The following is a 144179-nucleotide window of genomic DNA, read 5'->3' on the forward strand; positions in this document are numbered from 1 at the left end:
AAAACTGGGACTCGATCTGGATTTTGGCAAATCCCTCTTACTCCACAGTCAAGGCCCCTCACAACTTTCATCACTCCTTTTGGGAGATATCATTTCAACCGCCTCCCATTTGGAATATCATCGGCGCCAGAGCATTTTCAGAGGAGGATGTCTCAAATGCTCGAGAGCTTTGAGGGAGTCATCTGCCATGCCGATGATGAGCTTGTCTATGGCAGGGACAAACAAGAACATGACCAAAGACTTCACCGTGTGCTCCAAAAGTTTCAAAAAGAAGGACTCACTTTAAATGAAAAATGTGAGTTTGCCAAGACTGAAATCATGTTTGTGGGTCACAAGGTTTCCGCAAACGGTATTGAGCCCGACCCAAACAAAGTCAAGGCGATACACCAGCTGCCGCAACCCACATGTGTGGCAGATGTGCGACATCTCATGGGCATGGCCAACTACCTTGCAAAGTTTGTGCCACAGCTTGCCACAATAACAATGCCATTAAAGGATCTGCAAAAGGAGAGAAATGAATGTAGTTGGGCAGAGCCCCAAGAAACAGCTTTTCAAGGACTGAAAGGGATACTAAGCTCTCCAGAAGTACTTGTCAGTACTCTAATATGGCAGACACAAGAGTGGCAACAGACGCATCGTCATATGGAATTGGAGCTGTTCTTACACAAAAGCAGCAAGATGGTTCATGGCGACCCATTACATACATTTCAAGAGGACTAACAGACACCGAGAGGCGCTACGCCCAAATTGAAAAGGAAGCGCTAGATGTCACATGGGCATGTGAAAGACTGTCATCATACTTAATGGGTCTACATTTCACTTTAATGACAGACCATAAACCTCTGGTCCCTCTGCTCAGCACTAGGGGCTGGGACGATCTTCCTCTGAGGGTCTTGAGGTTTCGTTTAAGACTGCTACGCTTTACCTTTAACATCATTCATGTGCCAGGAAAGAACCTCGTCACAGCTGATGCCCTGTCTAGAGCACCGCTACCTGGTCCGCCCTCTGCAGGTGAGCTGCAGTTTGAAAAAGAGGTGGAAGTTTTTGTTGACAGTCTGGTGATCGGTCTCCCAGCCTCAGACAGGAAGCTGGAGACTGTAAAGAAGGCACAAAAAGAAGATTATGTGTGTAGAAAAGTGATTGAGCACTGTTCCACTGGATGGCCAGAGAAATGCCAGCTAGACCCAGACATTAAGCCCTTTTGGCAGCATAGAATGGACTTTCATCTTGCAAATGATCTTCTGATGAAAGGACAGAGATTGGTAATACAACATATCCTTAGAGCAAACATTCTAGAGCATCTGCATGAAGGCCATCAGGGGATTTCCAAGTGCAGAGCCAGAGCTCGAGAGTCTGTGTGGTGGCCAGGCATCTCCACAGAGATTGGTCGCATGGTGGATAGCTGTGAGATATGTCAAAAACACAGGGTACAGTCTCACGAACCACTGATACCAACTCAGGTCCCAGACTGCCCATGGCAAAAGGTCGGTATAGATCTTTCTGAATGGTCCAAGAGACAATACCTTCTCTTAATAGACTTTTTCTCAAGATATATTGAGGTAGTTGAGCTTAAGTGCACTTCGGCTGAAGTCACCGTTAAAGCTATCAAGGAGATCTTTGCAAAACATGGAACCGCAGAGACTGTTATTTCTGATAACGGGCCACAGTTTTCCTCAGAGCTATTCAAAATGTTTGCAGAGGAGTATCAGTTCACATGTCACCAGAAGCCCACGTTATCCCCAAGCCAACGGGGAGGCCGAACGTGCAGTGTGGACTATAAAGGACTTGTGGAAGAAGGATCCTGATCATAGCAGAGCACTACTGGCATACAGAGCCACTCCACTGGAATATGGGTTCTCGCCAGCCCAACTGCTAATGGGGAGAAACCTGCGTACGTCCCTACCCCAACCAACAGCTAAAATGGATCCTCAGTGGCCGGACCTGCTTGCTTTTCGAAAGAAGGATGAAGAGGGACGGTGTCAGCAGGTAAAATATTACAACAGAAGACACAGGTCCAGACCTCTGTCACAACTCACACCTGGACAGAAGGTTTGGATCACTACAGAAGGAACTAGTGGTGCAGTTGTCAGGTCTGCCAGTACTCCCAGATCATATGTGGTAGAAACAGATAGGGGTACTTTCAGGCAAAATAGAAGCCATCTTCGACCCACAGGAACTATTACTAGGTCTGGTCGAATGGTGAAAGCACCAGACAGAATGGATTTGTGAACTATCAGAGAAAATAACATCGCACAAGTGTTCTAAATCTAAGTGGTTGCATATGTTTTGCTGTGTGAAAGAAAGAAAAAAAAAGTGTTCGTTATGTGTTGTTGTAAAAGAAAGAAAAAAAAAGAAAAGACGACTAAAGCTAAAAGGAGGAGGTATAGTAATAGGGCTACTATTCCCATGATGCTTTGCGGTATGCCCAGGATGTTGGAGGGTAGAGAACTTCCTGCTTCTTCTTGAATAAACGTTTTTCTAAGGTTGCGACTCCGAGTCCCGCATCCTCATTATACAATTTCTTCTGTTGATAACCCTTTGGGATGAAATTCTTCAATAAGATTTGGACATAATAAGTCTTCTTTTATTGGGAACTTAAAGTGAGGAAAACATAAAAATTTATAAGAGCTGAGAGTGCAGGAACTGTGTCTGACAAAAGTATTCACACAAATGAGAGGTGAGAGGACCATGGGCGTGAGCCGTTAACCTGAAATGGTTGAGAGGAGGGTGGTATTAGGAAAAAATCTCTTGGCAATAGTCTTGTCTCAAGATTTTCTTTTATAATAGAAATATAGTGAGTTCCACCATGCTGCGGGTTCTCTAATATGCTGTATTATATTATCCTTTGGACACTGCCTAGACAAGGTTTAATTAAAAGTGTCATCAGGAGTGCATAAAAGTGATAATTAGTCAAGTCTAAGCACCTGCTTTTCCAGTCAAATGTCATGATGTGAATTTAATTTACTCTTGTCTGTTGCTACAGTTGGCACCTGAGGTAGTCAATTTGAGAAGCACTTTGCAATTAACAAGTACATCACAGGGATTTAGTTAATTACCACAGGTTTTGGGAAACAATTGTAAATTAATGTTCAACCATAAGAAGGCGTTTAAAATGTTCTTATGTGTACAGTGTTCTTACAATGTAGACATAGCACAATAATGTTTGGTTATGGTACAAAAGCAATGAGCACGAGGAATATCTAAGAATTCAGAAGAATAAAGTTGCTCTTCATCCACAAAAATACCACTATATCTGTCTGTGTATGTTTCAAATTATTGAGTGAAACACTATAAAGAGAATATGCATATGTACTCTACTGCCTCTGCCATACAAACAACAAAAGGGACAGTTTGTTGTGTAGTATTATGACATGCTACAAGAAAATTTCCAGGGAGAAACTAACATGGAAAAAGAAAATGAAATTTCATGGGGCTGTTTATTTTAAATCTCTTAACCACAATTAAAGATATGATTCTGCTGCACATGCATCAGCATGGACTGAACATCTACTTAACATGGGAGAAACAATGAATGGTGGAAAATACAAGCAAATCCTGCAAGAAAACCTGTTTCGGGCTGCTACAAAAGTTAATCTTTTAGGAGGATGGTGGTATCAACCACAAGATCAAACTAAATTGAATGGCTGAAGAATGCAAAAGGTGATTTTGTCTTTGATGTCAATTTCACAGAAAATCTGTGGCACTGTTTAACAGATGGCATATGGAAGTGTCATATGACTAACCAAAACAACCTGGAGCAAACCTACCTGGAGGAATGGACCAAAAAAAAACAAAACACCAGAGAGGGCTTTGTTGATATGTACTTGCACTGATGGAGTTGAAGCTGTCATTGCTGCAAAATGTTAAAGTCCTGGGATCAAATACTTATGCAAACAACATAGTTGTTATCAAAACAAGCTTAGTTTATGTTACATTTAGCACTTTAAATATATGTATCACAGGAAATAGACAAAATTACAGTTATGACACTTGCCACATAGTGCAGTCACTTTTCAGTTCATCTGAGCTGGTGTTATGTTTCATAAATATTTGGAGCATTTATTAACAAGGAACTTCAGGGCAAAGGGATAGCATTTCACAGTGGTCCTTTGGTGTGAAAGTTTATAGGATACTAAGGACACAGGTTTTGGCACCCACAGAAAATCCTCAAGGAGAGAAAAAACGCACAACGCAGCTAGCTTTAAACTGAACAACTTGTGGCATTAAGTCATATATACATATAGCCATCCAACAACTGGTGAATCTCCAGCTGGTGGATCTGTTATCAGGAAAGGTGGCCACCTCAACAGCACATCTGGAGGTCTACTGGAGCAGCTGGCAGTAAGGATTACTCCTTGATATTACCTCAGTAAGAATGAATTATTCATTGTGGATAGATGGAATTTCACCCTATTCACCTCCTTTGCCTGTTCTTTGCACATTTAGTTTTTCTTCATAAATACATTTAAAACTGGCCTCTGCTTGTCTGAGACTGTCTTAATTTGATATTTATATGTTAATGTGTGATTTGTCAAGCTGATTGGAATTTTGGTTTTGGTAAAATTTGTGGGGTGAGTGAGGAGAGTTGCTTAAAAGTGTAAACCTTGTTTTTATTATTGTTAAGAATGTTAATTATCTGTTTATATTGTAAAGTTTCCTTCATTGCTTTAATGACATTATTAACTTATGTGGATTTTCTTAGGAAATAGGGAGAGTTTGGGATGAAATAAAATGGACGTTTTGGCCTTACGTTCAAACTTTACCCCACCCTAGATAGGGTGGTAAGATGTACCAGTTCACTTTTTATACAAGTCTTTTATTACATGTTAGTCAGTACAATTAGAATTGGTTATTGGTTGAAATGCTTTTACTGTACAAGGCACTGTAGATTTAAAATGCTTGAACATAATTAAAAAAATTGAGTTTAGCAAAGGAAAAGAAATAAATATACAAAAGTGGTAACAGTGTAATGATTACATGGCCAGCCTTCCAAAAGAGATTGCAAGCTTAGCCAGCAAAAGCAGGGCATTTATAGCCAAAAAACTGTGCCCTATCATTAACAACATAAGCCAAATGCTTTGATTTTCTTATTTTATGGTGGTACAGAAAACTGAGCTTGGCCAAGAGGCAGACATTGTAGCCACATCTGAGACACAGAACTACAGGGAGAGGAGGAGTCCACAACCTTGTTCTCTCTCTCTCTCTCTCTCTCTCTCTCTCTCTTTCTCATTCTCTCTGTCTCTATTGGATAGTAGGATACATGTTGGTTGCGAAGGGGAGGGGCTGAGTCAAAACAAATAGCTACTCTAGCATCATGTCGGTCTCAGGCATGTGCCCATCTGAAAAAAGAAAGAGGGGCTCCTCGGGCATTTTCAAAACAAAGGCCTAAGAAATCATGAGGCCCAGCTTATCCAAATAAATGAAGCCAGATTATGTAATGCTTTGAGGTACAAAGCCTGCTCCTTTCAAGTAGTAGCAAAACACTACACAAAGTACTAGTAAAACTATTAATGAGAGGAGGGTAAACTGTCCTTCTGTGAAAGACACACAGGCCTCTGTGTTTACACTACCCCTCAGTCAATTGAAAACCAAAACAAAAACAATTGATGCAACCACTCTCATTAAGAATCCCTGATTAGGAATTACTAGAGACATGTAATTTGTCCATCTTCAAATGATCAGTTTTATTAAAAACCTTACATTTTAACATGCCATACTTTAATTCTCAAAAATAGATTAAATGTTGAGAATCCAGAACACCAGAGACTCAACTATAGATTATATTAGACTTAAAGGAAGGATTTCTGGAATCTAACAAAGTTTAAGGCAAGTTTAAGTCATCCCCAGCCACAGGAGATGCACAAACCAATGTGTTTCTTTGTGCCGGTCCCAAGTCCAGATAAACGGGGAGGGTTAGGTCAGGAATGGCATCTGGTATAAAATTTGCCAAATCAACATGCAGACAACAATACAAATTTCCATACCGGATCGGTTGAACCTAGGGTTAACAACTATCGGCACCAGTACTGTTAGCCAACAGGATGCTGGTGGAAATTGGGCTATTGTTGGCCGAAGAAGGAGAAGAAGAGGGGGAAGACGTGTCTGGAGGCAGGAGGAGAGGAAGAAAGTAAAGAGAGTGGAACTGAGGGTTGGAACTTTGAATGTTGGCAGTATGACTGGTAAAAGGAGAGAGTTAGCAGATATGATGGTGAGAAGGAAGGTTGATATATTGTATGTGCAAGAGAGTAAATGGAAGGGGAGTAAGACCAGGTGGATCGGAGGTGGATTCAAATTTTTCTATCATGGTGTGGATGGGAGGAGAAATGAGGTAGGAGTTATTCTGAAGGAACAGCATGTCAAGAGTGTTTTGGAAGTAAAAAGAGTGTCAGGCAGAGTAATGATTATGAAGCTGGAAAATGGAGAAGTCATAATGAATGTTGATATTGTATATGCCCAGCAAATTGGGTAGGTGATGGATGAGAAAGAAGATTTCTGGAGTGAGCTGGATGAAGTGATGAACTGTGTACTCAAGGGACAGAAAGTGGTGATTGGAGTGGATTTCAATGGACATGCTGGTGAAGGGAACAGAAGAGACGAGGAGGTGATGGGTCGGTATGGTGTCAAGGAGAGGAATGAAGAAGGTCAGATGATAGTGAATTTTGCAAAAAGGATTTACATGGCTGTGGTGAATATGTATTTTAAGAAGAGGAAGGAACATAAGGTGATGTACAAGAGTGGAGGAAGATGCACACAGGTAGATTATATCCTATGCAGAAGAGTCAATCTGGAGGAGATTGAAGACTGCAAAGTGATGGCAGGGGAAAGTGTAGTTAAGCAGCATAGGATGGTGGTCTTTAGGATGATGTTGGAGATCAAGAAGAAGAAGAGAGTGAGGGCAGAGCCAAGGATCAAATGGTGGAAGTTGAAAAAGGAGGACTGCAAGTTTGAGTTTAGGGAAGAGGTGAGACAGGCACTGGGTGGTAGTGAAGAGTTACCAAACAGTTGGGAAACTACAGCAGATGTAGTAAGGGTGACAGCAAGAAAGGTGCTTGGTGTGACATCTGAACAGAAGAAGGAGATAAAGAAAACCTGGTGGTGGAATGGGGAAGTACAGGAGAGTATACAGAGGAAGATGATTGTGAAGAAGAAGTAGGATACAGAAAGTAGACAAAAGTACAAGGAGATATGGTGCAAGGTGAAGAGAGAGGTGGCGAAGGCTAAAGAAAAGGTGTATGATGAGTTGTACGACAGGTTGGACACTAAGAAGGGAGAAAATGACCTGTACCGATTGGCTAGACAGAGGGACCGAGCTGGGAAAGATGTGCAACAGGTTAGGATGATAAAAGATAAAGATGGAAACATACTCACAAGTGAGGAGAGTGTGTTGAGCAGATGGAAAGAGTACTTTGGGAGGCGGATGAATGAAGAGAACGAGAGAGGGAGAAGGTTGGGTGATGTGGAGATAGTGAATCAGGAAATGCAACAGATTAGCAAGGAGGAAGTAAGTAAATGGAAAGTCCGTTGGTCCAGATGACATACCTGTGGGAGCATGGAGATGTTTAGGAGAGATGGTAGTGGAGTTTTTAACCAGATTGTTTAATGGAATCTTGGAAAGTGAGAGGATGCTTCAGGAGTGGAGAAGAAATGTACTGGTGCCGATAATTAAGAATAAGGAGGATGTGTAACTACAGGAAGATAAAATTGATTAGCCACAGCATGAACCCTTCTTGGATCGATGCCTTGCCGTGGCAGAAGGGCTTATGCAGTCTATTGATCCTCGGAGTTATGCTGTTGGGAGCTACATGCTCCTGGTATGGCTTCCCAAGGCAAACAGGTCTGAGGTGAAGATCCAGACTAACTCAATCCTGAAACACCACATGGAGTTAAACCAAGGATCAGAGTTTCCTTTTGCCCGGGAAAGGGTACCTGGGGCCCCACCCTGGAGCCAGGCCTGGGGGAGGGGCTCGCTGGCGACTACTTGGTGGCTGGACCTCTGACCACGGGGCCCAGCCGGGCTCAGCCCGAAGGAGCAACGTGGTTCCTCTCTCTTGTGGGCCCACCACCTGCAAGAGAGGCCATGGGGTCGGATGCAATGCGATATGGGTGGTAGCCGAAGGCGGGATCTCTGGCGTTCCGACACTCGGTTGCTGAAACTGTCTCTTGGGACATAGAATGTTACCTCTCTGGTGGGGAAAGAGCCTGAACTAGTGCAAGAGCTTGAGAGGAACCAGCTAGATATAGGGATCTGAAACCATTCCTCTTGATAGAGGCTGGACTTTGTTCCACTCTGGATTTGCTGTGGGAGAGAGGCGTCGGGCAAGGGTGGGCTTGCTTATGGCCCCCCGGCTCGAGACCTGCATGTTGGGGTTCTCCCTGTTGGTCGAGAGGGTTATTTCCCTGAGCCTTTGAGTTGGGGGAAGAACTCTGACTGTTGTTTGCGCTTATGCGCTGAGCAACAGTTCAGAGTACCTAGCTTTCTTGGTGTCCCTGGAAGAAGTGCTGCGAGGCACAGCTCCTGGAGACTCTATCGTCCTGCTGCGAGACATAAACACTCACATTGGGCAATGACAGTGAAACCTGGAGAGGTGTGATTGGCAGGAACGGCTTCCCTGATCTAATCTTGAGTGGTGTTTAGCTGTTGGACTTCTGTGCTGGCCATGGATTGTCCATAATGAAAACCATGCTTGAGCATAAGGGTGTCCATAAGTGTACTTGGTGCCAGGATGCCCAAGGTCGCAGCTCGATGATCGACTTTGCAATTGTGTCATCGAATCTACAACCTTATGTCTTGGACACTTGGGTGAAAAGATGGGCCGAGCTGTCAACTGATCACCACCTGGTGGTAAGTTGGATCAGATGGCGGGAGAGGCTGCTGGACAGACGAGGCAGACCCAAACATATAATGAGGGTGTTCTGGGAATGTGTAGTGGAAGAACCGGTTAGAAAGATCTTTAACTACCACCTCCAGCAGAACTTCAAACTCATTCCGAGGGAAGCGAAGGACATTGAGTCTGAATGGGCCATGTTCTGAGCCTCCATTGTCAAAGCAGCAGAACAGAGCTGTGGCCACAAGGTTGTCGGTGCCTTTCATGGCAGCAATCCTTGAAACTGGTGGAGGACACCTAAGGTTCGAGAAGCCATCAAGTTGAAGAAACAGTCCTATCGGGTCTGGTTGACCAGTGGGACTCCAGAGGCAGCTGAGCATTACCAGCAGGCCAAGCGTATAGAGGCATCGGCTGTTGCAGAGGCAAAAACTCGGGCATGGGAGGAGTTTGGGGAAGCCATGGAAAATGACTTTCGGGAGGCACCAAGAAGGTTCTGGCAAACCGTCAGGCGCCTCAGGAGAGGAAAGCGGTGCTCCACCAACACTTCAAAGATCTTTTCAATCCTACTAGCATGTCTTCCTTAGAGGAAGCAGAGCTGGAGGACTCTGGGGGGGGGTCTTCCATAACAGGGCCCAAGGTCGCCAAGGTAGTTAAAAAGCTCCAAGGTGGCAGGGCCCCTGGGGTGGATGAGGTTCACCCTGGGTTCCTCAAGGCTCTGGACGTTGTGCGGCTGTCCTGGTTGACACATCTCTGCAACATCGCATGGACATTGGGGGCAGTGCCTCTGGATTGGCAAACCTAGGTGGTGGTCCCCCTTTTTAAGAAGGGTGACTGGAGGATGTGCTCCAACTATAGGGGGATCACACACCTCAGCCTCCCCGGTATGGTCTATTCAGGGGTGCTGGAGAAGATAGTTTGTTGATTGTCGAATCTCGGATTCAAGAGGAACAATACGGATTCCATCCTGACCTTGGAACACTGGACTAGCTCTACACCTTGGCCAGGATCCTGGAGGGGGCATGGGAGTTTGCCCAACCAGTCCATGTGTGTTTTGTGGATTTGGAGAAGGCATTTGACCATGTTCCTCGAAGCAGCCTGTGGGGTGTGCTCCAAGAGTACGGGGTACAAGGCTCATTGTTACGAGCCATTCAGTCCCTGTACGGGAGAAGCAGGAGCTTGGTCCGCATTGTTGGTTATAAGTTGGACTCATTTCCTGTTGAGATTGGACTCCGCCAGGGCTGCCCTTTGTCACCGATTCTGTTCATGTTTTATGGACAGAATTTCTAGGCTCAGCCAAGGAGTGGAGGGGGTCTGGTTTGGTGGCCTCAGAATCTCATCTCTGCTATTTGCAGATGACGTGGATCTGTTGGCTTCATCAGACAGTGACCTCCAGCTCTCACAGGAGTGGTTTGCAGCTGAGTGTGAAGCTGCGGGGATGAGAGTCAGCACCTCTAAATCCGAGGCCATGGTTCTCAGCTGGAAAAGGGTGGAATGCTCTCTCCGGTTTGGGGACACATTACTGCCTCAAATAGAGGAGTTTCTCGGGGTCTTGTTCACAAATGAGGGAAGAATGAGCGGGAGGTTGACAGATGGATTGGTGCAGCATCCGCAGTAATGCGGGCTCTGCAACGGTCCGTCGTGGTGAAGAGAGAGCTGAGCCAAAAGGCGAGGCTGTCGATTTACCAGTCGATCTACATTCCTACCCTCATCTATGGCCACGAGCTTTGGGTAGTGACCGAAAGAGCAAGATCGTGGATACAAGCAGCCGAAATGAGTTTTGTCCGCAGGGTGGCTGGACTTTCCCTTAGAGATAGGGTAAGGAGTTCAATTATCTGGGAGAGACTCGAAGTAGAGTCGCTGCTCCTCCGCATTGAGAGGAGACAGTTGAGGTGGTTCTGGCATCAGGTTAGGATGACCCCTGGACGCCGGAAGGTCAGTAGGAACAAGACAGAATACATGTATGTAAATGAGAGGGAGGTCAGTGGAATGGTGAGGATGCAAGAAGTAGAGCTGGCAAAGGTGGATGAGTTTAAATACTTGAAATCAACAGTACAGATTAATGGGGATTGTGGAGGAGAGGTGAAAAAGACAGTGCAAGCAGGGTTGAATGAGTGGAGAAGTGTGTCAGGAGTAATTTGTGACAGAGGGGTATCAGTAAGAGTGAAAGGTAAGGTCTACAGGACTGTAGTGAGACCAGCTATGTTATAGGGTTAGAGACGGTGGCTGTTGGAAGTAGCAGAATTAAAGACGATAAAATTTGCATTGGGTGTGACAAAGATGGATAGGATTATAAACATTGTGACAGATTAGGGTTTTCTCGCACCCTTGTACCGTCAGACCACTCGTCAGACACCAGGTAAAAGTCCAAATAATTGATTTATTATTATAAATAAGTACACAAAGCATGCTCCTCTCCACAATTCTCCAATAACAATAAACCAAATCACAAATAAACCAATCCTCCACTCCCTGACGCTTAGCCACCCTGCCTCCCAACTCAGCTCGTCTGTCTGGGATCTCCCACAGTCCTTTATACTCCTCAACCCGAAAGCGTTTCACTCTCTCTGTCCATATGACCTGAAACACTTCCGGGTCAGATAAAAAAATCCCTTTTTCTTCACCCAGGAAGCACATCGTTCTCTTTGTCCATGTGACTATGACATACTTCCTGGGCGTAAGGCAAATAGTTTCTGGGCCTCCCTGCCGCGACTCCTGGCGGCCCCCATGGTATCCAGCAGGGTTGTGAATAAAGACTCCAATGTCCATAATGCCCTGCTGGTCTTCGGGGAGCCTCCATACTGCAGGGAGGGCTCCACCTGGCGGCGTGGGGGTATTGGCCGGGATGAACAGCCGGCCATATATCACAACAAATACATTAGAGGGTCAGATGGACAGTTGGGAGACAAAGACAGAGAGGCGAGATTGCATTGGTTTAGACATGTGCAGATGAGAGATGCTGAGTATAATGGGAGAAGGATGTTAAGGATAGAGCTGCCAGGTGAGAGGAAAAGAAGAAGGCCTAAGAGAAGGTTTATGGATGTGGTGAGAGAGGACATGCAGGTGATGGGTGTAACAGAACAAAATGCAGAGGACATAAAGATATGGAAAAAGATGATCCACTGTGGCAACCCCAAATGGGAGCAACCGAAAGAAGAAGAAGAATAACAACAACAAAGTTTAAGTCAATACAGATCAAATGTCAGTATTTGTTGTAGGGAGTTAACAACTAACAGAGTCACTTTAAGTATAGTCCCAGCAGACACACGAGGTCAGACATAGCTTTTAGCAACACATCCAGGTCTCCATGCCAGGCCAAAATTCTGGACATCAAGACAATCAACATTGACTAGGAACTGATAAACCATGGGGAGGCCAGTTACACAAATAGTCAGACTTCTTACAGTGATCTGCTTTCAAAATATAATCAAGATCCATTAATGAGAAAGATTTACCTATTGATCTCATTCATTAAGCAGGTTCCATCTCAATCCATCAATTATTCTTCTGAATAAATAAACCTGCAATATTTGCTGTCATTGCTCAGCCGGGGTTTCTCCTCTGGATTGTGTTTATATTCCATTTTCATGTCTATTTGATTCATGTTTGATTCTGTTGCTTATGATAATATTATTATAATGTTTGTTTGTATTATTATATGTTTTTATTAGCTTTGTGTATTATTTGGTTTTTAGGTGACCATGCTTCTTCCATGCTCCTTGTATTTTGGTAGGTAGGTAGGGACACCTGCCCATCTCCATCGAGGGGTTGCCTCGGGCCCTATAAAGGCTGATGTAACAAACAGTTCCTTGCATAACATTGAATGTGTTAGGTGTTGGTGCGTTCTTTTCAATTATTACTGTGTTTTTTTGATTTCATGGATCATTTGACCTCTGTGCTGTTTTTTGACTTCTCTTTGGATTTGGTTCTTGTTTGAAATTGGATTGCCTATTTTGATAAACCAACTCCTTCAGGGCATCTTGTTCTATAGTGCACTTTTTGTCATATAAATATTTTAAATTATAAAGATTCTTTGTTTGCCCTTTTCATCATATAATATTGTACAAGCCCGCGCTTGGCAGTGACCTTCCCTCTTGTGGGGCTTTTTACTATAGTTGTTGGGAATTTAAAGTACATGGGCTAGCTATTCATTCTTAGAGTCTGCTTCTAGGTATTTTGGAGGCCTCGCTTTTGAATTTTTTTTGGAGGAACTATCCCCATCATGATACTTTCTAGCTTATGCACCCAAGCGAAATCAACTTCCATGATGGGTTACACCAGCAAATAATATATAGGGATCATCTGAAATTTAAGCTACCTATCAAATACTCAAACATGTAGTAACCACACATTTGGTAGAGCATGGAGACATGCATAAAGGTTTGCCTCACTTACTGACAAATTGAAACTCAAGGACCTTTGCATTAGGCATTGTTCCTAAAAATATGGATGGTCTTTCTCTGGTCTTACAATCAGAAAGACTAAACAGGCCAAAACGAAAAGATTTCCACAACAAGGAAATCTCCATGTTGTCACCTGCAACTTCAACAAAGCCAGCAAATACGTTATTGATTAACATATTAAACCTCTGGCTGCTTTGCAACTGTTCTTTTGGTTGGTCCTCAATAGGACTCATGATTTCTCCATATTCCTCAATTTATTACTTTTGTTTTATTCTTATTTCTCTACAATCTTTACAACTAGGCAATCACTTTGAAAAACCATAATTATGTAAAATTTTGCAAAATGCTACATGCAACTAAAATGAACATTATAAATACAAATATGATCATAAAATATAATTGCTAAGAAGGAAAAAATGTAGTGTACTAGTAATGTCACCTGTAGAGGGCCAATTGAAATTCATATGTCTGACAAACATGCAACATGTCATAATTCTAGCACAGGGATATAAGTAGGGTTCTATGTTGATGCAATGTACTAATTGTCAAGAAAAGGTGCAAAACAAAAAAATTAAGTATAAATACACTCACCTAAAGGATTATTAGGAACACCTGTTCAATTTCTCATTAATGCAATTATCTAATCAACCAATCACATGGCAGTTGCTTCAATGCATTTAGGGGTGTGGTCCTGGTCAAGACAATCTCCTGAACTCCAAACTGAATGTCAGAATGGGAAAGAAAGGTGATTTAAGCAATTTTGAGCGTGGCATGGTTGTTGGTGCCAGACGGGCCGGTCTGAGTATTTCACAATCTGTTCAGTTACTGGGATTTTCACGCACAACCATTTCTAGGGTTTACAAAGAATGGTGTGAAAAGGGAAAAACATCCAGTATGCGGCTGTGGGCGAAAATGCCTTGTTGATGCTAGAGGTCAGAGGAGAATGGGCCGACTGATTCAAGCTGATAGAAGAGCAACTTTGACTGAAATAACCACTCGTTACAACCGAGGTATGCAGCAAAGCATTTGTGAAGCCACAACACGCACAACCTTGAGGCGGATGGGCTACAACAGCAGAAGACCCCACCGGGTAACACTCATTTCCACTACAAATAGGAAAAAGAGGCTACAATTTGCACAAGCTCACCAAAATTGGACAGTTGAAGACTGGAAAAATGTCGCCTGGTCTGATGAGTCTTGATTTCTGTTGAGACATTCAAATGGTAGAGTCAGAATTTGGCGTAAACAGAATGAGAACATGGATCCATCATGCCTTGTTACCACTGTGCAGGCTGGTGGTGGTGGTGTAATGGTGTCGGGGATGTTTTCTTGGCACACTTTAGGCCCCTTAGTGCCAATTGGGCATTGTTTAAATGCCACGGGCTACCTGAGCATTGTTTTTGACCATGTCCATCCCTTCATGACCACCATGTACCCATCCTCTGATGGCTACTTCCAGCAGGATAATGCACCATGTCACAAAGCTCAAATCATTTCAAATTAGTTTCTTGAACATGACAATGAGTTCACTGTACTAAAATGGCCCCCACAGTCACCAGATCTCAACCCAATAGAGCATCTTTGGGATGTGGTGGAACGGGAGCTTCGTGCCCTGGATGTGCATCCCACAAATCTCCATCAACTGCAAGATGCTATCCTATCAATATGGGCCAACATTTCTAAAGAATGCTTTCAGCACCTTGTTGAATCAATGCCACGTAGAATTAAGGCAGTTCTGAAGGAGAAAGGGGGTCAAACACCGTATTAGTATGGTGTTCCTAATAATCCTTTAGGTGAGTGTATAATATTGGTTTATATTCAAAAGACATACTGAATATAAATCAAGGCACATTATATAGAAACTCTACAATGCCCTAGTTAGAATGGACCTAAAGTTCAGTTTTTTACTAAGCAAGGCCTAAAAAGGCCTAGAACATTTGCAAACTGTGCAGAGAAGTGCAGACAAGTGCATCTTGGAGCTGATGGGCATGTACTACCACACTAGGACAAATTAAAACTTCTTTAGTTTAGACCAGAGAGGCAAAGTGGTAACATAACCCATGTTTTCTAAAATCTTTGATAAATTTGAACAAACAGAATTCTGTTGCATAACAAATGACATACAAGTAGACCAGTGGAAAGCCAACTAGAAGTGCTTTCAGAACAAAATTTAAGAAGCAATTATTTACACAAAAAACTAGACCCAAACTGCTGAATCATGTTGATGCTCTAGAAATCCTGAAAGATTTAAAAATAAAGACAGAGTAAATGTTTTCATCTTGTGTGTCAAAAACTTATGTTCTTGTATATTGTCCAAATCCATTACTTTCCTACAGATGTTTCTACCAGATACTGTATTCTAATGTCTTCATTCTGTTTACTTTCTTGTATCAATGTTATTGAAGCTGGTTTCAGTAGACTATGATTTGAAATATATTCATCAATCCATCTATTTTCTAAACCTGCTTTATCTTAAACAGGTTTGCAAATTTAAATATAATTCTATGAAAGTTTGAATCTTCTTCTATATAACAAAAAACTGCTGTCTGTGTCTGTTCATGTGTCCAGTCCCTTCGAGCAATCTGATTGATAAGTTTGGCTTTGGTTGATCAATTGTGGGGATGATCATGAGGGAGAAGTTCAATTCCTGATTTTGACCATTGTCTTTATATCTACAAAAAATACATTAAAATGGAACATTTCAATGACAACAATGTGAATAACTTAACCAAGTGATGATAGATAGATAGATAGATAGATAGATAGATAGATAGATAGATAGATAGATAGATAGATAGATAGATAGATAGATAGATAGATAGATAGATAGATAGATAGATAGATAGTGTGGACTGGGACCCGGACACAGGCAGACGGACAACATAGTTCCACCACACACTATTTATTTATAATAATATTTACAATTCGTGCTCACAAACCCCAGTGCCTCTTGCACCGATTCCCCAAAGTCCAGGCCACACTATCAGTCACTGTGCCTCTCTCTCGACCGCCTCCCATCCTCTCTCCAGCTCTGTCCTTTTCCACCCGACATCCACTATCAACTGAAGGGAGGCGGCCCCTTATATTGGTACCCGGATGGGCTCCAGCTGCTTCCTGGCACTCCCTCTTGGACACACCCCTGTGTGGCGGAAATGCCGGCTGTGCACCCGGAAGCCGTCTGGGTGTCTCCTGTCTTCTTCTCCCCAGCACTTCCTGATGTGGTGGAAGTGCTGGGCTCCAGGGTTTCTCAGGCATTGGGGCGCCGCCTGGTGGTGGCCACGGGTCCCTACAGGGCTGGGTTTCCAAGCCGTCTACCCGTGGCCCCCAATATAACCAGGGCGATCGCCCCCTTGCGTTCTGGAGGAGGCACAAGCCCTCCTCTGGTCCTCCTGGGCATCCCGGCCGGACTCCAGCCCCGGCCAGGGACCACAATAGATAGATAGATAGATAGATAGATAGATAGATAGATAGATAGATAGATAGATAGATAGATAGATAGATAGATAGATAGATAGATAGATAGATAGATAGAGTCACATTCACAGTGATGCATCATACAGGTGTTTTACTTTTGAAATAAAGGAGCCCCTGTACCATTTCTTCACACACTATTGCTGAATAATTTGTTTACTGAAATTACTGTGTTTTCTGTGTCAAAGATGTCAAGAGGATATGTAGCATTGTTCATAATGACACTCAGTTTTGTTTTAATTATATCTTTTGCTACTACCTTCAGGGGGTTTACAATGAATCCCATAACTGACTCTACCCTTTTAATTGGGTTGTTGACTTGGTTGACTTCTCTTGAAGTGATTTTACCAGCCCTGCAGAGCACAGAATGGAAAATTCCACTGGCTATCATTGAGTTGTAGAAGATGTGAAGAATGTCACTTCTCACATTAAAGAAACATGGTCTCATAATAATAATAATAATAATAATAATAATAATAATAATAATAATAATAATAATAATAATAATACATTTTATTTAGAGCGCCTTTCAAAAAACTCAAGGTCACTGTACAATCAGGTTAAAAAAAATAATAATAAAAAAAATAAAAACATTCAATGACTAGAAAATTTAAAACCCAAATAAAAAATCAGATAAAACACCAACAACAGTTACAGTGAATAAGCAATTTTGAACAGATGAGTTTTGAGATTATCCTGGAATTGGTGAAGGGTAGTCATGTTCCTAAGGTAAGCAGGTAATGAGTTCCATAAAGAGGGTGCCGATCTGCTAAATGCTCGGTATCCCATCGTGACAAGACGTGCTGGTGGATTATTTAAGTTGATGGAAGAAGAGGATCTGAGCATGCGAGAGGGTTTAGTGACTTGTAGGAGCTGTGAGAGATATGTGGGGGCAAGATTATGAATGGCCTTATATGTAAGGACTAAAATTTTGTAGTTGACCCTAAACTTTATTGGCAGCCAATGAAGCTGCTGAATAATGGGTGTGATGTGATCAGAGTAGGGTGTTTTAGTAATTATACGAACAGCCGAATTTTGAAGTTTATGTAGTAACTTTTTAGGCAGACCAAAGAGAAGTGAGTTGCAATAGTCCAGAGGAGTCCAGGGAGGTGACCAAACTGTTGACTAAAATGGCAGTAGAGTGATTTGACAGAAATGGACGCAGGCAATTAATGTTTCGCAGGTGGAAGTAAGCTGCTCGAGTAACAGAACTGATGTGAGACTGGAAAGACAACGTGCTGTTCAGAATTACACCAAGGCTTTTTATCTGATCTGTACAGGTAACAGAAGGAAGAAGAGTCTGCTCTGCCTGTTCTTATACAATTCCTCAGTATTCTGAGACCAGTGCAACCTGTCATTAATGTGGACCCCCAAATACTTGTAGGAGCAAACCACCGATATTCACTTCCTGAACAGTGACTGGACATATAGACTCTGGTGTGGTGAAAGTCAATAACCTGTTCCTTGGTTTTGATGATGATAGGTTACAGATAATTCTTTCTGCACCAAGAAACAAAGTTCTCCACCTTACTGCTATACTCTGTATCACCCCCTTTATCAATATGTCCTATAAGTGTAGAATCATTTGAGAATTTCTGCAAGTGACTTAACTTGGTATTATATTTATAGTCTGAGGTATGCATTGTGAAGAGAAAAGGAGACAAGACTGTTTCTTATGGTGCTCCAGTATTGCTCAAATCTGTATCAGAAACACAGTCCCTGAGTCTCACAAACTGTGGTCTGCCCTACAGATAGTCCATTATCCCGGACACTATAGGCTCATCCACCTACATATCTCTGAGCGTACCCCTTAATAGAGAATGTTGGGTAGTATTGAAAGCACCACAGAAATTGAAAAACATAGTGCTCACAGTGCTGCCAGCTTTTTCCTGGTGAGAATAAGACATGTGGAGCAGATAGATAATTGCATCCTCTTTTCAAACTTTTATCTCTGATAGGCAAATTGTACTGGGTCCAGGTGGTCTACCACAAAAGGACTCATATAGTCCAGACTGGTCTCTTAATGGTCTTTATGATGTGAGATATAAGTGCCACTGGTCTCTAGTCATAAGGTGAAGAGGTCCCTGCCTTCTTTTGATCAGGAACAATGCAGGGTGTTTCCCACATCTGTGGCACTTTCTGAAGGCTTAGGGACACACTGAACAGGTGACAGAGGACACCATCTGGTCCTGCAGATTTTCCTGTATGTAGCTTCCTCAGTTGTCTTCTTATATGGTCTTTGGTTTTGGCTAGCCCATACTGATGACCAGAGGTGGACTCATCACTGCCCATTCTAGTTGATGTGATAAAAGTTGTCGATGTAGTAGGGTTAGTGTGGGGAGATTGGTGAATCACCTTCAAAGATGAGAATTATTCCAGAGCATACAAACTATGTTTTCACATCTACCATTGGTTGCAGTCAAAACGTGGACAGGAGGGAAGCAACAGCCTTGAAATGACAGAATCTAAGTAGCAGGCTTTACGGAAACGCAATTGTGATTAGAAGCACCGGGCAAAAGAAGCTGATATACTCACAGATACCAGGAAGAGGCATTGCAGAAATGCTAAGGGTACATGTAAGGCTATAGACTTTGATACATGGCAAGATACTGAACAGGATCATAGAAGAAAAGCTCTTTTAAATTTTTTTTATTACCTGTCTTCAATATGCAAGTGTAGCTAGTGAACTATAAATGTGCTCATTTAAATGAAGATCTCCAATCCAAGTATAAGAAATACAACATTTTGATGACTGTAACTCATTCCTTTGCTCCCTTTTAATAAATGTGAACCACTACTACCTAAATTTGGCAGTCTCAACACACTGAGATGATATCCCCATGATGCAATAACATTGTGGTTTTTTTTTAATATTTTATAAGAAGTAATGATTCAATTATCTATTGACAATTATTCCATTTATTTTTGGATATAGTTAAAATTGAAATCATGTCCTATATAGGTAAAAATGTCCATTTTTTACAGCCAATGAGCACACCTTAACTAAATCCATTTAATTTATTCTTCAAAAAATGTTTTTTTTTTTCATTTTTGCAGCTACCCTGAAAGTAAGATTAGAAATATACACTTATGAAATAAGCCTTTGTTTATAGCTGTGGTGTTAGCTAATAATAAAATAATTGACATCAGAATACTAAATATTCTCAGACCTGCAAATCCAGAGACCTATGTAGACCAGTAATGTAGTTCTTTAAAAAAACACATACACTGTATTTTTTTTCATTTTAGTCCTAAAGGTTGATAAAATATTTCCACTTTAATTAATAATGGAAATTAGCCTTTTCTTTGTGCGCAACAAAACTCAGTAGCTAAAGTTTTTCCTCTGCCTCTGCAGAAATTGGAAACTGATTAAACAAAGCATCAACCACGGCTTGCATATGACACACAATTTCATCTGAGGTTTCTTCCATCCCTGGTTTCCCTTTGATTACATGAGTTTGAATTCTGGTGCCTAAACTAGCTTTAAAATGTTATATTGGAGACATAGTCCTAATTTACTAGAATACTTAATTTTTTAAGATAATGCTTGGAAATTGCATATTTAATATTAAGATTTTTCTCAAAGATGAACTCAGATGCTTGACTTAAAACATACACAGAGCATTAGTGAATCCTCACAGCAGTGCACCACCTGTTGAATTGCATTATTAGGAATGTACTAATAAAATGGTAATGATTTTTTCATTTAATAATACCACTGATGTGTAGATTTTAATACCCATAATAGGCATAAACAAAAAATAAATAAATAAATAAATAAATAAATTACTTCTGTGTGTTAATGACATTGCCACTACAATACTGTACTTGAATTTCCCTTTGCCTCTACTCACTATTACTTGGGCCACTGCAGTCCCTGGTGCCTGATCAGCCATTCATACTGTATGACCTTGATTGAGAAGATTCACGTAGAAGGAAGGCTTATCACTCTGAAAATAGGTGTTTTACCCATAGTGAAAAGAAGTGGCCTTATAGTGGCATGCTATGGAGTAACACCAACACTAGAAATCGCAAACAATGTACCTCTAATAAAAAATATTTGCAATAAGCACAGGGAGAAGCATATTAAACATCAATCCCTAGAACTTCCCTGAGCCAACCTCTAGAAATATTGTCTCCTTTTGATCAGGTGGGTTGGCTTCTCCACAAAGCACCAAGTACTCCATTCATTACCTCCTGTCTCTGAGCCCTAGCTTCTTTTTCTCCCAACAACAGAATATTTTCCTCCCAACTCGAAAAAAAAAAAATCCCCCATCCTGCAAGTAGTATTTAAACTGAAAACTAGTTATCTTTGGCCTATGATTGCAACCACTTCAAAGATTGTCAAAGATTCTCTATAAACACTAAATTATAACTACAGTCCCTACCATCCCTTAGGCCCTTATATCTTCTTGTCATTACTCATTCTAAAGAGGGCTGAACCTACAAAGACGTCTCTCAGCTGCTCAGTCACTAAGAAGGAGCAAAACTGCCCCTTTTCTGCAAGTCAGAAGACATGTTCAACTCATAGCTCTTACATAGGAGAGTACCGGCTTCCTCTCAATCTGCTCACTATTCCCTAGTTTCCTGGCATTCTAAACATTTATGGAAGCTCTGCAACTGCTATTTCCAAGCACCTAAACAGAGATCAGAGAACACCTATGTCACTTAGGGTTCTTGATCTTCTACTGAACTGGTTGAGCTCTAGGATCTTTTAAAACCTCAGTTGTCAACAACATCCCTCAAATGTTAACATCATTGTACCTCACCAGTGGTGTCTCTGTATCCTAGCTCCCAGCAGATGGCACTGATGTGCAAAATTACATAAATAACTAAATCCCTGAATATTTTTTTAAATATTTATAGCAAACTCAACTTAATTATGAATTAATTTTACCAACATCCCATGATTTACTTAATGCAATTTCTTATCTATAACATTTCTTTTTGGAAATTTTCTTTGTGCCTGCTACAACTAACATGATTTTGTGTTGCTTGTGCAGGTCCTTTATTCTAGGCATAGCTTTGTTCATTTGTTTGCCTGAACTTTTCATTTCTACCTTAGGTCCTTTTAACCATCACATTGGTTGTTGTTGTTTTTTATTTTTGTTTTTAGTAATGCAATTTCAAGAGTGCTTGAACTTGTATATCATTATTTTTGAGTGGTCCTTATCATAAATCACACTTACTCATGTACTCATTACTCATTAGCACTTTGCACATTAAACAAAAATTGGACATTTTTAAATATTTGTATTTCTAATTTTGGTTTTGAGTATTTGATGGTGACAAATCTTTTAATACTGTATGAGCATTTTTATTATATTATTCAGCTGTCATTTTATCATCATTTGTGCTGATGGCCTAATGCATTGTGAAATGTAGGTTTTCTCCCCTGCTCCTTCACATGAGGCTTACTGGAAACCGTCTCCTTTCCTTTGTCACTCCTCTGATTTTCCAAGGCTCTTACAATCTTTTGTTTTCTGCCACATATCCTGTCTGCACATTCATGCCAACAACTCTGCCTCACATTACTCATTTGGGGTCAGAGGCAACATGATCTACACTCTCTTTCAAAAGCTTCATTAGCTAATCCAAACCAGGATCCTTTCTGAGATCAAACAGAGGAGGCTGTCTCATCAGTATTGTTGCTCGGCGGCTTGATCATTTCTTCAAGTCTCTCTCCCACTTTTTCTCTCTCTCACTTTCTCTCTCTCTCTCTCTCTCTCTCTCTCTCACACACACACACACACCCCACTCTACACAAGCTACATCAGACAGTATCTCTCTCCCAAATCCAATTGCGTTTGAGCCACTGACCTGTGAAAACATACTTTAATAGTACTGTTGCTTTTGGGAATGATAATTAACATGTTAAGGTAAGTCCCCCCTTCAGTGTTCCAGATGAAGTAAAAGTTCCTTTCCAGTTTTTCCTATATTGGTTTTCTTTAAATAAACTCAGGTTTTATTTAATTTTGCATGCTAGCTGGAGAAGTTAGTACAGGCATTTCCTTACCCCTTCTGTCTTGGGTAATGTTGGTGGTTTTATGCACTTTATTTGTTATGTTTTCTTGTTTCTTTTTTACAGTTTTATGTTAATGTTACAAGTTGCACAGAATAGTTTATTGAGTGATGTGGTATTGTTATTTGCTAAAATAAAGTAGTTGCATTTACTTGCATTAAACATCTGTTGAGTTAGTTGTTTTGTTTCCTTATTTTGAATACAATTTTAAATATTGTGTGTAAATAAAGAAGTGTTGTCACACTGGTGGCAGCCGTGGGATCATGCAGGCAGTTTGTAGTTCTATGGAGGGAAAGTTGGACAACAGGGTAGCAGGATTATGAACCATCTACACTCACCTAAAGGATTATTAGGAACACCTGTTCAATTTCTCATTAATGCAATTATCTAATCAACCAATCACATGGCAGTTGCTTCAATGCATTTAGGGGTGTGGTCCTGGTCAAGACAATCTCCTGAACTCCAAACTGAATGTCAGAATGGGAAAGAAAGGTGATCTAAGCAATTTTGAGCATGGCATGGTTGTTGGTGCCAGACAGGCCGCTCTGAGTATTTCAAAATCTGCTCAGTTACTGGGATTTTCACGCACAACCATTTCTAGGGTTTACAAAGAATGGTGTGAAAAGGGAAAAATATCCAGTATGCGGCAGTCCTGTGGTGAAAATGCCTTGTTGATGCTAGAGGTCAGAGGAGAATGGGCCGACTGATTCAAGCTGATAGAAGAGCAACTTTGACTGAAATAACCACTCGTTGCAACCAAGGTATGCAGCAAAGCATTTGTGAAGCCACAACACGCACAACCTTGAGGCGGATAGGCTACAACAGCAGAAGACCCCACCGGGTACCACTCATCTCCACTACAAATAGGAAAAAGAAGCTACAATTTGCACGAGCTCACCAAAATTGGACAGTTGAAGACTGGAAAAATGTTGCCTGGTCTGATGAGTCTCGATTTCTGTTGAGACATTCAAATGGTAGAGTCAGAATTTGGCGTAAACAGAATGAGAACATGGATCCATCATGCCTTGTTACCACTGTGCAGGCTGGTGGTGGTGGTGTAATGGTGTTGGGGATGTTTTCTTGGCACACTTTAGGCCCCTTAGTGCCAATTGGGCATCGTTTAAATGCCACGGGCTACCTGAGCATTGTTTCTGACCATGTCCATCCCTTCATGACCACCATGTACCCATCCTCTGATGGCTACTTCCAGCAGGATAATGCACCATGTCACAAAGCTCGAATCATTTCAAATTGGTTTCTTGAACATGACAATGAGTTCACTGTACTAAAATGGCCCCCTCAGTCACCAGATCTCAACCCAATAGAGCATCTTTGGGATGTGGTGGAACGGGAGCTTCGTGCCCTGGATGTGCATCCCACAAATCTCCATCAACTGCAAGATGCTATCCTATCAATATGGGCCAACATTTCTAAAGAATGCTTTCAGCACCTTGTTGAATCAATGACACGTAGAATTAAGGCAGTTCTGAAGGCGAAAGGGGGTCAAACACCATATTAGTATGGTGTTCCTAATAATCCTTTAGTGTATTTTTTATGCCTAAAAGTTTTATAGCAGAAGAAAGGGAGTAAATGACTGGGTTGAACAATGTCATGTAGTAAAATGAGGTCAATAGTTGGAAAGATGATCAAAAGCATAGAATGATGAATTATTATAGAATTATTGCTGGTAGGTAAAGCATGTCAGGTGTATTGTCATTTCGCCCCTGGAGCTAAAAAATAATGATGCTAGGTTAAGGGAAACAATGGATTGGCAACTGGTGCCGTCTAGTCACGTGGACTGGAATTGAGCCTAGCTCCAAGGTATTGCACATAGAATGGGAAAGAGTGCTAGAGATTTTGGGATTGCTATAATTAGAATGGTGGATAAGGCTAACACTATAGTGTTAGAGAAATACTTGCAAAAGATACTTTTATTACCATGGTTGGGAACAGAGAGATCCAAACGCAATTGCATAGTCCTAAACTTAAACTTCCAGGGCTGCTATTGAATTAGTATATGAACAGGAACAAATCAGGAATTTGGAGTCAAAATCAGACTGTTGCTGCAGTAAGGATGAGTTTTTAATAATTACATTTTAAGGACTGGGTTTATCAAAAAGAAAATGATGAGAGACACATTGAGCTCCCAGAATAAAGGAAAATGGTAGTTTGATTGTAACAGTGGTGAGGGACACCACTGAGCTGTATTGAGAACCTTACCCAGCTGGGACACCAGCAGCATGGAATTTCCACAGGGCATTGTCTCCCCCAGAATACTAAATGGCGTCAAGTCAATTTTTATAGGTTAAGATTAAGTCATTTGATCAATTAAAGCCCTATGGGGGAAGTATAAGGGCTGTTAATGGTGGACACATTACAGGCATTGGGAATATAGGATGCAATATGTAAATCTGATTAATTAAATTTATTTTGTCAGCTGGTAGATTCCCCTGAACAATAAGTGATATTGGAGGCAAACGTTAAGTAACTGAAATTAAAGGTATTGAGGTCTGTTATGGAAAAATAAGATGAAAATCTTCCAGTTTTTAGTACAGGGAATGGACATTTGGGGAAAATAAATATAGCATACTACCGCATTGAGACAGGGAATAGCTGTCCTATTAGGATGGGGCCTCAGAAAGTTACCTTTCATTTGAGCAAAAATGTAAATGATAATTGATACAAATGAAGTCCAGTGGCATAATCCAGCCTTCTTAAAGCCCCTGGGCTACTCCTATTTTTGTTGTCCATGAGAAAGGTGGTGGTATTAGATTTTGAGTGGATCATAGCTATTTGAATAATGTAACAATTAAAGATGCATATCTTCTCCCTAGGATGGATGATATATTAAATGCTTTAGAATCTGCAAAATGGTATTCAACACTAAAAGCCAGACTGGGATTAAAATTCAGGCTGGGAATTTTACACCCACCAAGGCCACACCATAAATTTACAACAAAAAGAAAGAAGCCATGACCTATAAAAGACAATTTTACTATAGCCTAGAAAATTAGGAGATGGCAAAAACATTCACTGCTCTCTGGAACATTATGAATTATACTGTCAGTGTTAAGCCCAACAAGAACAGAGGTCCTCAGCATGTTCAGTGTGGAGAAGCTTCGTTCCAACGCCACTTGTGCAGCAGACAAGTTAAGCAAGAACTTGTAAACAAAGCCAATGACATGGTGGACATCTTCCAAAAGACTGTAGCAGGAAAGAAGGATATAGCAGCATATGGTGCAGTTTTTGCAAGGTGAACAATTTCTGCTTATCAGCTCCTGGGTTTTATCAGTATCCAGAGTATTATCATCTGTTCCTGAGAGCTCCTTCACTGTCATTACACAGCAGCCATACAAAGCTGACTTTTTCAATCTCTCCCAATGTGTTGCCAAGCTTGTTAGTTCTGCCTACAAGTTCCTTGCTATGGTATGATCATCATAGTTTAGTAAGAATTTGTTGAGTTCCACCAGAGATGATTTTTTGAGACTATGTTGTCATATTTCAGCAAAATTTTTACGATTGTTGCAGACAAATTTAAACATAGAGCCACATTTTCTATCTATCGCTGGTGAGTTCTGTGCTGTGGTGTTGCCAACTGCACGGCAGCACTTGGGTCCCAATTTCAGGCAGCCCATCCGGGTACGTGCGTGGAACGTCTTATCTGTTCGGCATGAAGATCATCTTCCTCTGCTTTCGAAGGAGCATCTTAAACTCTTCATTTCAATAGTGAGTGATGTCTTGGTGAGAAACACATTTTATTCACAACTCCACATGGTGATTGATGGGTGCCCGTGAGGTGGCACTTCCCTCGTCATGGGACCACTTCAATGTGAACACTTGCACTGACAGGGCTGGCTAAAAGGACTGTATCGGTCCCCATGGGTCTGGTGACCATGGTGAAAGTGGCTCTATATACCTATACTTTGCAAAAGGTCAGGGGCTGAGGATCGCTGGAACCTAGTTCCAGTGCCCTGAGCCTCATCATTGGACTTGGTACTCCAATATAGGTGGTGCAGTGAAGGAGAGTGATCACATCCTCGTGGGCAGATGCTGGAGGCTCTTGCAAAATTGCAGGGTCTACAGAAGTGCCTGGTTTGTGAATTCTGACCACAGATTTATTGTTGATACTCTAAAGATACAGCTTAGCTCCAGTAGTCCAGTAGGCTACCACCTAAAAGGAAAATGAGGCTGGACCTGGTCAGACTCCAAGATCATGCTGTTTCTAATGAGTTTGAATGCAGTTTGTGTGAGGAACTTACAGACTTGGGTGTGACTGGTGATCCTAATGTCATGTGGGAAACCTTTTATGAAAACACCCTGAAGGTTGCTGAGGGTTGTGTTGGTATTACCAGTGTTCCCAGAAGGAGGTGTTTCATCTCGCAGGGCATCCTGGACATCATCCAGAGGAGTCATACCGCATGGCTTGATGGCAACTCCAGTCCATAATGGGTACTAACAAGATGGCTGTGAGGGTCTGAGGGAAGATAAAGAGGCATTTGTTAGTGGAATCTAGGAGCAAGTGACACACCATCTATAGTCTAGTGATCCACGTTCTGCTTACAGAGGAATCGAAGAATTATACACATCCAAATTTGTTCCTTGGAGAGTCGCAGTCAGCTCAACTAATGGAACTGTCCTTATGGATGACACTACAGTTGTGACCTGCTGGGATTGCTACTTTGAGCAGCTGTTTAAAGCTGATCCTCTGGCTAGGATTTTGGACATCTCTGGGTTCACAGTTCTTGAGGCTGATCCTCCAATTAGCTGTGAACCACCCAATTTCACTGAGATAGCACAGGTGGTGGGCCAGCTGAGGTTAGGGAAGGCTGCAGGGATCTGTGGTATCTGGGGTGACCTTTTCCAGGCTGGTGGTAAGGCTGTCTTCCTGGCATTGCAAGCAATATGACTGGAAAACGGGACTTGTCGCCCCCATCTGGAAAGGGAAGAGTGATCACCTGGATTGTGGCAACTACATGCGGATAACACTGCTCTCTGTACTGGGTAAGGTCCTTGCTAGGGTGATTCTTAATAGGATCCGTGATCACTTGTTCGCCTACCAGTGACCTGAGCTTTCTGGTTTTATGCCTAAGAGGTATGCCATCGACCACATCCTGGCATTGATGGGTTCTCATAGAGCGCAAATGCAAATATTGGCAGCAGATAAATTGATTGTTAGGGAAAGCTTTCTTTTATTGTTTTGGAGGTGTGTCCTATAACCCAGGTAATGGACCCAAGTGGCTGGACCAGGCCAAGAGGACACCCAGGTAATACCTGGCTGCAGCAGATAGATGGTCATTCCATTTCCGGAATGTGGGATTAGACTGAATGTCTGCCTTTGCTAACCAGAATCCTGACCTGTTTCATCATATGGTGGATGAAGCAATGCATTGTACCAGTGCATGTTCCCCAACCTGACTTGACTTAGCTGGTGAATGTTTCTAATAATGGTGTCCAAAAGTATGCTGTGGACCATGACTTTATAATCTATTAGTGAATATGAAAGTGGCATATCCTCTGCCATATCTCTGGCATGGCTCTCTTCCTTCTTTGCTGCTTTTTCTAGAAGGGCAGTCTGGATCTTAAAGTCAGGCACACACACAAAGTGATTTTCAGATTATATATGACTACAAGAAAATAAAATTGGATACTCTACAATCCCAAACACTAATGAAGAGCTGTTGATTGAACTGTGTGTGGCAAGGACTGAGTTGGGATTTACGGTTTTAACTATGCCTGAGAAGTCCAACACAGTGCTGTGTGACTGTAATCTTGTCTTCTCAGGTGGCTAAAATGCTAAGCTTCTGTTCTGCTGTTTTTGGAACTGATAATTAACATGTTAAGAAAATTCACCTCTTTGGTCTACCTGTTACAGAACAGGATGAAGTAACAGAATGAAGCTCTCCAATTTTTCTTTAACCGATTTGGTTTAAAGCTCTTGAGCTCTTGAGTTTAATTTTTTTGTGTTAGCTAAAACAGTTAGTGAAGGTGTTTCCTTCCCACTTTTGAAAAGGAGTAATATTTGTGGTTTTATGCATTTTAATTGTTTGGGTGATTTATGTTTCTCTTCTTTTGCAATTTTATGTTAATGTTACAAGTGTGGCCTGCAGGGGGCACTTCTGTTGATCAAACCCGACAAGACAGATGCAGGCCTGACACAAGCTCAGGGCACATGTTTTTATTTTTTTTTTATTTTATCCTGTGGGAAACACCTTCCCCATTTCCCACATGTACAGCACAGTTAAGCACACCAAACAGTTCTCTTCTTCTTTTTCTCTCTTTCTATGCCTCCACTCATCCTCCAGCAACCTTTGTCCTCTTTCACCCAACTCTGGCTCCTAGAGTAATGGCTGCTGGGTCCTTTTATAAGGCACCCAGAAGTGCTCCAGGTGCTCGTTGCCCTAGTTCTGGCAGCACTTCTGAGTGTGGCAGAAGTGCTGCAGTTAAGCAGCTGCAGCACCGCCTGGCATCTCACAGAACCCAACAAGGTTCCACGCCCCTGACTCAAACACCATTTCCATAGTGCAAAACAATGCTGAATCAGAATATGAAATTCTAAACAGTTTCACTAATTCTCTGGTGCACCTGGACAAATTATCCCACTCGCTTTCAACATCTTTCTTGTTCTAAACTTCATTTATACAATGGCTCCTTTTTTTGACTCTATATTGTACCACAAGCTCCTCATACAGACTTAAGGAATCACGTTGCTGCTGTTGAGGCACCAAGCAAAGCATGTCTGCTGACTCTCCTCTCATAGACATTGCCAGGAAAGCACCTTTCTCATTTCTTATTCACTGCCCAGTTATTGTTTTTTCCTACAATTTCAAAATGAGCAAGAAAGGTTTCCCAACTTGACTTATCAAACACCAGGAGCTTCACTTTAGTCAGGCTTGTGAGAAAAGGCACTAACCTAGTATTAATCTCACAGGATGTACAGTAAAACCTCGATTATCGTCATTCGATTAACTGTCAGTCTCCATTTATTCTCAGGGTAAAAAAAAAACAAAAAAACCTGACATCTGACACGCTGCAAGCTGTTAAAATTGAAACAACTCTCACCTGTGCTACAGCGTAGTGTTCTTTCCCAGCACCACGTGTCATGCCGCATTTTGAAATCACAGTGTCAGTTATGTACCTTTAGTTTCAATAGCATTTTGTAGTTTTCCTCTTTTGTTAAAATTAATCTACTGTACATTGTTAGGCCAATAAATATATGCGTGTAGTTTTGGAGTTGTCACAAAAAATTGAAATTATTAAACATTTACAAAATGGTGAAAATGCTTCTAGTACTGCTTTAGTTTACGGAATAAGAAGAACAACGGTGAACAATATAAAGCATGATGCCGACAAAATTTAAAAACATGTCAAAAATGGAAACCACTGACGGCAATGTTATTCTGTATTAATTTTAATATTCTTCTGTATTGTAATTTTCTTTTTAAATTCTGTTATATGTTTTGTTAATATATTGTGATATGCAGACAGCTTGTGATGCGCTACACAAGAGCAGAAAGGGGGGAATGAATGATGCAAGTCATGGGACTGTCAATAATGTCCAACTACAGAGCCACAGGCACCATATGTCACCGCAGGTCTATCCCACCCGTTCTAGACCAGCAGTTATAGGATGGAAGTTAAGGTTAGGGGTTAGTATGGTTAACATATAGGATAAATGGGTAAGGTTAGGGGTTGGTTAATGTTAGGAGTTAATTTTGTTAAAGTTAGGGTCTGGTATGGTTAGCATGTCACTCAATTTAATTTGGTGATGACCTGTAAGTTTATTACCAAACAGCTGGTATAGACATGTGGTGATGTCACTTCTGCCCTGAAACTGCTGCCATAGACCTGTGGTGATGTAAAGTATGATGCTGTGGCTCTGCAGGTCGATGCATCTCTAGAACTGGGTGAAGGGCTTATGTTCTGTAAGAGGCAGACACGCCTCTTAGAAGATGAATGACAGGAGAAGTTAGGAGAAAAAGGAAGGTGTTGCAGGAGCAAGTTTTAAGTAGTGAGTCAGGAGACAATAAGCATGAGTGTCTGCGGTAAAGAGAAAAAAAGAACATAAGTGGCAGGAGATAAACTGATTGGTAGGGAAAGCTTTCTTTTATTCTTTCAGAGGTGTGCTCTGTAACCCAGATAATGGAGTATAAGACACCATTTGCTATGGAACGAACACTCCTAGCAAAACATAGAAAAGTACCTCTGAGTTGTATTTACTTATTATGTTGGTCATTAAAATATCATGTGAATGAATTTATTTTGTTAATATTATATCAAATTTTGTTAATATAGTTTTGTTTTGGAAATAAATATGACTATTCACTAAACTAATCTAATGTATATCATTTTTAAAGTAGCTGTTCTGTTAACCATCTTTTCTCTTACCTGACCCCTGACGAATAATCGAGGTTTTACTGCACTTGATGAATTATCGGAGCCATGCTCCACCTTCATTGCGTCCAGTTGAAAATTCCCTGAAAAATGTTGAGTATCCCATGGCTAACACCATCTGCAATGTGTACAGATTCTCAAACGACTGACCACAATGCGTATTTTCGGGTAACTTTTTTCTTTTTCATTTTTAGGTCTCACTAAACATTCAGCGGCACAACTCCTGCCAGAACTAACTGCATGCCTCCTTCCCCTATCTAAGGCCTTCCTGCTTCACAATAACAGAGTACTCACTACTGTATTTACCTGCACTGAGGCTGCTGTTTAATTTTATTTATTAATTTTATTGATGGTGTTGTCACTTTAGTATAGTGTCTTAATAAAGGACTCTTATTACACTTTGTTTGATATACTTTTAGCAACATTCACTCTGAACTTTCAAAGATGAATTTGTTATAAAAGCAGCTTTAAAAAGCTTGTGTAAATTTAAATATTCTGATTCATTTTGATATTCACTTATTGATGTAGCTGCGACATAATATTATTTGGACTTAATAGTATTGGTTTAAAGCAGCTATCTATATTTCAGTTAAAGGAAGAAACTGTGAGTAAATTTAGTATGTGCACATGGTCGGATAAGTTGTATAGTCCACAGTGAATATTATTCTTAACAAACTCCACGCTGAAATCTTCCAAAGTCAATTTGTTGTTACCTTGGAGTAAAATCCAACTCCCATCTCATTTTAACCCTGAATTGTATAGTTTGTGTAAAATGAAAATATTAGGATTTCTAAATTTCATTTCAAACCTGTTGTGAATACGTTAAAACTTTTTAATTAAAAAAAAACAATCATATGAAAAATGAAAAGGCATACATGAGCAAAACTATCTGTAATACCTTGTTAAAATACACCAAATATTATTTCTGAGGGGATAAAGAAATGTCATCTTTAGTTTTCCCTTTAATTTTACTTACCAATTCAGTACTTAACCGTTTTAAGAGAAAAAAAATGCAGTACTCGAAACATTTAAATTCCGGTGTGTGATATGACAAGGTAAAAGAATGAGAACCCCTGGCCTAAGCTAATTACTAAAGGATAGTTTTATAAAGAAGAAAACACGCGCAATGCCTCCCGTCATTAAATGAACACTGCAAAATTCACGCTAAAGTTCTATAAAGTAGAAGTAAAAAAGTGAAGTGCAGAGAATTAGAAAAATGCTAAGCGACAGATCATCTGAATGATACAGTGTAATCGGAATGGGGGAAAAGTGCGTTTTAACAATGAGATGCAAGCACCTTAATAATTATTTAAAAACACAACAAGATTTTTTATCGGCAACGACTGGCTTCTAATTAAGCAATCGGGGTGCACCAAAAGCGTGCAGTCACAAGGCCTTCCAGCGCTGGGGACGCTTCAGAGGGTCGGTGTAAGAACTGCATAGTAACCTTCATAAAGTTTATTGACGAAATATCCTACTTTGATAACATAGATGAAGAAAAAAATGCCATGGAAAAATAATCAGAAAACTGAAAAAGACCTCTCATAGCGGAGTGTCTACTACATCCTTATATCTAGTAAATGGACAGTTGTTGTTTATTTTTATTTGAATAAACGTATTTATTTAAAATACGCTTAAAAATAAAAGCGTGTAAACGATCGCATTGGCTTATAATTTATTGCAAAACCACGTTGCAGTGTTTTCCACCTTTTTTTCTCTTTCTCTCCTTAGATCTCTCATCATCATTTTGTCACGTTATAGAGATGCACATGTTCCAGATTGGAAAAGATCTCACGGTTCCTCTGTGGATCCTTTGTAGGTCGACTGCACGACTTTAATATACAAAGGCTTTGTGACGCTAGGCTGGAACGTACAGTAGACTCGAAAGTGTGAGCTGCCACGTAGGGCACGTAGGCCAGCCACTTGGACGGATGGCATGGCATTTCTGTCTATTAAATTACTTGATGACCAACATGTGCTCTTTACGCTACAATATGTTATGAATACAAAGAAGCAAAGCATCTGTACCCACGCGTACCAGCATGTGAAGAAACGCATCATTTGGCTGATACGCTCCGCCTCGGTAAGCTCTATGACCCTCGTGTTATTCGTAACTGAGAAACCCACTGAACCCAGTGCACGGTCGCGAGAACCCAGAAAAAAACATTCGCTTTTTACAGATACTGTTATTATAAAACGGTACTGTAAATAATATTACTTTAAGATTGTTAGCTCTGCAGCCACGCGCATTCGGCGATTTGGACTCGAATTCCATGCTCCGTTACATATGTGCTACTTGCACATTCACCTCATGTTGACGTGGCCTTTTCTCCCACATCCCCAAAGACCACGGGTGGAGTTTGACATTAATGCTTATGTTAGACGGACGGATGATAAAAACGTAATTGTATTTTTAATAACCATAGATATACGTACCGTATATTTACATCATAACCCATGTTACATATCATTAATTGTTCATAATATAAAATTCCAATATAACATAAATTTCACTTACAAAAATGTTTAAACTTAATATGAGTTTCTGAAAAAGCATAAGTTCCATCCATCCATCCATTATCCAACCCGCTATATCCTCACTACAGGGTCACGGGGGTCTGCTGGAGCAAAGCCCAGCCAACACGGGGTGCAAGGCAGGAACAAACCCCGGGCAGGGCGCCAGCCCAGCGCAGCATAAGTTCCATGAACGATACTTAATGACAGAAAAATTGCGCCCGATGCTTGCTGGGTTAGGCTCCAGCTTCCTGATCCGCAAAAGTTGATTTAGAAAATGGATGAATTGATGAAAAGCTGGAGCATTTTTAATCTTTATGTATTTCATTAAAGAGATCATTTGTTTATTAAATATTTTGGTGTGTGTGAAGTCTGATAGCACACGTAAACTCGCGCAAGACTGCGATTATTTACATACTGGATAATCTGTTTTCTGATGGGAGCGACTTGGAATCTTAAACAGGAAAATTCTGCATACAAAAATATACAAGCTGAGGGGACTTCTGTCAAGCTAAATCTGAAACAGTATACTAATCGGTTATGCACAGAATGCTAGGGCGTGTTAAGTGTAGGTATAGTTAATGGTTTATTTTAGTTACATCTGTTGCCGTCCAGCCAAACTCCATACCCCAATGCCAAAGACGTGCTGGTAAGAGCGACATAGCGTTTTCATATTGACCACGTAGTGGAGGTTGACGGGTCCAGGATGGACTGACAACGCAGTGCACGGCTATTTCCAGCTTTGCCCACATGCGCTGACCTTCGGCTCCCGCGACCCAATTGATTGATCGGTCTTGAGAATGTTGAGCAACAAAAATCAGTGTAAAACAAACAATTACGGTGAATATAAGAAATCGATTTTCCATATATATACCTCTAAGCGCTGCTTAAACGATGTAGCAGTTAACGTTGCCGATTTTACTGTGCGATTTCCTAAGGAAGAGCTTGCCCTTCTTTTAGACAACAACACTCAATGCGCAGCGTTCTTTTAATCCATGTGTATAAAATAAGTGAATGCTCTCACAATCTAATTTTATTCTCTTGCAGGTACAGCACTCTACGAGTAAACACCACACTAGAGGTAATCAATAAGTTTTGTATATAGTATTTTATTTATATAATGTTTACATTATTTATTAAACAATTCCCACACTACTTCAGATTGCAGTGTGTTTCATTCACAAATTACAGTGAAAAAAACTCATGTAGAATGACAACAAAGTCTTTTAATTAGAAATCAATGATGAGCAAAACAAAATACATATGTACAATGGTTTAAATAGTGATCTTCTTAGCCATCATAGTAGTCTAATATGCATCCTCTGCTCCAAGGCTAGGAATTATGCATTTCCAACATCCATCACTTTTTCAACATGTTCATTGGATGGGTATGCCTGCTCTCAAAGTAGTGTGCAGCATTGCACATTCAACTAAAGCGCAGGAAGGTGAGGTGATGGTACCCAATGATTTGTGTAGAGAGCAGAAGTGCAGTTTTCATATACATCTACTGTATTGATATCAAAGCTGCAAGTTTGTTAATGTTTTAAGATGTTGATTGTCCACTGTTTGGGAAGTTAGGTACAAATATCAATGGCTATGCACAAAGGAGGTACCTGCTTATCACTCACTAGCCATCCACTACTGACACATTGTCAAACTGGCCAAGATAAAGGCATCATATGTACTCAGAGGCCACTTCACCATAGCATCCATAAAAAGCGCATTGTGATTGCAAATCGCCCTGTAGGTTTAATGGCAAGAAATTTTACGAAAGTGTCAACAGGTGTATGAATGGATATCAACTGCAATGTTTTAACTTAAACAAAGTGCAAGTGTTAAGTTCATAAGGCTGTGGTCAGATACACAGAATTCAGTGGACATTCTTCTGAATAGATTCTTTGTTGCAGCCATACTAGTTCATCCCAAATGTATTGTAACCGCATTGACAAGTAGCATCAGCAAAGTGATGCGTAACCCATAGTAAGAGCTGACATTCCTTACCACCACCATGGGCAAATATAAAAATGGCAAGGCTGCAATGTTACAAACAGATCTGCATCCAGTCCTTTTAAGGATGGCAAGCCACCTGAAACAGCCATGTAAAGAGTAAAATAATCCATATTGGCATGTGGCACCCATGCTACATTCGTGTCAAATGCAAGATAAGGATAAAACCACTGTCCATTTTAGCAAAGTGCCCAGTGCCACAGAGACTGCAATGGATGTTTGTGGCTCTTCTGCAGAGTTGCTGGCAAATCTGAAGACTGAGATCTGGGATCAGGAGTTCATTTGCAGTACCAGTACAGTAAGGAAGACAGCTGAGAAACTGCTACCTCTGCAGCTCCACTAACACTTTTCCATCTGCTAAGATCCATTGATGTGGCTGTGTGGATGTCATTGGAGCTTAGAAAATGTAGTATTATTGTTATTATTAATTGTCATGATGTGGATTTAATGTACTTCTTCTGGTGACTAATATCTCTTGCTAAAGCTGGAACAAGAGGCAGCCAGTTTAAGAAGCACAACGATTAATGAGTGAGGGTTTAAGCATATAAAGTATGATGGATTTAAGGTGATACTTAAATCATGGTGGGTTTTGTGAAACCCTTGCAAATTAACGCTTGATCTTAAGTGGAGTTAACAAATTTCATAGCCTTACGAGGCTTTTGAGAAATTTACTCCATGACAAAATCAGATTTCTGTGAGTTCTAATGTACAGGGAGAAGAACAATAAGTAATGCTAGTGTTCCATTTCATTTAATTCATGTGCTTTCTGATGGATGAGAAATTCAAGTAGCTCTAGGCACTGTTCTCATTTAGGATGAAGATGGACTGTTCAAAGTTTCTCTGATCCGTCCTTTAGGTTGCAGTACCGCTTTCCTGATTTCAGTACAGAGACGAAGCCACTGTTGGGGCTGCTGGTGTCTCTGATAATCATGTTATTCCTAATAATCCAAATAGAAATACATGTGAACGCAACCAAAGTGGTACAAAGTACTCAGATAATATACTTTACAACAACAACAACATTTATTTATATAGCACATTTTTATACAGATAATGTAGCTCAAAGTGCTTTACATGATGAAGAAAGAGAAAAGAGACAAAATAAATAAGAATTAAAATAAGGGAACACTAATAGAATAAAAGTAAGGTCCGATGGCCAGGGAGGACATAAAAAAAAACTCCAGACAGCTGGACAAAAAAATAAGGCCACGAGACCACCCAGCCCCCTCTAGGCATTCTACCCAACACAAATGACCTCAATCAGTCCTCATTGTATTCAGGGCTCCCATCGGAGAACTTGATGTGGACTTCTGGCCTTTAATCCATCAATGTAGGGACATCACAGTGCTTTGATTAGGTGAAGGTGGCACAGATCGCCATCACAGAAAACCAGGAAAAGAACAGAAGAGAAAGTAGGGGTTAGTACAGATTTTGTAGCCACCATGAAGAATAATGACAATTAATTGAATATACAGAGCATCGGGATTAAACTAAGATGAAGCTATGAGAAAGCCATGTTGAAGTAATGTGTTTTCAGCAGTTTTTTTAAATTGCTCTACTGTATCAGCCTGGCGAATTCCTATTGGCAGGCTATTCCAGATTTTAGGTGCATAACAGCAGAAGGCCGCCTCACCACTTCTTTTAAGTTTAGTTTTTGGAATTGTAAGGAGACACTCATTTGAGGATCTAAGGTTACGATTTGGAATATAAGGTGTCAGACATTCTGATATATAAAATGGAGCGAGATTATTTAAGGCTTTGTAAACCATACAACATACGGATATTATTCAGACAATTTAGTAAAAGCAGAACTAACACTGTATGTTATATTTTTACTTTCACTCGAGTAAAAATATTTCAGTTAAGAAATATTTTACTAAAAGTAAAAAAGTATTTGCTTTCAAAAGTACTCAACTACTAAAAGCAAAAGTACATTTTATTATAATAAGAAAATGCAAGGCTTCTTCTAAAGATCATAATACATTGATTTTATTTTATTTTTAAACAATGCTCACAAAATATTTTTGCTATAGAAATGGACTACTGCACAGAATAATGTATGATATAAGTGAAATCATACCTTTGATTAGTACATAACTGCCATCAGTGTCAAGGTGATGACCTGAAGTGTGGTACTAGTGAGTGTGGATATGACTTACACTGTAACTCCCCTATTGGGATACCCAGCAGCAGTAAAAGAGGTACCACCTACTACAGAGAGAAGAATAATAAAATTAAATACAAAATTAAGAATAGAGAATTGAGTGAAAATCTCAGAAACGTATCACTTGAATACATACACAATATTAAAAAACTGAATGAAAATCAACAGTTTGGGTTTTTCATACAAGTACTTTACTGAGGTGAAGACTGATTTTAGAAGAGCAATTATTACATTAAATAGTAATGTACCAATTTCATAATTGTGATTTACCTTCAACAAGAATTATCTTAAGAAAGCTGTGGTTTCCTTTGCTCAATTTGTACCCACTTTTATCTTTAAATTACTCACTCAAGCACTTGTGTAAAGTATGGCATTAACCACATTTTAACTCATGCAATTTTACTAACTATCTAGCATAACTAGATGTATACCATTTGTCTCATAATCCATCCATCCATCCATTTTCCAACCCGCTGCATCCAAACACAGGGTCACGGGGGTCTGCTGGAGCCAATCCCAGCCAACACAGGGCACAAGGCAGGAACCAATGCCGGGCAGGGGGCCAACCCACCGCAGGACACACACAAAACACACACACCAAGCGGTCAATTTAGAATCGCCAATCCACCTAACCTGCATGTCTTTGGATTGTGGGAGGAAACCGGAGTGCCCGGAGGAAACCCACGCAGACACAGGGAGAACATGCAAACTCCACGCAGGTAGGACCCGGGAAGCGAACCCTGGTCTCCTAACTGCGAGGCAGCAGTGCTACCACTGCGCCACCATGCCCCCCTTGTTTCATTAACATTTCCCCACACATATAAGCATTAAACCAACTAGCATTAATATTACACTATAATAATTAAACTTCAAAACAACACAATAAAATGGCAATTACAAATCTGAGAGTCTCTCAGAATGTTCTACTGAAGAACGTTCTGAACATGTATGTATTTTGTTAAATGTGAATGCTCTGTCCTAAATTGCGTAAAGGATTAATAATAAGAAGAGCTCAGAGAAAATATGTCACACACTTTTTAGTTCAGTGGAAGATATAATAACAGATGTGCAGCACCTCAATAATAATTTATGAAAAGAAAATATATCACAGCTCAAAATTCACCATTAAATACAAAACTAGAATATTCACTTAATAAGTCACCAGTACATTCATTGTAGATTCTGGCTGACAAAGTAGTGTTCCATTATGTTTCTCTGATTTCAGATTTCATAAGGTAGCAACAAAAGTAATCATCTCTGCTTGAAGGAAAGCTGGCATCCCTTTGTTTAGCACTCAAGTAACAAGTGACAGAAAGACTTTGGTGTCTTTGTTTAGCCCTTCAGTCATTTCCTTCATCCCTTGCATACCATGAGATCTTGATTGAACCCAAAGTTTCTCCTCTTCAGTTAACCAGTGACTTTTATGACCTAGCTCACTCTAGCTTTCCAGTGAAAGAAATCTACCTGTACAACATACGGATATTATTCAGACAATATATAACTTGTGGTTTCAAGGTATTAGTTGTGCACATAAAAATCTTGTTTGCACAAGATTAAAAAGACACTGCTTTTTGGAACTTCAGGGGCTTCATATAAGAAACCTTAAAAAGACGAAAAAATGCTTACCTCAACATGCTTCTTTAAATTTGAAAGTGATTTCTTTATAAGGTGGCAGGCAAAGAAGACACTTTGTTATATATAAATCATCTTAGCATTGTACACATTTGAAAATAGCAGTTTCTGTGTCTTAATAGTGAGCAGGAAACATTGGAACAACCAACCAAATGAGCTGTTGAAGGCACAATTTTATTTTTGGATGATAACACCGTATTCTGTTGGTTGTGTCTTTCAATGCTGAAGCATAACCAAAGTTGACAACACATCTTATCAGTCTCTTTTATGAAATTATAATAGTTTGGTCTACGTAATGACTAACAAAGGACTTGCTAGAAAACAAAGTAAAAAGAGTGCTATTTGACCCAAAAGTATAGTGGGCTACAAGAAAAGCAGCCCTAAATGAAATGTACTCAAGTAAAGTAGAAATAGCAGAAAAAATGCACTAAAGTAAAGTAACCAAGAAGTTGCACTCTGATATTTTACACCTCTGAACAGAACAAAGTGGAAAGGTGACACATTACAAGTGTGAACTCAAAACCTACTAAAGCAATTGATCATTTGGTTGATATGTTTTTAATTTTGTATATGATAGAACTGTGCCAAGATTAAATGCACCATGTGGATATGTATAATATTTCAATGTGGTGGATTGCATTTAATTTTAGATGTGCAAATAAGGCAGCATACATAAATGACACAGGTATACATTGAAAAAATTGTTTTGATGAGTTCATGTGATTTTTATATACTTTTGTATATAATTAAAAAATGAAAAACATTTTTCTCCATCACATAAATTTCTTTTCACAAAACAAATTTTCTAAATGTAAATGATCATTTTTTGTTGTTTTCACACTGTACTTAATTAGATATTAATATTTTACTTTAATTATGATTTGTTTGAATTTAATATTTTCTAAAATTTAAATTTATGTTTCAATCAAAACAGTTATTTAATTTACTGTTAATGTCCAAATATAGCTAGAATTGAACATGGTGGTGAATCCTAGCAGCAGGTAGCAGCATGCCTAGCCCTGTCCTTCCCAACACCATTGGCACACTTCATTGAAGTGGAGCAAACATACCTCAGTGTTACTCAGTCAGGTGATCAGTGCACATGTTAATGATTTAGTTGTAATGTTAATTCATATTATACCCTCTAGAGGCTGTGTGAACAATCCTGATGTGTCTTGTTGTGTTTGTGGAAAGTTTATAGTAAACACACAGAAAATAACAAATTTGTGGGAAAAAAACCCCAACTTATTACCCTTACTTTGGAATTAAATTTTATGACCAGAATAATCAGTTGACCAAACAGTGAACTCTTCACAGTATCTGCTCTATTTGTGCTAAGGAACTGAGGCAATCGACAAAAGATAAAGAAATGTGTTTGCTTTTGGTATTCCAATGATATGGAAGGAACGCAACAATTACAGTCGCTGTTGTAAGTCGCTGTTGTAAGGTCTGTCCCTGCAAAATTCAAGGATATCACTAAAAGAATCAGAAAGGAATTGTTTATCCTAATCTTCCATCAGCAATTAGACCTGTACCGCATGGCCCTGATTTACCAACCTCTACTCCAACTGACAGTCTTGATTGTGTAGAAAATCGTTTGGAGGGATAGAATACTTCAGAAGAGGATTAAGAATTTGCTCTTACATGTTCAAGCAATAAGCCACAGCCATTCACTTATGATGAACTTAATAATGTAGTAAGAGATCTAGGCCTTCCCAAAGACAAGCTCTTAAGAGTCTTGGTTAAAAAATAAAAACGTTTTACATCCAGACACAACTTTCTCTTGGTACTGAAATAGTGAAGAAGAGTTTGTATCATATTTCAAGAAAGATGGATCCCAACTCTACTGCACTGACATAAGTGACCTAGTGCAAAAACTTGGCAGAGATTACAATGCAGCAGAATGGAAACTGATCTAAAAGGAGCCTTAAAGGAGTATTTCTTCATAGTGATAATAAATTCTCATCAATACCTGTTATTCATTATGTGTATTCAAAAGAAACCTACAATAACTTTGTAAATCTACTTGAGAAAATTAATTACATTGAGCACTGTTGGTGCAAATGTGGGAACCTGAAATTTGTGTGTATCTTACTAGGTCAGTAGTCAGGGAATACAAAATTCTCATTTTATTTCTCTGTCAGTGGAACAGCACAGTCAATAATTTGCACTGGGTTCAGAAAGAATATCCTACTAGATAAAAGCTACAGTTTGTTTTTTTTTTATTTTTTTTTCAATTTTGTACTTAAATCTAATGCGATTAAAATATTCTTCCAATTTTTTGTTGTCTCCATGAATGCGACTAAAAACAACAATTCACAATTAAACAGCTTTTTACAAGTTTAATTTTGTAGACCTGTGTAATTGTGTTCGGGAAGAAATACTAAAGGACCTCCACCTACTTTGTTGCGCCGCTATTCTCGGTGAGTCTGTGTGCACCGTTATCTTTCTCTTCTCTCCTCCTCCTTTTGTCAGGCTGCTGAGGTGCTTGGCCATCCTCTTATGACGTCAGCGCGAGTCCAGTTCTGCAGGAAGGCAAAAGAAGGAAGACGCGAGCACGAGAAAGGCAACAGCGAAGCGGCTCAGAGAAAAGCCGAGCCCCGCATTCCAGGACACAAGGCTGCGTTACTTGGCTCAGCCCCGGGGCGGCCGCTAGCATTACACTATCATTTTTTTTTTAATGCCAACGTCGGCGCACAGCCCTTTTCAGACGAAAATGAACCCACTGCTGGGTTCCAACGTCTTTTTACTGCATCAAGAGCTGCAGAGTCAGATTGCAGACGCCACGACAGCTGCTGCTACCACCGGAGAGGGGTTGCTGGCGGATCAAGACTTCTTCCCGGGAGTAGATTTGTCCTCTTTACAGCATACGATTAACGCTAACAACATCAACAACGCGCCGTTTCCCCCTGCCATGGCTCTGCGTAATGACTTAGGGTCCAACATTAGCGTCCTGAAGACCCTTAATTTGCGGTTCCGCTGCTTCCTGGCAAAAGTGCACGAACTGGAACGCCGCAACAAAATTTTGGAAAAGCAGCTGCAGCAGGCTCTGCAGGAAAACGGGGACGTACAGTTGGCAAAACCACCTACCAAGGATCAGGGCGTTCAGACGGGCTTCGTTGGGCCCATTTCAATGCGATCAGTGCCTTGCAACGTCGGGCCTGGCCCGGCTTACCGCAGCGGCCCCAGTGCCTTCACCCCGACGCTGACGTCAATTCTGACCCTGGAGCCTACCCACAACCATGCCAATGCCAGTAACACCAGCAGCGCCGGCACAGCCACTGTCGACAATACTCGCTTCCTACCCGGGACGATCTGGTCTTTTAACCACACTCGTAAACTGGGCACTGGCTTAGAGACTCGGGTGACTGGACCGGGTGTATCGTGGGTCCATCCGGACGGCGTCGGAGTACAGATTGACACCATCACACCGGAGATCCGGGCCCTGTACAATGTGCTGGCCAAAGTGAAAAGAGAGCGGGACGAATACAAACGAAGGTGGGCTCCTTCATTCTTTTACCCCTCCCGCTACTATTTTTCCTCATTAATCTTAACAAGTCCCATTTAGTGAGAACCATTAGAAATATCATTAAGTACAGTCTTCCCGGGTATTTGTCAGCAGAACTGAAAGGGCCAGATAGTCACTGTGGACATGAAACTGATCAATCTCTCTAACATACAAGTTACAGGTCTGTATAATTCTGAGGCATATATTTAGTCTGCGAGAGAATGTTGGCAAATTGGAAACACCCCAGCCATATATCCATAGGGTTAAATTTTTTTAATTTTTATATCCTCTTTCAAAAAATCCCAATCAATATACTGTCAGAAAATTATTGGCAGCATCTTCTCATGGGTCAGATAACTTGTCCATTTGTAATCATCTTGAAGCCTTTAATCCAATTTTGTATTTAACTACATGAATTTTTAATGCATGCATTGGGTAATGGTTACAGGCACAAAACACATGCCCACCTTTTATATGTATTTGAATGTATGTATTTCTTTAATTTATGTTACCAATAGCATTACAGAGTGCACTTAACCAAACCTAATAGTGGCAATAACCTTCATATGTTATTCTTGGTAACACTGCTGCCTAAGTTAAGTGTTCAAGCAACACTCCTGCAGTTTAAGTACAAATAACCAATATTTTATACATTCAATTACAGCTTAAACTGATTCAGTTTTCTCTTTGATGCAAAGGTGTATTTGAGCTTAAATGTTTATTATTATTATTATTGCTCTATTTTCAGAATAATCCCTAGAAACAATCTAGTGAAAAAAAATATGTTTTAAGAAGCTGATGGATGAAATAACCTTGTATAATGAAATCTATATAAAGTTTGTATGAATAGCTGTAGCCTTTCTATTTACAGAGTAAAATTGATGGTGCTCCACCATTCTCAGGTTTAAGGGCCAATTGTTTATTAAAAACAAGTATTAAGGTGAAGCAAATTGCTGTACTAGTCAATTAATATCTTTAAATGTTAAAATATTTTAGTAAAATGTATTTGCACACAGTTTGAGTTTAAGTGCCATACAGCATTTTGTATCCTTTAAATTGGTGGAAGTGGGTTTACTCTATCATTAATACTGTCTATCATATTTAACTTATATTTAGTAAGGCAAAATCTCCCTGGCACAATTTTTAAACTTTTTGGAAATTACAGTAGAAGCCATAATATGATTAAAAATTAGTTTTCATTTATAATTACAACGTATGTACATACTATATTACTTACTATCTACTTGACTATGTTAACTACTGCCAAATAAACTTCAAGAGCTTAGCGTGTAACTGTTTATGTAGAGAAGCAGCGAGACCTAAGTGCGTCAAATTACTCCTTTCATAACTTAAGGTGTTCAGTAGTGTAGTAGTCCATTGTTAAACAGGTACTTGGAAAGTAAATATATTGTACAGTGTATTGACAGGTAAGTATTCCAAACCTTGACTTATTCAATATTCACATTTACTTAATGGTTTAGTCAGTAACCAATTAATCAGAACATTTTTTAAAGGTTAAAAAGATGTCTGCCAAAAATTGAAGAAAAAAAAAATTCTTTTCATTGAAGTCTTTTGAGCTTGGAATTTTGTGAAGGTGCCTTTGGCATTAGTTAGAACTGTGTCTTGCAGAGCAATTGTACTACTAGCTTTGTACATCAACTCAATTTAAACATTTGTCTGGTCAGGTCTGCTCTTCAGCTATTACTGTGTAGCTTCATCCTTATGCTTCTGTTGATAGTGGGCATCTTGTAAAAAGCCAGCAGCAGAGTAAAGCATGGTGCTCTTAAGATTTTGATTTCACATTTTGAATTCTGTCAAATCCCTGAGCTGTCAGTCAGTCATTGTCCAACCCGCTATATCCTAATACAGGGTCACAGGGGTCTGCCAGAGCCAATCCTAACCAACACAGGGTGCAAGGCAGGAACAAACCTTGGGCAGGGCGCCAGCCCACCGCAGGGCACACACACACACCAAGCACACACTAGGGACAATGCACCTAACTTGCATGTCTTTGGACTGTGGGAGGAAACTGGAGCACTCGGAGGAAACCTACGCAGACACGGGGAGGACATACAAACTCCACGCAGGGAGGACCTGGGAAGCAAACCCAGGTCTCCTTACTGTGAGGCAGCAGCGCCACCACTGCGCCACTGTGCTGCCCTCCCTGAGCTGTCCCTTGTCATATTTCTACTCTTGCCAAACTAAGTGATACGTTGTACTCAATTTATATCAGATATGTTCAATTTGTGTTTAGACCAGAATTGTTTTTATTTTTGTTTGTGTAGTTCCATAATAATATGTTTGTTTGATATTGTGGTTTACTATTCATCCATCCATTTTGATCTCCCTTAACCCATTAGTTAGCCATAGGGATGTGAATCTCATCTCAGTAATATTAGAATGGACAGGACATCAGTCCAACAGAAAGCATTTCACACTTAGTCATACTGGGCTTTTATCGACGGTGACCCTACAGAGACCTAATTTCTGAAGCTGAGAGGTACTGTCTACTGTGTCATGCCAAATAGAATAAAAAAATACCGAACTCTTTGTTTAAAAACTGGAGGAAAATTGGTTGACTTGAGTAACTGAGTTGCAATTAGTGTTTCATTGTTAATATTTAACAGTCTGAATTAGTGTAAGCTTCCTTAATTAGGGGTAGCCATAGGAAATGTAATGATTTACTTCTTGAGGTAGAAGAGTAAACTGTCAATGCATTTTTGTTCCTTATACCTGTAAACCAGAAGACAGGATTCTTGACCAATGAAAGAGAGGGTAGAGGTGGGTCTTCAATTCAAAAGCACATAATCATGGGAATGCATCTTTCCTTTTTTCTTTTACACTGCATTTTTCAGGAAGTATTAATATTTTAGCACAAAATACATATTATAAACATGAATTTATAGTGGACATATGGATTATGTAACACAAGTTACGTCAGAATTTTTTTTTTCATGGACATTTTTAATATCAGATTTGCGTTGTCCAGCATTGGTCACTGTTGGGTACTGTTCAATTCATATCTTTGTCATATACTTTTACCACAAAAACGTAAGGTTAAAATTTTTTATCCGCTACCACTACAAACTACTTTGGGGTAAGTGACATATAAAAATGTAAGTTTTGGGTGGACTATACCTTTAAACAATAGTTCTGAGATAGTCATACAGGCTTTGCATCAGACTTGGAGGTTTTTATACATAATGTGTAGCATTGCTACTGTTGGTCATGACATGCAGTTTGACATGAACTATATTTTAGATAAAATACTAATTCTTCATGTATGCTAACACTTAACTGCTTATTTTTTGAACTTCCAAGATCTAATATAATTAATGGGAATTTTTCAGAAATGTATAGCTTACACTGATTGTCAGTCTCTGCATTGGCCCTGTGTGTAAGAATGCTTTGTATTGAATTAAAATGCAATCCAGTATTAGTCTTGCTTTGTGTCCATAGCTGCCAGGATTGCCTCCAAGTCTGTCTTGAAATTAGCAGGTTCATAAAATAGGGTGAGTAAGAAATAGCTGTTGAAATGTTACATGTACTAGTTTTGGAAGTCATTCTGAAACAATGCAAATATTTAAAATACTTTGTATTAAGTACCAACAAATGGGCTTAATTTGAAGAACATCAATCATTTCACATAAACATACATCCATATCACTATTAGTAATTTGTAAGAACGTGTACAGCAGTGATTAAATTGTTTTAATGTTATAGTGCAACATGGATGCATTGGGCCACTGAGTCACTCTTGAGCATGTCCCAGCATTGGCAGCAAAATCGTAAAGTTTGTTTCAAACTCGTTTCCCTTCAATGTGATTCATAAATGAATGCTTTATGAATTTTGAATACACATCCACTAAGTATCTACGTGGGTCTTAGTGTGTGGACCTTCCTGTTTAACTGGAAGAAATTTACTGGATATGCTTTGAGATTTTGAATATCTAAATAATATTTCTGAAATGTTTTCTGGGCTGCAGATTAAAGACTTCAGATTTTTCGGTAGTAAGACTTGACTTTTAGTCCAGTGATGCACTCTTTTCTCTGTACAGGTTCCAACATAGCTACTGCCTTTACAGTTAATTGGTGATTCAGAATTGAATTTCCATTGTGCATCATGCAGTTTCTGAAGTTTAAGAAATGTTTTTAATTGTGTTTGCATATAGTGCCGTGGATACAAACACTATACAGCATCTAAATGATTTTCTGTCTTCTTTCAGCTGCTCTCCCCTCTCTGACTTTGTTTCCCAACTGTCCAACTTGAGCTGACCCTCTAATGTACTCATTTCTAATCCTATCTATCCTTGTCACACCCAGTACAAATCTTACCATCTTTAACTCTACTACCTCCAACTCTGTCTTCTGCTTTCTGGTCAGTGCCACCGTCTCCAACCCATATAACATAGTTGGTCTCAGGAAGGGCATCTGGTGTAAAATTTTGCCAAATCAATATGCGGACAACAATACAAATTTAAACGATTCTCTATATGCTTGCCTCTTACAGATTAGTGTCTGCTGTCTTGGATTCACATTTAATATTATCATTCTTTGTGTACACCTCTTTGCACATGCCTTAATTAAAATGTATTTTCAAAATTTTGAACCTTTCTAGCTGCCAACTCATTATTTGCACTTCTAGCCACTGTCAAATTATTCAAATTCCATATTTCCACACCATATTTGAATATGTAATTGTAGGGTTGAGTAAGCTCAGATTTTTCTTGTTCTTGTTTTGTCTTAGGAAAAAATAGTTTCAAACACAGTAGTATTGAGACTGTGCATTAGAAGCAGAACAGTGCTGCCTGAACAAGTCTACTCATATATTGCCTGTGGAAACCATGTTATAGAATTTACTTTTCCTAGTAAATCAAGTATATCAGTTTTCCTGGCACATAACCAGACTTGTGAGAAAGTGAGAAATCAAATCAGATTGATTCTCAGGACCTCATTAAAATATTCACTCATGTACTGGAGACCCTCAGTTGGTAATAAAGGTATTGGTTGGATTTAAAAGAGTTTATGAGTGACATCTCTAGTGATATTTATGTGTACATAAGAGAGCCGTTTGATGAGCCCACATTCCATCTAGCATGGCTTCCAGCCTGACCACACAATCCAGCCAGGATAGACAGTAGTTCCCAGTAAACATATAGTGAACTGCAAGTGTTCAGAAAATTAATAGATTGTTAAACAGGGGGAATGTGGACAAACTCAGCAAGAGTGTTACCCTTAATAAAAAGATAACTAAAAAAAAAATATTTAATAAAAATGATATTAAAAGCTAGCTGAAAAAGAGAAAATGAAGTCACAACCACGTGATTGAAAGTAATTGAAATAAAATAAAAATGGATGGAATCAAAAAGTTGTATTTCAATTAAAAAAAATAGCTGGTAGTCTACTGTTAACTGCCTCCTCTTTTACAGGAACTGGCTATACACAATGTGCTGAAGTACAGTTGTGCTTGAAAGTTTGTAAACCCTTTAGAATTTTCTATATTTTTGCATAAATATGACCTAAAATATCATCAGATTTTCACTCAAGTCCTAAAAGTAGATAAAGAGAAACCAGTTAAACAAATGAGACAAAAATATTATACTTGGTCATTTATGTATTAAGGAAATCATCGAATATTACATATTTGTGAGTGACAAAAGTATGTGAACTTTTGCTTTCAGTATCTGGTGTGACCCCCCCTTTGCAGCAATAACTGCAACTAAACGTTTCTGGTAAATTTTGATCATTCCTGGCTTGGAGGAATTTTAGCCCATTCTTCCGTACAGAACAGCTTCAACTCTGGGATGTTGGTGGGTTTCCTCACGTTAACTGCTTGCTTCAGGTCCTTCCACAACATTTCGATTGGATTAAGGTCAGGACTTTGACTTGGCTATTCCAAAACATTAACTTTATTCTTCTTTAACCATTCTTTGGTAGAACAACTTGTGTGCTTAGGGTCGTTGTCTTGCTGCATGACCCACCTTCTCTTGAGATTCAGTTCACGGACAGATGTCCTGACATTGTTCCATCAATGAAGGCAAGCCATCTTGGCCCAAATGCAGCAAAACAGGCCCAAACCATAATACTACCACCCCGTTTCACAGATGGGATGAGGTTCTTATGCTGGAATGCAGTGTTTTCCTTTCTCCAAACATAACGCTGTTCATTTAAACCAAAAAGTTCTATTTTGGTCTCATCCGTCCACAAAATATTCTTCCAATAGCCTTCTGGTTTGTCCACGTGATCTTTAGCAAACTGCAGACGAGCAGCAATGTTTTTTTGGAGAGCAGTGGCTTTCTCCTTGCAACCCTGCCATGCACACCATTGTTGTTCAGTGTTCTCCTGATGGTGGACTCATGAACATGAACATTAGCCAATGTGAGAGAGGCCTTCAGTTGCTTAGAAGTTACCCTGGGGTCCTTTGTAACCTCGTCAACTATTACACACCTTGCTCTTGGAGTGATCTTTGTTGGTCGACCACTCCTGGGGAGGGTAACAATGGTCTTGAATTTCCTCTATTTGTACACAATCTGTCTGACTGTGGATTGGTGGAGTCCAAACTCTTTATACATGGTTTTGTAACCTTTTCCAGCCTGATGAGCATCAACGACTCTTTTTCTGAGGTCCTTAGAAATCTCCTTTGTTCGTGCCATGATACACTTTCACAAACGTGTTGTGAAGAGCAGACTTTGATAGATCCCTGTTCTTTAATTAACACAGGGTGTCCACTCACATCTGATTGTTATCCCATTGATTGAAAACATCTGACTCTAATTTCACCTTCAAACTAACTGCTAATCCTAGAGGTTCACATACATTTGCCACTCACAAATATGTAATATCCGATCATTTTCCTGAATAAATAAATGAACAAGTATAATATTTTTGTCTCATTTGTTTATCTGGTTTCTCTTTATCTACTTTTAGGACTTGAGTGAAAATCTGATGATGTTTTAGGTCATATTTATGCAGAACTATAGAAAGTTCTAAAGGGTTCACAAACTTTCAAGCACAACTGTAGCATAATGAATGAAAAATGTCAGCTATTTGGAAAGAATATTTTTAAACATAGATACAAAGGAAAAAATGGTAATAAATGGGAAAGTACTGTTTGAGAATATGACATAGACAGTAACAAGAACACGTGTATAATCATTGTAGGCAGTCAATTTTGTGGAGATCAAATAAAGGGAAAGAGAAAGGGATTACGATAATCTTGTTTAATATAACGGGAAACTGAACTCTAGTGATTTTTTTCAAAATAATAAAAAAAAAACTAATTGACCTAACAATTCACCAATAATAAATACTAAAATAGAAATGTTTAAAACTAAACAATATCTAAAATAGAGAACAACTTGACAGGTAAAATAGCATAGAAGTAAAATCAATAAAAAAGTATTTAAAATAACCTTGGAGCAGACACAATGAAGGCTTCCAGTCTGAGTCTAAGCAATGTATTCATGTTAGGATGTAAAGATGTGATGAGGATTCATTTAACTTTGTTTTCTTACAGCCTGCCTCTTCTCTTCTGGATCCTGCATCCTGTGTCACTTGCTGAACTCTGGTAGTTTACCACAACCTGATCACGTGCCCAGCATGTGTTCATATTGCAAATCATGTCTGAGCATTAAGCTTCCTTCCTAATGCAAAGAGTAAGCGACACGTGTTTCGCCCTAATTCTGGGCTCATCAGGCGTACACACTCACTCACTGCACCCCCTATCGGGAATCGAACCTCGGACGTCAGCGCTAGAGGCGAAGCCTCTTGCGTTGCGCCACGGCATGTGGTTTATTTGACAGTATGTAGATTGGGGAAATTGCATTCAATATACGAGGTGTGGCAGAAAAGTAATGGGACTGATTTTTTATTTACCAAAGTTTTTATTTTTTTCAAACATCAATGTTATGCCCTTCAAAGTAGTTCCCTTGGGCAGCTACACACCTATGGAGACGTTGTTCTCACTGTTGGTAGCAGCGCTGGAAGTCTTCAGCCGGTATGGTCTTCAGCATGTCCGTTACACTCTTTTGGATGTTTTCTAAAGTCCCGAAATGACGTCCTTTGAGGACATTTTTCAGTTTAGGAAAAAGGAAAAAGTCACACGGACTGAGGTCAGGTGAATAAGGGGGCTGGGGAACCACAGGAATGCACAGGAACCACAGGAATGCATCTTCCACGTGTTTTCTGCCTTCCAAAAATGATTTGTGCCAGCGAAAAACTTGAGCTTGGGATAAAGAATGTTCCCCATAGGCCTGTTTTACCTTTTCAAACGTCACACTTGCCGTTTAATGGCACAACGTTGCTCCAAATTCGCTGTTCCATTTTGCGTGACGCACAACCAAAAACACAACTTCGCTAATAGCAGTCACAAAAATCACGTAGTTAACGGAAGGAGTTGAAACTTGCACTGAGCTATGGGAGGGTACTGATACACGTGCTCTATCAAGGACGACAGCGCAGCGTTTCCAGATCGCTTGCAGTGTTGCCAGTCTCATTACTTTTCTGCCACACCTCGTATATCTATCTATATATGTATGTGTGTGTGTGTGTGTGTGTGTATATATATATATATATATATATATATATATATATATATATATATATATATATATATGGTGGGTTGGCACCCTGCCCAGGATTGGTTCCTGCCTTGTGCCCTGTGTTGGCTGGGATTGGCTCCAGCAGACCCCGTGACCCTGTATTCGATTCAGCGGGTTAGAAAATGGATGGATATATATATATATATATATATAGATAGATAGATATATATAGATATATATAGATATATATATATATATAGATATATATATATATATATATAGATATATATATATATAGATATATATAGATATATATAGATATAGATATATATATATATATATATATATATATATATATATATATATATATATATATAGATATAGATAGATAGATATAATTTCAGAGGCTTTTTTTTTTTTTTGCACACTGTGAGAATTGGCTCTAGGCCCCTGCAACCCCAATTTATGTTAAATTGGTTTAAGAATGTTGTAATTTCAAGCTATGTAAAAAGTGCCATACAGTTTGCTGTGTGCTAATCTACAGTGTATGCTGTCTGGAAGCACTTTGTTGAGTCACAAGGCTATGTTGCTTAAAGGTTGGCAAGCAACTATTTTTTCAAAAGCTGTACAGTCCATTACCTCCAGTCCTTTCTTTTTGAATCTTTTGTCATCTGCCCTTTTATTTTTAGATTGTTTTTGTGTGGTAAGATTACTGCCCAGCCGCTTGTGTATTGTTACTTGCTGGTCTCTGTTGAAGCTGTTGTATGTTCTTTGTGTTAGAGCATTTGTCATCCATCTGTTGGTTTCCCGTCAGGTAGTGTACATTCCTCTTCTCTGGACAGTTTGCTGCCCATATGTTTTGATTTTCTTCTCCTAGTATTTACACACATTTTTGATTTTTATCCAGCTGGCTGTTTGCAGTGTCTCATTTTCTGTACAAATACAATTACTTTTTGAAAATAAATTATTCAAGATTAGTTGAGGCATGTTAAGTGTCTTTCTTGTTATCTCCATTTTGTACTGAAGTTGTCTTGTTGGTTCACAGTTTTATGTTTTCTACTCATCTTTTTATCCCATAAGGCATTGTGAAACAAGTTATTTTCCTTCATGTACATTTCATTTTGAGGGACAGTCCTTTTTTTTTTTTTTATTCTTTTGCTTGGACACTTTTTTAAATATCTTATAATGATGTGCAGTATGTACACATTTATGCATGCATACTCAAAACTGTAAATGCAATCAAGTGTCATTGAGAGACCATGGCCTGCCCCAGCAGTCTTAAGCACAGTAACTCTGGACAGGCATTACAGTGGCACATAGGTAAGTGGTGCAGTCTTATGGCTCCTAGAGACTAGGTTTGATTACAGACTGTGACGGAGTTTGTGCTTTTACTGTTTGAATATTATTTCAGATCCCTTAATCACTGTAGTTACTACTTTTTCATTCAAGCATTTTGTTTGTCAGAGGTTATCTGTTTCAGTCAATCGTTTGAATTTTAGTCTTAAGTATTTTTGTTCAAGAATGGATTATTTGACTGTTGTTGTTGTTTTGTCTTTTGTATACTGTAAAATACCCAGGTGGGTGGCCAGTTGGTTAAGGTCTCCAGAAGTAATGAGTGAACCCCATGAGTTTGGAGAAATTGTGGAAATGTTCAGCTTCAACGAACTTGGCAGAAGTATTTAAATTAAATAATTCCAAAACTAGAGAGCATGAAGCATTTGTTAGTCTAGAACTGCACTGTTCATGGATTTGTTTGTATTTGTCAAATTCCTGCTGTTGGTGATATGTTTCTGTGCATTGCTGTCTGGAGTCGGTGGTAGTCATAGGCGTTAACATGTGCCAAATAAAACTAAGTATCTTGCATCTGTTTGTCAAGTGTGGCAGTGGTCCACTACAAGTGTGGAGCAGACTGTAGACAGTGCCCTAGAAGGTCCTGCGTAAAGAAATAGTAGTTTGACATGGTCCCTTTAGAAAATGGCACAAGGCAGGCCTGCCAAGAAATAGCTTTAGTAATGTAGGCAATAAACATTTATGCATTCACATGTTAGATCTTTACAGGTCCATCTTGTGATGTTCCACGAACATGCAAAGTATATGATTTTAGTACTAAACCACAGATTGGTACAGGAAACAAATACTAAAAGCAATAGTTTCTCACTGATGTTAATTAATCACCTTCATGAGATTAATTAAAATAATCAAGTTAAAAAAGAGAATATTTATGAAAAACGTAAAAAAAATGCATCTTGTGTAAGCCTTGTCCCAAAACTATTTTGTGTGACCTGCAGTGATATATCAAGCATGACATTTTCATACTGTTACCTGGAACCAGGACATACATTTACTTTAGAGTGATAGCTGAAAAGTAATTATTGGAAAACCCAACTGCATTTATTTATTACAGATAATTAGTCCTGTTATTGTACTTTATTTACAGTTTCATATTGATAGCATATTGCAGTGTTTTGCTTTGAAAATGACTTGTGATATTGCATAAAAATAATGGCTGTTTGATACATTGATTTTTCTTAGCATTCTGAAAGACTAATGGCTTGCACTTAAACCTCATTTCATTACCTTGCTTTAAAATTCATGTGTATCAATGTACAGAAACAAACAGCATGACCATGTATCCAAATAAGCAGAATTGTTGCAATTTTTGAGTAAATTTCTTTTTTTAGAATAAGCAGATAAGACTTTGCGGCAGCTGATGAGATATGTTGCTTAAAGATGATAAATCTCACCCTTTAAGATTTTGATTCATTTAATAATGTCTGTGTTGAATGTTATTCCTTGATTCATATTTGAGCACCTTGGCAATGTGTTTTATTTATGTAGCACACAATAATTTCTCTGGTGTATATCCTTAAATTCTGGGCTTGTTCATTTGTACATTATCTAGTCTATTTAGTTTAGGATAACGGGTAGCCAGTGCCTGTTTAAGCTGCATTTGGTAAATGGTAAGAATCAGTCCTGGATAGGACACCCAAACCCAGCTAACCACTTTTGCTGGGGAAAGATTAAATCACTATCTTGTTATCTGTGCCAAGGAAGAGGATAGCTGGAGCTCATTCTCAACTTCTGTTCGAAGGCAGCACTGGGAGAGAAGGGTTCAATTGTTGCTGTCAGGCGAAGTTTTATGATGTTCAGAAGGCCCGAAACACCCTATGATCCAGGTTACATCATTTATAATGTGTCTTAGCACATCACAAGATGTTTCATTTAACATTAACAGCTTAACCAAATATACAACATTTCTGTAGACAATCCCAAATATCAAAATCGGGGGCTGAACTTCAGTAAAAGAGGCAGAAATTGTGCCTTTTATTTGAAAATCCTTCACAGTTTAACTTGGTAGAGCAGGAAAGTGTGCTGCTCATTCAAGTCAACAAAAAATAGATATAGCTTTCATCATTGCTAGTTTTATTAGGAAATACAAATGCATTGTGTGCGCTTTGAAAATGTAATGATATAACCAGTTGTCTGTTCGCTGCAGCCATTTTAACAAATAGAGCAGTACTGCTGAAAAAGGGTACTTGAACTAATATTGAGAAGATGTACTGTAATGGATGTGACTACAGTTGTCAGTGTATCCATTTTTTAACAGGCATGTTCAGATTCATGGGGAGACATTGGCAGCACTGGGTGTAAGTTGGGAAACAGCCTCAGAAGGGTCATCACTCTTCCACATATCCAAATTTACTCATACAACGGCAATTTAGAGTCATCAGATTATCTAATCTACATGTTTATTGAGATGTGGAAGAAAAATGCACTAAGATGCACTAAGACAGGAGGGAAATTGTAGCAAGTGGAAATCAGCACGACTTTCAGAACAAGCTAACTACCTGTGGCTAGTCTACAATATTGATTAAATGTGCTGTGCTTTATATTAATTCTAAAATAAATTTATGTGCCAATATTTTAAAATGTTTATGTTGACCAGGTATAAGGTAAGAGATAAATATCTCTTGTCTTAAAGGCAGAACAAAATAACAGACATTACATTTGGTGTGCTTGTGGAGTTTCTGAAACCAAATTAGAATTCTAGCTAAAATGTGCACAGTGAAAGCACATAGTGTACTTATTTGAATGGTTGCAGTTGGGATGCCATACCTCACTGCAGCAAGGGCCAATTCAGTCCAGTTCAATGACTAAATCTGGATGAGTCCACAGGCATACACAAGATCTAATTCCATGATCACTTACATGAGGCACCTTGAAAACAACTCAACAAAGACTGTTTTAGAGGAATCCTCAAAAAATCAGTAATCTTCAGTTGAGAAAGTTAGATTTCACAAAAGGTAGGCTTAACATTTCCAATGAATGTAAAAATGGAGAGAATGACTGGGAATATGAAACTATCAGGAAAACTATAGCATTTGAAATTTTAATTATTGCAACTTATTCATTAAATATTACTTTTTTAGAAGGTAATATTAACTTTTGTTTGTTGTATGATACAGTAGTATTCACTATCATTTCCTAAGTGTATTGATGAAAATGTAGCAAAAGCATGTGTAGCAAATCAAAATATCCTGAATAGTCTTGGTAATTACTAATTCAAGCAGCACAGATATAATAAGGTTTGGATATAAATGTTTTATTTTTGATTTTAAGCAGTGTTTATATTTTATTTACTAAACATAAAATATCAGCTAATACAGTACACTTTGTGCACATGGTAAGATAAATCAAGATAGTCATGTCAGATTTTTTAAACAGCCAAATTTCAGGCCATGGCAAAAATCTTTAACGTGTGTTTTAAGCTGATGTCACATTATGTGACTTTTTGTCATGGGGCATGTCAGATTTGCTGATCGCAGTCGCTGATGTCATCACTGCACCATGTCCAATTACATGATTGTAAATCGCAGCCCATGTCACAGTTACCGCCTGAGTGCCAAACTTCCAGCACAATCATGTTTGGTCCCCTTTCTGACAGACAATAGCATGTTGCCTGACAGGGTGACACTTTACAAAAAGTTAACAGCTGCTGTGAGTTTAGCAACAATCTCTGCCCTTTAATTCTTTTTTTCCATTCTGTTTTGTAAAATACAAGACATCAGGAAATTGAGCTTTTCTTCTTTTTGTGAGGTTCAGAACATATGTGTTCTTCACCTCAATGCATTCTATGGATTGTACATTGTGCTCTCTTGTGTATACAGCCCTTTCCTCTGACTTAACAAGAACACCAAAAATGTTTGTTTTTATCCTAACTAGTTACAGATTATTTGATCTCAGACATTAAGTATGTCAAATTCGACGATTGTCTTCGCCGGAGCACCACCGACTGCCTCTGACTGGCCAAGGTTATGTACAGTAAAAGGCTACTACTTAAAATAGCTGGAAAAGTCATGTAATGTGACATGGGCCATAGGCATGATTAATTTCTTTGCTACACATTTTAATTAGCAATTGCATTACCATTTCAAGCCAGATGCCCTGTGAATGTGAAGTTGACAGACTGGGAACCATAAAGATGCTGTGCCCAGTGTGCTGGAGGTGTAGATAGCTTCCTTTAGCCACATATGCATCCATTGCTACATTTTAAAAAATATTGCCCTCACACAAAACATCCAGTTAAAAATTCTGTTTCTGCAAATTATAGTTCATCTGTAAGCAACAGTGTGAGTAACAGTGGTGACTACCATAACATTCTTGGACCCACTTATTTCAATTTGGGATAGGTTCAGGCCCTCCTGTGACACCAACAGTGTTGGACATGAGGCAGAAAATGATTCTGGACAGGATGCTAGTCTATTGCAGATCAGATTCATGTTCACACCCACTGGTTGACTTGCACTATACAAATCAGAGATTTTCAATAAAAAAAATGTAAGAGTTCAAGGTTAGTGTTTTTGTCCTATCAGGTAGTCTGATTATTTTTTTGTTTTCATTGTTGGTTTGATGTTTGTATTGCATTGTTTACAGTTCACTAATAAATTAGTCTTTATTAATTTAAATGCGCTGGCATTTGTGTGAGCAAGGTTAGTGTGGGTAAATGATAAGTGTGTATTCTATTATAGGAGATAATATGAAAATTTCACAAAAAAAATGTAATTACACATATGAATCATTGTAAGCCCTGCAATTAACCTAATGGACATGTGTTTAAGATTTGAGAGAAAAACCTACACCGAGCATTGTCCAGGCCAAGATTCAAACTTTAGCCTCTTGTAATTAAGTTAAATTTGTTAACTGCTGAGTTGGTATTTTTGTAATTCTTGTAATTAACAGTGCTTTGTTCCAATTTAGGCACATTATTCATTAATTTAATTAGCTAAATTCTAGGGATTGAGTTGCAAGCAGCTGTTAGATGTTTTGCTGGAGTAAGGAATATTTAGGTATTCTGATTACTTCTAGCTTGTTTAGCATTATTTTAGTATGTTTACTCATTTCTCTGGCTTCAGGTAGTGTGTGGCTTAGTGGGTAAGAAGCTAGATTGTAAAGCTCTTGGTCACAAGTTCATATTCAGCTTCTGACTCCCTTTCAACTGCAGTGTAGCATTGCTTAGTGGGTAAGGTAATGGACATTAAAAGTCAAGGTCTCTAGTTTAACCGTTTTCTCAGACTGACTGTTGTGACCCTGAGCAAATTGCCTAATGTAGACGTGCTGAAATACAGTACATAATACTACATACAGAACTGTACCTGTAAAGCTTCTTTCCATGACTTTTGGCATTTTTCTTTATTTATTCCTTCAGAATATTATTCTAAGGTATAAGTCAGGATGTCCTAGAATTCGGTCTTGGAGGGTGCCAGTCTGCTAGCTTTTGTTCTAACCCAATTGCTTAGCTAAAAAGCAATCCTCAGTGATTACAGAACTTGTCATTTAATTTCACAGTTTCATTCTGCCATGTCAAGTTATTCTTATAATGAAGATTTTTCTTTTTTGAGAATACCATCCAAATGATTTTTGGCCTGAATCAAATTATTATTTCAGTCTTTCTCTTTTTTCTTCTCTTCCTTTACTTTCGAAATATTTTATTTAAATCAATTATGAACACACTCAAGTGTAAATGGGACCAGGTTAGATAATGAGTTGCTGGTTCCTTTGTCATTTGCATCTCAGTGTTAATTAACAGTTGGTTAAGAAAATATGAAAATACTAAAACAGTGAATGGAGCAGTTTAAGACAAAACTAAGCACTTAAAAATAGGGAATCTTAATAAGTTAGTTAATTAAAATGCACAAAAAGGTTGGGTAACAATTGCTTCAGTACTGGTTATTAGTTAAAAAACTGGATTGAAGCAAAGCCTGTACCAGCTAAAGCCCTCCTTGGCTGAACCTGTGGCCCACTACTGTTGAGAAGGTCATTTATAGTAAGAAATATTTAAAATCATTTTAAATACTGAAATTAATCTTGAGATCTCTTGTGCAGTATTGAATGGGTTAACTTCTAGTTACACAGCTAATGCAGGATGCGGCTAGAAGAGCATGCTGGGAGTTTGTGAAGGGGGTGGGGTAGTCACTGAGCAGCCTTCTGTAGGTTAACATTGAATGTGAGTTACTGCATTGCAGAGAAGAGGTGGAGTGAGGGTTTTAATATTTTAGGCATGCTAATAAAGATTAATGAAAGTGCAGTTTAGGAAACTAGACCTTAAAAATGAAGCTGGGGAGAGTTCCGTTAGTGACTCATACTGACAGGATGGGATAAAAAGATATGAAAGCGATGTAATTTTAACTCATTCTAATAGCTATTTTGCTTAAAAGCAATGCAGCATTCTGAATAAGGAGAGAGGGGAAGGTTGGTGAAAGGCATAGTTAACCAAATGTGAAGGTATTTTACCTTTGGCTAAATATGGAAAGTGTCAGCCCATGACATGTCTTTTCTTGCATCAACACACATTATTGATGTCCATGGGCGAAAACCGCATAGCGCACCCCACCCTTCCTTGTTTTACCCTGGCCTGCAGGCTGCATCTGTCCAGCCATGTTTTACAGTAACTTTTTTATTTACAGCTTGGCTCAAGAAACAGTGCCACCCCCAGATTTAACCACCCATTTTCATTAGGCTTCTCTTTCTAGATGTCACTTTTGTTTTGATTTCAAATTTGAAAACTTGTGCTCTGTCAAGTCACTAAGTTAAATTTTTCTGTTGCTTCCTTGCACAGTATTTCCATGCAGGTAGTTGTGGCTAAATTACAAAAAAGAGCATAGCTGGTCTCCTTAACCAGTTAATAATAGGCTTGCCATCCACCAAAAAATGTTAACTACTTGTACATTTTCAGAATCGATGATCAGATTACAGAAAGCTGAAGCCACGTGCTGTGGCAAGAGACATATTGAAAATGATATTTCAGTACAATTCAGTTTTAATTTATTCAGATATAACTTTTATATTCATCCATTTACAAATCAGCAAATTTACTCAGGCTCTAGACTTTTTTAATTCTTGTGAGGGTTTTTTTAATTGTTCCACTGCAGTTATTCATTATTACGAAAGCTTTGAGTTAATTTGGTATACTATATACAATTAATCCATTTTTAAACTTGCTGATCCTGTGGCAGTTTATCATGTGGTATGTGCAGCAACTCGTTGTACCAGTGCAAACTCCCAACCTCTCCCCTCTCCTCCTGACTTACAGGGAACATGATGTTACACATAAAGAGTGATTCCTGCCTGTATTTAGCAATCATCTCAGAATTACTCCTAGGAATTGGACTAGTCTGCCCAAGATAGGATTTTGTCCTGTCTCAGAGTAAAGTAAAGTAGTTGTGAAGCATCCTGAACTGACTACCAGCAAGGAGTTAGGAGTTCATATTTAAGAATACGTAACATGATGATTTACAGTGCCCTGATTAACAAAATGGCACTCATGAAGGCATTTTATAGTTTCCTTGCAAATCATTATGACTGTTTGCAGTTTTCTGGTATTAACGCTAAGGCTTCACCACAAAGATTATAATAAAAACAGTAATATTCAAATGGGCGTGATTGCTGTTATGGCCTTGGAAAAGGCCTCATACTGTTTCTAAAATTGTGTTCACTTTTCTGGTGTTTAGATTGTCTTCCAGAGTTGAGTGCCATGTCTCTCTAAGAGTTATTTACAGTGAGGTTGTAGTTATCCAATGCACTGGGAGTCTCTGCTCTCTTGAGCCACCCAGGCTTGTAAAGTGTAATGCAAATATTTCAGGGGTTCATGGAATGCAAAGTTCAGCATACCTGTATGACATTTTGTTGTCATTCACCCATTCTGCTGAGCCAATCTTAATATGCTGGACACCCGGAGTGCTTCCAGGTGTACAACTGGCACTTCCGCCACACAGGGGAGTGTCAGGAAGCACCTGGAGCCCATCCGGGCTTGCATAAAAGGGGCTGCCTCTCTCTATTCGATGGCTGGAGTCGGTAGAGTAGTGGACAGAGCTTGATGGAGGAGGCAGGTGGCGGCCTGAAGAAGATAAAGGCATTGTGTGAAGGACTGGACTTGAAGGGATGATTGGTGCTGCGGCACTGGGGTAATTACATTCAAGGCATTCGTAGTCTGAATCGCAATCTGACTGTGTGGGTGGTTACCTACCAGGTAACGGTTGAGGGCCACGGTGCCCTCTTTCAGTTGCGAGAAGCAGATCATAGAATGGTTGAAATAGTTTTTACTGTCAAATAATGCAGAGTACGCGGCAGGTGTTTCGCCCTAATTCTGGGCTCATCAGGCGTACACACTCACTGCACTCCCTCTCGGGAATTGAACCTCAGGCGTTGCAACTGAAAGAGGGCACTGTGGCGGACGTTAGCCGACTTGCTGACCAAACACAAGCGTTACCTGGTAGGTAACCACCCACACAGTCAGATTGTGATTCAGACTACGAATGCCTTGAATGTAATTACCCTGATCTACATACTGTCAAATAAACGAACCACACGCCGTGGCGCAACGCTGACGCCTGAGGTTCGATTCCCGAGAGGGAGTGCAGTGAGTGTGTACGCCTGATGAGCCCAGAATTAGGGCGAAACACGTGTCGCGTACTATTTGCATTATTTGACAGTAAAAACAATTTCAACCATATATATGAGTAGTATTTGGCAAAATTGGGCCAGTAAGGATCATTTTCCTACTCTGAGTTGCCTGATGTTGCAGATGAACCCAGGTTTTAAACAGTATCTCCCTTCAGCTGTATTATAGGTTAAAATCATCTTCAGAGGAAGAGGATAAAAATGTCTTTAAACCATTCCAAATAGGCAAATTATTTCCATTTTTTTTTTCTTGCTGGCTTTTGATGAAGTAGTTAGTTCAAAGTGTTCAAACGTATATCTTTATGGGCCAATCATTTCTGCACTATCACATGTGTTTACCTTTGTCTACGTCATAGATGCAGTATATCTTCAGATCCTACTACTTCCATGGTAGCATTATGGGAGGAGCAGCTTCTGTCCAGCAGCATCAAAAACAAGAGGAACTCAGGAAGGGACAAAACGAGTAGAGCTTTAAGAGGGATAACAGTCCATTACCGTATGCTTTTATTTATATCAGGCCGACTTCAAGACTCTAAACAATTTAAAGTTCTTGTCTTCGGAATTTCAGAGAAAAGTCATAGCATCAGAAAAATTATAGCCCAACACACAGACTATGATCTGGCTTGGTATCAGACCCGTGGGGAAGAGACAAGTTAACCACCATTAGGCCAGTTATTAGTGTTAGTTCTTAATTGTGTTAAGCACTTTGAGCTACTGTTTGTATGAAAATGTGCTATATAAATAAATGTTGTTGTTGTTCACTGTAAAAAAAATTACAGCTTTTCCATAAGAGGTTGCCGTGCAGAATGTCTTTTCCTGTTTATTTTTATATATTCAAAGCTGTTTTTTTAATGCCAAGTGGACAGACTCATTCATACACTCACCCATCAAAAAACACCATTTACTAATACTATAAATATTACTATAAAGTATTACTACACTAATATACAAACACAAATTTGTTGCATTATAAAATAAGAAATTTAGCCAACACTTTCTTTTTATTTTGTCTTAAGTTTTTTTATTTATCTATATTTATTGATATTATGCTAACTTATGCTCTTGGCAGCTGTGAAAGCATGATTTATGCAAATGAAGGATGCAGCAGATGTGATGGATGAGCTATGCAAATAACACCAATAACAATCTGATGGAAGGATGACTGAAGATGGAGTGATGTCCTAGATATGGGAAAAGAGACATGATCACGTTGTAGTTGATGTGATGACCACAGGCTTTTTTAAAATGACACCAAAGAAAACAACTACATTCCTAAGTCTTTTTGTACTGTTCTCTGAAAGTAAAAAGAAAAGAAAAAGGCATAACTGGACATGCAGATCTTTGGGGTGCAAACAATACGGTCTGTCTATTTTACACAGAGTTAGAGGTAGATAGTCTATATAATTTACTGTTGTGCATATTTATTTTAGGTTCTTCCAGCACAGGTTTCCTAAGATGTTTTTGTCACGGGCAGTTTAGTTATATATGAGTTGCTTTATGATATTTAGATTTTTGGAATCAAAAATGTGGAAATGACCTTTCCAATGGACAATATACTGTAGTCAATACACTATGAAACTTAATAGTAACATCACAAAATTGGGTCATATTCATACTACAAGACAGCTGAGAGAAATTTCAGACGTGATCGTACGACAGCCTAATTGTAAGATGCATTTGGGCATCACAATCCCTCTCATGCTGCAGGTGAAATGATGGCCTATGAAACTTAAATTTGGGCTAACTCAGAAAACAGTTCTGCAACTGCAAATCAGGCATAAAATTATGCCAAAATCACATAGTATATGCCTAGCATTATATAGTGCCACTTGGATTTCAAATGGGGAAATGCTCAATGCTCCTTTCTCTTCACGTTAATACATCAGTATAACACACAGGGGACTGGGAGTTACGTATACCCACTTCAAACACTGCTTTGCATATACATTAACATCTGCAGACATTAAAGGAGGACTACTGTACATAAAACTGATGAAAGACACAAAAAGAAATACTATACTTGAATTAACAGTGTAAACAAATTAAAATTGTAAACATCTAATAATGATAAAAAGAATATTCAAATTTCACATTATTCTTACTAATTTCCAATTTCAGTTCAAAAGAATCAATTTTCTTGTAAAATTGCATTTTGCAATGACCATCAACAAAAAAATATAATCTACAAGTACTGTATACAGAAAAGACAGAAACTGGATAGCCACACAAAATTGGGTACATGTCAAAACCAGACCATTTTAAGCACTATAGCCTAAAGCTGAAAAAGTCTGGTGAGCTTGTTGACACTGTTCTACACCAGTTTTAATGAGGCATGGAAAATGAGGTCAACCAGCAATACAAACTAATTTCTGCAAGGGTCAATAAACTAATGTTGCACACAGTTGGTACACATTTGAAAAATATGTTAATCTTCATTTCTAGCTCCTTCTGCAGTCAGTCTGTAGTACAGTACATTGTTATGTTTATTGTGTTTTCTGCTTTTTAATTTCATTGCACTTGCATATTTATATATATATGTTGTATATATTATTTTTTGATGTACTTGTAATGAGATGGTATGTGCTGTTAGAAGCATTGTACTAGATAAGCTAAAGACTGATTAGGAATTATTGCACTTGTTCATGAAACCACTGGGTGAGAATGAGTAAATTTAGCATATGGTACATTTTTTTGAAGGGACATTTTGCCTGTTACTGTTATGGCCGTATTGCACCAGATTATCTTTGTACTGTATACCCTTAACATGTCCACTCCAGAATATTGTAGAGCACACACAAACACACAAGCTGTGCCTTGAGGTTATAAGCCACCTGAATGTAGCAAAACCTGGGCACAGCCATCAGCAGTTTGTCTGCCTGTGGAGTGAATGTCGACCACGTTGAGAGGTTTACTTACAGCAGCATTCATGTCTCTGGTGACTCTTGCTATGAAGTCAGTAGAGGGATTGGGAGAGCATAGGGGGGTCATGAGGTCACTGGAAACAGGTGTATGGTACTCCTGATATCTTTCCAAAAGGACGAAGGTCCAATTCTTTAGATTCCTGGTGCCTCTGGTTTTGCTATACGGTTGCAAGACATGGACATTATCCAGTGACCTGAGATGGAAGTGTGGACTCCTTTGGTACTAGTTTAACTTGGTGTCGAATGAGTGGTTGCTCTTGGAGTCCCGATTGAGGCACAATACCTGCATTTTGATTAAGCATTAGTTATAGCTCACAGGATTGTTGAGGACCTAAGCAGCTGGACATCAGGCTAAGTAACACCTGGCTGCGGCTGATAGATGGTAGTTTCTGGAGGGTTGTACTGGACCACATCATGTGTCTTCAAGGGGCGTTGCCAACCGGGATCCCAAGCTGTTTCTTTGTGTGGTGGGTGCAGCAATATGTTGTACCAGTGCACGCCCCCCAATTTGAGCTGACCTGACCTAAACAATGAATATCTGGGTTGTGATAAAGATGTCTGTGTCATTTTCATATTGACACTTTCATGTAAGTTTGTATTGATTTTGGATTGAGCATTTTTCATAGTATTGGACTCCTCCATCCACAGAAGATCACAGCCTGATGAAGCAAACAGGACAACATCACCTGCAAAAAGCAGTGACCCAATCCTGAGTCCACCAAACCGGACCCCTTCAACGCCTGGTGGAGTCTAACTCTCACTGGAAACGGGCTCGACTTACTGCCGGCAATGCGGATCAAGCTCTGACACCGGTTGTACAGGGACCGAACAGCTGTTATTAGGGGGTCTGGTACCCCATACTCCCGGAGCACCCCCCACAGGATTCCCCGAGGGACACGGTCGAACGTCTTTTCCAAGTCCACAAAACACATGTAGACTGGTTGGGCAAACTCCCATGCACCCTCCAGGATTTTACTAAGGGTGTAGAGCTGGTCCACTGTTCCGCGACCAGGACGAAAACCACACTGTTCCTCCTGAATCCGAGGTTCGACCATCTGACGGACCCTCTTCTCCAGAACCCCCGAATAGACTTTTCCAGGGAGGCTGAGGAGTGTAATCCCTGTGTAGTTGGAACACACCCTCCGGTCCCCCTTTTTAAAGAGGGGGACCACCACCAAGGTCTGCCAATCCAGAGGCACTGTCCCCAATGTCCATGTGATGTTGCAGAGACGTGTCAACCAAGACAGTCCTACAACATCCAGAGCCTTGAGGAACTCCGGGCATATCTCATCCACCCCCGGGGCCCTGCCACCAAGGAGTTTTTTGACCACCTCGGTGTCCTCAGTCCCAGAGATGGGAGAGCCCACCTCCGAGTCCCTAGGCTCTGCTTCCTCATTGGAAGTCATGTTAGTGGGATTGAGGAGGTCTTCGAAGTACCCCCCCCCCAAGCCCACAACGTCCCGAGTCGAGGTCAGCAGCGCACCATCCCCACCATATACGGTGTTGACACTGCACTGATTCTCCCTACTGAGATGCCGGACGACGGAATAGAATTGTATTGTATTGTATTGAATAGTATAAGAATAGTATTCTACTGATATACGTAATCGTTTTGAGTATGTACAGTTTGGATGAGGGATAAGCACTGGTTACTTTGAGCAGTTATCTGTTCTACTTGTGCCAGGATCATTGATGAAAGTGGGCCATTGCTGTTTGGTGTACTGATAACTATAAAGATAAAAGGCAAAAATGTGTTAACCGAGAGTGCCGCAGTAACTTTAATCAAAATATGACCCTAGGCATTGTGACTTATTTAAAAAGAAATGTGGCCTAGTGTATAACACATTAAGCTATAAATTACAGGTTTGTTGGTTCACTTTCCCTGTGTGACCCTGAGAGAATAGTGTTCACACTATGATGGGCTGTTGTTATCTTATTCCAACTTTGAGAAAATTCTGTTGTGTTTTAAATTCAGAAGTGAACTGAACATTTAAAAAATCACAATCAGCAATAAATTATTCTGATGTAGCTTTGTAAGATTGATGAGTTTTTCCACTTTCATATGTATACAACACCTCACAAAAAGTAGCCTGTTGCTATTTTGGTTGGATACATGGTGTTGTCGTTAATTTTGTTTAATTTATTGATTGAACTGAAGCTGAAACGCAACTGATTCAGGCAGCAGGACAATGATATAAAACACACAAGTCTACATCAGAGTGTTTAAGGTTTTCGTAGTCCAAACCTTTATTCCACAGAGATGAAACAATAAGACTTGGTGTTCATTTTCTGAAAAGAGCTGAAATGGGTTAAAATTCTTCCCTGCTGGGATAAGCCTCTATTTGTTCATTCATTCATCTGTGCATTTTCTACAGTAAGTCTTATTTCAGCTGACCTGTTAACCTACCATGCAATTCTTTGAGATGTGGGAGGAAAATGTGAGTGAATAGCAAATATTTCTCTGAGCAGCATTTGCTTTAGTTAAAACGATATATTGCATTTGTTTTTTTTTGTTTTTTTTTTGGACAATCAAAGCTAAATTGCAGTTAGTAGAAGCAGCTCAGCTCAGCTTGTATGCTTGTTAATAAACCAAACAATTCAAGCTTCAGGGAACGCTGGTATGAGTCCTCTTGCTAGTAAAACCATGGATGAGCCCTGCCAAACAGTCTTGCTATCCTGAAGTATGATTGCTCCATTTTGGACAGTTTGCGTTCATTGACCATCCATCTGAATGTGAGTCTAGTTCAGACTAAGAAATTGAAATTCATTTCAAGTCATTACTTTTGATGATGGTAATTATCTTGTTCTTTTTGCTTTGATTTATCATTCTAGGCACTGGGAAATTGGTTGCTAGTTTATCTGATGCTTCAGGCTTACTGTGTGAACAGGAGTATTTTAAGTTCAATTTACACCTGAAATATTTTTGGTGATCCGATGACAATATAATACAATTTGACCATAATAAAAGCCACATATAAATACAGTCTTAATCACGTCACTCTCATCCCATTAGGCTATAGTCACAAAAATGATAGCAATAACATTTAACACAAGTAAAGTTGCAGGTGTGTTTTCCATCTGCAATTACAACCACATAAGCAAAAGCTGATTTGAATTTTGCATGAAGAAGCTTACTTCAGATCTATGTCTGGACATAATATAGACACTAGAGGCACATTTTAATGCTAGATGTAAATATAATTCAAGTAAATTATATCTGGATACCAGCTGTAAAGAGGATGTAAATTGTTCAACTTGTACATGCTAAAATGTAAGAATTAAACAAAAAATGATCTGCACATTGATACAGAATACAAGTGTTTACATCCAGTGAAATTATACTGTATATTATTCCAAAGGATAAAGCAAAACTTAATGTTTATCCTAAATATCATCAGCATATCACCTACCGGGCGGCACGGTGGCATAGTGGTAGCACTGCTGCTTCGCAGTAAGGAGACCTGGGTTCGCTTCCCGGGTCCTCCTTGCGTGGAGTTTGCATGTTCTCCATGTGTCTGCGTGGGTTTCCTCCGGGTGCTCCGGTTTCCTCCCACAGTCCAAAGACATGCAAGTTAGGTGTATTGGCGATTCTAAATTGTCCCTAGTGTGTGCTTGGTGTGTGTGTGTGCCCTGAGGTGGGCTGGCACCCTTCCCAGGGTTTGTTCCCTGCCTTGCGCCCTGTGTTGGCTGAGATTGGCTCCAGCAGACCCCTATGACCCTGTGGTAGGATATAGCGGGTTGGATAATGGATGAATGATGGATATCACCTACCCCATAAAGGGTGCTAATTCTCCCGATCACTGGTCATTAAACAATGCTTACTGTGTGTAACTATGCCCCCATCTCGAACAGACTTGAGTACCTGTCAGTACTCCTTTCACCATTTTACAAGCAGACACAAATGTTAGGACAGTGTTTTTCTAGTTTTATGATTGTTTTTAGTTTTTAGTTTCTTTTTTTGTTTTTATTTAGTTTTACTTTTTCATTTTCTAATTTTAAATTTATGTATTTGTCAATGTAGGTTTATATTTAGTCTTTCTAGCTGTTGATAGTGTGATAAAGATGCTACAGTGGTTTGAAAAACTATTTGCCCCCTTCCTGATTTCTTATTCTTTTGCATGTTTGTCACACAAAATGTTTCTGATCATCAAACACATTTAACCATTAGTCAAATATAACACAAGTAAACACAAAATGCAGTTTTTAAATGATGGTTTTTATTATTTAGGGAGAAAAAAAATCCAAACCTACCTGTCCCTGTGTGAAAAAGTAATTGCCCCCTTGTTAAAAAATAACCTAACTGTGGTGTATCACACTTGAGTTCAATTTCCGCAGCCACCGCCAGGCCTGATTACTGCCACACCTGTTTCAATCAAGAAATCACTTAAATAGGAGCTGCCTGACACAGAGAAGTAGACCAAGAGCACCTCAAAAGCTAGACATCATGCCAAGATCCAAAGAAATTCAGGAACATATGAGAACAGAAGTAATTGAGATCTATCAGTCTGGTAATGGTTATAAAGCCATTTCTAAAGCTTTGGGACTCCAGCGAACCACAGTGAGAGCCATTATCCACAAATGGCAAAAACATGGAACAGTGGTGAACCTTCCCAGGAGTGGCCGGCTGACCAAAATTACCCCAAGAGCGCAGAGACGACTCATCCGAGAGCTCACAAAACACCCCAGGACAACGTCTAAAGAACTGCAGGCCTCACTTGCCTCAATTAAGGTCAGTGTTCACGACTCCACCATAAGAAAGAGACTGGGCAAAAACGGCCTGCATGGCAGATTTCCAAGGCGCAAACCACTGTTAAGCAAAAAGAACATTAGAGCTCATCTCAATTTTGCTAAGAAACATCTCAATGATTGCCAAGACTTTTGGGAAAATACCTTGTGGACTGATGAGACAAAAGTTGAACTTTTCGGAAGGCAAATGTCCCGTTACATCTGGCGTAAAAGGAACACAGCATTTCAGAAAAAGAACATCATACCAACAGTAAAATAATGTGGTGGTAGTGTGATGGTCTGGGGTTGTTTTGCTGCTTCAGGACCTGGAAGGCTTGCTGTGATAGATGGAACCATGAATTCTACTGTCTACCAAAAAATCCTGAAGGAGAATGTCCGGCCATCTGTTCGTCAACACAAACTGAAGCGATCTTGGGTGCTGCAACAGGACAATGACCCAAAACACACCAGCAAATCCACCTCTGAATGGCCGAAGAAAAACAAAATGAAGACTTTGGAGTGGCCTAGTCAAAGTCCTGACCTGAATCCAATTGAGATGCTATGGCATGACCTTAAAAAGGCGGTTCATGCTAGAAAACCCTCAAATAAAGCTGAATTACAACAATTCTGCAAAGATGAGTGGGCCAAAATTCCTCCAGAGCGATGTAAAAGACTCATTGCAAGTTATCGCAAACGCTTGATTGCAGTTATTGCTGCTAAGGGTGGCCCAACCAGTTATTAGGTTCAGGGGCAATTACTTTTCACACAGGGCCATGTAGGTTTGGATTTTTTCTCCCTAAATAATAAAACCATCATTTAAAAACTGCATTTTGTGTTTACTTGTGTTATATTTGACTAATGGTTAAATGTGTTTGATGATCAGAAACATTTTGTGTGACAAACATGCAAAAGAATAAGAAATCAGGAAGGGGGCAAATAGTTTTTCACACCACTGCTATATATGCACCCAGCCTGACACAAACTGAAAATGGAGGCACGTTAAAATCAACAAAAATGGTTTTATTTTCTTTGGTTGAGGTCCATGTCTTCCCCTACAGTCCCAAAGCACACCAAATAAATTAAAGTAAAGTACACCACAACACACTCTTCTCCACCACTCCTCTTGGGAAGCATTGTCCTCCTCCTCCCGACTCAGCCTCTTGAGTGGTGGCCGCTGGCTCCTTTAATTAGGCAACCGAAGTGCTCCAGGTGCTTGATTGCTGAGCCCTGGCTGCACTTATGGGTGTGGCGAAAATACTAATGCACTCTGAACCTCCCACAGCAACACTTACTTAACCTTTTCATAATAAAAAAAGGGTTGTATAATGTGCAGAATTTACCAAAACACCAATCATTTTTCTAATGTACTAACCAAAAAGTTATAAAAAGTGCCTAACCTACCAGAAACAACAATTTCATACTGTACTCACCATTTAATTTGACATCTTTGGGCTGCAGGAAGGGAGGAGGAGGAGAATGAAACGGAAGGTGGTTATTGTTTAGAAGGAGCCTCCTTATGCAAATCTTTTCTTTGTAAAATTGTCAAGATGGTGGATTTCGACATGCTGTACATATTAGCGAGATCGGTCACACAAACACCACTCTCATATTTCCGCACAATTTCCTTCTTCGTTTTGATTGTGATCGCTGTTTCTCAAGTTAATAATGACAGTAGTCGAGCACTCGGTTCAAAGCTGGTCGTGTTGTGAACTGCTGTAATAATACACTCCAAAGCAAGCTGGTGCTGACTCAGCCTGATGACATCATCATGTGCTGCGCCAGCCTGCTAGCTAACATCCCTTAACAATCGCTTTCTTTACCTTCGTTACCTTCTCTTCCTTCCTTAGTTCTGTGTCTTGCTTGCCATGGTCTTCGTGAATTATATATACAGATAAATCACTGCACTGACCGAAATTACGTCCACAAACACATGTATCTGGGCTCCCATTGACACTTGCGAACGCTCTCGGCTGTTTGTTTACAATCGCACAAGTGGATACACGTGACTGCATTCGGGTCATAACGCAAGATGTTGGTCGTAAATCAAAACAAAAATTTTGGTCGTAAATCAAGTTGTTTGCATGTCAGGCCGGTCGTATATCAAGGGTCAACTGTAGCTATTTTTGTGCTTAAAAATCTTTAAAAAAATAAATATTTACATACAACTCGTATGGTCTGGAACAGATTAATTGTATTTACATACAGTCCTATGGGGGAAAATTACTTCGGGTCGAATTACGATCGTGACCCGAGGTTCCACCGTAGTCCTTCACCCGGAAGTGTTTCCTTCCTTCTTTTCTCGTGACCTGCCAGCACTTATAGGTTAGATGGAGAACTTGAGTTTTCTTGTCAGCACGGAAGTACTTCTGGGCTTCTGCCCACGTAATCCGCTAGTACTTCCGGGCAAGGTGAGTACTTAGATTCCCACCATCTTCCCACAGTGTCTCCTGACGGCACCCATGGTACCCAGCAGGGCTGTGTTGCCGAACACCATGTCACATAGTGCCCTTTGGGAACCTGGAACACTGCTGCAGTCCAGGGGAGCTGCCATCTAGCTTCTTGGGGGAGGCAGTGTTCTAGAAAAGCTGCCTTCACCCATCCTTCCATCTTAGAGGCGTCCCAGCCGGGTTGAGCTGCTGGCCATCTCTTACAGTAAGCATTAAAGCAATACTTTTTTTTCTTAATTTGTGTATGTTCCTTGTATATTCATGTACAGTATATATTAATACTGACTGTTATTAAATCCTTAAAAATGTACTTTTTACCTTAAGACAAAAGTAGACCTCTTCTGCATGTAATTGTGGCCATTTGGTTTAAGAAAATTTATTATGCATATCTTTAACTTTCAGGTGGGAAGAAGAATACACTTTAAGGGTTCAAATGCAGAACAAAATTGAAGAACTTCAAGAGGTACCTCTTCCTGTATTTCTTACCTTCCTCTTAGAGCATGCAAGAGCTCTTCTTGATATTTTTATAGCTTTCCAATTTGTTTACTGAGAGACTCCTATACTGGTCTTTGAGCTGTATGCCTAACTACAGAAGGCTGCACCAGTATAAACACAATATATTTTAACCAGGAGGTATCTTAATTTCCCTGCTAGTTAAATGATACATCTCCCTTTTTCTGTTTTGACTGCCAATGTTTTTGGTTGAATAATTGAAATATTCTTTAGTCACATTTACTGTTTGATCAAACATCTGCATTTTCCCTATACTGGGCGGCTCTCTTGCCCTTTTGTGTCATCCATTTATTGTTCAGCATATTAAGTGTATGTATGTGTGCATGCACTTGTCTCTCTGTCATCATTGTGTCCATTAGTCTGTCTGTTTGACAGCCTTCATTCACTCTTCCTTAGGAGGCACAGGAATCTGCAGCGTGCCAAGAAGAACTTGCCCTGAAGGTACAACAGCTCAAAGCCGAGCTGGTGGTCTTCAAAGGGTTAATGAGCAATGTGAGTTATATCTGTACCCAACAGATAATCCAGATATTCACCATCTAGTGAAAACACTTTTTTTTCCATTTGTCTTTTGTTTATTCTCCTCAAGCACCTCTGTCTATATTTTGTTTCATGTTACTCACCCCAGAACCTCAGTGAATTGGACACAAAGATTCAGGAGAAAGCAATGAAAGTTGATATGGACATTTGTCGACGGATTGACATCACAGCCAAACTGTGTGATGTGGCACAGCAACGAAACTGTGAGGACATGATTAAAATGTTCCAGGTGAGGCTGCTGTTATATATCTTTGATGATCAAGACATTGCTCTTATATTAAACAATGAGCAGGTCTTGACATTTCAAACTGAAATCAATTATGAAGTCAGCATGGCTGAGCAGCTTGAATGTGTGTTATGCTCAAGAACCAAACAGGTTACACGCTCTCAAATTATATAATCCTAATGAAGCTTGCAACCTTTTGAATTTTTTTCTTCTTCCCGCATGTCCCAAGAAAGGTCTGCATGCCTCACTGTCAAGATTGCATCCTTTCTCAAAGCTAATCGCCATTTTGTGTCAGTCCTCTGTCTGTCTTTCCATCTTTCCACTTCTACTTTGTCACTCCTATGGCACAAGCATAGTTTGTTTCACGTTTATCTCATATTTGATATCCATTATGTTTTATGCCCTACAACCTTCTAACTTTAATTCAAGAAAAATTTTACATGTTGTCATAATGGCGTCCATTTCTCTTTCTCTATCTCTCTATGTCTCTCTCTCTCTGTCTCTTGTTTTAATTCTATCTGCTTCTATTCTATTCTCTTACCCATTCTTCATCTTCATATTTTTTCTTCCATTTCCTTCCTTATACCTGATTCCACACCCGCTCCCCCTTTCTTTTCTCTACCCTCTTGTTCTTTTCTTTCTCTTTCATTCTCTCCAGTCACTGCACTTGTCTCCCCTCAAGGTGGCCCCTAACAGCTCAGGATCTATGGGCCGTAGATCCCGGGAAAGGAAGCAGGCTCAACCAGCCCAGCCAGTTAGTGATGATGAGCCTCTCAGTATGTCGGAGAGTGAAGGCATTGGTGGTGGTGGACACACAGAGGAGGATAGCATGGCTACCAATCAAATTAATGAAGAGATGCAGAGGATGCTTAATCAGCTGTGAGTTATTCTCTAAACTTGTGGGGGATAGTTGGTTAGCTTTGTGTCAGTGCCTGATTAAGATTGTTTTAGCTTATGTTTTCTAATGCCTTGATTGCTAGCAGGGAAAACTATGACCCATGAATCTAAATGTTACATTTATAACACACTAAAATTTGATGTTTTCTGCTGTATTGAATTGCTTCTGAGGCAGAAAATATCAAATCAGACTAGTCATTACTGTCACAGTGATTGTCAATGCTTCATGAAAACTTTGTGTACCTGGGTTCAATTTATGGCAGTCATTAACCATGCAGCATTTACATTTTTTCTCAGTGTACTCTGGCTTCCTTTCACGTTGCAAACTTGTATAACGTATGTGAGTTTAATTACTAATTGTGAACTGGCCCAATTAAAGTGAGTTAAAATACTGCAAGTCCTTTGTTTATATAGTGCCCTATATAGAATATTCCATCAAAATGCACTTTGCAAATCACAAGTGTCTGTCTGTGAATGTAGGTCAACCAGGTTTGGTTTCCTGCTTTATAGCCGGCTGTTGATTTGAGAAACCCAGTAATAAAAAATAAGTTCAGGACATGGATGAATGTGGAAAATGGAATAATTATTCATAATTGCCCTATCATGCCTAAAGTGATAAGTTGAATGAAAATTTAAAGAAGCATAGATCCATTTAACTCATTAAACTGAAAACTGGTTTAAAAAGGTAAAAACCTATGCGTTCCTGGAACACCGGTGTCTTTGTTTTTGTGACTTTTGTATCATTGGTTAAAGTCATTAAATCTAATTCAACAATTTGCAGCTTCATTTGTCACCAGTGAATGTATATGAATGCCTCCAAAACAGGCTTTCAAAAGCTTTTTTTTAGAGACCACACAATTATGGTGACATAACCAATTTCTTTTTATTGTCTCATTGCTTGTTGCCTTTATTTTCATTGTCCCAGTTCTACCTCTGCTTCAGATCTACCTCACTGCACCCCATAACGTTGGTTCTCTTACCTTCTTCCAATCTACCCATTCTTAACATACATTACATTTGTTTTGTATGCAGAAATTTGTAAAGATGGATGCAAAAAAAAGTAATAGTAGGAGTTAATTTTACAGTCATAAAACTTTCAAGTCAAGTGTAACATATACTGTACATCATATTGTTTTGCATAAAAGCATAGTGCTCATTCTCTTACATTTCATTTCCAGTCGGGACTATGACTTTGAAGATGACTGTGACAGCCTAGCCTGGGAGGAAACAGAAGAAACACTCCTTCTGTGGGAGGACTTTCCTGGATATGCATTGGCAGCAGTGGAGGCACAGGGAGAGGTAAGGAAAAGATTGTAAACATAAATTGAGCTACATACTCAGTTGAAAAAACAGTGAAGAACTAGTTAGTATCTGTCCTTGAATGTCCACCTGGTGAAGTGACATTGATTCGGGATCGTTCAAAAAATTATCTTCACTGCATATTTATTGGCAATTGAGGAATCCAGGAATAATATCTATCACACTAATAATAAGTAGTTTTTTGTTTAGCTGGCTATAGTATGTACCATTTGGATCATTCATTCGGCTTTAATTATTTGTTACACCCACAGCAAGAGGAGAACCTTGAAAAGGTAATCAAAGACACTGAATCTCTGTTCAAATCGAGAGAACGCGAGTACCAGGAGACGATTGATCAAATAGAGGTAGGATTCTCTTTTATTGTTAATTGTAATTTAATTATGTCTGTTTAAATCAGTAATTCTTGTTCTAAGCTTGCAGCAAGATGTGCTTCCTGTCATGCTGCCAGAATAAACAACACAGGGGCTCACAGAGTGATGATCTTCCTCCCAAAAGTGTTCCTCCTTCCTCTTTATATATACCCCAAAGTTAATCCTATTTTATTTCAGAAAAACCCTGCAGATGGCAGTGACACTTGGACTACAGGTGAAAAGAGTATAGTTTAAATCATGTTGCATACTGGTATATTTGATAGTCCTCTTTGACTTTGGTGGGCTATACCAAGTGTGTCTCATTGGTTACTTATTCTAAAAAAGATAACATGTAGCAAGACCCACTTTGAGATTTGAAGGGCTATGTGCAGTGTTGTTTCTTCATTAAGGGCCAATGAAGCTTATCCCTGCCAAATGTTGTGCAGAAAATATAAACATCCTCAGTAACCTAGATTATTACTAAAATTTTTATAACAATCTTCACCTTTTTCTTCTTAAGCAGTTTTATTTCAATCAGATCATATGCTTATTTAGAAGATTATTATTTTTTGTAGTAAACAAAATTGTCTTCATGGTGTGTGCTAACCTGCTTTCAGCTAATGGGGTGTTCAAAGTGGCTCAGTGGTGTTCTTGGTTTAAACTTGTGTGTGCTTCTATAACCTGAACATTCCAGTTTAATAATTGGGCTTGAAAGCTTCATCCCAGCCTCTTATTCTCAGCAGAAAAATAAAGACCACTTTTATTTATTGATTTTTTTTTATTTAGTTGTCCATTTGCACTTCTGGTTTGTACTTTTCTTAGGTAAGACATTATAGTGATGGGACTGACTTACAGTTTGATCTTCACCTACTGCTTAATTTGAAAAAGCCACAAGGGAAGCCTTCCATTTGCCCCTTCCACTATGTGGAAATTAGCCAGCAGTATGATGCCTCTGTTTTAAAGAAGTACTGAGTCCTGGCCTAACAATGGTTATCATTGTTACTGGAGAGCCCTAGTGCAATGTGTGTAGTCTGCATATTCTTTTGATTAGCATGGCTTGTCATGTTTTATCTCAGAGTCATTCAATTCTAAATTTGAGTTGCTGCTGTTTCAATTTAGACAGTTCATAGCCAGTATATTATTTCCTTGGCAGTAGGTGGGTTGTTAGGATGTCCATTTACTTGATGTTTTATTCTGTGTTTTGTCAGATGATGACAATGTCACTGGGTTTCACAATGATCCTGTGCCAAATAAGTCAGACCAGGCACTAACATTCTATTGTTTAATTATTTATTTTGTGACACAAATGATGTGTGAATATTTGTTTCATTATTCATTTGCAAAAGAGGGACACGTATGATTTGTTAAGTAAGTTAATATTTACATTACAGAAGTCTGCACTGCAGACATAAAGTGAGCAAAAACACAACAGGGTATGTGTAATAGAGGTTTATTTTCACACTTCCTCCCGATGATTGGCAGGCAGTACATTCACAATCAATGTACTTGATGCATGTTCTGGTAAAGTATGAGTGCAGTGATGGAATTCAGATGAGAGGGACCCTAATTGATCATAATGACATATTTTAACTTTTAGCCTTAGGAGCCTAATTTTAAACACCTAATGTTAACCCACAGGCTGTAAGATGATGCCATTTGTCAGAGGTTTAACCAAAGCCAATCTATAATTTATAGTTTTTATAGACGTTGTGACTGCTTTTTGTACAGTGTCTACTGTAGCTGGAGCACAATGAATACTAGAAACACTATTACTCTTACTTTGCCAGCTAACTCTGAAAGCCAGAATGTGTATTGCAATACTGGATTTCTTTAAAAGCCATGAATCTTGTTAATAAAGCAGTGCATCTAGCTGCTCTAGTTATTACTATTAATACAATGAGGTGTTTGTGATAATAAGATTAGTCTACCAATATATACTTACTGGTGTGTTTTCTCAGCTCTTATTTGTATATTTTTTTCCTGATTTGAAAAAGTTGTTAAAAATTGCAGAAATGTACTTTTATTTGCTAAATTTATAGCTGTCTGAGTCAAAGAACATATATATTGGAATTTCTGCCAAACTCCTTCCCAAGCATAGACCAGCACATAAAATGATCGCTTACCTCTTCATCTATCCAGTGGCGTTTCCAGGGTCTGTCCATTATTGTTACCACAAAACCTACTTAGTCCTTTACATGATTAAAATCCTCTCGAGTTTGACCAGAAATCAATAGTTTTTAAAATGCAATGTTATTAAGTAAGAACTGGATGCAATTACAGTAATTCATGTTGCCTCAAACACCTCCCAGTCCCCAAGCTTTAGGTACTTTTTATTGGCTTTTATCAACAACATAAAAGTAAAGAAAGACTTTTATCCACAACACAGAGGGAGAGGAAGACCAAGTTTTTGGTACTGTATGTCCCATTCATATAGTGGAGGTTCAAATAAATAATCTTACCATAGATTGGTTACATGGGAGGTCATCAGTGGATTCCATGATCACATCTATTTTGTCGTAGACCTTTTCACCCTTTTGTTATTCTCTGGCACTCTATATAATGGTTTAGACTTGCAAAATAGTTTATACTCTTCTCCTCCACTTGCAGAGTTAAAGGCAAAAGGAAACAGTGTGAGGAGCAGGGCCATCATTGGCAAAAAGTATGTATGATTGGCAGTCTTAGAGTAGTAGTTGCTGTTTTCTTTTTGTCTTTGAACCACTCCTTTACAGTCATGGCCAAAACTATCGGCACCCCTGGAATTTTCCCAGAAAATGCACCATTTCTCCCAGAAAATTATTGCAATTACAAAAGTTTTGGTATAGACATGTTTATTTCCTTTATGTGCATTGGAACAACACAAAAAACAGAGGGGAAAAAAATGCCAAATCTGACATCATGTCACACAGAACTCCAAAAATGGGCCGGACAAAATTATTGGCACCTTTTCAAAATTGTGGGTAAATCGTTTTATTTCAAGCAAGCATGCTCGTTTGAACTCACCTGTGGCAAGAAACAGGTGCTGGCAATATAGCAATCTCACCTGAAGCCAGTTAAAATGGAGAAAAGTTGACTCAACCTTTCTGTTGTGTGTCTGAGTGTGCCACACTAAGCATGGAGAATAGAAAGAAGAGCAGACAATTGTCTGAGGACTTGAGTACAAAAATTGTGGAAAAATATCAACAATCTCAAGGCTACAAGCCCATCTCCAGAGATCTTCATGTTCCTTTGCCCACTGTGCGCAACATAATCCAGAAGTTCACAACACATGGCTAATCTCCCTGGACGTGAACGGAAGAGAAAAATTGATAAAAGACTGCAACGAAGGACAGTCCAAATGGTGGATAAACGGCCCCAATCAACTTCAAAACATATTCAAGCTGTTCTGCAGACTCAGGTGCAACAGTGTCAGCTCGAACTATCCGTCGACATCTCAACGAAATGAAACGTTATGGCAGGAGAGCCAGGAGGACCCCACTGCTGACACAGAAATGTAAAAAAGCCAGACTGGAGTTTGCCAAAATGTACTTGAGGAAGCCAAAATCCTTCTGGGCGAACATCTTGTGGACAGATGAGACCAAGGTAGAGCTTTTTGGTAAATCTCATCATTCTACTGTTTACAGAAAACTGAATGAGGCCTACGAAGAAAAGAACACAGTACCTACAGTCAAACATGTTGGAGGTTCTAAGGTGTTTTGGGGATGATTTGCTGCTTCTGGCACTGGATGCAAGGCATCATAAAATCTGAAGACTGCCAAAAGATATTGGGGCACAATGTAGGGCCCAGAAAGAAAGAAAGCTGGGTCTGCATCAGAGGTCATGGGTGTTCCAGCAGGACAATGACCCCAAACATACCTCTAAAAGCACCAAGAAATGGTTGAAGACAAAGCGCTGGAGAGTTCTGAAATAGCCAGCAATGAGTCCGGATCTAAGTCCGATTGAACACTTATGGAGAGATCTCAAAATTGCTGTTGGGAGAAGGTGCTCTTCAAATCTGAGAGACCTTGAGCAGTCTGCAAATGAAGAATGGTCGGAAATTCCAGTTGAGAGGTGTAACAAGCTTGTCGATGGTTATAGGAAGCGCTTGATTTCAGTTATTTTTTCCAAAGGGCGTGCAACCAAATATTAAGTTGAGGGTGCCAATAATTTTGTCCAGCACGGTTTTTGAGTTTTGTGTGAAATTATGTCAGATTTGGCTTTTTTTTTCTGTTTTTTTGTGTTGTTCCAATGCACATAAAGGAAATAAACATGTCTATACCAAAACATTTGTAATTGCAACAATTTTCTGGGAGAAATGGTGCACTTTCTGGGAAAATTCCAGGGGTGCCGATAATTTCAGCCATGACTGTAACTGAAGCCTCCATGATCTTTGTTTCCAATCAAGAGTGTTAATTCAATCTGTGCTTCTACATTTGCAATTAATCAATATAGTTTCTGCCTTAAATAAAGAACACCAATTAAAACTTTGTGATAATGGAGTGACTTGACTGATTTCTTTAATTGTCAGGCTCTCCAGGTCTAGTAGTGGTTACTCATTTTGTTTTATGAGGTTTAAATGCATTTAACTGACTTCTGTGTGGTTGTATTTTTATCAAAGTACAGATTGGCCCTTGCGATTCACGGGTCTGCTATTTGCAGATTCGCCTTTTTGTGGGTTTGTCATGAGAGTTTTTGTTGCCCAGAACAGTCTTTGAGTTTGCCCCCCTCCTTACAAGATAAAACATAATATTTATCATAAAATGAAAACAACAAAAATTTAAATACATTTTAAATTGTTAATTCATTATTAATTATGATTGAGGTGTACGAGATATTTTGACATCGATGATAACACATTCGCTTGACAAACCTTTATCAAACAAAATTGTCAAAGAAGCCTTAAAAAGTCTAGTACTAAAATTTATTATAAGGTACCGCCTACGGCAGACCACCTCCTCCTCCCCTCCCAGCTGCACCAGTGATCGTCAATAATTAAATTAAAATTATTTTGTGAATTTTGCAAAATATTGAGAAAAACTTTAGACAAAGCTTTAGCAGCACTACTTAAATGGACTACAAATCCCAGCAACCCTGGGAGCACTGCATCATTGGGCTGCTTCATCAATTGCCACAAGGGCTGCTGTGTGAAAGATGAGATCCTTAGCTTTAAAAGTAAGCCATAAGAAGTTGTCAGGGTTGCAATTGGTGACATCTTTTAGTTTCAGAGCTTCACTGCACAATTGGATTACAATTATACCTATCAGATTACAGTTTTCTCTGGATTCATGTTCTTGTTCTGTACCTAATTGTTTGTGTAATTTTGTCTGTGTTTTAAAACATTATCTTCTGGGACCCTTCCCAACCTCTAAAGATTTTTACATATGTAGGCATCATATTAGGACTAAACTTTACATAATTGTCTGCAGGCTGTTCATAGGGGATTTCATTTCATAACTATACCACCATCATTCATCAACTCAGAATATACAGTAACCATGGGCCCAAAATGTATTTGCAGATTTTCACAATTGTGCGGATCCCGCACCCCTAACCCCTGTGAATCGCAAGGGATAACTGTATATTACAGTTAACTAGTTATTCATCTGTAGGTACTGTGTACATTGGTTTGTGTGTTTATAAGTAATTTCAATATACAAATTCCTTGTATTAAAAACCTAAATTAAACCTAATTAAATATGCTGTGCTTCTGAATTTCCATCTGTTTTAATTGCTGAGTTGTAATGAGGCCAGCATTTCACAAACATCATTTGTCCTTTGCATTATAATTACCTAGCAGTTGTTCACAAGCAGCTGTTCTGTGCTGAGCTTATACAGATCATTATTTTCTTGAAATAAAGGTTCCAAAATTACTTGCATCTCAAGAGGAACTGCCTATAAAGAAATGTGGTACATTGTATTTGTATTACAGTAAAGTACTGATACTAAGAGAGTCCATTTTAACAAGAATTCTGGGGTATTTGAAAATTAGACAAGGCATTGCACATCGTCTATAATGTGTGAAGTTGAAGAATTGTTCAATCAATGTTCATGGCCTTTTCTCTCTTGTGTTATTGAACAGCTTATATTATACTTTGATAATATCTGCATTTCCTTAACCCGTGGATTCATCCCTTGTCATTGGGTATAAGGCAGGTTCCCCAACATTATAGATCAACTGTTTATCAGAGGGCACAATCACTCACTTAGCCAGTTTATATTCACGATCAACCTAGCTGATGTATCTGGAGAAAATCTATCTACACCGGCAATGCCTAAGCTGAGAATGATATCCAAGCCTCTAGGCCTCTGCACCTCCCGTCTGCACTAACTTTCATAATTTGACATAAAGTAAGACTGGTGTTCAGCATATGCTATTGTGTGGTTAGAATATTACTGGATGTTCTTACACTACTAAAGTTTGCACATAAACTTTAACATTTCACTCTATGGGCCAAGGTCTATCAATCAGGATGTAGTAGTATGTATAATAAGTCATTACTGTATGCACCTTAGTTTCCTAAAATAATTTTTTAACCCTGCTTTTTAACTGCAAGCCTCTTTTTTATTTGTACTATTGGAGAAAAAAGGAGTATATTTATATGCTGCCTCACATTGTACTATATATTTTTGGTTCCTTGCTATACCTCTGTTATGTTAAAAATATTAAAATCAGAATGTGTTACCTAACATCTTACTAGAGAAGTTAAACTTGCTATACTCTTCTTTCATAGTACACTAACCTTGTGAGTTTTCCAATTAGTGCTTCATATTCAGCTTCCCCCTGTCTTGTAGATCTTTGATCTTTGGCACACATCATTTGAAAATCTAGTTTATGCACCATTGGAAAGTAGATGTAAATGAGAGAAGACTTTTGTGCTCCAGTAGAAATCAATGCCTTGTTCTTCCTAGATATAGCCACTGAAAACAGAAAATACTGAAATTTGAGCATAAATAATTATTTATTTTGTGCTATTATGCTGCTTAAATGTTTTGCACAATAGCCTTGATCATCATATTCTGCTAAACATCAGACTGTATGATTGTGAACTCAAGACTGTTGGGGCATCATGTAGCCATGAACAAAGATGGACCAGGGCAGGTGAGGAGATATACAAGATTATATGGTCAAAAATAAGCACAGGTTTCTTAAACAATAAAGAATAAAAGTGCGACATTGTATTTACAGTTATTCAATAAATATTTCTAAAAAGAAATCATTTCTATAAAAACAGTGTCCGTGAGTGCAAAAGTTACAATAAATAAAAATATTCAAGGAAGTAGATAAAAACATTTCAAAATCAAACAGTCCTTGAGATTTTTCCTTTTTTACTTATATATCAGGACAACGTCTCAAAACTCAATTGCACAGCCCACCACATCTTGATTGGTCACCACAGACACAAAGTGCCACCTTGGTTGGTGTTGACCAGCTCCTTCAGCTTATTGCCCACAACACTAATGCCACTATGCTATGGAACGTCCTTTCTGCTTATTGTTCCTGTGGCTTCTCTCCACTCTCATCTGAAACATTCTGTTTTAATTTGGATTGTCATAATGCAGGAGTGTCGTTGCCTGATTTAGAATTGTATTTCCGGGTTTATGTGTTGCGTCTAGTTTGGCACTGGATAAACTGTTTAATCCCATCAGCTTGACTTTCTCTTGATTTGGGCATTATATTCACTTACTATTCAATTGTAAGTGCCAATTTAAAACTCAGGCCTACCAAACTCCTATCTTATACTATACATACTTTGTATAAAACTGAAAATAAGCTGGAAAACCTCCCCAAATGACATATGTACTCACCTGTCTTTAATAATCACACATTGCTCATGGGTGATTGCCCAAGTTTCCTGCCTGCTTGGAGGCAGCATGGCATTAGTGCATTGGGTGATTTGCTTGTGGATTCTGGCCTTAATTCGTTTGAAAATCTTCAGTTCCACTTTGACATTCCTTCTTTCACCTTGTTCTACTTCATACAGCTTTGTTCAGGGCTTAGGGCATGTGACAACTTCCTTACATCTATTTAATGTTTCATCCTGTTTTCTCTCTTGCTACTTCTTTTTCTCCTCTCTGAAAGTTTGCCTCAGTTCTTTACTCTCTGCCATGTAAAGCTATACACCTCTACCCCTCATCTCTCAGTGGTCCCAGGACCTCATATTATCTTCTTCTGTTTGCTGGGATACAGTTTTTAAAAATGTTAAATTTTCATCAGGGGCCTCATGTATAATGCCGTGCGTAGAACTCGCACTATAACATGGCGTAAGCACAAAAGCCGAAATGTGCTTACGCACAGAAAAATCCAGATGCAGGAATCTGTGCGTACTCCAACTTCCACATTCTTCCGCTACATAAATCCCGATCAGCGTGAAAACTAACGCTCGTGCACGCGCATTTTGTAACGCCCCAAATCCTCCCAGAATTATGCCTATTTGAATATGCAAATCAATATAAATCGCCCTTAAGCGCAGCCTTCTGTGAAAAGACAATGGGAAAAGCACGGGGAAAATATAAGAATTTCAGCGAATACCAAGTGGAGGCAAAGGAAAAACATACTATTTGTTCAAATAAACCATGGTATAATCAACAAAATGAAGTTGATTGAGTGACATAGCGTGTTGGAGAAACTTGAAAGCTCACATTCACAAAATCGCACAATGCCGGAAATAAAAAAGAAGTCACATATCAAAGTTGCCGTGAAAAGAAGAGTTGTAAGCCCACTGTCTGAGTGTCATATGAAAGCTTATTAGGGTACAGAGAGAAAAGGCACACAGTGGGGAAAAAGCACGAAATGTCAACTTTAATCTTGAATTTTCCACTTTAATTACATAGTTTATTTTGTCATTTAGTAGAACATTATAAACTTCATCTTAAAATCGTTTAATTAACCAGTTTCTCAAAATTACATCGTAATTAAAGTAGCACGTTAAATGCTTTGTTTTGTATTTGATCTTCTACTGTGATCTATGTGTGTGAATCACTACTTGCTTCTTAAACTGGCTCTCTTCCTCTAACTGGACACAGAGTCCATTACATTAGTGATATTACAGCTCTCTGAATAACTAAAATACTGAGATGTATACGTGATGTCATTTTCATGATGATAGGAGTTAAAGCACGTTATTAAACATGTGTTTCATGAGCCTCGTGCTCATGACAAGCATTTATCTTTTGTCGAAATTTGTCGCTGCGTTTTTAGCTGTGTTGTTATTTTATCTTTCTGTTTTATATTCAATATATATTGGCGTAGCCGCCACTGCAGTCAGTGCTTTTCTTTCCCCAAGTAACCGATCGCCACACAATCAGCTCTGTAATAGAAGTTAAGCCATCTGTAAGCTTAGCGCCGATTCTTCAAAACGTTTAAAGAACATTGAAATATCTTCGTAGTACATGTTTAATTATTCTATCCTTCACGACACTCCCAGTGAAGAATATAGATTATTTAAATGAAGTTAAAGTTTTATGTGTATAATTTAACAAACATATTTTGCTGCATTTCACCTTAAAAATGATATTGTCATCATATGTAAATACGCGCTTTATAAAGTGGCCCAGGTTGTGAGATATTATAACTGTAGTGCAAGTTTACAGTGGGGTGATTGTACTTATAAGTACAAACCGTTCTACAAGGAGCAATTGATTGAGTGCATTTAAAGTTCTTGGGATTAAACTGTTTCTGAACCGCGAGGTCTGTACAGGAAAGGCTTTAAAACATTTTGCAGTGGCTGAGACAGCGTGTCCTTAAAGCTGTATACCGATAATTCTCTTTCCGATCAGCTGCTGCTGTGATTCACACTCAGATACAGTGATATAAATACTCCGAGTCGTGCAGTGAGAGCAATATGGAAAAAGATGATCCGCTGTGGCAACTCCTAACGGGAGGAGCTAGAAGAAGAAGTGAGAGTAACAACGCTAAAGCAGTTATGGTATTTGGAATACTATGGCTGTTCCCTGGACCATTATATTGTTACGAGTTAATTACAATCAGATGCATTACACTAATAAACAATATGCGGTTAGTTTCTGTGTATTTATAAAGCCGCGTCATGAAAATAATGAGTAATCACACAAGAACAGTACCATTGCTTTGACGCTGGGTGCCGCCAGTTTGCAAAACCAAGCGGAGAACTTGCGTACGACAAGGCATGAGGTACCGTGGAAAAGTGCGTGGCTTTACGCCAAGTGTAGGTTTTATACATCGCGATTTGAACGTGGAAAAGTTCTTACGCAACATTTCTGTGCGTACGCACCGCTTATACATGAGGCCCCAGGAGACTGTAATCATCAGTTTACTCAATTTAAGTTTGTAAGCTGAATTTGATGGAACTTAACCAAGGTCTTTGAATTCTTATCCTCTGTCTCTTATACCACTGATATGTCCCAGGGACATTCATGCATATGTGCTGGTTTTGTCCCCTAATCTAATCACACTGAAGAACTGGCTCTCCTTCTTTTACAACCTTATCCTCCTGGAGTTGTCTGTATTACAGATTAATGAAGCATCCATTCGTAACAGGGAATTGGCTGCCTCCTCAATTAGATAGATAGATAGATACTTTATTAATCCCAAGGGGAAATTCACATAATCCAGCAGCAGTATACAATTACATTTTTTGTGTGGAAGAACTCCTGATGCAGGCACTCCCTGGATAGTGTGTGGTAGTGTGATTGTGTCTATATTTCCTGGTGGCCTGGCACGGGACTATGGGAGGGGTGGGTGCAGATATCGCCCTGCAGGTCTAGTTCATATGTTGATTATTACACCTCTAGAAATAGTTACTTATTTCTGACTTCAATAAGCAATTGATCACAAAACCAAAATAGCCAATGCTGCCCATACTGTTCTCTATGTTCACAATGAAAACTCTCAAGCTTATCTGATGAGTAATCACTTTCCAGCTCTTTTTGTCAAACTCTCCACTAGCAGCAACCCACTCTTTTTATCTTCTTTAACTCTAGCTGGTGCCCACTAATTACCATGCTGCTTACCTGGTAATTACATTGATTAAGTAAGAACACATACACATGTATGCAAATGTCACCAGTGTAAGTTAGGCCATCTGAAAGTGCTTAAAACCCATTAATAAATTAAACCTCAAAAACACCCCTGGACTCGAACTATAACACCATCCTGCTGTCTAAACAGGGCAGTTAGTTACGTTGTTAGGAGAAGCAATTTTTAAGAAGTTATTTTGTGCCTTGACTAAATTTGCATAAATTAGGATTCTTTTGGCTGGTTCTGATTGCTTTTTCTTTTTAATTTAATGAAGTCTGATTGCTGGCTGTAAACATACCCATTCCTTGTGTCACGTAGTCTGTTCAAATCTAACCCGTGAGGACTGGAGCAGTATAACTCAGTTTATTGAGTCATTATTGAAACACGTTTTGACAATTATTGAAACATGTTTTGACAGCTGTGAGCACCCCTTAATTAACAGCTGAACTTTAAAGTGTAAGATTGGTATTTATGAAAGACTTGCGGCAAGTAGCTAGAGATGTATTTTTTTTTATTAATGTGCGCTAAATATTATTCTGTTCAGTACTCCATTTTTTAATCCTGTTTTTATGTAGTACTGCAAAAACAAATGAATTTAAACTACTTACCGTTTACACATTACTTTAATATTAAAAGTGAAATTTTTAAAAACTAAATAATTAATTCAGTCCTCCTTCAGTCTTTGCCACCACCATCCACAGAAAAGAAGCTCTTTAAAATCAGTTATTTATATTATTTTACATAATATCAACTGTGGCACAGTAGGTAAGACATTTTCTTACATCTTTAGGTATCTTCAAACCCCTGGCTGGATCAGTGTGCGGGGTTCCCTCATTCTCGTTATGTTTGTATGGGATAAAACTCTGCATTTTGATTGTTTTTATCGTGGTAAAATGCTATTTGATCAGACACTCAAAGTCATTTTTGCAGATTGTGTTGCACCAGCAGAAAAAAACACCTCTATTTTCTTTTTATTTATGAATTTAATTATCTCTGGACTCATTCATGCCATATTTACCACCCGCAGGTACGAAGTAATGGTAATTAGCCTGGAACAAGTGGAAATGAAAAAAAGCACGTCCAATCGGGCGCAGAATTAAAAGACAAAGTAAAAGACAAAGTAGAACTTCATAAAGACATTCAAAAACGTTGGCACTATACACATGCAGAGCAGGTTAGAGATTATGAAAGCAGTGGAATTCGAAAGGCTCAAAAAAAACGTTGGCGTGATACAAACGCAGAGAAAGTTAAAGAATATGAGAGCAGGAAAATTAGAAAGTATCAAAATAAAACAGTAAAGATTGCAGTAGCGCAAACAAATGGAAATTATTACTCGAAAAAAGGGAAAATAATCACCATGGATCAGGTACCATTGGGAAAAAAAAAGCAGGACAAAGCGAGGTCAGAAATAAAAGACAGAGTAGAAAACAAAGTAAAACATCAGAAAGAGGTTAAAAAACAAAGGGGCCAAACACATGAAGAGCAGGTTATAGATAATGAAAACAATGGAATTCAAAAGACTAAAAAAAAAAAAAACGTAGGAAGAATACACATGCAGGGCAAGATACAGAATATAAAAGCAGAAAAAAACGAAAGTGTCATAACAAAGAAAGTAAACATCGCATTAGCGCCAACAAAGAGAAATTATTACTCGGAGAAATAACGAAAAGGCGAATAAAGAAAGATATATGGACATAGGTGATATGTCAGAAGTATGTACTGTAAGTATTGTAAGTTTTTTGAAGTTGGTAAGTCAGAGAATTTTAAAAACAGACTTTACCTCAAATGCATTTATTGGTTACTTGGCAAAAAAAAAAAATGTTAACTGCTGATAATGTAGATCGTTTTGTCTGTGCTGAAATTCCAAATAGAGAAACCTATCCTGAATTATGGTACAAAGTCATTAAACACATGTCTCACTGACCTCATTTAAAAGATTCAATATGTTAGGACTCGAAAGATTCCAAATACTGTATTGTTTTTAATGAAGTTCTGAAATAAAAGTGAAACTAATGAAATAGCAACAATTCAAAGAAAAAAAAATCTTAAAAGTGTGTATCCAGAAAACCAAACACGGGGGTTGGCGAGCAAAGCGAGTAGGGGGTGAAGCCCCCTAGTGTGATAAAAGCCAATGAATGCCAAGAAGTAACATGCATCCATTCATCTGTTATGCCACCCATGTTGAAAGAGGCTATATATAATAAAGAGTGACTGACTGATTGAGGATAGCCTCTTTATACAGGGTGGTCCAGATCTAATTATGCAGATCCAGATCATCTGGATGACTTTGATTTATACGGGGATGATTTCAGTTCGGCGCAAAGATGGTTCTTCATGTCGTCAGTTCGCATACTTCTCGATGGTCCGGGATTTTTCGGGTGATTTTCTATGTAATAAACTTAATAAGTTATAGCGTAATGAAAATTGCATAATTAGATCTGGACCACCCAATATATTGTAACTTCTTGAATTGTATGAAGGTCATTGTTCCTGAGCTCTGTGTGTATTCTGTTAGGGTACACAGGTACTCAAGGACATTATTTAGTCTGTTGTCTTACATATTTTCTTGTCGTCTTTAGTATATCAGTTAGGCTACTTTTGCAACCTAACAGTAAAGTTTTGGCCTTTTCTCTTCAACAGAAAAGCACATTTTGGGGATTTTGGCATTGTGCAAAACCTGTAGATCACAGTCAAACCGTCACATCCTGTGGGCTTTTTAGATAATAAAGTATTGACGCAATGTCAGTTTCTCAACCTTTTGCTAACTCATCCAACTCATGGCTACGGAATTTAAAGCAGACCTGAAATGTTGCCTTTTTTTATTCTTTTGATCTACAATTCCTGAGTTCTCATTTTTCTAAATTGCTTGTGTTATTATTTAAACCGTCTAGTATATGCTTGATACTGTTCATATTTTAAAAATAATATGAAGCATTAAAAGCAAGTATTTTGTTTAAACAGTTAATACGCTTTATACGTATGGCATCCATGGTGTCTTTGTTAACATAATGTATCTTAAAATTGTGCCTTCATGCCACAGTTAGACAATATTCAGGCAGGCATAAAATCACAGAGTTTCCCAGGAATATTTAGCAGGCTTAGGGAATTTTAATTTTTGCAACCTATTTAGCTTGCCAAAAATTGCAGTTCCTAATCTCTTGGAATTCAGTTTCTTATCAGTTCTTACAGTGTTCACACAGAGCTGATTATTTCCTCCAAAAAGCAAACAGCATCTGAATCCCCTGGACGTATCTGGGGGTCTGCTGGTAATTTATAGGTGGCCTTGTTTGTCCTTAAATTCAGTTTGTTGTTATTGCGGCCCTCAACAACAGATGTTGGTGAAGAGTGAGGTGATGAAATAGACAACTTTTGTTTTATGAAGCTCTTTTGTTGAGTGAATGCCATCCTAGGCTGCTTTGCTAGTACAGGAATGAACTCCAGGAATTTTGTGTATATTATTTTTTACAACTGGAGCACAGTTAGTTAAAGTAACTTGCTCAGGATCATACAAGCAGTTAGAAGTGGGAATCAAACCAGCAACCTTCTGTGTACAGTCTCAATACTTAAGTCACTAGGCTTCACTCTCTAATTGTCACTGGAAGCCTGCCTAATATCTTCCTGACTTGCTTACAGTCTGGGGCATAATGGTGGCTAAGTAGTGAGTGCTGTTGCTGCACAGCTCCAGGGACTCCAATTTAAACCACAGCACAGTCACATTCTCTATGGAGTAAGCCTTGTCTCAGTATGTCTGCATGTGTGCACTTGGGTTCAGCGTGCTTTAGGTTATTCATCTCAGTATGAATACATGTGCCATGTGATGACTTGTCTTCCAGGCCAGGTTTGGTTGCTGCCTTGTACCCATTATATCCAGGATAGACTTTGACAATCTTTCATAGTGCTGGCTTTCAATTTAATTACTCTAGTTAAAAGTTAAAGGGCATTCTTCTATTTACTTCTTCAATCTCTGATGTTTTACTTCTTACAGCTAGAGTTGGCCACTGCAAAAAATGATATGAATCGACACTTACATGAATATATGGAGATGTGCAGCATGAAGAGGGGACTGGATGTGCAGATGGAGACATGCAGGAGGCTGATCACACAGTCTGGAGACAGGTAAGAGTCATCTTTATTTTTACCTATGATGTTAAAGACAGAGGAGTGAATTAGATGAATACACTTCAGCCTGAATGTTCTACAGCACAACGAAATAATAAATGATTAAACCCTGCCTGACCAGAACAAGCCTCCAGCCTGCCGCTAGTAAGTAGATTGTCAGGGTTTGAAGGTAGAGCTTTATGCAATAACCAAGAATTTTAATTATGGAGAATTGTGTCATCTCCTGGGAATCCTTTCAGCAGTTCATGCAGTTTACAGTTCGTTCATTTTGTCTAACCACTTTGCCTTTTGTTATCGTTGCCCTTCTACAGAAGATCTCAGTCTGTGGGCCCATTTTCTGGTGGAGACAATGGTGCTAGTGAAGAGAGTGAGGACTCGGAAAGAGAAAGGACATCTCCTCCTGCGAATGGGAGATGAAACTAAGTAAAGTGAAAGAAAGACTGGATGTTTCTTTTGAAATTAAGAATATCCATCATGACTCCATCCTTAGCTCAACACTCCTGTAGTTTTATACCACAGTTGCTTCTGAGAGTCCATGTGAAGCATTGCCCTCCATATGTGGAATATCTGATTTAGTGACATAATGCACATTTTAAAAAGAATGATTTAAGTATTACATATCTGTGTAAATCATGTAGCATTGGCCAGATCATCCTAATACTCAGGGGACTCTATCTGTAGAGCCTCAGTTTGTTTATATGCCATTTCTTTGTTTATGTGTTTACATATATGCACTTTGAAGGGTGTGGGTGTGTATATAAATTCTACAAGTTGTATATGTATATAAAATATGTACATAAACGTGTTATATGTATTACGCTTTACAAGAGGCTTAAAAGAGAATGTCAAAGAACTGGTAAATTCCTCAGAAACACTTTCTTATTCTGTTCTACCTGGGGAGAGGCCTGCTTTGACAATGTTCTCTTTGTGCCCCACTCACATGTTTAACAGTTATGCATTTAAAAAAAACATACATGCATATTTTTTTTCCATCCACATTTGCTTAGACCTATGTTTTCACAAAAGTCAGCAGTTGTGGTATTTCTGTTTTCCAGAGGTAGACATGCAATAAGCCAGCTTTTTTGCCATTATGCTTGCCAAAGCATCCTCCACTGCTGAAAATAAGATAATGCTATGAGGCAGGGGAACCAGAGTGTTCTATAAAATATGGCACATTTAGTTTTTTAAATGTTTCTGTGATTGGAACCAAAGTTTTCTTGCATTCAAAAAATGAAAATATAGCATTAAAAATGTTAATGGGATGGAAAAATCCTTTGATTCTCTTTTTCTCTTCTCTGAGTTGTATTTACATTGACTCTCTAAGAGTCAGTTCAACTCTTGACAAAGTTGTTAATTTTCATAATCATTTTGTGTCCTTTTTTATGGCACTATCTGGTCACACTGCTATTATGGCATCCATCTTTAGCACTTCTGTCTCAGTGAATGCAAGTACTGGTTATGAGGTGTGGGACTTCTGTAGATGCAAGGGTCAGAAGGAGGAAACAAAGCCAAAATGATTTTACACTGCTTGCTGAATTTCCAATGTTTAGTGTGTATGACTACAAGTTAACTTACAGAATGTTAATATAATCTATTGTTTAAATGTGTATAAACTATTTCCAGTAAGTACCACAAGAGTCCAGATCTATTTCTTGCTGAATGTGCTGTATGGGGATTTGCCAGTATAAGAAAGAAGAATCCCAAATTCAACTGATGCTTGAAGGTTTTGTTTTGTCACTCCACAGGATTCCCAAGCTAATTAATTGCCTAAAAACCTAAAAGGCCTAACCTCAGTAATTCTACTAGCACGGCAGGTGCCAGTGCTGGATCACTGGTACCAGTAATGTTTACATTGTATATTACCTATAAATACCAGTGCAAAGCAGGGGGAACAGTCTTGCTATTTCAGAAATGCAGTCTTAGCATGTGGCCACATTGGCGAGTTTAACAAATGAGGCTCTATTGAATGTTTTCAGGGGCAAGTTGGTACTTCTCATTTTTAAAGTTTAATGCTCTGAATGTCAGACATTCAGCTGTGGAATGTGTACATAACCTGAAAGCACCAGTTTAAAATGGCGCTAGTAATTAAATTTGCCTGTTAGACTGGATTTTATTATTTAAGCCTGTATTCTCAAAATATGTGTAAATATTGAAAGTTTCAGTATGCTATACTTGAATTTGGACATGTCTCAGCTTGAGACGTTGTAGATTATGGCACTGGTTCAGTGCTGTGCTAGCTAGCTTTTTAAATACCTATTGGTGCATTCACCAGTATGGTAAATTGGTGACTGGACACGCGTCTCTTTAAGCAATTAAATGCCAGAGTTGAAAATGTTGATTTTAGTGTATATCATAAGTGTCTGCATACTCCGCGTGCTGGTAGGTGGTCTTTTGAAGAGCTCAGGGCTGTTTGGTTAAATACAATCACTAGCAAGATTCATACAAAAGTGTTTAAAGTGAGCTCAGGTAAGATAGTTAATGAGGGACCTCATAGGATACTAGGTTTATCCTTGTACAGTATGTAAATATGTAACTGAAACAGAGATTTAAGTCATACACCCTGTTGCATATGTAACATAAGAGAAACATGGAAGAAAGTCAATATCTGGTGCATTTAGTCAATACTTCACATTTAGATTACCTAAATGGTGCTGGCAGAAGTGAAGTGATGCAGAAATACTTTGGTATCCTATAGTCTTATGACTAAAGAGTTGGATTTCAGATCCAAAGTTTTCAAGTCATAAAGGATGAGAAACTCTGCATTTGTACAGTAGTTGCAATTGTCTAATTTACCATGCAATGGCAGGGATGTTTATACTTACTTCTCTATGGGGACCCATTTTGAAGCCCAGGACATGTGGATTCCTTATAACAACTGCCATATATTTTGTCGATGTTAAAGGCCATATTTATCTGTTGCTTGTTTTTCTTTTTTTTTTTTTTTCTTTCAAATTATAATTTCTAACTCAAGCTAAAACTGGTAAAAAATCAAACACATTTTTGTGCTATTAAGAGTGTAGAAAATATCAAAATCCATCCACCCAGCTTCTAAACCCACTTATTCAGAAGATAGTCTTTGGAAACTCGAGACAGTCCCTATGAGCATTGCGCGCAAGGCAGCAACAATGACTGACCAGGCTATCACACACACCCATCGGGACAAACATACCATCATCAATCCACTTAACCTGCTTGTCTTTGGACTGTGGGAGGAAACGTAGCAGAGACCATGCAAACTCCACACAGGGAGCACCCAGGACCAGTCACCTTGTTGTGAGGTAGCAGTACTACTTCTGTCACCCAAATGTCAACTTTACATTTCCAATGTTTATGTTAATTAAATATCAACATAACTTTCTCAATCCTGTGTAATTTGATTTAGTATTGCAGGGGGACAGAGACAATCATGTCAGCACACAATACAAGGTAGGACAGAGCAGTAGATTAACCAGTCCAGGGCCTGTATTTATCAAGCATCTCAGAGCTGAAAAATGGTCCCAACTGGGTCAGAAATCTCAGAGTGATGGATGTTTGGTCCTACTAATTAGGCAGAGTTGAAAAGCATTTTTATCAAGTTATTTTAATTTAGGGAACTATTCCTAACTTCACCAGGATTTAAGAGAGCTCACAAGTTGACCTAACTTACTAGGAGCTGCCAGAAGATTGCTTTTAGGCAGAGACTGTCAGACAGGTCCTAGGAAAGCCAAAACGTTTTGGAAATGCTGGGTAACAATGAACTTGTAAAAATATATTTGACAGAGATGGAATAACATTGGTAACAAATGTATGTTACACAATTGGTCCATCTACATAGAGAAGCCATGTGTAGTCCGCTCACAATAAAACATTATGTGTAAAATGCAGCTTTGAAGTAGCGATGACTATGTCACAATCAGACATTTTTCAAATTTTGTACCAAACTTTGAATGCCCTCACAATTCATCGCAAGCTGTATTTTTTCAAATCCACATGCACATAACTATCGTTGCCCCAAGTGTGGATGAGCACACATATGTCAGTCGCAAGTGATACCCTGCAGACAGTATGGGTGGTTGACACAAAATGTCACACAGGTATGCTGAGAACCCTTGGAACATTCACATAGCCGTTTACAAGCCCAGGAAAGTTCAAGAAGGTAGGCAAAGACTCCTCCCAGGGCATTGGATAAACTGAACCTTGCACAAAATAAATTGGGGCACAGTAGAAGACTATCAGGACATTGGAAGAGTGAACATGATTTCAGAAACAGTGCAAGAATAGCTGTTTGCTAGCTAGTTTCAGTAATTGTTACTTTAATGTGGTTTTTCCCATTGCCATACCAGTACCAGTATGGCTGTGGATTATCCAGTCATTCATCCATTTTATATGGCACAAGTCAGATACAATTCCTGGATCTTTCATTGTTAAACTGGCACAATTTTGGGCTTTTATTTGGTGTGTGTGTCTTGGTCCTTCCTTCTCAGTGCTCGTTATAGCATTGTTCTTTATGTTGTTACAAAGTCTAACAATTATTTGCAACTTAGAGCAATAACCTACCTTATTGTGTTTTCCTTCTTCTTCGACTACTTTGAATATTATTATTGTTATTATCTTCATGGTGCAGTCTTAGCATTAGTATCAGAAAACTAAAAAACTATGTCATCATGACTTCCAGTTTGCAGCTTGGGGTGTTGGTAAGTTGTGATGTCATTTATTGCCAGACATGACCTCCTACTTCTCGCCGAGACTGGGACTAGGATGCTTCATAAATATCTCTTATTCTGTGATGTTTAGTGTAATTCTGAGATGCTTGATAAATATGTGCCCAGATTTCATTACTTTCTACATTTTAAAATGAACATAACAAAATATGCCTACATTGCAAGCTACTGAAATAGCATATAAAACAACATAGTTCCATATACTCAATAGATACTCAATTTATGTATCACTTATGAAACCACACACTTCCATTAGAAGTACATTATGGAAGAGTCTTAAGATAATTAAGGTATATCAAATAAAATAAGAACAGTCTAGGATTTTGAAGTGGTGTCAGGAGAGTTTTATAATGAGTCCATATGTCAGAATTGGTGAACCTTATGTGTGAAAAGGTGAGTCGTTGATGATGAATGTAGAGTAAAAATATGCCTCAGTCATTATGGAAGACATGTTTCTCAGTAGGCCCAGATCTCAGATTTAGGCTTGAGGACCCCAGGAGTTCCAGTTTCATTAAGTCAATGTATTCCTAACACTTAATAACAGTTTTAACATGACCTGTTTCCCTGCTGGCACATTTATTATGTCAAACCCAATGTATCAAATCTGATTTACTTTACTTTTAAAAGGGATTATATATAATGTATTTTTTTAAATCGACTTGTTTTTGAGAATTTTCTTAGGTGTATGTGCTTTATATTTCTTTAGAAAGTATACATTTTCTTAAAGCTACAAGCCCTATTTAAGCATATGCTTTTAAAAGAAACTATTTAGAAACAATTAAGAAGCCAGGATTTCATTTAAAATCTGCTTAATAAAATCAATACAGCAAAATGATATCAAAACGCATGTATTCACACCTTTCAAGCATAAATAGAGACCCGTCAAACCAAGAATTCAGTTAATGGGTAAGAACAGAATATCTGTCTATCTGTTTTCCAAACTCCTTACTCCAGGGCAAGTGCACCATGCGCCAAGCCTAAATGGAGTGCCATTGGATCAGAGGCCACTCTTAATAATTTCCAAGAGAGCTTCCCGACCTGAATGTCTTGGCTGAAGAGAGCATTGGCAGCCAAAGAGATTAGAGAGCTCCTAATGCAGGGGTGTAGGCCTAGCAAGTGTAAGCACAAAATTCAATGTTTACATTGCTGCTGCTCTTTAGAAACATTATCTAGTGCCCGCCATTCATCATCTGTTCTGTTCTAGTGTCACATAAGCTACACCTTGGCTTTAATAATATATTAGCCTTTATTACCCAAAAACGCTTTGTTGCATTCCATCATCGCCAAATGTGATTTGAAAGAACTGTACTAATAATCAGTTTTTCTCCAGGGATTGAAATGCTACTGTAATACCATATGATAGCAAATCTTTTCCTCTCAGCTTGTAAAAGGGGCATATTTGATCTGATATTAAATGGCGGGTGACAATGGGGGTTCTTCAAGAAGTGGTACAAGCCAGGGTGACACAAATGTATTGGTTCAAATGTTACTGTTCAGTTGGATAAAGTAGATGACTGCAATCACAGTAAATAAAAGCTGTATCTTCAAGCAAAACCTAGCAGTGCTGTCTGTTTATTTTTTTCATATTTCTGTTTAACACAACATTTAACCTTGGTTATGCAAGAAGAACACCTGGTTACCATTGCACACAGAGTAAGAAATTGCTAAACAGACATCAATTCTTTTTTAGACTCTGCCAGTGCCACAAGGAGCCATTGGACACACTGGTCCACTATCTGTTCACATGGGGTCAATTCGGAGTCACCAGTCCGCCTACCACACACCTTTGTAATTTGGAAGAAAATGTATTTTATTATTGGAGAGATAAGCACCACCCTTTTCGTTTGCCTGTATGCATGCAATATAACAAGAACAGTTTAAAAAAAACTTTCTCACACTTGTCTAAACTGTTGCTTAAGACTTGGTATCATTATCTGGGCCATTTTCATTTCATTTACTTTATTCAGTCTCCTTTTTAATTCTGACACCTATATTTAGTTTGATTTTTGAGTTCACTGACTTGTCACTAGCAAATTTTTCTCATATTCTTTCATAGTTCATATTTCATACAAACATTCATCATCTGATTGTTAGTCTTCCTGTTTCCATAATCTTGGTTTCATTTTTACCATTTCTGCACCTTATTCTTTTTCACACAATCCTTTATTTCTTTTATCAGTTTTTTTTTTCCCATATTGTTACTCTTGAAATGTAGTTTTAATATCTTAGCCATCTATCCTCATCTATCCCTTTTCCTTGTGTCTGCTTTATTTTTTTTTGTTTGTTTGTTTTTCTCCCATTTCATCCATTACAGTCTCTCTTCTTATGTCTTTTTTCATAAATCTCCCTTCTACGTGTTTTACCTTTCTCTGTATTTATTGTTCCCCTTGTCATCTTGTGTGCTAGAGCCATTGTTGTCATGTGCAAAGGGTACGGTGAAATTCTTATCTGCAAGTGCAGCACATCGCCACTCTTTAGTGCCATAACTGAGTAGATCCATCTTTCCTCGTAACGGCTGTCTTTCTCGTCTGAAAGACCCCAGAACACACATTTGCTCTTGGGTATTCCTTGATCAGTAAGCTTTAAGACCTTTCCAGTTTTTTGATCCCCTCTTTCAGAATACATTTCCAGGGTGTGTTTTTTATTTAATATTATTTTATTGTCAAAAACCAAAGCATTACAATGACATGCTGTTCAATCAAACAGATAACAATAACTAAACAGCTACAGCCATTTACTACAGAATGAACAAAAACTAGGAAAAAAAAGTAAAAAAAAAATAAACACACGGAATTCAAGCCCACTTAAGAGACAGAGAAGAAGAAGTGATGTGAAGAAAAAAGCCAAACAAATCCATGTCTAAGTTTTTAAAATATGATAAAATAATTAAACATTTTCAGGCTTTTAACCAATATTTGTAGCGGTCGGGAACTGAAAGACAATCCGCTTATTCTTCGGAGGATTATTAGTGTTCACTGCTCTCGGCTCCCTTCATGCTGGGCCATACGTGCAAATGTACTTTTTCTCTAACGCTTCTGTAACACTGATACATTTGTTAAAGCAGTTCTTTTTGCAAAGCTTTGACTTTATCTGTAATTTTGAAAATTCTGTTTATATTTTCATAAGTCATCTGCAATAAAATATTAGAGCACTTTTTAATATTTTACTTACAATCTCCTTTGTTGGCAAATGAACCACAGTGACGTACACCAATATTAGAATAACATTTGTGTACAGGAGCAGTTTTTCCCCATCCACCAGACTCCCATTTTCCTTTTTTTCTGTTAGTTTTTTTTTTTTCAGTTCTCAGCTTCAACATCTCGATCATCGAACTTGACGTCTGTTACGGTTATTCTTTTAATGCTCATGTTACTTTGAGACTTTTGCCTCTGTTCCCTACATACCCACTCTTTTTTTCCTGTATTTAACTTTGTTCTTTATGCCTTTCAAAATCGTTTTGTGTGATAAACAATTTTGCCTATCCCTTTTTTCCGTTCACTGCTCAAGAAGGTAGCACTGTCTATGTACATCATATGCCACCCATTATTGCATGACATTCATTTGTCAGACGAGTGTGTCCTGCTCCGACAAGCTAAAGGAATTACACAACTAGTGCTTGGCAATGGGCTCTAATCCAGTGGTTCAGAATTCTCAGAAAAATCAATACTGTTGATCTAAGTAATTCTTTCATTTAAATGGTGAATCACATACTCAAGCATGCTGCCAGTAATTAAAGGGAAGTGTATTTAAGACTGAAGCCAGAAAGCGCTTCTTCACACCAACTACCAAATAATGTCGTTAAAGCAGAAACCTTGACACCTCTTTAAAGGTATTTTGGATAAGGTTCAGCTATAATAAAACAAGCTTAATGGACTGGATGATCTCCTCTAATTTGTCAAATTTTTTATGTTCTCTGCATCTGCTGTTCCTTCAAAATACATTCTTCCCTATGCCTCATCATACCCACTCAAGGTGATGTCTTGGCAGCACTGGACAAGGAGGCAGTTAATTGCCAAACAGCACTCATGAATAAACCTAACTTATGTAATTTTGGGAAAAACTACATAGATAAGATGAGAATGTGTTAAATCCAAACTGACAGTATTTGAATGTAGATATCAAGTGCAGGACATTGGATTAATGACGTAGCAGAATCTGCTGCTATGCCACCCTTCCCCACACTCTTTTTACATTCTCTGTTTCAAGCTTCCAGTCTCTTCTTCCATTCATTTATGTTATTCTGCATAAAGAACCATCATTCTTCAGCTGTGAACACTTCAACAAAAACTTCAACAAAAGAAAAATGCCATATCCCATTATCTGTTAGAAGTTGTCCCCTTGGTTATAACTGATGGTGGTCTTGACCAACTAATTGGCTCCACCAGAAAGGCTGAGAAGCCAACAGGCAGCTCAAAAATGCAGATGTGTCTTTACTTCCAGTTAAAATGGGAAGAAGCCTTTAAGTTACATTATTGATTACAATCACACCAGCTGATTAGCCATAACACCCTAATTCAGTGCTGCTGCCTGCGTAAGCCATTTTTATATGGCTGTGACACATAATAACAAATTGTATACTTTTGAAGTCAATTTCTTTGGCCATTTCTTTAGTTCATGGTCCCTCCCATAATAAGTAAGGCCGTGGGCAAAAGTTTTGAGAATGACAGAAGTATTGGTTTTCACAAAGTTTGATGCTTCAAAGAGCAACTTCTCCCATCCATCCAAGAACAATCTGGTGACAAACAATGCCTTTTCCTGCATGGTGGAGCACTGTGCTGTAAGGCAAAAGTGATAACTAAGTGGCTCAGGGAATAAAACAAAGTTTTGGGTCCATGGCCAAGAAACTCCCCAGACCTTATTCCCATTGAGAATTTGTGGTCAATCCTCAAGAGGCAGGTGGACAAACAAAAATCCACAAATTCTGACAAACTCCAAGCATTGATTATGCAAGAATGGGCTGCCATCAGTCAGGATTTGGTGCAGAAGTCGATTGACAGCACGCCAGGGCGAATTGCAGAGGTCTTGAAAAAGATGGACCAACACTGCAAATATTGACTCTTTGAATAAACTTAATGTAATTGTTAATACAAGCCTCTGAAACTTATGAAATGCTTGTAATTATACTTCAGTATATCATAGAAACATCTGAGAAAAAGATCTAAAAACAGTGAAGCAGCAAATTTTGTGAAAACCAATACTTGTGTCATTCTCAAAAGTTTTGGCCTCGACTGTACAGCATTGGAGAATTTTTAGAACAATGTGTTTTGCATAAAAAAAAATCAAGTCAGTAGATCTGAACTGCAGGGTTCAGTAGCATGACCAATTGTCATAATTATTCAAGCAATGTTGAAACAAAAGATATATTAAGATACAAGTCACTTGTTTTCAGTGGAAGGTTAACAACAGAAAAATCAAAACAGAACATTCCCAGGTTTACAGTTACTAATTGTACTACAAAGTGATGGTTTTAGTATTGTCTACCTGCTACAGTCCACTTCAACAGGCTTGGCCTCTGACACTGGCCAGTGCTCTGTCCTCCTCTGTCCCTAGCTCAGCAATCTCCAGGCTCACACAACGCCCAAGGGAGTATTGCCTGCTGATTGTACTTTGCCTCAGAGAGGAGAACTTGGTGCTCCCTCCAACTGAATGGCTATGAATAGATCTTCTGGAGAACAGATTCCTCACATGAGAATGAAAATCTTTGTTCATGATGTGATAGATGAGAGGATTGACCATACAGTGGGACTTGGCAAACAGTGCAGGAACCGCACTCAGCTCTGGTGGCAACCTAGGTAGACTGTTCTCTTCTGGTGGCCTAGCATTTGCATTTAGATAAGGGACACTTGCACTTTGGAGGGCAGAGTAAAAAGAAACCACCACATATGGGCTCCAAGCAAGGAAGAACGTGGAACAGATAACTGCAGCAATCTGTTCAGGGAAAAGAAAGATGTTATGCTACTACTAATACAAAGTCAGAGGAATGAAAAATCTAAAAAGTGATCTCCTTAATATCTTTTTAGTTTCTACTAGACAACGATGAGATCATGAAGAAATGTAATGGAAACATTTTCTTTTGTCTTATGCTTATCAGATTTTTCGCTTGAGAAAAAAAATACAGTACCCTGTTATTCTCACAACCGTCTCCTCTTAAGTTTCAGCTGAGATCTCTGCAGAGTCACACAATGGGCTCAGATTTTCCAAGTAGTGTCTTGACATATTTTTTGCAATTTGAAACTCTTAGCATTGTGTGTTCAGTAATATATGGTGAAATGTATGGACAATTGTTTGAGGTAATAAAACACTATGAATTACTAGGCTCTGCACACCTTATATTTGGAATAGCCTGCCATTATGTGTAAGAGAAGCGCACTCAGTTGAGACTTTTAAATCAAGACTAAAACCTACCTTTACACCCTTCATTACAACGTACCTTACAATTCAGTCAGGTCTACCATCCTTGAAATAGTATTTCTTTGTTGACATACCTAAATTTTAAATGTTTTAGTGTCATTTTATTTCAGTTGTATTAGTTACTAGCTGTACCCCGTGGTTTCACCCACATAGTTTTGAAACAGGATAAACTTTAAAAATCAGTAGATGTTGACACTGTATCTGATCATGTTCAGCTCTGATGGGAAAGCGTTCCCCACGTGGGGAGAAAAGCACATGGCCATGATATCTCTGACAATCAACAGCTACTCTCTAAAACACATGGAGCTCTGATCTCTCTCTCTCAAAAATGTCAAACGTTGCTCTTTAACAATCTGTAGATGATAATGTCTGTTGAACAAACAGGTATTGCTAGCTAAGTAGAGGCAAGGTATACTGCAACACGTGGCAAGACGTAGACTAACTTGAACAGAGGCTGACAAGTAAATGAGGAAGGCCCCGCCCCCCTACTCTCGGCCCACAGCCACTCTGTTGGATTTGCATAAACACATCGGTACCGCAAGCGAACTATGGTACTTAGCGTGATGAGAGAAGTTGCAAAATCAGCTGAAAAGTTAAGCAAATTATAGAAAAAAAACACATCTAAATCCATTAAGTAATTCTCTTGTGAAAAGCGGACAGACATACAGACTGAACGCGCTTGGACCATGAAATTTTTAAAACCGTTTCTTAGCGAGCACCTATGGGTCAAGGGTAACCTACATTACAAATTTCAAGTCCCAAGTCCTCATCCTGGTTCGGGAGATTTTGTGATGAGTGGGTCAGTGATATTTGGCTTTTATATATATATATAGATTATTCCTTCAACATTGATGTTGTTTTATTTTCTGTTATTATTTGCTTATTTTATATCTTGTACCATGTATTCTAATTTGTACAGTGCATTGGGACCATGCTGCATGGTGAGTTTGCACTTTAAATAAAGTTGATTGATAGATTGATAGGATCTAGTGCAGTCCAGATTTACTATGATTACAAAACTGTAGTCTTTGCTTCTGAATAATATTATTAGTTTCTAGTAGTTGTATAACTTATATTGTAATGCTCCAATTAGGTCATACTCTTTCTGGAAGAAAACGGTGGCATAGTGGTTAAAACTTTGGACTTCAAACCCTAAGGTTGTGGGTGCAAATCCCTGACAATATGTGACCACACGAAATTCACTTCATCTACCTCTGTTGCAATTGCAAAAAACAAAAGAAATGTAACCAAACGTATTTCAGATGTTGTAAGTCACCCTGGGTAAAGGCATCTGTTCAATAATAAGCAAAAATCTGAAGAGATCTCACAAATATAACATGCTTCCCAAATCAAATTCTCAGTTTTGACTCCTTTCACCTTAGTTGTGTTTCATGTCTCCTTTTAGTCTAAAAGTATTTATCCTAAGGAAATGTAGGAGAAACATCTGTGACGAAGTAGATTTTTTTTAAATGAGACTCTCTTAAGTCTCATGAGCCATCAGAGATTAAACTTTGAGCAGTAAAATTTTCCTATGGGAACTTTCAACAGTGTAGTTTCTATTCCAAGATCATCAGCTGGGCCGCATTTCAACCTCCAACTCAGCACCCCTTTGAAAACAACTTACCTTAGTTAGCTTCATCTCATTGGTGTTGCCTGTGACTGTGCTTGCTGAGATGGAAGCCACAAATCGAGAAGAAGCACGCACAGTAAAGATGATTTTAATATAACAAAACACAATGATGCAGGTTGGAATACCAAAACAGAAAGCCATGATGAGAATGACGTAAAGTCTGTCATTGGCTGAGTAGGTCACCTTCCACCTGTCAAAGAGAAAAACATGGTGGACAAAGGTTCATCTAGCCAGAGACAGGCTGATTCTTAAGACTCAGATATAACTGCCCGGGTCCTAAAGCACAAGTCAGCAGATGGTTGTTTCTTACTAAAAAAAGAAGCATTAATTGATATCAGTTCTACTTAGGACAGCCAAACAGTCTCACCAGTCTATAGTGCAACTCGTCCCAAAAGGCTCAGGTCCGTAGCTTCCAAACCCAAACACAGGCAGGATAGCCCAGGTCAGGGTGTACAACCAAACTGAAAGGATAAGTCCAGTAATGTGGTGACGCTCTACCCACTGACCTGAGAAAGACACAAATAGCTGTCAGTGAATAATTCCAGGAGCACAGAAAAGAGACTTTACAATGAGGCAAAATGGCTTAGCTTGAATCTTAGACCCACCATATTTAATGCTGCAGATTTTTAAACATCGATCAATGCTAATCAGCATGGTAGTTAACAGACTTCCAATCCCGAACAAAAATCCTTGGATTCCATACCAGGTGCAGCCGACTGATCCAAAGGCCCACTTGTGCACAAAGCTGAAATGACAGATAATGTGTCGCTTTAGATCAATAGATTGTGTAGTACTGTGCTGCCCCCTGCTGCCATGATGGTCCTAAGCTGTTTAGTCATTTGTGAAATTTGCAAATGCAAAAAATGTTAATGAAGCTTAGGAATTATTTTTACATTACTTATGTGCTTACTTTAATTACACTGATAATACCATATTACAAACATTTTTTAAAAGATTTTGAAAGGTCAAAAGTAATTTAATAATAAGTGGTGCTTTTGGACATTATTGAATGATATTTTCTGAGCTTTAATGAGCACCACATATAATACAAAATTTCAGAAAGACTTGTCCAGTTTGTTTTTAAATGACAGAAAACACCAAGAACATATCATCCTAAACCTCACATTAAAAAAACAAAAGCCATGGGGAGTTCTCACTGCCTTTTAAAATGAAATCTGCAGAATAATTACAAATGTTCATCCACTAATTAAACCTGCCTAATCTGATTTAGTATCTAAGAAAACTAGAGTCTGTCCTGCTATCTTTGTGTGCAAGGCAGGAATCAGCACCTCTCAACAAAGAAATATACAAGGCCAATTTAGTGTTGCAGCGTAACGTAGCATGTTTTTGGAATAACTGAAGCACTGGAAGGAAAAAATAAACATGCGGGCAAGGGAGGACCCACCAATAAACTGGATGCCAGTCAGTCTAGGAGCACACTTGCAGTCAATCACACTTGGCAGAGGAAGGAGTACCACAGAGTCATGGGGGAAACATGCTAATGTCAGTCAGAGAGCAACTACTGGGACTTGAAAGAAGAGAAGCCATTTTTATCTGGTCATTGGACTTCTTTTTCTTTTTTTGCGAGTGTGTTTTTCTTTACTCACCACTATCTTCACAGCTTATAACTTCAGGGATATTAAAATCCATCTGCAGTCCAGCAGGTAAGTACAGCAATCATTTATTGGCTTATTCAGTGTTTATTCATTAGGAAAAGATATTGTTTTACTCCTCTTGCTGAGGCATTGAACAAGAAATTATTTTTTTTGGAGAATGTGTTTGGAGATTGGAATGTGTAAAGGAAGGTATTACTATATTTTCCAACTAAAATAACAGGAAATAAAATCCTGTTATCCTGCTAATAGTAAATGATGTTACCCCTTTGTTTTTTGCAAAGTGTAATTTTTCTACTTCTTGTACGTTAAGGCCAATGTACATCAACCTCTGATAGAGACCATTCTCCTAACTTAATAATGAAAAACAAGATAAGGTGGTGCCATGTTCTTGCTTGTATCATTGTAAAGGTTAAAACTGAAGAACTTCCATCCGTGCATCCATCATCCTGAGTTGCTTATCCAGGACAGGGGCATGGGGCAGCTGGAGGAATCATTTTTGCACAGAGTACAAGTAGCTGAAGAATGTGGACAGATTTGTCTTACTGAGGAGAAACATCTGACAATAACAGGTAATGAAATAAACACCAATAAACTGTAAATGCTCAGAAAAATGAACAAGTGAAGAAGAAGTTGAAGAGCTGCTTTGCTGTTATGGAACTTGAAGGTCATCCCTTCTGTTTGTTGAATCATTAAGTATATATTTTTAATGAAATAGTTTGAGGGGTTGGTTTTGTTCTTTCTAATTATGAAAAGCTATTGTAGATTTAATTTAATGGGTGCTCTTCTTCAGTGGTGTGTTTTGAGATCAAAGGTTTAATCTAAAAAAATTAATAAACACATATTGATATTGTTACCAAATTCAGTTTTATTTGTAAGCAAATATTCAGTGTCCATATCAAGGAATCACACTGATTTCTTGTTTCGCAGACTACTAGAATTGCAGTCCGCATTAAAAAAGACTGAGAACCACTGGCACAACCTCTACTTGACCAAACTTTTCTGACCTGGAATACATGAGAAATGGAGCTCCAAGGAGGGCATATCCAAAATCACACACGGCAAGATTCATGACCATGAGCTCCGGAGCTTTGAGGCGTCTGTTTTTGTGGCTAAAGACAGCAATGACAAGGCCATTTCCTATAATAGATAGGATTCCTGTAAGACAAACAGAGATCAAGGTCAAAGACCGCTACCATGCAGTGGCATGTAATAATGTCTGGAACAACAATGGGCCACGTACACATTAACATTATAATAAAGCCGAGGATTAAAGGGAGATTGCTTATTTTCACATGCTTTAAAATATAACAAGATGGGTTAATAACTGGGATTTGGGCTTTGAAGTTTTCATGGTGCTGATTGTCCTTACTGAGAAAACAGAGGCAGTCTGAATCTTGACGAAGGTAAAAAAGCAGCTTGGAATGCAGAGGAAAAATATTCAATGTGGAAATTCTCAAACTGGACCCTTTCTCTTTCATTTCAGTTATTTTTAAAGCCTCATCAAGGGGAGCTATACAACCTTCTGTCTATCACAGTGGCGTCAAACTCATACCTGTATTCTGGAAGGCTGCATTCGCTGCAAGTTTTCATTCAGCCATTTTGCTTATCAGTAGCCAATTACTCCTGCTAACAGAATGAATGTTTTTCACTTTTCTTTTAATTGTCTTGCTTTTTAAGATCCAGAACCCTTATTTTTTTTTTCCTTAGCCCGCTACCAAATAACAACGAGTTGCAAAGTGTGCCAACAAATAAGCAGTTAAAACAAGGGGTTCAAATTCACTTTCTGGCCACTGCTTTTACTCTAATTGTGGCTTTCAATATTGGGCATATTTTGATTCTATGGCTTCTTAGTGTTCTCATTTTATCAGCCAAGACTGTTCAAAAACTGTCAATATTCTTTTTCCTGAGAGCAATATTAAAATATTTTAAGGACTATCGAAGATCAGAATTTCTCAGACTTTCTTTTTTTTTCCTTTCAACAAAGAAGCAATTGACACATCTGAATCCTAAACGCAAGTCAATTAAAATGAAAGCAAAATAAGTATTTTCCATTGGCAGCAGGAATGGCTACTAATTAAGAAAGAGGCTGGAATGAAAACCTGCCCCGACTGCAGTCCTCCAGGATCGGATTTGACTACCCGCTCTATAGTGTACACTTTATGTCTCATTGGTAGCACATCTTGACTGCATAGACCAAATGTGATAAATAATAAAATAACTTTTCCTTCTCTTAAGCAGAATTATATTAAATGTAGGAGGCTTGAGTATCTTCAAGTAATCATCATGGTTTCTTCAACTGCTCCAAACTGATTGAGAATTTCAGAAATTGCCACTGTGCATTTTTATTCCCAATTTCATTTCAAGTATTGTTTCAAAGCACAGGGCTGCAGTACCCTAGTAGGCAAAACCTTTTCCACAGGTAAACAAAAAAGGTTGACAGATTTTATCCACAAGAAACATTAAAAAATGCTTGTAACAAAATTGCTAGACCTTTTAATATTCATACTCTAAAATGATATTTTACAATGTTTTAGGTAAATAAACCAGAAGTCTAAATCAGTAAACTAATATTTGGGCTCAGTCCAATCATATGAGCATGGATCAAACTACTGTATACCAGTCCAGAAGCCTCCTTTTGTATTAACATTATTTCAGACTATTTCAAACTAGAATATTGTATTCGACAAGGATGCCCCCTATCAGCATTGCTCTTTGCAATCGCCATTGAGCCATTGGCTGTCTACTTTTGAAATGTATCAGAAATAAAGGAGATTACCAGAGAAGGACATTAACAGAAAACATTAGTATATTCAGATATTATGGTACTGTACTGTACATATCAGACCCTCAAAATTCAGTGCCAGCAGTTCTAAAGCCACTGGCAGATTTTCAAAAGATATCTGCACTCAAAATTAAAAGTGTGCTTTTTCCAGTGAACTTTCTAGCACACAATATTACACTGGACACTTTCCTATTCATCTTAGCAGATTAGGTTAAACACCTAGGGATAAATATCACAGCTCTTCTTCAACAAACTTTTGCCGTCTGCATGGAAAGAATTAAACAAGTTCTGCATAGATGGTCTGCCCTCCATCTCACATTAGCAGGGAGAATAAACACTGTCAAGATGAACATCCTTCCCAGGCTTCTTTTTCTATTTCAAAGCATCCTCTTGTACATTAATAAATCATTTTTTAAGAAATTAGATTCAATCATAACTGCATTATTCATATTATTTTATGAAATATCCACACATCCAAAGGATGATTCTACAATTACCTAAAGCAGAAGGTGGCATGGCACTACCTTACTTTCCATTTTATTTCTGGGTGGCAGATATACAAGGCATAAAGATCTGGACATTGACACAAATCAATGAATATGCACAAGCCTGGTCTGCAATAGAATTAAAATCTTGCAGTAGTAATTTATATTCACTGCTTTGTGTCCCAGTAAATACAATAAATTTATCACACTGGCTTTTGAAATGTGTGTTACTTTTTATGAGTTTTGGGCTGTTTTCACCATGAAAAATTAGGAAGCTATACTGAGATACAGTTAAAATAGCATTTGCTATGCTAATGTGTGGGGCAGCACGGTGGCACAGTGGGTAGCTCTGTTCCCTCACTGTTAGGAGACCCAGGTTTGCTCCCTGGGTCCTCACTGCGTGGAGTTTGCATGTCCTCCCCGTGTCTGCGTAGGTTTCCTCTGGGTACTCTGGTTTCCTCCCACAGTGCAAAGACATGCAGGTTAGGTGCATTGGCGATTCTAAATTGTCCCTAGTGTGTGCTTGGTGTGTGTGTGTGTGTGTGTGTGTGTGCCCTGAGGTGGGCTGGTGCCCTGCCCGGGGTTTGTTTCCTGCTTTGTGCCCTGTGTTGGCTGGGATTGGCTCCAGCAGACCCCCGTGACCCCGTAGTTATGGTATAGCGGGTTGGATAATGGATGAATGGATGCTAATGTGTAAAAAGGGAGTTGCACATTTAAAGAGGTGTCACCAAAGTGCAACTATTACATACTTGCTGAAGTGTAACAAGACCTTAACTAGTGCTTTGTTTGGTCTTAGTAAGATGTATAAGCCACCAATGACCACCACCTATAGTGTTTCTAGTAATTGCTTAGTTCTGTATAGCAAGACTTTAAAAAGGGTGTTGTTTGTATATTATAGTAATAACTAAAAGATGCTGTAGAGCATGCACATGATGCCCTTATTCTGAAGTATTTCCAAAAATGAAGGTTAGAAGGAAATATAATTGAAAATGGATAAACAATTAAGCTAAACAATAATATGTTAGAATATACAGTAGTATAGTACATCATATGGAACTCCATTCATTCAAACTTAATGATTGCAAAATATTTTCATCCTTATTTTATAATGCATAGATTTTCATCAGCAGGAAAGGGGAGGTGTTATTTAGTAAAACGAGATAAATTAACAAAATAATTCTTCATTTGACAGAAGCTCTTCTGAACACTAGGTGTTTGCTGGTTCCAATGAGACTAAACTGCTTACTTTTGAAAAGCAGAAATATTATGCTTTATTATTCATTACAATACTGTCTATTATTATCCATCTGCTGCAACTAATCAAGGTCTGTCCACTAATTTGAAACCTGAACATAAGGAGCGTTCATGTCAAAGTCCACTTTTATACAAGTACAGTATATGGGTTCTTAAAGATGGATGGATGGATGGATGCCACTAACATAAAAATCGTACATTACAGCAAAAATAAATTTATAAAGAACAAGTCATGGAGATTTAAAAAATGTAAAGCTCCGCAATATGGAAGGATCTAAAGATAGAATGTCTGCTTCCCCAGAACAAGGGAAACCTATTGAACTGCTTTGGACATGCAGTAGGATATCAACATTTGCCGTGGGAGATAAAAAGTAAGTATGGCATCCTGTGGAAAGATTGAAGGGTTTGTCCAAAGATGATATAGTGGGATTACATCTCTTGACCTTCCTTGGAAGAGTCGGATGAAGTTTCTGGAAATAACATGGCCTGGTCAGCCCACCTCAGCATGTTGCTTTTACAACCTTCAGCAGGAAAAGAGGAATGAAAATGATGATGAATTTGTAAATGTGCTTCCATTTTACTGTATGTACTGTAGCTCATGAGCACTCTTTGGCCTCTTGCATTCATTCTAACATTGTATGACAGGTATATTTCAAAACACTACTTCAAGGTAGTATTATTTTGATGGGAGTATATATAAATCAAAAGAATAGTTAAACCATGTGTCTTTATCATTTGCTGTGCATGAGTGCATGGTTATTTCTAATACCAGTTTTATACAATAGAGTAAAATGTCCAGAAAAAAGCACTATCACCAGATAGTGAGAGGGCAGCAGAAAATTAGACAATCTTCATTAAAACTTAGTGCAAGCTGTGTAACGCACAGCATCCACAATAATATCGGTCTGTGCTGGTGGTAAAAGCGCTTTATACTTAGACAATGTAAACACATCTTTAATTGTATTTTGTTGTCTTAAATTGTAACAAATCATACTCTTATTTGTTCAGCAAAACAATACACTTCATAACACCAGATAACAGATCAAAAAAGACGAACATTAAGTAAATCTGACCTGTTACAGCAATAAATACTCCGATGACCAGGTCAGCTGCAGGTGTCAGTGCAGATTTGAATTTGCTCTCCGACAGGGTCCCGTTATGATCCTGGACTGCACATCGCTGTCCACATGTCCAGTTCGACAAGGCAGAGGCACTGCTGTTGAATGACATGACTCCCCGCTCTGTAAAAACAACAGGTTATCTATCTATCTATCTATCTATCTATCTATCTATCTATCTATCTATCTATCTATCTATCTATCTATCTATCTATCTATCTATCTAAATGTACATATACTTAATGAATTTCGTACTTATCTATATATCTACAATGTAGTTTTCTGGGTTTTTTTTTCATGTTTGTACAGTTTCTATCGTGCCTTTCTGTTAGTTTTCTTTCTTATATCACTTATCGGTATCCTGCTTTACTAATGTTACGAAATCGTTTTTGATTTATTTTGATTTCTTCGCCTATACATATAGATGTTTCCATAACTGGTTAAAAATTTTGTTTCTAGCAGTCTTTGTATTTTACAGCCATAAAAGTTTGTTTTTCTGCGCCGTGCCATCTGCCACCGTTCGCTCTGAAATCTAAACGTGAACCGGCAAACTCAGAGCTCTCGGTGTATAATGTGTCAGAAATACTATCGTGATAAATAAAAATAATCCTTTAGAACTCTTTCTTCTTTTTATGTTTTTGGAAACCTCATAATTTCACCTTACATTGCAATTGACTTCGTTCAATTACTAATTGAAAAGGATGATCGTTCTTTAAAGGAAAAATCGATTTGCTCTTAAAATTCATTGCACCGGTGAAACCGGAGGGAGCGTTTTGTGAATTCTGTACGAAAAGACTTCAAGAAAATGTCAATTCAAAGGATTACAACTTTTCGCTTCATTTAGGGCTGGATGACAGTTTGGGTTGTGAACTTGTGCGGCCTTCCATACAGATTGGTGTCAGGTCGCTCTCAAAACAAGAAGTGTCTAAAAGAGTGGTGGGTTGTAGTGACGAATATTACAATCTTTAAAAAAAGTGATTCACGTACTAATTTTACTCATATCTAATTTCATTACAATGATCAAGGGAAGAGTTGTCACGCGATTGAACCATTTGCATAAAATTAAGAATAGCAGTCCTTGGAAGAGCACACACACAATATAGCATCAGCCCAACCTATCTGATTATGTAGTTAATAAAACAATAGCTTGACCTCCTGGCGATTATAGCTACCAAAACTGTTTACATGTGCCTATCTCTATGATCGATTATCGATCGGTCATACGCCCAGTCCATCCGCAGTTGCAGAATGACAGTTGGACGCACCACCTAAGATTTCTCTATTCATCATTTAGTCACCATTAATGTTAGGCGGCGATCTGCACATCGAGTTGGTGTGCTTTTTGAAATATTTAAACCTTTCGATTGTTAAGATAACAACGTGACGACTCACCTGTCCTCGTGCCTCCCTCAGCCCAACCTGTCAGTGCTCAAGTGCCGCTTGCCGAGCAGTGAGTGCCAATGTGATGGGTACCAGCTCGCTTGATGACCCCCACCTTCTCTCTCTCTCTCTCTCTCTCTCTCTTATCTCTCTGTATATCTGTGTCACTTCAAATCCCAATTCATAACTCTGAGTCGGAGTGTTAAAGCATCTTAACAGAAAAAAGGGAGGGGGCAGTTATGGAGGGTGCTTTACTAGTGAGTGAGAGAGAGAAAGGTCGCGACGAAAGCGCCTATAATTCTTTAATTCAAAGCAAATACAAATTGCAAATATAACGAAATTATGAGATATTGAATATGTAAATGGTAACATGCTGGAACACTGCAGGAAAAAAAGAAGGTTAAAAATAGGTCAAGAAAAGCAACATACGTGCATTACCTGACCTATTCAGTTTAAAACCACTCATCAATGCCTTCTCTGCCCGCTCATAACAAGTCAATCACAACTCTGTTCTACAGTATACCTGAAATAACACTAAATTCTGGGCAAAATCAAAATAGAAATACTGCTGTTTGTATCTCAGTGGTAAAGTCTGTCGGCAGCCAGTAATGCAGATGATCCTGACAAGTAATGAATAAGAAAGCAATGCCATCCAGTCCATTGAAAGATTATGTGAGTATTACTCTGCCAAAGCAGAAATCTGTTAAAGACACTTCAAACTAATTTTTCTAAACATTATTCATCCAGTTATATATAGTGAGAAGTCAAGCAAAATGACACATTCTATTGGCTAACTAAAAAGATGTTGCCTGAAGAAAGGGCCTGAGTTGCCTTAAAAGCTTGCATATTGTAATCTTTTTAGTTAGCCAATAAAAGGTGTCATTTTGCTTGACTTCTCACTACATTCATAATGGCTAACACAGTACAACACCCTAGTACTCCAGTTAAATATGAATCTTTACATCACACACACACACAAAGGAAAGATATTTGTATAATTGCAGTGACAGATATGTGTGCCACTAGCATTCCAAATCAAAAAACCTGCTTACCTTAGTAACATAGTCATTTACAGAAGAAAAGACCTTACAAATCTCAACAATAAATGCAGCACAGCCTGTCAATAACAAGCTGCTCAATGAGAAGATAAAATTTATACCATACTATCTTCCAATTCTGCTTAATCCTTAACATAGTCACCAGGGGCTGGAGCCTGTCCTAGCAAGCATACAGCACAAGGCAGAAACAATCCATGGGCAGGGCAGTCCATCACAGGGTGAACACACACACACACACACAAACATTTAGCATTGTCATTCCACCTAACCTCCATGTCTTTTTAATGTTGGAGGAAACCAAAAAACTTTGAGGAAAATTACAAAGACATGGGGTCAACTTGCAAACTCCACACAGGGAGAAGTCAAGCAAAGAATCCTCATCTCCTCATCTCCTCACTGCATGGCAGGAGCACAACCTTTGTACCACTGTGTTGTCATAAACATTTATTTACTTATTTTACTTACTTACTTCTGGTATCAAAATGCAAACTGATATTGAAAATAAGACATAATATTTTTCTTTTCTAATGTACATAATAGTAAAAATAATAAAAATGAAGTATTTTTTCCAGAAATTGGTAATTGAACTGTTCTGGTAAATGCAGAGGAACTTCCTTGTATGAATGTGTAGGTCATATCAGTCAAGCATTAATATGACTATCCAAAATAACATTATACAGAGTGTATAAAGAGTTATGGCCACTAAAGACACCACCCTGTATGTTATCCATGTGATGGATAAAAATTTACAGATCAAAGAAGCATTTTATGGTCTGTTAACATTTGTTAAATTAAAAAAATTAAACCTTAGACAAACACATTTGCTTAGAAAATTATCTGCAGAAAAAAAAAAACAATGTCTTATAATGTACATCTTGGTACAGGAATGTAATTTTTAAAATTTGCATTTAGTTTTTTTTTTCTATGGCAAGTAGATTTAAAATGAATATATATATATATATATATATATAGAAAAATATTCATTCAAACTTAAAAGTGAACTTAACTAAATAAAAGAAGGAAAGAAAGAAAGTGTGGCACCCAGCCGGGACGCTTGGAAGGACCAGGAGATGGACTATGCCTCCTCTGGACCATGAGAGGGCAGCCGTCATGGTTGGTATGGAGGCGCAACCTTATAGGGGCCCGTGGTCACCACCAGAGGGCACCCGAATGCCTGAGAAGCCCTGGATGTCAGCACTTCCGCCTCACCCGGAGTTGCTGGCGGAAGGAAAACCAGGAACACCCGGAGTGCTTCCAGATGCTATTGCGGCTATAAGCTCGTCCGGATGCACCTACAGCACGGCCAGGTGGACTTAAAAGGGTCTGCCTCTCTTCATTCGTCAGCTGGAGTTGGGTGGAAGAGGACGAAGCTCAGAGGAGAGGAGTGGAGGCGGTGAAGAGAGAACTAGTGAGAGGCCCATACTTGAGAGTGTGTGGTGATGGGGCATGGGGTTGTGTGCACTCGTGTATAAATTGTAAATAAACGTGTGGTGGTGTTTTAATCCATTGGTGTCTGCCTGTCTGTGTCCGAGGCTGGCTTCCACAAAAGAAAGAAAGAAAGAACACTTAATTTTCATAAATACCTTGCGGACAGGATGACATGGCGGTGCAGTGATTGACATCCCATGCCCAATCACTGTCTGTGTGGTTTTGCCATGTTCTCCCTTTGTCTGACTAGGGTTCTTTCCAGTTTTCCTTCCAGATCCCAAAGATGTATGTTGTACGTTGATGCTATGGACTGGCACCTCTTGTAGGTTTGGTTCCTCCTTTGCACACAAGAGCTGATCCTTTGTCTTAGGTGGTTTTGAGAATTTTACTTTATGTTGTGTTAATCTGTGGGCCACACAGTAGTACTGCAGGTACTTTTTTTAATCCATTCAACTTTTGATTTCTTTCCTGTGTGGAGTTTGTTTTCTGTGTGTTTGTGTGTCTCTCCTCACACAGTCAAAAACATGCATGTTTGGTTTGTTGATGATGTTCAATGGAGTGGTAGAATTAAGTATGACTCTGTCCCAAATCTCATCCATGGCTAGTTCCAATTTTCTGACATTCTCATAGATTTTGAATCTCTATTACCCTGAACTGGAAGAAGCAGTTGAGAAATTGGATGAATTAATTCATGAATGATGTTCACATAGAACTGGTATGGTCTGATGGGAGAAGTTAACCTTTTTCATATTTTATAGGACATACATACTTTTAATATAGTTTAAAAGTCCGTAGGTCCAATAAATTAAAAAGAAACCATTAGTATTTTTCACCAAAATTGCTTCTGTAAATACAATATTTAAAATAATATAAAGTGTGACCAGTGGGCATAATAATTAAGGCTACTACCTTACAGCTCCTGAGGCCTGGGTTCATAACTCAGCCTAGGAAGTATCTGTGTTGAGTTTTCATATTTTCTGCATGTTAGTATGGATTTACTTCAAGTACTCCAGCTTCCTGCCACATTTTCAAGACTAAAACTCCATTGGCCCAACAAGTAACATGTATACGTACCTTCTGATCGACAGGTATTTCTTCCATGTTTGGTTTCTGTCTTGAACTCTATGCTGTTTTCATTGGCTTCAGCTTTTGGCACTCCCATTATGGAATATATAGGTTTGCAAAATGAATATATGAAGGGATTGATGAAGATAAGCCAAAATAGGAAAAGATGGCCTGTTAGGACTGAATGCTAACACTACTGGGTTATATGATGTGCATTAGAGAAACCAACATAAATACCTCAGTATGAGCTTAACAGCAGCCTGGATGTATTCTCACACTAATGCCTGACTGCTTTGCAAAATCCTTACAAGTGATTTTAAAACAGAAACATTTGTTTAAGCTGCTGACAAAGGCCAGCAGCATTGATGCAGATCCTGATTATCTCATGCTGAAACTTAAGGCAGTTCGTATCAAGTCAAGCAAAGCTTTTCAGACAATGCCCATTCTCTAAATTATTAATTATTGTATACTGCATGACTGTGCTGCAGTTCAATACTGACCCTAACAAAAAAAAATGTTATTTTAGACTTATTAAGCCTCAATAATTATTCATCACAAAAGTTCTCTATACAAAAAAGTGTATTTTGAAATAAATATATATGTATGTATATAGTGGAACGTGGCCCGGACACAGACAGATGGACAATGGTTTGTCACCCAGCACACACATATTTATTATATACAATATTTACAAGTCAAGTGCACAACCCAGTGCCTCCAGCACCAATCCCCCAAAGTCCAAGCCTCACTCTCCAGTGCCTTCCTTCTGGCCTTTTATAGCAGCCCGGATGGGCTCTAGCTGCTCTCCGACACTCCTCCGCGGACACTCCCCTGTGTGGCGGAAGTGCCGGCTGCGCACCTGGAAGTCCTCCGGGTGTCCCCAGTCTTCTTCTCCTCAGCACTGGGACGCCCACTGGCAGTGGCCACAGGCCCCTACAGGGTTGAGCTTCCAAGCTCTGCACCCGTGGTCCCCAGTGCAACCAGAGCGGTCGCCCCCTCGTGGTCTGGAGGAGATGCAATCCCTCCTCCTGTCCTCCTGGGCGTCCTGGGTGGGTACCACCCCCAACCACGTGCAACTAATATATATATATATATGTGTGTGTGTGGGTGTGTGTGTGTGTGTGTGTATAGTTAAGATGTTACAGTTTTTCTCAGTCACTTAGGGTCATTTCTTGCATCATTCTTAACATTCACAAAACTTCTTTTTCTTCTTTCGGCTGCTCTCGTTAGGGGTTGCCACAGCAGATCATCTTCTTCCATATCTTCCTGTCTTCTGCATCTTGTTCTGTTACACCCATCACTTGTATGTCCCTTCTCACCACCTCCATAAACCTTCTCTTAGGCCTTGTTCTTTTCCTTTTTCCTGGAAGCTCTATCTTCAACATCCTTCTCTTAATATACCCAGCATCTCTCCTCTGCACATGTCCACACCAACGCAATCTCGCCTCTCTGATTTTGTCTCCAAACCATCCAATCTGAGCTGACCCTCTAATGTATTCATTTCTAATCCTATCCTCCTCTTAGCTCTTTAATTCTGCCACCTCCTCTGTCTCCTGCTTTCTGGTCAGTGCCACTGTCTCCAGCCCATATAACATAGCTGGTCTCATTAACTTCCTGTAGACCTTCCCTTGCTGATACTCATCTAGCACAAATCACTCCTGACACTCTTCTCCACGCATTCCACTCTGCCTGCACACTTTTTCACCTCTCTTCCACAATCCCCATTACTCTGTACTGTAATTTGTGACAGACCATGTCATTGGGATACAGAAAAGAAAAAGACAAGACTGTTTAACAGCACTATATATTACAAAGAAAAAAATACAAAATTAGCAATGTAAACACAGGAAACACACGTTAGGCAGAACTGTACATGAGCACTGTATGAGGAATTACTGTGCAGTCTTTCTTCACCTCCTCATGTTCTTGTCTGTTGGGCCACAGATTCTCATCCACATCACAATAGATATCTTCATTTGCAACAAAGGAATCTTTTGGAATGTCTCATCCAGCCTCTGCAGGTGTCAGTTGTGATGTCCTCACATGCTGCATCAATGGGATCCAGCAGGGTCATCTCAGTATGTGGCTTGTGATCATAAACCTTCCACCTCCATGCTGAGTAGAACTCCTCAATTGCCTTAAGGAATGGGAAAATGGGTGGAAGGAATTCCATCAGCATCCTGTAGTGGGTTACAAACCATTGCCTGATGGTGCTTGAGTGATGGAAACTTGGATTAACCCACATTACCACATACTTTGGTAAATCATCTCGAATTAGACCCCTCTCATTATCAGGGATGAGATCCCTGTAGAATGTGTCTAAGAAGGTGGGGAAATGCTGTGTGTTGTATGGCCCGATAGTGCGAATAGGAGTTAGTACACCATTTTCTGAAATAGTAGCGCGAACACAGTAATGTTCCCTTGTTGGCCAGGCACATCAACAGTAGCTCTGCGGCTGATAACATTTTGACCACACCTTCTGCCTTTGGTCAAGTTAAAGCCAGCTTCATCCAGGTACATAAAGATTTTAGGTGTTTTACTTGATTCCAGTTCCATTATACACTATATCCCAGGAGAAATTAGGAAAATTACGAATTGCATGCACTTTTTTGACAAGATACAGTTACAGTACATCAAATGTATACATATTGCATGTTCGTTCCTACAGCCAAAACAAATGTATACAGGTCACACTTACTGTACTGTATATCACTATACAATGTTGTACTGTTTACTGTAAAACACAGTTACTGTATGCGCACAGATGGTTTACCTGTAGCATACTGGTACCATAGCTTCTTCACTGTGTCACCATTCCTTTCAAATGGTATGTGGTACATCATCAGGAACATGATGTTCATCTGGAGTTTTTTCAGCACCCTGTCGACAGCTAAGATGCTAACAGATTGGATGTTTTTAAAGACAGTGTTGCCTTCTATAATGGCACTTGGTAATCCCCCTTTTAACATGAAGTGCATTTGTGTAAGCATGTGCAGGCATTGTAGAACAGTGCAAAGACAGATAGTGGTACAAATGACATGATCTAAATATAAAGACATGATCTAGTTGAGTGGGAAGGTATGTATGTGTTATCAGTTTACTCCCTGAGTGTTTAGGAGTCTTATGGCTTGAGGGAAGAAATTGTTACACATTCTGGTAGCGAAGGCCTGAATGCTTTGGTACCTTTTTCCAGATGGCAGGAGAGTGAAGAGTTTATGTGAGGGGTGTTTTGGATCTTCCAAAATGTTGGTGGCTTTGTGGATGCAGCGTGTAGTGTACTTATACGTGATGGACAGAAGAGAGATTTTAAATGATCTTCTCAGCTGTACTCACTATCCTCTACAGGGTCTCGTGATCCATGACAGTGCAATTCCCAAGCCAGATAGTGATGCAGCTGCACAGGAAGCTCTCTCATAGACCGGTGGTGTTATCCTGTAGTTGATGATACCCCGGATGCCCTACTAAATGTGTCATGTGTCACCACTCTCTTGGAAGTGGCTACAAATTCTCTGGGCATAGGCAAGCTTTGCTACTCTGATGGTCCAAGAAAGTTTGGCCTTTGCTGTTCTCAGGGACACCTTATCACCTGCTCTAGAAGCGCAGTCCTGAGCCCTCGGTAGTGCTTGCAGTAATCCACGGCTTCTGCTTGGGGCATGTGGTGATGAACTTGCATTTGCTAATGTAGCTGGTCACTGATGCTGTGTAGTTTTCAAGTTAGTGCAGTCGCCATTGGTTGCAGCCTCCCTGAACATGTCCCTGTCAGTGTGCTCAAAACAGTCTTGAAGAACTGAGATGGCTCCTTCTGGTCAGGTTTTCACCCGCCTCTGAACCGGTTTGAATAACTTAACAAGTGATTGTAGAGTATTTGGATTAAAGAGTATGCTGGAGTTAGCATAAAATAGCAATAACCTGAATAGTCGAGATGGGGATGGTGCTCTGCCCAATAATCGTCAGAAATGTTTGTGTAAACAAGATCCAGAGTGTTTGCTCCTCACATTGCAAAGTCCACATACTGATGGAATTTAGGGAGCACTGACTTGAGATTCACATGGATGAAATCTCCAATGCCACTAAATAGTCCACCTGGATGAGTATTTTGTAATTCATTGACAGAACTATATATCTCACAGTGAGCTTCCTTATATTTGCTCTGGGGGGAATGTAAACTCCAATTACAAACACAGTAGTAAACTCCCGTGGTAAATAAAAAGGTCTGTATTTAACAGTCACAAACTCCACCAGAAATGAGTAGTAGCTAGACACTAACACAGAGTTCCTGCACCATTCTGTGTTGCCCTACAGCACTGAGCAGCATTTCTGTTGGCACGAGACACAGCTCATCCCTCCAGCTGAACTGGCTGCTACAAAGCCACATCTCTGTGAAAATAAAGATGCAACAGTCTCTAAATTCACGCTGGGCAGTCTATCTGCTGAAATTGGATGTAATCCAGTTTATTGTCTAGGTCAGTGGTTCTCAACCTATGGGGCGTGCCCCTAGGGGTGCGCGAAGTAACATAAAGGGGGCACGAAGAATCGAAAATATGAAAAATACATCTATTGAAACCAAAAAAAATTAACTTAAACTACATTCTGATACTAAAAAATAAATATACAGTTAGATAAATGTAGATAAAAGTTAAGTAGGTGTAATAAAATATGCATCTATGATATATCATCAATTAAAAAAGAACAAATTGGTATTAGTGGGCTCCTTTCAAAACATTAGGGGGGCGCGATTAAAACTGTTATGAAAACTTGGGTCTCAAATACTTAAAGGTTGAGAAACGCTGGTCTAGTTAGCAAACATTTGAGATTAGAATGGACCGGGGAATCCGGCCAGCTACGGCTTGTTATTAGCCTCACACGGACTCCTGCCCCCTTTCCTCACACACTGCTTTCATGTGTCCCTTCTCTAGCCATTGGAATCAAGCAATGCTGAAGCTTAAAGGCCTTGTCCTTGCAGCAGTCCAAGATTGTGTAGCTTCTTCAGCACATTGTACTTTGGGCTGAATTTTGGATGATTTCTGTACAGCAAAAGAGTCTGGTGATGGTAGAGTCAAACAAAAGTTGTTCCGATGTTCATTTACTGCAGAAGGTCAAGCTAAGAGACAAAACAGTACAAGATTGCACCATTTTATGTTCAGAGAGGCCACTGTGAGCTACTGCAGTGTCTCCATCATCCAGGCAGTACACTGTATTTATCTATGCCTATATGTATGCGTGTGTTTGTGTGATACAATATGCACACAGTATGTATCTATAGGTAGCATATTTACTGTATACTGTAAAATGCAAGTGCAATACTGAAATATGAAGCATTACAGTAAGTATACAGTATTACAGTACAGTTCACATTGTTAGATTACATACCTGTTGGCTCTACGAAACATTTAAATGATTGAACAAACAGTTGTTCTCTCTACATCTTCCTCCCTGCACCCTTTGACCAGCCTCAGCCATTGTAAGGCCATGATTGAAAACATGGTCCACAACTGAGGTATTATTTCATGTATTTGGCCTCTTCTTCCTCTTTCTCTGTTTTGCCTCTCAACCTTTCCACCACATTTCAAACTGAAACTTCCGTTTCAAAAACTGAAACACTGTGTTTTACTCTGTCAACATATGCTTGCCAATTGATAGTTCATGAGAGGTATCTGTGAGTTATTTAGAGGACTGACTCATCACTGGTTGATGTAACACCTCAAACATTCCCCTTCATTGGAGAAATTCAAGATTAACCTGAGAGCTATTCAACAATTCAATGTCATTGATTGTGTCATCTTTTCCCTAATGCACCCCTCATCAGCGGTAATCTATTCATTAACTCATCTAGAAACTCATTCTATAGAGGAATATTGTGATGTGTGAGCCCCTGTCTTGCACCTCAGAACACGAGGCTGAGTCTGCGTACTTTAGCAAAACCAGCTTTATTCACCTTGAAACAGTGACAGCACATTTATTTATTGTAGCGGAATCTCCCACTCTCCTATACACAGAAACAGCAATCAGGCAGGGTCTTGACCAGGTTAATGGCCAAGTAATACAGTTCTCTGCATTTATAATGCTCCTTGCATCACCCAGCGATGAGCCGCTACAACATTGGAAGCCTGTGGTTGCCCTGGCGATGGATAAGTTGTCTTCCACAGATGCACAACCAGACTTTGGGACGGTTTTCGGCGTGTTGTCCTGTTGGGGGGAGTCCCAAAATAGTTTAGAAACATTACAATATATACAAGAAAACTTACAGAATGAATTTATTGTTCCATCTTGTAGTCTAGTAAGGGTGTGCCTCTTCTTTGTTGAAAAAAAGAATGAAGGGTTAAGACCATGCATTGACTAAGAAGAGTTAAATTAAATTACAGTAAAAAAACTCCTATTCATTCCACTCACCTCTTCACTTCTTGATCAAGTGAAAGGCTCCACCATTTTTTAAGTTATGTTTAAAAAGTGCTTATAATTTAATTAGGATAAGGAAAGGAGATGAATGGAAAACTGTACAAATAGATAATGCCCTATGGAATTGCCAACACACCAGCACTATTTTAATCATTTGTCAACAACACATTCATAGATATTCCTGGTCTATATGTATTTCTTAGTATTGATGGCATTTTGATTTTTTTCTAAAGGTTTTGACATACATATTCAACATGTTCACAAGGTATTTAAATGTTTAAGAGCTGATCACCTGCTTGAGAAATTAGATAAATGTGAATTTCATACTGATTGAATTCAATTTCTGGGTTATGAAATCACACAAAAAATGGTCAGCAAATGGATCAAATAAAAATCTTGACAATTTTAAATTGGTAAGCACCAGAGATTGTAAACCAGGTCTAACACTTTGTAGGGCCCACAAACTATTACAGGAGATTTACAAGGAAAAATTATTACAGGAGATTTACAAGGAATTTCAGTCCTGTTATCTCTCTTATCTCTCCTTTAACAAGAAATCCAAGAAAAAGTTTGACTGGACCCACCAATCACAAGAGGCTATTGATAAAAATAAGCCATTATTTACCATAACCTAATTTTGACACAACCTAACCCCCATACCAGCTCATCTTGGAAGTCTATGCACCAGGTGCTGGGGTTGGAGCTATTCTATCACAGAAGTATTTTGATAAAGATCTGGTACATCCATGTGAGTTCTTTTCTAGAAATTTGTCTTCTGCAGAACGGATTTAAGACATATGGAATTGTGAGCTTTTGGCTATTAAGTTCGGTTTAGGAGACTGGAAGCTAGAGGGAGCCAAAATCCATTCATCATTTACATAGATCACAAGAATTTAATATATTCAAAGTCAGCAAGCCAGCTGGGTATTATTCTTCAGTTGCTTTATTTTTTTAATTTACAATCTATCAGGAATGAGGTATGGCACATCTGATGCTTTATCTTGCATGTATAAACCTAAAGAAATTCTGTCAGAGCCAGAAAATATTACTTCTCCTGAAATGTTTCTGGGAGTGACTGTCACATCCTCCCTGAACAATAAATTTAATTCAGGAAGGCCAATTCATGAAACCTTCTATGACTGTATTACCTCTGGGTATTTACTATATTCCCTATAATCTTTGCAGCAGAATATTAGACTAGACTCATTGCTCCAACACATTTGGCCATCCAGAACAGTTACAAACGTTTGACATCCTTAAGTGTTATTTTCAATGGGACGGCCGGCAAAAGGACAGGGAATATATTGCAGCATGTGAGGTTTGTAGAGCTAGGTCCTCTCAGGGTCTCCCAATAGGATTATTTCAATTCTTTTGTTTACTGCCACATCTCATCTAACTTCTTCTAAAAGGGTATTCAACAATTTGTGTGATTGTCAATCATTTTTCTAAGTATGCATATAACAATAAAGCTGCAGGTCTTTCAAATTGCATGGACAGAGAGTGTTAAAAAATATAAAAAAGCTCTCTTTAAAGCTCACTCAGAATACTATTCTACAATAATAGATAGCAATAATACAAATCCTTGGGTATTGTTTAGAACAGTGGCTAAATTAGCAAATGGGAATTCAGATCTACAGAGCAAAATACCAACAGATATTAGCAGTACAGACTTTATGAACTTCTTTAATGAGAAAATTAAAAATATAAGATCCCAGATCTCAGCATTACAGTGTAAACCACATACTAGCTTGCATTGCATTCAGCACTTTAGAAATTTTAATCCTGTAATTGAGCAGGAAGTCTTGACTTTAATTTCTAAAATGAAACCCACTACTTGTTCCCTAGATTCAGTGCCAACAAAACAAGTGCAATGGATGTTCTTGCAGCGCCTATTCTTAAAATTATTAATAGTTCATTATTGAATAGCACAGTACCTGATGTACTAAAAGTGTCAGTCATTAAACCATTACTTAAAATGCCAGACCTAGACCCACACATTCTTAATAACTATAGAACCATTTCAAATTTACCCTTTTTCTCCAAAATACTAGAAAAAGTAGTCTCCAATCAGCTTCAGTCACACCTTACGCATTTCAATTTATTTGATTACGTATTTCAATTTATTTGAGACATTTCAGTCTGGTTTCCGCACTGGTTATAGTACAGAAACGGCACTAGCGCGTGTTGTAAACGACATTCTGATATCCTCTGATGAAGGAAACTCCACTGTAATTATGTTGTTAGATTTAAATGCAGCATTTGACACTACTGACGATTCTATTTTACTGCACAGGCTAGAAAATGATGTTGGCCATACAGGCACTGTGCTCGTTTGGTTTAGTTCGTAATTATCAAATCGATTCCAATACGTACAGAAATGTGCTGACAGTACTCCATCAGTATAGACAGAAGTGAGATATGGTGTCCAGCAGGGTTCAGTACTTGGACCTTTACTGTTTTCACTTTCCATGATTCCACTGGGATCTATCATTATAAAACTTCCTGTTAATTTTCACTTGTATGCAGATGGACACCCAGTTATACCTTTCTTTTACATCAAATGAAGTTTTTCCAATGTTGTCTTTAATTAGTTGTGTTAATGAATTAACGGAGTGGTTGGATGAGAACTACCTATCTTTAAACTCAAATAAAAGAGAGGTGTTAATTATTGGAGGGAATGTTGCTAATTGCAACAATATGTTGTCATCATTTAACTTAATTAATTTTACTGAATTAGCCCCCAATCTAGGCGTTATCTTTGACTCTGGCATGTAATTTAATGCACACATTATAAGGTTGTCCAAATCATGTTTCTTCCATCTTAGAAATGTTGGGAAATTAAGGCCTTTCCTAAATAAACAGGATTCTGATGTTCAAATTGTTCTTTATACAGCCTCCAGTTAATCCAAAATGCTGCTGCAAGAATTATTACAAGAACAAGAAAATCCGAACATATAACTCCAGTTCTTAAATCCTTACACTGGCTCCCAGTTAAGTTTAGGTCAGATTTCAAATTCTCATTTTAACATATAGAGCCTTAAATGCCCAAGGTCCGGCTTACATATCTGAACTTATCATGACATACAAACCAGAACGTACATTAAGATCTCAAGATACGGGTCTGTTTATGATTCCAAGGATTAATAAAATAACAGTGGGAGGTCGAGCTTTTAGTTACGGGGCCCCTAAACTGTGGAATGGTCTGCCTGCTACTATAAGAGATGCCCTTTCAGTCTCAGGTTTCATATCTAGGCTAAAGACTCACTACTTCAGTTTAGCATATCCTTACTAGAGCTGCTGATTAACTGTACAGACTGCATCTCTGTTGTTGGTCATTAGCACTAAAACATAAGTAATAAGATAGTTATAATTTGTTACTAACCCTTACCTATTCTGTTTCTCTTCTCGGTACTCAAATGTGGCACTTGGTGCCAAGGCCCACCTGCCAAGTGGTTTTGCATGCCTAAGGTAAAGTCATCTCTGATGGAGGATCACAAGAATCGTCAGGTAGAGGGGTCCTTTCACCAATTGGCTGGCCCAGCACTATCCCAGCTGTGGAATGAAATTGGGGGAGGCAGCTTGATGGCTGAGGTCTTCAGGACTCTGAACAAATCCAAATGATATTCATCTACTGTTAAATTCTGCTCTGTACTTGTAATATTTTTATTTTACTATTATACTGTATTGAGGATTACTTGTGTTTTGTTCTGTGTATTGTATTTTATTGACCCCAATCTCTTTGACACCCACTGCATGCCCAACCTACCTGGAAAGGGGTCTCTCTTTGAACTGCCTTTCCCAAGATTTTTCCATTGTTTTTCCCTATTAGTGTTTTTTGGGAGTTTTTCCTTGTCTTCTTAGAGAGCCAAGGCTGGGGGGCTGTCAAGAGACAGGGCCTGTTAAATCCCATTGCGGCACCTCTTGTGTTATTTTGGGCTATACAAAAATAAATTTTATTGTATTGTATTGTATCCCGCTTAAAAATTTCCACCAGCTGAAAAATTTGCAAACTCTTTCTTACCAGTATTGCATATTTATTTGCCTTTCCAGCACTATTATTTCAGATCAAGGTTATGCCCCCAAAACAACAGACAATCAAATAAGAAGAGCTACTGCCATACCCAGAGACAACCCTCTGGAATATAAAAACAAAGACAACAAGAACCGCATCCCCCTTGTTGTCACCTACAACCCACATCTTGAAACACTTCGAAAAATTATAAAAGAACTTCAGCCAATGCTAAACAACGACCAAACACTGAAAAATGTATTTCCTGAACCTCCCCTCCTGGCATACAGACAATCACCAAACCTTCAGCAACTAATTGTCCGAAGCTCCCTAAATGAACCGACAGAAAATGGCACATCTCCCTGCCTACAGAAAAGATGTAAAACATGTGCCCATATTTACAATACAGACCATATAGTTATACCACACTGCCAACTTGAACATCACATAAAGGGATCATTTTCCAGCAGATCATCTAATGTTGTCTACCTAATTCTCTGCATGAAATTTCCTGACACTGCACTCTATATGGAAGAAACTGGACAAACACTCCACCAGAATTCTTACTAGGACTAGATGTTAAAATTCCTAATTTTTCAGCACAACAGTTGAAAGGAGAGGTCAACTTGAGTGGAGTTAAATTTGCCACAGATTGCGTGGTGAAACCAATGCGACACATCTTCAGTTGTGTGCCCCGACCGCTTATCACAAGACACCCTCCGCCGGGGTTGGCCCACTCCTGGTTGATCAGACCCGGGTGTGTGTAGCATGGTGACACCACTCGATCAATTGGCAGCCCATGTTAATTCCCTACGTTTCAGCCATAGCCAGTGACTGCTCCGTTCCGCTACAGTGGCAAGCTCTTTGATTGCGCTCTGTTGAGCCTGCCCTCTGATCCCTACTTTCTTCAATAGTCTCGTGGTGGAACTGGCTACAAACCCTCTGCATCCCACCTCCACTGGCCACACTTTGACGTTCCAGCCCCGCCCCTCTGCTTTAGCTGCTAAACTGGCATATCGCAGCCTCTTCCGTTCGAATGCCTCATCGATAGCATCCTCCCATGGGACTGTCATCTCAACGATGAAGACACGCCAACAGGACTTGGACCAGAGCACAAGATCTGGACACAGGTTAGTTGCCACAATTTCGGGTGGGAAGGGGAGCTTCTGGTTGAGGTCCACTCGCAACTCCCAGTCCCGTGCTGGGTTCAATGGACCATTATCTGGGAGTAAAGGCTTGGTCCGCTGTTTCTCCCCTTCCCGCATGAAGGTTGTCCTATGTGGGATGATACTTTGCGCTTCTAGAGGCATGGCGTTAATGGTTACTCTTCTGTTCTCAATTTCGGCAGCCAAGCATCTCAGCACTTGGTTGTGGCGCCAGGTGTATCTTCCTTGAGTTAAGCTGGTCTTGCAACCCACCAGTATGTGTTTGAGGGTTGCTGGGATAGCGCACAGTGGACATTCTGGATCCTTTCCATGCCAAAGGTGTAGGTTGATTGGGGAGGGCAAGACGTCGTATGTGACTCTGATGATGAAACTTAGTCTATTAGCCTCCATGCTCCACATCTCGCTCCAAGTAATTTTCCTCCTCTCCACACCATCCCACTTCATCCAGCGCCCTTGCTGGGCTTGGGAAACCGCCTTGGCACACCTGGCTGCTTCCTCCTGGTGGCGGACCTCCTCCACCACCATTTGCCGCCGCTCCATTGGAGTAGCCTTTTGCCATGTGGGTGTTATTGCTTCGAATCCAAAGCCCCCTCTACCATGTTGGACATGCCCCACTACATCCCGGTGTCTGAGGGCAGCCTTTGCCTCCGCAACTACTGCCGATGGCTTCCATTTCCTCCCTGTTGCTAGGGTTGGAGCAGCACCTCTGACAACTGAGTCCTGGGATTCTGTGAGAGTCATTTCCAGCCTTGATTTCGCGCATTTGTACTCCTCCACCAGGCTTGAGATTGGCAGAGAAAGGGCTCCGTTACCATACAGGCCAATGCTAGTGAGGCACCTCGGCAGTCCAAGCCACTTCCTCACTTGTGCGTTCACTAGTCTCTCAAGCCAGTTGGCCTGGGATAATGTAACCTCATAGATAGAAATTGGCCACATGAGCCAGGGCAGTAGCCCAAACTGAAAGCACCACAGCTTCAGCTTCCCTGGAAGGGCAGTGTTATTGATCTTATTTAGGCCGTTGATTGTATCCTGCCTGAGTTGTTCCACCTGCTTCGAGTTTTTGAGCTCTGCACTTCTTGGCTGTCTGTATCTGGTGCCAGATGACATTTTGGTGTTCCAGGCATCCTGAAAATCCTCTTATCCCTGCCTTCTGCACTGAGGTGTCCACAAAATTGTTCTTCTGCAAAAACGCTGAGAGTCTCTGGGCCACAACACTGAAGAATATCTTTCCTTCCACATTCAGGAGGCTGATCTGGCGGAACTGATCAATGGTTGAAGAATTCTTCTCTTTGGGAATCAGGATACCTCCTGCCTGCCGCCATGCCTTCGGTATGACTCCTTTCTCCCATGCCACCTTCATTAGCTTCCAGAGGTACTTCAAAACGCCTGGCACATTCTTATAGAGCCTATATGGGATACCATTGGGCCCAGGGGCTGAGGCTGCTCTTGCCCGCTTTACTGTCCTCTCAACTTCGCTCCATGTAGGGGGCCTTATTTCCAGCTGGTGCTCGGGTGGTTGAATTGGCAGCATGTCACCTGGAATACTGGCTGGCACATGCCTCTTGTTATCGGAGTAGGTCTTCCTCAGGTGCTCCTCTAGTTCCCTTACGGGTGCTTTTAGGGTCCCAGTTTTCTCCTTTACGAAGAGATCTTTGACAAACCTATGGGGGTCTCTGTAGAAGCAAGTTCTCGTTCGTTCTTTCTTCTTATGTTTCTTTCTTAGGCATTCTGCTCTTCGCAGTGTTGCAATTCGCTGCCTAATTTCGCCCTGTAGTGCCTCAAGTCCTTTCCTTTCCAATTCTGAGGCCTTTTTCCATTGTTTTCTCAGGTTCCTTCTTTCTTTCACCAGTCGTTCGATCTCTTGTTGTCTCCTGGACTTTAGGTTGATGGATGGATCCTTCTGCGTCCTAAGATTTGTGCTTTTCACTCCAAATCTGTCTGCTCCATAGCTGTAAATGATCTCCCTGATCTTGTCCAGCTTTCTTTCCATGCACCCTTTCAGCCCCTCTAGAAGATGGACGAGGTCTGTGTCTGTGGTTTCCCACTCCTATTTTTGGCAGGATTTAGGCCATAAGATTTGAGGCTTCCATCCCTTCATCTTCCATTCTACTGCTATCTGTGGCTGGATGGGTTCTGGACTCATGAGCGTTGGCGGCTCTGTGCTTGGTTGAGCTGCATCTGGGGTCCCTGTGGACTGTGCTGACTAACCTGCCACTGGGCTTCACTCGACTGATTTGCCCTACCTCTAAAGAAGTAGCGGTCAATGCAAGGCCCCTCGCAACACTCTCTCAGGCACTTTTACCTGCCCTGGTGGATCTTGAGACCCTTCTCTGATGTTACCTTTTTTCAGCCACAGATGCAGCTTTGAAGCCTGTGTCCCACCCGTTTTGTTACTCCATCAACTCTTGTGCTGAACATTTGATTCATTGTTGAATCCATTCCAGGGTCTGTTACCGTATAATCCGCCGTCGAGTCATCTTACACCCCCGCTCTCGCAGACTCAGGGGGTATTTTTCCTTTTGATCTTGTTGTAGCCATTATTGGGTGGATCCAAGTCACTATAAAGTGCAAGGCTCCTGCTAGCATGAGTAGCTAACCCATGCCAGGCCCTTTGGGGTCTATTCCCTCCTGCCAGCAGTCTCTTCAAGCCGTCACCAGGTCTTTCCCAGGTTGTCGGCTGCCCTTTCGCAGCAGTCACTGGTTTTGACACCAGACATCAGGATTCTTACTAGGACTAGATGTTAAAATCCTTAATTTTTCAGCACAACAGTTGAAAGGAGAGATCATCTTGAGTGGAGTTAAATTTGCCACAGATTGCGTGGTGAAACCAATGTGACACATCTTCAGTTGTGTGCCCTGACTTCATTGGGTGTTTCGGCCGCCGATCACAAGACACCCTCCGCCGGGGTTGGCCCACCCCTGGTTGATCAGACCCGGGTGTGTGTAGCATGGTGACAACACTCGATCAATTGGCAGCCCATGTTAAGTCCCTACGTTTCAGCCACAGTCAGTGACTGCTCCGTTCCGCTACAGTGGCAAGCTCTTTGATTGCCTTCTGTTGAGCCTGCCCTCTGATCCCTACTTCCTTCAATAGTCTCGTGGTGGAACTGGCTACAAACCCTCTGCATCCCACCTCCACTGGCCCCACTTTGACATTCCAGCCCCACCCCTCTGCTTCAGCTGCTAAACTGGCATAAGCGCAGCCTCTTCCATTCGAATGCCTCATCGATAGCATCCTCCCATGGGACTGTCATCTCAACGATGAAGACACACCGACAGGACTTGGACCAGAGCACAAGATCTGGACGCAGGTTAGTTGCCACCATTTCGGGTGGGAAGGGGAGCCTCTGGTTGAGGTCCACTCACAACTCCCAGTCCCGTGCTGGGTTCAATGGACCATTATCTGGGAGTAAAGGCTTGGTCCACTGTTTCTCCCCTTCCCGCATGAAGGTTGTTCTATGTGGGATGATACTTTGCGCTTCTAGAGGCATGGCGTTAATGGTTACTCTCTTGTTCTCAATTTTGGCAGCCAAGCATCTCAGCACTTGGTTGTGGCGCCAGGTGTATCTTCCTTGAGTTAAGCTGGTCTTGCAACCCACCAGTGTTTGAGGGTTGCTGGGATAGTGCACAGAGGACATAATTTTCCTCCTCCCCAAATGAATTTACACAGATTCCACATTAAACGTTGCAATACAGATGTTCCTGTAGCAACCCACTTCAACAGCCATGGACACTGTGAGAGGGACTTTAAAGGCACAGTGCTTATGGGCAACTTCAAAACACAGCAAGAGAGAAAAAAAGGAAAGTTAAACTCGTGTTAAAATTCAATACATTACAACAAGGCCTGAATAGAGACAAGAGTTTTATAGCCAGGTATGAGGACTGTTTGCATCTCTCAGACTGACACAGATAACCTGACTACAGACCCACATTGTTTTGAAAAACTCATCATAAACTTCAAAGGACTTTGTTGGACAGTTATCTTATCGAAAGATCTTGACCATACATTGTTCTTCTCTCTCGTTAAGTTAATCTTAGCCTGAATGAACCTATTAATTTTTTACATTTAAGATTTTTCGTTTAAAGATTTACCAATGTTGTTTCTAGTCCTACTGTGTGGATATAAACACAGGGAACTTCAGTTTCTGTATTACATCTTGAATTGCCTCGAAAACTTGCATATTGTAATCTTTTTAGTTAGCCATTAAAAGGTGTCATTTTGCTTCGCTTTTCTCTACAGATCAAGGTCCTCAATTTATATCTAGATTTTGGAACATCAAGCCATTGGGCAGACAGAGAAGGATAATTAGAACTTGGGGAAATTTCAAATTAGTTTAAGCAATTCTAATCAAGATAATTGGATCTATTTACCTGTTGATGACAGAATTTGCTATTTGAATGAATATATGACTTCAATCATGGCCTTCTGGAATATCAATGTTACTGAATATCTTAACTCTTTGAAGCATAAGTGACAGTTGGTTAGAGGGAATTGGAAGATGGCAGGATTAATTGCATTTTTTATTCTTGGCACCGGGGTAGAGAAGTCGAGTAAATGGAACATTTGAAAGGATATGGGCATGAGGCCCATTCTTAGGTCCATTTCAGTGACATGTATGTTGTTGATTTACTTTTGAGATTTCATGAACAGTTCTCTAACAAGCTTGATGGTCATGTTCAGACAGCAGACCATAGACAAAGAGATCTGTTATGATTTCAGTGTCTTTTCAAATTTTATTGGGTTTCTCTGAAGCTGGAAACTCACCTTGGTGTCATTTTGGAGTTGTAGCATCCAAGGAATCCAATTATGCAACCAGAATCTTGTTTAGAGCTTTGGATTAGAAGTTTAATATTTTTTTATCATCTTTGCTGATGTAATATTGTTTCAGCAATGGTGCTGCAATTTTATGGGTTTTGTGTTTCCATGGACATTTCCCATGATGCACCATGATCGCACCACTTGTGACATCATTGGCATGTTGGTATAGTCATCCTAAAATACTTCCAAATACCTGATATTGAACCAAACTTTGCATACTACTAGATTAAGTAAGTTTGAGAATATTATTTTGTAACTTAGTTTCCATTTATTGGAGATTAGGTCGGAGAATGGAAAAAAGAATGAAATGTCGATCATAACATGATCGGTTGATGTCTGTTTCTGCCTGATCATTTTTAAACAAAGGTGTCTTTCTTTTCCGCCTCCTTGGATCATCAGACTGCTGTGTGATGTTCAAGATAGGATGATATACTGAAGTTTGCTCTTCTCTGGGGAGAGGAAAATTATACAAACATATACATTTACTTCTCTTTGTACTTTGGATGATAGCTAGCTAGCTAGCTAGCTAGCTAGATAGATAGATAGATAGATAGATAGATAGATAGATAGATAGATAGATAGACATAACAATTCTGCTAAACTGACAGAATGTTGCCTTGAGATTCCTAGAAATACATTGCTAATTAGTCTAGTAATATTTCAATACCTCTTAAAGGCCTTCTCTTAAAAATAAATTTTAAACACAAGTCTTTTCAGTCAACATCCCTCCAGGATAGATTCAAACTGTCTACTTGCTGTGCCACTGATGATGGTATGTCACAAATGTCAATGCCACTTACTAATCAGATTAGACACACTAAAATTCAAGAAATGTAAATAAATTGGTTATCTATGAGATAGAGGCTGCATAAAAACAAACAATAATATGCACTAGTCTTTAATAAAAAAAAACTAATATTGACAAATTCATTGCACAGAAAAAAGCTCACTGTGATTTGTTCTCCATTGATATTTGATGAAGGATATGTGAACAAAGTAGCACATTCAGTTTTGTGAGGTTATTTTTCTAAGAATGTTCAAAGTGTTGCATGTCTTAAGGTCCAGATGGAAGCCCCAAGAACCAGGTCTTTAATAGCACCAACTGTACTTCATTTTGAACCACTCAATTTAAAGGAGTGATGACTTTTTTCATATTTTTCACAATGCACAGTGAACTTGTTTTATCTGAAAATGCCTGCAGCCTTGTAATTTTACCCAACAACTGATGACCGTGGGTGGTTTTCATTAATTGATACAAAATAAGCTGAGATAAAATGTGAATTCTTCATCTTTGAAAGAGTTTATTATTCGTTCATTCAGTTTCACACACCCCCTCAGGTTATTTCTCCATTAGAAACATTTACCTAGTGAAGGCAGACTGATGTTTCATGACAAAGATTTAAGTGGACATAAACATTATGAATATGTTTTACTAAGCTTCTTTTTGTTCTTTTGCAATGGTCATTTCATATTTATTGCATCAATTTCACTTGCACATTTGCTTCCTTTTTTTGTTTAACTAACCACTTCCTGTCCTTCACCATTTGCATAGTAAATTTAAGTATGTAGTAAGTGCATGGCACATTTTCTGTGAGAGACACTAGGGATCATCACCCTGATCAAATGCCCAAACCACCTCAACTGACTCCTCATGAACTAGAAGACCAACATTTCTACTCAAAGGCCCTTCTGTACTGCAGAGCTCATTACCCTATACTGGAGAGTTAATCCAGCTGTTAGTAAGATATTAGGCGCATTGGATGTTTCAGCAGGAAGAGGGGAAATAGGAGAGGAAATAAATGACCAGTAAATGAGGTAACTCAAAAAGGATTAGGGAGATACATGATTTAGAGATAAGTTACAGGTCAGAAAACATAGAGAGAAGGCAAAAAATACCAATCGTCAAAGCTTTTACATTGCAATAACAAAAGTCAAAAGCAGAACAGGCAATGGTCTTAACACTAACATCTTCTCAGAAGTGATTTGTAGCTTCAGCTAACATAAGTAAAAAAGACAGGGTTAGTAGAAAGATAGGAATCTAAAAGGACACTGAGGTGACCAGCTCTCTTAAACAGTGGCAGCATGATGACTTTAGCATTCAAGCCATGTGACATCATGCACCCCAGCCACATGAATGGGAACAAAACGGTAGCACCTAGATGAAAAAGCACTCACAAAATAGCAGTGTGCTGATATCACCATAATAATGCTAAAAATAAACTGACATCAATAATACATCATTAATAATTGTGGTCTCTAACAACATTCCTCAGACTGGAGAAGCTGCTTAGATGAGCAGTGAAACATATCCACCTAACAAGAAAGAAGTCCAGTTGCCATGACTCCACTACCAGATAATTTCACCTGGATGACTGAGAATCAGAATCTTCACAGACATTATCTAGTATACCAAACTTTATTCTTCTGATGTACCACATTACATAGTAAATAAGTGATATTACCAATAGATGCTGTGTTTTATAAAGACATAATATATGACAAATATAATATAGGGTCATTGTTGCATTGTAGATTTTAAGGGTTACTATTGTGAAGTGTACAGAGTACAATGAAATACTTACAGTATCTGTGCTAATTAATATTTATTAATCTAAACATTTTGAAATATTGAAATCGTTGGTATAAAAAGTGTGTGCACATAAATTCTAATCAATTGATTTTGACATTTTCCAAAATATATTTTATCAGGTCTTCTTTATTTCATAACCACAGATGGACTTCTGCAAGGGTTAACTTGTGCTACAGTCCAAGGCCAAGTAGGCTACAGGGCCAACAAAATTAATAAAGATGATATATTAAAAATATTACATTTTTGTTTTTCAAAATATTATTCCTGCCTCTAGACTGATGGATCAAGTCAGGATCAAGTTCTCCTTAACCTCTTTGTTGTTATCCCTGAGACAGTTCATCCAATGTGAGTCACAGGCACAACATCCTTCTCGAGTTTATTCGTCTCCAGTGAGCTGCAGGTAGTGAAGGATGGAAAAGCATTTTCAGCAGAAGTGTAATTTGAATACAGGCTTAAAGTGTGTGAAAAGAAAAGTGTGAAAGGAAAAGTGATTTGTCCTGTTATAATAGTGACAGTTCTTCAGAAGAGGTCAGTGACAGTATTATAGATTCTAGTTCTAATGAAAATGAAGTATAAAAAGGTGATGACTTTGCTCAAGAGGTAAACTATGACAGCACTTCAGAATAGGAATGGTGTAACAAGAATACTGGGTAGCTTTCAAAGATGCTGTTTAATGGATCTCTAAGATGAAAGGCAGACAAATCTGATACAGATGATCTTTTAAAGAATTTCATTTTTTCACAGATGACAGAATGCTAGCTGTAATTCTGCCTGAGCTCAACAGAAGTGTACAGCAACTGATTTAGAAGCACACATTGAAAATAAACTACAGGATGCACATGTGGTCAGTTGTCAGTTATGATGAACTGCTGGCTTTGTTTGCATCTCTTGAATATAATACTTCAGTGGCCTGAAATTAAAATGTATTGGTCATTTCAACCTTTGGGTCTTTGCATTTTGTTTACAACAACTTGCTTATTATTTTGCACAGCAGTGAAAAGTCTTTTTTGAAAATAAAAAAGTATTTTGAGACACTGATGGAGAGAGTCTTCATACCTGAACAGAATGTTGTCATTGATAAATAACTTGAGAACAGTAAAGGTCACTTGGCAATGAAGCCATACAAACCTTATACAATTGCTGAGTTAGCACTATGTCTATTGAACTACAGAAAATGTTTATTGATAGCTTGACAAAAGTGCCTTGAGCATGCAAGCTAAACTTGCTGATATGTTTTAATTTTATTTGTTGAATTTACTTTTACAGTATTTTCAAGTTAATTTCTTTCACTGGTTTACCCTAACAGCTGAAATATCCTGATATTGTGAAAATAATTAGATGCCAGAATTATGTTTTTAATATGTTCCTCACTCACTCCATTTCTTTTCTTTCTTTCTTTGTCTCTCAAAATAGATAGTCAGACATTGTTTGTTACCGATATTTGAAATATTTGAAAATTTAAGTATAATGTTATGCTTTAACATTGTATACTCTGTGATTTTCTCTCTCTCTCCCTTGATAATTTGGCTTGCCATATACAGTGGTGTGAAAAACCATTTGCCCCCTTCCTGATTTCTTATTCTTTTGCATGTTTGTCACACAAAATGTTTCTGATCATCAAACACATTTAACCATTAGTCAAATGTAACACAAGTAAACACAAAATGCAGTTTTTAAATGATGGTTTTTATTATTTAGGGAGAAAAATAAATCCAAACCTACATGGCCCTGTGTGAAAAAGTAATTGCCCCCTTAACCTAATAACTGGTTGGGCCACCCTTAGCAGCAATAACTGCAATCAAGTGTTTGCGATAACTTGCAATGAGTCTTTTACAGCGCTCTGGAGGAATTTTGGCCCACTCATCTTTGCAGAATTGTTGTAATTCAGCTTTATTTGAGGGTTTTCTAGCATGAACCGCCTTTTAAGCTCATGCCATAGCATCTCAATTGGATTCAGGTCAGGACTTTGACTAGGCCACCCCAAAGTCTTCATTTTGTTTTTCTTCAGCCATTCAGAAGTGGATCTGCTGGTGTGTTTTGGGTCATTGTCCTGTTGCAGCACCCAAGATCGCTTCAGCTTGAGTTGACGAACAGATGGCCGGACATTCTCCTTCAGGATTTTTTGGTAGACAGTAGAATTCATGTTTCCATCTATCACAGCAAGCCTTCCAGGTCCTGAAGCAGCAAAACAACCCCAGACCATCACACTACCACCACCATATTTTACTGTTGGTATGATGTTCTTTTTCTGAAATGCTGTGTTCCTTTTACACCAGATGTAATGGGACATTTGCCTTCCAAAAAGTTCAACTTTTGTCTCATCAGTCCACAAGGTATTTTCCCAAAAGTCTTGGCAATCATTGAGATGTTTCTTAGTAAAAATTGAGACGAGCCCTAATGTTCTTTTTGCTTAACAGTGGTTTGCGTCTTGGAAATCTGCCATGCAGGCCGTTTTTGCCTCAGATGAGTCCTCTCTGCACTCTTGGGGTAAATTTGGCTCTCACTGTGGTTCACTGGAGTCCTAAAGCTTTAGAAATGGCTTTATAACCTTTACCAGACTGATAGATCTCAATTACTTCTGTTCTCATTTGTTCCTGAATTTCTTTGGATCTTGGCATGATGTCTAGCTTTTGAGGTGCTTCTGGTCTACTTCTCTGTGTCAGGCAGCTCCTAGTTAAGTGATTTCTTGATTGAAACAGGTGTGGCAGTAATCAGGCCTGGGGGTGGCTACGGAAATTGAACTCAGGTGTGATACACCACAGTTAGGTTATTTTTAACAAGGGGCAATTACTTTTCACACAGGGCCATGTAGGTTTGGATTTTTTTTTTCCCTAAATAATAAAAACCATCATTTAAAAACTGCATTTTGTGTTTACTTGTGTTATATTTGACTAATGGTTAAATGTGTTTGATGATCAGAAACATTTTGTGTGACAAACATGCAAAAGAATAAGAAATCAGGAAGGGGGCAAATAGTTTTTCACACCACTGTATATGCTCAAAAAAATTAAAGGACAATTTTGAAAACACATCAGATCTCAATCAGAAAAAAAAATTCACGCTGGATACCTATACTGATATGGACTGGGTAACGCGTTAGGAAGGAAAGGAGGCCACATCGTTTGATGGAAATGAAAATTATCAACCTACAGAGGGCTGAATTCGAAGACACCACAAAAATCAAAGTGAAGAAATGATATGGCAGGCTAGTTCATTTTGCTGAAATTTCATTGCAGCAACTCAGAATCATACTCAGCAGAATGTATGGCCCCCACGTGTTTGTACAGTATGCTTGCCTGACAGGGTCGGGGCATCCTCCTAATGAGACCATGGTGATGGTGTCCTGGGGGATCTCCTCCCAGATCTGGACCAGGGCATCACAGAGCTCCTGGACAGTCTGAGGTGCAAACTGGAGGCGTTGGATGGACTGCAACATGATGTCCCAGAGGTGTTCTGTTGGATTTATGTCAGGTGAGTATGGTGGCCAGTCAATGGTATCAATTCCTTCATCCTCCAGGAACTGCCTGCATATTCTCAACACATGAGACCTGGAATTGTTGTGCACCAGGAGGAACCCAGGACCCACTGCACCAGCATAGGGTCTGACAATGGGTCCAAGGATTTCATTCCGATACCTAATGGCAGTCAAGGTACCGTTGTCTAGCCTGTAGAGGTCTGTGCGTCCCTCCATGGATATGACTCCCCAGACCATCACTGACTCACCACCATATCTGTCATGCTGAACGATGTTACAGGCAGCACAACATTCTCCACGGCTTCTCCAGGCCATTTCACGTCTGTCACATGTGCTCAAGGTGAATCTGCTCTAACCTGTGAAAAGCACTGGGTGCCAATGGTGGACCTGCCAATTCTGGTATTCTGTGGCAAATGGCAATCGAGCTCCATGGTGCCAGGCAGTGAGCCCAGTGCCCACTAGAGAATGTTGGGTCCTCAGGCCACCCTCATGAAGTCTGTTTCTGATTGTTTGGTTGGAGAAATTCACACCAGTGGCCTGCTGGAGTTCATTTTGTAGGACTCTGGCAGTGCTCATCCTGTTCCTCCTTGCCCAAAGGAGCAGATACCAGACCTGCTGATGGGTTAAGGACCTGCTATGGCCCTATCCAGCTCTCCTAGAGTAACTGCTTGTTAGAGTTCATCTCATTGTTACCCCTGTAGTGCATCTGTTGTTAATTTCATTAACTCCAAAGCAGCTGAAACTGATTAACAATCCCCTCTGCTACTTAACAGACTAGATCAATATCCCAGATGTTTCACTGACTTGATGCAATACTCTAATTAAAAAGTGTTCCTTTAATTTTTTTGAGCAGTATATATACAATATATATCATTCATTCTCCTGCATTTAGTGCCCCCTAGCTGTAGCAATATTACCACAAGTAAACATGACTTTACTGTACATGCAGCAAATATGATTCCAGTTTCATACAAGATACTTTACATACATGATATTTTGTTAGAATATAATATTTCATACGACTTTTCTGCCACAGCGCTAGTCCATATCACTTCTTTCCTTGAATACTGGATATAAGACCTAGCAAAAAACAAACAAAAAAAAGTTACACTTAGCTATTACAAGGGTTATATAAGACTCATTTGGACATATAGAAAAAAAAAATAATTAAATTTGAATCCCTGTGATTGAATGGTGTCTAGCCCAGGGCTAGTTCTTAGATTGGACATGATGCTATCATAACAATGTAATGCCTCCCACAACCCTTTGAAGACATTTTTATCTCTTAAATAGAAATTTTAAATAATTTCCAAAATTTGTGATATATTAGAACATGGTTACAAACACTGTGACCTTTTAACAGAAATTCATATTTGGTTCGTACGTATCTACAACCATGCCAAATTTCAAGACTTTTGCTGAATACTGGATGGATTCTGGATTATGATGGCGCCGCGAGTGGCAGCCTTTCCAGCAGCTCAGTGTACGACTTTGTCTTTCTACCTTTTTCTCTATTTCACTAATCACTCCTACCACTTTTTTTTATGTGGACTCATTCCCTGGACACTTTTTACTACTTTTTATGTGAATTTCCCCTTTGGACTAATAAAGTATCTATCTATACAAATATAACAAATAGAAAAAAAATCAAACACAACATGCATCTCACAGCTTTGTTAATTGGTCACCTATTAGTATAAATAATCATAAAATTATATTTAAAGATAAAGCATAAAGCAATTATGTCTTCACTTATATTATGTAAGTGTCCAGAAGGACAGATGGGCATCCCGACCGGAATGGAAGATAATATTTTGCCTGGCCGGGAAGCCAGAATGGAAGGACAGATGAGTTGGACAGCTAAACGAGGAAGTGACTTTGTATGCAGCCAGAATACTAAAATTGTTAGGCTAGCGGATGCTGGAAGCAATGAGCAGTTCTATTCCCCTTATGGCAGGTGGCAGTGGTCTTCTTGTGGTGTCCCACAACACAGGGCAACACTGTCAGGGTCCCTGGGTGCCATTAGAGGGCACTGTCATAGGGAGGGCCTCCGTGCCTTCCATATAACCCAGAAGTGCTTACAAGAAGACATGTTGTGGCACAGGAAACATTCCCAGGTCCACCTTGAAAAGGAGCCCATCACCTCAGGTTGGGGAGTGAGACAGTAGTGGGCAACGCTCTTGGAGGGCAGAAAGAGGAATAAATGTATTTGTGTTGTGCATTACTTATTGATCTTTGCATGGTTGATTGTTAAAAGTGTCTTGAATAAATAAATATCTTTTATTTTATCCCAGAATCGTGTTGGGTATTACTGTGTCTGTGATTTGGGGCTCAATGGCACCACATGCCAGTTACAGATAAAATACAATGGAGAAGAAATGTCAGTGCTAATAAAACAGAGATTCCAGTGTCTTTTAATTTTATGCAAAATAAAGGTTGAAAAATGTATTAGCTTATAAAAAGAAAGAGAAAGGAGCAATAACTAGCGATCTAGAAGTTTCAAGAGCTGAATGAATGAAAAGGAGAAACAGAGGTGTGATTAGAATCCAGAAAGCCTAAAAATATAATAGATCAAGGATGAAAGGTCCTGATCTGGTCAAAAATAAAAAAAATCACCAGCAGGCATTCATTGGTCATAACCCTCTAGGTACTTAAAGGAAATTTCTAAAAGTCAGTGGCTAACAAAGCCCTGCTATTTATGCCAAAAGGGTAATTGAATAGGCGCTCAAGCTACATTTGTGGATGCAGGCTGCAAGCAGAAATCCCTTACAGTTTTCCACAGTGTTCATTCATACTTGACAGATCCTCAAAGCCTCTGAAGAAATGTGAGAAAGTGGATCAACAGCTGTCAAAAACATTTCAGAATCGTCAACGTAGCACAAGTTCATCAGGCAGTGTGAGGACAAAGAACAAAATGAAAGAAGGCTAAATAGCAGCTGAAGACATAAAGATTGGATTCTTTTCTGATTTTACCGAAGCAGGTGCCTGAATATCATAGGAAAATGAGTAGGTGCAAAGCAAATGGGAAAAAGTAATCTATATTAGAAATATGTACATTTTACAAGTACTTCTCATTACATTGAGGAAGCACACATAGTTTTCAAGATATTCCTTCTATATATTAGTATATTACCAGAGATATTTGTTAAATTATCATGTTACAAAATTAACAGGTAATATTGTAATTTTATACAAGTCCCTCTCAAGCTTTTTATACTCTTAGAAAACAGGCCAAGACACTGGTAATATATCTACTTACCATAATTGTATCTACATTTACAGAGTTAATAACGCTATTTACAAATTTCACATATAATAATCATAAAAAGCAATCAAACTTTGCTTTATGTAACATCTTTCACAGGGCAAAATATTAGAAAGAGGTTTACAAAGCAAAATCAGATGTGAAGAGGTGAAATGGTTTTGCGCAGAGAATATAAACTAGTGCTATTGAAACTGACAGAAAATTATCATCCATCCAGCCTCCATTATCTAATCTCCTTAATTCAGATCAATGTCACGGAGATGAGGACGTATTCAGGTAGCATCAGGACTAACTACCAGTCTGTCACAGGACACAATCATGTGCAAATATATTTACTTTTACAAGGCTAAATCAGGATATCCAATAACCTTTCCACTAAATTGTGGGCTAAAATTATATGCCATTTTGTAATAAATCATGCTAGGCTCCTGGTATAGCACAAAACTCATGCCCTCCCCAATATTGGCATTTGGGTTACCACCACCAAAAAAGAATCTCGATTTAATATTATCATATTTAATGTTTACTTACATTTAACATTTTTTGGATGCTATTGTTGGCATTAAAAAAAAATCTCTTGTCTAGGATAGCAGAAGACTTTTAAGATCACATTCACACTGCAGCTAAATGTAACTCTATACAGATTTCTGCCTATTTGATTTTTTTTCTCATATAAGGGTCTACAGATATCTGTCCTGAATGTGCCCCACAGGCATAAAACTAATCAAAATGACTTTGTCAAGTAAATGTAAATTAATAGATGCTGGTGGCTCCGCTACTTCGTACTGTTTCGTACAGAACATCTGCGAATTTATTAGCTTGTGATGTCTACGAAGAGAGACAGTGAACAAAAGATCATAGCTGTTCATTGTCAGATCTGTATGAAGAAAACAATGGACTTTAGAAAAGATTGGACTGGTGACAGCATGATCTGGAGGGTTTGAATTCAAAGCCATGTTACCAAAGTAGTGTAAATTATTTCTGAAGAATTGTCATTCAAATTTTTTTTTTTATTTTTTATTTGCTAAACGTATCTTAAAAGATTTCACATGAGTGAAATAATGGGAATTGAGCTGCAGTGTGAACAGCGCTAGGCTATACATGCATCAGGCTTCCTGGTTGGGTATCAGAAAAACTCTGGAACCATGTTTGCTTGATCGTAGCTAATAATCATAAAAATAAGTTCACTAGCACTTTTAAAACAACCTAAACACAGCAAACTCAGATCTGCACTATTGGGATACTAACTGATAAATCAGTCATGATTTTTTTCTTTTAACACACTTCTTACATTTAAACACATTTTTGTCGATCTCTAGAAAGATGCTGTTTTGCTAGATTTCAAGCCCACCAACCTCTCTGCTGAAATCAGAAACTACTCAAATCAATATTTTTCAAAAACCAAATTAAATTAAACCCAAGCTGTGCCTGACCAATTTGTTGTAAATCGAAGGAAAACAGCTGTGACATTAACATAATATTAAATACTTTGAAATTCAAGTGTTATTATTTACTTATTACTATTCAAATATTGCTTATCATTATCTCTGCTTGGGTCTGGCATTGGCAGATTACTCAGTACATCTTCAATTGGCTCTTGGATATCTGCAATGGGAAGAGGTGGGCAGAGAGGTAAGGACTACTCCGTGGATGACACTTGTAGCATTTTGCCAACTCCTTCCTCTGCTGCTAAATTAAACATAAATGTTGAGCTTGGTAGTTTGGCAATAGCTTGTTGTGCTAGTTCCTTGCTTCAAACAACACTTACATGTATTCTTTTACTTATCATCACGTAACTCTTTTGTTTACTGGCTAACTTAAGCAGATTTCAAATATTATCATGCCCATTTGTCTGCAATATTTCCCACTGTTTTGTTTTGCATAAAAACAGGCCAAAATATGTATTTCTTTTCTTAAAAATTAAATATAAATTTCTGTGGTTGGCTTTGTGGAGGTCTAATGAGCGGGTCATTTGGGTCTTGTGGCACTCCCATCTCACAAGAGGTTGCTGAGGCATTCCCTACACCAGTGGTCCCCAACCTTTTTGACACTATGGACCGCTTTACTAGAAGCAAAGTTTTCCAGGGACTGGTGGGGGTTGTGGTGGGGGAGGATTTTTAGGGGTGGGTTCGTAGGGCAGTTTTATACACAATTTTCATTTCTATTATTATTAAGTTATAATATTGTAATAGAAATTATACAGTTTACCATAATGCAGAACCAGTAGGAGCCCTGAACTTGTTATCCTGCAACCAGAAGATCCCATCTGGGGACGATGGATGACAGTGACACGCGAAATGTGTTGCTTATGCTCAGTCTACTCCGTAATCTCGTTTTGGTTGCTGTCACTGCAGAAAACGCTGCCTCACAAAGATAGGATGTTGGAAATGGAAGCAGCTTCAATAGTTTCTTTTGTGTTAATTTTAATCTCCTCCTGTTAAGTTATGCTGACGAGAATTTTTCTCAGCATTTCCTTGCGCTAATACACTTTCAGGGTGCGAATGATGCCCAAACCGAACGGCTGAAGCACTGCTGTGCAATTGGGTGGGAGGAATTCAACGCGAACATTATCTGAATGTGGAAGTATGTTATGTGCAGCACAGTTATCAATCAGAAGCCGAATAATCCTCTTTTTCTTCTTCATATTGTGAGGTTTTTGAACTATTTTGGGATCCCCCACCCAACGGGAACGTCACACTGAAGTGCATCCCGAAGCGCGATTGCAGCATCTTTGTTTGTCCATTGCCGGGGCAGGGAAACAGCAGGCTCACAGCATGTTGTCCCGTTGACAGAGGTCACAAGAGAGTTTAAAAACCACACATATTCTTGAATGAGTGTTGCATTAATAGGAATGTTTCTTGATCGAGCATCACTGAACCATATAAAAACGGCTTTTTCGTCGTCTTCAAATGCAGCAGTTCGCATACGTTTGCAACCCGAGATTTTTCTTCTTTTTTGCATATAACAAAGACATGCATTGCATTTGTCATTCCAAAAGATTGCACATCACAAACATTAACACTGTTATCGTTTTTTCATGTCTGCCGTTTCTATAGAAGGGCAATGAGTTAAAT

At 39.1% G+C, this 144179-nt stretch overlaps 2 protein-coding genes across 3 annotated transcripts; one reads left to right on the plus strand and one right to left on the minus strand.

Moving 5' to 3' along the window:
- The first annotated feature begins 41970 nt into the window (after positions 1 to 41970).
- On the plus strand, positions 41971 to 96712 carry iffo1b (intermediate filament family orphan 1b). 2 transcript variants are annotated; one of them, XM_039763687.1, is made up of 9 exons: positions 41971 to 42924; positions 71927 to 71987; positions 72434 to 72529; positions 72663 to 72803; positions 73459 to 73679; positions 74876 to 74996; positions 75269 to 75361; positions 90325 to 90455; positions 90770 to 96712. In XM_039763687.1, the coding sequence occupies exons 1-9, from the start codon at positions 42107 to 42109 to the stop codon at positions 90873 to 90875; spliced, it is 1788 nt and encodes a 595-aa protein (XP_039619621.1). In that variant the 5' UTR covers positions 41971 to 42106; the 3' UTR covers positions 90876 to 96712. The 2 variants fall into 2 exon arrangements, with proteins under 2 accessions (XP_039619621.1, XP_039619622.1); XM_039763688.1 differs by having other exon boundaries at positions 73483 to 73679.
- A 3942-nt stretch (positions 96713 to 100654) lies between these two features.
- Positions 100655 to 110566, minus strand: opn9 (opsin 9). The gene is made up of 6 exons (XM_039762411.1): positions 110410 to 110566; positions 105820 to 105970; positions 103805 to 103944; positions 103567 to 103705; positions 103194 to 103389; positions 100655 to 101086 (listed from the first exon to the last, which is right to left on the minus strand). Exons 1-6 carry the CDS (start codon positions 110564 to 110566, stop codon positions 100655 to 100657), a joined length of 1215 nt encoding a protein of 404 aa, XP_039618345.1.
- Positions 110567 to 144179: the final 33613 nt, after the last annotated feature.

This window comes from Polypterus senegalus, chromosome 9 (assembly GCF_016835505.1).
Source record: "Polypterus senegalus isolate Bchr_013 chromosome 9, ASM1683550v1, whole genome shotgun sequence".
NCBI classification, from domain to species: domain Eukaryota; kingdom Metazoa; phylum Chordata; class Cladistia; order Polypteriformes; family Polypteridae; genus Polypterus; species Polypterus senegalus.

Excerpts from the sequence above, each read along its gene's own strand:
- iffo1b (XM_039763687.1), top strand. The coding sequence starts at position 42,107 with ATGCCAACGTCGGCGCACAGCCCTTTTCAGACGAAAATGAACCCACTG. Across the intron at positions 74,997-75,268 it reads CAGTGGAGGCACAGGGAGAG|CAAGAGGAGAACCTTGAAAA; the intron begins GTAAGGAAAAGA and ends TTACACCCACAG. Across the intron at positions 75,362-90,324 it reads AGACGATTGATCAAATAGAG|CTAGAGTTGGCCACTGCAAA; the intron begins GTAGGATTCTCT and ends TACTTCTTACAG.
- opn9 (XM_039762411.1), bottom strand. The coding sequence starts at position 110,566 with ATGTCATTCAACAGCAGTGCCTCTGCCTTGTCGAACTGGACATGTGGA. Across the intron at positions 105,971-110,409 it reads AGTATTTATTGCTGTAACAG|GAATCCTATCTATTATAGGA; the intron begins GTCAGATTTACT and ends TTTGTCTTACAG. Across the intron at positions 103,390-103,566 it reads ACGAGTTGCACTATAGACTG|GTGGAAGGTGACCTACTCAG; the intron begins GTGAGACTGTTT and ends TCTCTTTGACAG.